Raw genomic sequence first — 144,179 nt, 5'->3', positions numbered from 1 at the left:
GAATCAAAACATTTACCTCTTAACATACAAGAAATGTTATAGAATTACTCCCTATTTAAAAGACATTACTCACTAACAGCATTCCTTCTTTCAGAGCAGCAAAATTATCAATTACGCGTCCCCGGCTATTTCCCTCTTAGACTGTATATAAATATGGACAACGTGCCCCACTTCTTTGCTTAGGCCAAAGTGACGCTATTTTCCCGGGATACAAGTGGCGCCATATTGCGACTTTGCAACCAGAGTCTGATCAGTCCAAGCAACGTTGCCAACTCCTCAGGAAGGGAAGTCTCTATTGGCTGTCCTAAAAGCCACTAGAAGTCGCTAAATGACGTCATGACGGCACGTGACATTATGCCTAATTTGCATAATTGCTTTAGTATATATATCTATGGAAGACCGAAGATGTTTTTTTTACAACTCTCACAGCCCCACACTTCATTGTCACATCCACTCACATGTCACATACTGTTTCTACAACTAAAACAAAACTTATCCAAACATACGAATACAAACTGACCCTTTAACGTGTGTCAACAACATATTAACTACCCAAAAAAAACATATGACATCTATTTTAGTGTTTTACTTTGGCCCGCCCACTAACATGGAGAGGGTGGAGCTTATCACCTATCTATACTGCAGCCTCCAGCCTCCAGGGGGAGCTCTACTTACTTTGGCTTCACTTTTGAGGAGCTGTTCCACCGTCCACTTAACAGCAAAAGCTGTTCAGTTATAGTTGGCAAGAATATGAAACTAAAAATGATTAGCACACAGCTGCTAACTGGATTTGGCTAGCTAGCCAGCTCTCCATGTGCTTCTGTGTTTTTGCTTCAAACGTCCGTCAACTTCGTCAAAGTAGCTGCAGCTGTTTTGTTTTGGCTTCGACATTATCGCATTCCTCAGCTGCTTGTCCACCAGCTGCAGAGCAACAGCCGAACCTGGCCAACACCAGTCAGCCACAACATTAAAACCACTGTCAGGAGGAGTAAATAACATCGAGGAAGAAACACGGTAAAAACAAAAACTACCAACCACCTGCAGCCAGACATATGTATGTCAGTGTGATGATCTCTACCCAGGAGAGATCACACTGACAACATTAGCATGTGGGAGCTTTTCTGCTAGCTCTCCTCATTAACCACGCCCACTTCAGATTTATGGCCAGTAACAGAATAGTTGTCAGGCTGCTGTGTTTTTGAATTTGTGTCGATGATGTTCAAATAATCCAGGATTTAAATGGAAAACTCAAACATCAAACATTAATATTTTATCAGAACATAAACTACTGTATGTGTCTGTAATGAGCTTCATCAACTCCAGCGGTAAAGTAACGAGGTCAGTCCTCAGAGGAGACCGTGTGGTCCAACATAGATCTGTGCCTTTCGTCAACTTTCCTGTGAGACAACACCTATTAACATAAGAAACTGCACCTTTTCCAGTACATTTAGTCTCCACCTGAAGAACTGGCTTCTGAAGAACCAAATATTAGCTGTGTCTGTCTTACAGCTGCACGTTCTTTCTGTTCTCATCCATTGTCCTGGTTGTTGTATTTGTTTTAGATTTGAGCCTAAGCCTAGTGGCTAATGTCTGGTTTTTAGTGATGAATGACTCTTTCAGCTTTGCAATTTTAACATTTTTATTTATTTTTTTGTTCTTAAAACATCTCACTAAAAGGACTACAGTTGAAAATTAGCCAGCTGGCTAACACTGGCACACTGTCCTTCTTAAATAAATAATATTAACTTCCCTTTTTTTCCATTCTCTGGAGCCGCTGAGGTTCAGTCTGCACCAAAACGATAGCGATCAGGATACTAGAGCCCCTAGAGAGAAGTGTCACCAGGCCGATTGTCTCCTCTACATGATTAACAAGGCCTCCTCCACATAACACCTGGTAGACCTGAATTATTAACAAAGCAACCGTCAGGGAGAGGTCAGGGGTCACGTCACATAGGAGCCCTCCGGTGTCAGCGGGCGTGAGCGGAGGTGTCGACGGGAGGCTCCACAGGAAGCAGCTGCTGATCGCCACATCGTCGGGTTATCACCCAACGTTTCCACAAAGGGGACAAAAACGAGAAGGAGAACCGACGAAAGCAGAGACACAGCTCGGTTCAATTGTTTTTTAACAAACACAACCTCTTCCCACGCTACATTCTCAAAGCTTCGGAGGCATGAAGTTGTGGGAGACGAGGCTCTGAGGATCGTCCTCAGCTGCTCAGTGGATAATTAAAAGGCATGTCGCTGTGGATCTGGAGAGCAGCTGTAGGGCGGATCCATGTGAGTTTGCAGCTGACTCGAGACAGACTTGGAAATGCTTTTTTTTTTTTTTTTGGTTGGATGACAATCAAACCACCAGGGGAAAACACAACAGGCTGCTTCATGAGTTGAAAACAGCCTCGAACTGAAGAGCTGTGTCAGCAAACGTTCCTGGACGGGACGCTAATGGGTTTACATGTTTCTTTACAGTTGTTACTAGGAAGCGAGACGTCCCCTGAATTATTATTATTATCATTATTATTATTATTATTCCCACGCTTTAATTTAGCTGCATTAAAATGTTGAGAAAAGCCACGGTGAGGGAAGCATGGAGGAATTTCACACCGGCTGAACCCAGACGGCCTTTCACAATTCTGAAATCTTTTCACTTTTAGTTGCTCAATCGTCCGTAAAAAACTTGCCCATGGCCACGTTAGTGTCTGGACATGTTGGAATGGCGTCTTTCTGGATGAATCGGTGAGATTTGTTGATGAAACCCGGCTGACTCAGCAGGGTGTGTGATGCTTCAGTATTCAACGGAGAGAGTCCGAGAGCGGCAGAGTTCCCATGAGACAGGTCACGACTTCATAGCTGCACGTTCTGGAGCTTCCCAGGAGAAACTGACTGATCTACTGAAAGTCACGTTGGTTTTGGGTGAAGCTGCACAGATCTGACAGAGTGGCCTCCAAATTCACTAGATCCCAAACTGATCAAGTATCTGAGGGATGATCCACAGAGGGACATTCCCTCCATGTCCATTCACTGATGAGTCACCTACACAATATCAGGAAGGTGGTCATAATGTTATGACTGATCGGTGTATGTCTTGACAATCTATTTATATAGAAAATAGAAGCCACTTTTATTTAACTGCTACTTCTACTTTCAGGAGTCACCAGAAATATGTTAAACAAATAAAACAGTGTCTAGGTTTAATAAAATTTCCTTATTTTCATTGTGTGGAAATAAAACGAATCACTGAAGACTTTGTCACATCCATTCCTTTTGGTATTTGACATTTAATCTGCTTTAAATGTTTTTCCAACTGCTATCTTTTAATCAGTTTAAGTTAAAGGCAGTGCCCGAGATAATAATAAAAATTAAATTCAACAAGAGACTCTGTTGTTTTAATTAACAGAATTCTGTCTTTTAAAGTCAAACCGACACATTAAGAGCTACTGTGATGAGTCGCCCTCCCCCCGCCACTGATCCACCCACAAACAAACCTTGAGGTATTTATTCCCTGTGATGAAACCCTGATGACAGCGGGGGTTTGATTTCCTGCACGTCCTCCGTCTCTGAGCGTCTGAGTCACCGTGTTAATTATTCAGCACCTCATTATGTTGTTTTGGTAACTCGCTCGCTGCTGATTCACGCCGTGAACAGGTGACACTGAGTATTCACCACGCACATGTTTGTGACTCAGCTGCGCGTTAAGACGTCCGTGTTAAATAAACTGCAGGATAATTGAGAACTTTGACCCCAGTAAACTCACAGCAGAGTCACCAACAGCTCTGAGAGCAGGAGTAAAGAGCGTGTGAGTAAATAAAAACAAAAATTACGGCCCAGACGAGATCAGACCGCTCTGTACATGTAATTACAGCCTGAAAACAATTAAACCAACAATGTGCTCTGCATGAATCTCACAAAGAGAAAAAAATGTGTCTTTAAGGTTTTAAGAGGAAATGTTGGAATGCAACGACTCCCACTAAATATTCTGAATATTCTGAATATTCTGAGTTTGGTTTTGAGGCCGATGCAGAAAACAGGTGTTTTGCATTGAAAGCTGCCTTGAAACAAAAGAACATTTCAAGAACCGATACGAGCTGTGAACACGTTCAGGCTCCATCACTTCTGCAGGATTTTGGAGTCACAGTCGTCCACTGCATGCCAGTGAAACCAGCGAACCCCACCAATATATCTGGGGCCTTTTCACTCAAAGAAGTTAAGTGGTCACGTAGCTACGCCAGTGAGAGTCGTTCATACTTGTACCTCATCAGTCTGGCTCGTTCTAAAACAACAGCACCCAAACACTAGGCGGCGCTGTGTCTTTTTTTGCCATTCGGGTTCATTTTTGTTTTATACTTCCTGCTTCGCAATGGCAATAAAAACTATTGCAAAATTTTCACCAAAGACGACTCGCACAAACTGCTCCATCTTTATTCATCCAAAAACAAACCAAAACAAATAATTCGAACACTGGGGGCGTTGAGAAGCTGACAGAAATACCAAAACGAAAACACGCTACTGCCAAGTGGCATCGCCTCAGTTACTTTGTGGGGAGGAGGTGTACGGGAAGGTGCGTTAGGGTCTGGACCGTCGCCATCAAATTCTACGCAGAAGCATAAAAGTCAGAGCTGTGTCAGCTCCCCGTCCCTTAGGGAACTTAGCACTGGTGTAGTTTAAGAGTTGCGTTGGTTACTGCATCTGTGTCATAACAGAGTGATAATAATCACTAGAGTGCACTATTTATAGGTTTATAAGTCCATTGGCAAGAGTGATGCAAATTAGATGAGTTTATTATATTCTTTAACCCTTACTTTACCCAAATAAAATTCTTCCAGTCTATTCAACAAGGCCTGAGTCACTGTTACTGCATCTGCATCTGCATCTCCTCTTCACTGGTTAACGGTTGAACTTTCTCCCTCTGAGAAACGCTCTGATAAAAGTCCATTCTGCTGACAGCGTCCACCAAACTGTGCACATTAGAAAGCCAAGCCGCAGGGAGTCCAGCCACCTGCACACGCCGACCTTTTGCACATTTCAGCTGAAGAGCTCCTGGTTTTCTTGGAGCTGGCAGCACCTGGTCGCTGGACCGGCTACAGACGACCGCGGAGATGCTTTATTTTTGGGGGTTTCCTGTTTCAAGGCGGCCACATGAAACAACAAAGGCGTAAAAAAAGGACGTTGGCTCTGAGACACTTTCAACCCTCCAACGAGAACATAAACACACTCATCCCGCGCAGGCTTGAAAAGATGGAACGTGGACATGAAAAAGCAAGATATTTAGAGAAGTCCTTTGAAAACAGACGGCTTTGAAGTGCAGAAATTCTAACTTGCTTTTCCTGCCTGGACTCATGGCTTTGTTGAGCACCTTCCTGCCTCTCGGTGGGAACATTTCCATCCAGGCTGCAGACATTTTGCTTGGTACGATCAGGCCCAGGGCACAGATGTACTCAAAGGTAGAGATGGCCATCAGGTTGTCGTTGTGTTTCCTACACCATGTGTTATCTAATAATAGAACAGGACTGATAACCATCCCACTTTGTCCTCAGCTACGTTAATAAAACAGTCGGCTTGCAGGTGGGAAGCAGTTGCAGCAGAAGCTGAAAAGAGCATGAACGCAGTCTGAAAGGAAAAAGCCTCTCATGACTAAGAGCAAAAGTAAATTCTCCCCTCTCTTGGCTGTGCTTTGAACGAGGGGGCGCTCTCAGGCTGTTTTCTGTTTGCAGAACAAAGCGATTGTGAATCCCACAGGCCCTGGCTGTAATCTCAGTTATGCTTGCCGAGCAGCTTCCTTGTTTTCTTCTCACAGAGTCAAACTCGCAGCATCCACAGAAAAAGGGCAGCGGGATTAGTCCGCCATCGTTTGTGAGACACATCTGTGGGGCCAACACTTTTTTTTGTTTTTGTCAAAGTGAGGGAAACACGGTAACACAATCTATTTCACCTTTAACAGGCGACTCTTCCAATTCTCCTGGACGGTGGGAAAGTGGGAAAAAAAACGGGTGTTTCAGAAATAATCAGCCTTCGGATCCAGTTAGTTTAGTTTCCTGTTTGGTTAATGAACTAGAAACAGAAACAACATGTGAAGTGTTGGCTGGAGTTTGCGTAGGCGACATGACTCCTCGTGCTTCCACCATGACAGGAAGGAAGCTGAGGAGGTTTGATCTGGTTTCTTCTGATCCTTCATTGCGTCTCCCAGGGGTGATTTCTGTCACTTTGGTTGCATTTGATATTAAACATAGAAACGCAGTTCTATGAATCAGTCTGCTGGAGAATGAGCTCCTGTGCCTAGTGTTTGATGTAGTGGATGTGATGGATTGTATTTGGAATTATTTCTCATAAATAACGGGATTTGAGTTAAGAACTAAGCTGACAGAAACATGAAGGCTGACTTGACGTCACCTCAGGCGTGTGATCCAAGAAGTTGCACTTGAACACAAAAACAACAGCCAACAGCTGGTTCATGCATTCTGCAGCAGACAGGGTGAGAGCTGCTATGGAGGTTAGGAGGCAACGGATGGAGCTGCAGCTAACGGGAGGTTTAGGCTTCTGTGTCCGTTTGAATCTTTGGTGTTTCTGGCTGCTTCTCCATCTCCGCAAATTCCAATGGAACGTCCGGAGGAAAGGCTAACGGAGGGGGTTCAGAGATACGACCATTTGTGTGTCGTCTTTGGCAAAATTTCGGTGAAAGTGCCAACCAGTGTTTGGGTGGAGTTGTTACAGAGTGAACCGAACTGACGAGCACACAAGTGGAAATGGCACGGGTGAAAGATACGTATGTCCTGCAGTAGAGCGGCGGCAGCAGCTCAGGAGGTATAGCCGTCATCCAAAAACCAAAACTGGTGTATGATTGTGAGTGAATGATGTTTAGTGGAGGTCAGAGATGTTTCCGTCAACCTGCCCCAGGGCAGCTGTGACTACCGAGGTAGTTTACCACCACCACCACCACCAGGGTGTGATTGTTTGAGTGAATGAATAATGCATTCATTTGTAAGTGCTTTGAGCTTTTAATGTAAAACCAAATATATAATATATATTATATATATAAATATAAAACCAATGCATCACCATTATTACTAATGCAGTTCAGTCCTTGTTTTGTTTCCTCTCATGCACAGCTTCTCTAAGGTCAACAGCCAATCAGAGAGATCTTTCTCAACAACTTTGTCGATAGGGGTCTCGACTAATGCCAACGTCCCGGGACACACAGGAAAAACTAGTTTGACAAAGCTCACGACTCTAGGGCCCGACTCCTGCCTTAAAGCCTCCACACAAGAATTAGTTTGCTCCCAAAGTTCCATTGAACTTGAACAATGAGAGAAATATTCAGACTAATTCTCAGGGGAACCAGAAATAAGTTTAAGTAAAGCTCTGATGCATGCTTTAGTTTTTTAACATGGCACTGGCAGCTGAACCTCGTAATCACTGCAAATCATTCAGGAACAATATCCGGGAATTTCAGAACTTTATTGGCTGGTTTATTGGGTCGGACAGAAGATGGAGCCAAAATAAAGAGGCTTTCACAGGAATGAAACCAACCACAGCATTACTGCAGACAATGGGCGACGCACGACAACACCACTAACATGTCACTGAACACATCACCTGTTAAACGCCTCGTGAAAGTTCAAATAAACACAGGGACTGGCTGGGCCAACATCGCTGTGTTTATCCAAACACAAAGGATGAACATCACCAGCATGTACGTCTCCGTCTGCTTAGAGCACTGCAGGTTATACCTTCCCGATTTCACGATGCCACTCCAGACCCCAGGAAACCCGCTTCTCGATTCAGTAAAGCCATTTTATGTTCCAGTTCTCACTCCGTTAGTCAGGGAGATGCCAGCGAGAGGCCGTCCACAAAAAGCGTCCTGCTGAATTTGTACTTTTTATGAATGGTATAAAAAGTTAAAAACAGATGCCAGGACGTATTTGAGCACATGAAACTTGAGCAGAGATTCAGTGGACTTGTTTCTGATTCGAGCAAACGTCCTGCTCGTGATTCATTAGTCATCTCGAACATGAGAAGCCGTTCGTCTCCGCTGCCGTCTGGGGAGAACAAACCAAATCAGACTCACGTGATCGGAGGAATTCTGAATTCCAAGGAAGCTGAAAGCTTGCAGAAGACTCTTTGCAAGATGCATGGATTCAGCCTCAGGATCAACAATGACCTGAAGCTGAACTAACAGGGTTTCCACTACTGAAGACCACTTAGGCCACAAAAAGGGGGAAATGGCCAAACTCCCTCGGCTAAAGCCCACCTGACCTACTTTCCCTCGCTCTGTGTATGTGTGCGCCAGAGTCATTTGCACATGTCGAAGCCATTGTTTGTACAAGTGTGTGAAAGTGAGACCGGTGTAAAAAGTGAACATGCAAACACTCACAATTACATGCATTGTGAAGTGTGTGTTCAGGGAGTGTGCGTGCAGGATGTGTAGGTTTGTGTTGTGTTGAAGACTGGCAGTCGAGGGCCGGGGGTTGCCATGTGTTGCCCAGCTGTGGTCGCCTGGCAGAGGGAATATAAATACTGTCTTCCCCTCTCTGCCTTTCTTCAGGGACAAACAACAGACGCCTTGTTGTAGGAAAAAGAAAATCCTGCAGTTGTACCGCTGAAACCCACGTGTAGCTGCTCGAATTAAAGCAGAAGTTCACCGTGACCTGGAAACATGTGCAGACTTTTAAAAGAGCAGACGTGGTGGCACATTAAAGCGCCGTTAGTTTTAATTATTAAACATTCCTGCTTCTCCTGAGTCTCTCATTCTTTGCAAACACAAGGCATTGACAGGAAACTGTCTCCTATATGAGAACTGTTTTAACAGCCCACGTGGAATGGTTTATTGTGAAGTGGTCACACCGCTAAACTTGCAGCTCATCAACTGAGCAGCATTTATAAAGTTTAGTTATGGAGCAGCTCAAGTTTCCTGGAGTTCCTACTACAGGTCCATGAGACTCCATAGCCTTGGTTCAATGGGATGTGCAATAAAGCAAGTGGCCTACAATCACGCTGTAGGTTCAAACCCTGAAGAAGGGTTTTGAAGCTCAGTGTGGCGTCTCCGGTCGTCTCCATCTTGGTGTCTCATTTTCGGTGACTAGAACCTTTTTGAATCCAGGTTTCAGGGTGAAAGAGACAAATTTACAGCCTGCCCAGTTCCTTTTTTTCCCCCCATTTGGGTGGACGCCTGATAGGACAAACCCCACCCCTCGCCCCTCTAGCCCCTGACGTCTCTGAATGAAACAGCGCCCCCCATAGGCTTGGGATAGGATACGAACTACAGCCTTTCTAGATGCAGTTTTGCAATGGATCCATCTTTATGGAGAAATACACGAAATGGCGCCAAGAATAACCAGAGAAAAAAAGTTTGTGGACGTGGCCTTAATCCCTGCTAGCTCAAAAAGGGTCAACAACGTGAAGCTAATAGCTTATAGCGCTGCGGCTCAAAGCAGCCACAGCGTTAATTCTGCATGACTTTAAACCTGGATATAATTAAACAGGTTCTATACAAGTCAAAAAGTATATTTTTATTTATTCATTTACTTTTTTTAACCATCTCACACATATTTTCTTTATACTAGCAGTTTACTAGTGTTTTTTATTTATTTTTTTAAAATATGCAATTGAGTTACTGTCCCCTGTGCAATTTCCCTTCAATAAAGTCTATGTCTAATTTACTGTGATTTCAATAAGATTGTGAGAAAGTTATGCGGAAAATAAAAATTGTATCTGGCCGTCCTAATGTGAATCAAATCAAACTTACGTTCTGGTCCCACCAGATATAATTGAGCTGTAAGTGGCTGCTATGTGACTTCAGAGAGCGTTTAACTGCTTAACAGAGATTGTGCCAAATGTTCTTTATCGGAGTCTCGTGTAAAGATCTGATTTCAGAAAACATGCCTTGATCTTCAGGTATAAAATCCCCTTCAGGCCGTTTGACCTAGTGAACGGCAGAGATAACCTTGTTTATTCCGCTTCCTCGTGTCTGCTCAGTTTCACAGTGAGAAAGGCCTGATGCTGGGACACGCATCAACCCTCTGAGCTTTTAACCTCCTCTAATGACTTTATGGGTTTTTTGGAAAACGCTCAAGTCTCTGAGTGCACTCGCAAAGACAATCTATGGCTCTGGCGGCTTGGCCGGTGAAGGTCTGGGTTAAGTGGCAAAGAAGGGGATAGAAAGAGGAATTACTTCTCAGTGCATGTGTAAACAAACTTTAAGGCTTTTTTTTATCATCTCACGCCAGAGTGTGTTTATGTCCCCGTACTTCACACAGTTTAATGAGGAAATGATTCTCTGGGCTGCGAAAAACTCAGAATCAAAACGGAGGAGAAACCTGGACTCTCTACAACCAAGCAGAACTTTTGGGGCTCGTTGAAAGACCCTCTGACTGTGGACACACCCTTAATGGAGACACGATTTAATGTTGGTAAAAATAATAATACATGAATGCCTTTTGTCTGTTCTGCTTGTTAAAAATCAAAGACTCATAGGAAGAAAAAAAAACATAAATGTGTGGGGAATCATTGGCTAAATAAGCCTTAATTTTCTTGGTTGGTTGAAGAGCTACAGCACATCAACAGAGTAGTAGCTTCCAGTTGGAGAATCGTTTGGACCGAGCTGAAGGCCTCCAGAGTTCAAACCACGCTTCCCTCAAACCGCAACAGGCCGAGCAAATGACAGCTAAATGACTGCTAATCCTCCAACCTGATGCTGATGCTCAAACTTTCCACGACTCAGGAAACTCATCCTCACTGGCTGAAAGGTTGAGGTTCAGATTCATTTTACGGCTACTCTCTACTAGCATATTCTTGCAGCTGAACGCAGTTGAACGTAAAGGCAACTCTAGTCTACTAAAGCTCCAAGCGTCTTGTGCAAATAACCAGATTAGTTTTCTCTAAAGGGTGCGACTGTTGCAATTACTGGGTAGTGGGTAGGTACAAATTACTCACAACTCGTAGGTGAACTCTGTGGATCAGACTGTTTGGTCTACTGACGTTTCAGTGGAGAAGAAGGAGCCTCTGATCTCAGTCTTTAGAGAGGAATTTGTAATTAAGCATTTTTAATACTAGAACACACAGTTGGTCTTTAAGTGTCTGGGATTGGACTTATCCTCAAAGTCATGTCTCGTCACTCAGTACGTTTACATGCACGTGACAAAAACGAATTATTGCCTTAATCTGATTTTAACTGGACAACTTAAGTAAACGCGTTATCTGACTGAAACACCCATAATAAGATTGGAAATCAATCATTTTTTTCTGGTGAAGGACCCCAGAACAAAAACATCCAAGAAAGATGGTCACAGAAGAAGAAGGAACCACCTGAGGGATAGCACCATCTTATCTGGGCCTTAAGTAGCACCAGATTAAAAACTATTATCCATCTTGTTGTTGTTTGAAATGTCGGTCTGCCACATGAACGGCTCCAGTTCTTTATTATATGATGTAATAGGTCAACTGCCACCTAGTGCGGAGGAGGACGACATGTTCCCGTCATTTATTCCATTGCTCCGTTGCATGTAAACTGGGCCACATTCAGAAAGACGAATGTTGAGCAAAGCTCCATTAAGCTGCATGTAAACGCTCTGACTCCAAGGCAACGTGTCTTAATGGGCTTCAGAAATCAGGACCACGTCTGCAGAAGGGACCCGATCTGATTGTCTTTTTGGCTCCGAGCTGCATAGGAAAATCAATCAGCTGCATCAAATCAGATCCCTAATGAACCGAACTTTTCAGCCGCACCCAAAAGCTCGAACATAAAAAACGCTGCGGTCGCGTAGGTCCCGCTCTCTCACACAGTAACCGGATCGCATGGGAAGCAGCTAATTAGTGGAAATGGATGTTTGTTTTTTGCTTTTAGGCTTGTGCACAGCCTTGTGTTGTGTGTGTTTGTGTGGATGGAGGGTTCCAGGAAGCTGCATTCAGCTCAGAGCAGGATCAGATAACCCCCCTCCTACTCCTCCTTCCTCAGATCAGATCAGAAGCTGCAGGACTCCATGTGTCGGAGGTAACATTTCCATAACAGCGTTCATATGTTCAAATTGTTATAAGGAAGGTTCTGTTATCTAAGGGGGCATTGTGTTGTCCAGCTGCATTAGAAGATCAGGTTCTTTTATTTAAGTAGTAGCTCATTCTGCAATTAACGTCCAACAATGGAAAATTCATGATTGCTTTCAGATATGTTATGCCACCTGCCAGCCAGCTGTTACACCGGTTCAGTGTTCCTGTTGGTGGAGGTGATGCTCCGAGCAGATAGTTACCCTCAGAGAGTCTCAACAAATATTTGGTCTGAAGACACGATACCATGGGGACAGTTAAAAGGTTTAAAGCAAACAGGGACACCAAAAACAGAGCGAAGCGGCTCACATCACGGCCCTGGGGTGCTGGGGACGTTGAGAAGTCCTCATCACATCAGTACAAGCAGAATCAAATCAGCCATGTTCAAACTGGACTTCTGAATGTCGTTCATGGGACTAGTACTGGGTCAAAGGGGGACTGGACAGAAAGAGGCAGCTCGGCCACTGCTGCTTTCTGTTTTCATGCAAGTAAAATCCTCTAAAGTCCCTTTAATGATGTGCGTTTCATTCTCAGCATTGTTACATGAACCACAGAGCAGCAATAAATGCCGGGAATGCTCCTCTTTTCATCCAGTTATTTACTGAAACACAATTATTTGCACAATTCCCATCAGTCACAAAACGGTTCGCGTGATGGTCACGGTAAGGACGAGCTGAACAGGAATAATTCCCCGAATCAGAGTGATTTAGTCTGGTCAGAAAACAATCAAAGCAATGGAATGTTCTTTATTTCGTATCTAAGAAACATCAGTGACGTTTAGCATTTAGCTTAGCTCTCTACGCTGACTCCAAACAGCCATAACAGCCACGATCAATGGAACAAATGAAAAAATGGCTTCCTTGCTACAGGTGTTCCTGTGAAGTTATTACAGCGGTTTGTCAGCAGGTGATGTTCTGAATGGGTGTGTGGGGAGTTCAATGCTATGTTCATAAAAGCATAAAGCGCCGGAGGGTGTGTGCGACTCATAAATTAAAGACCCAGCATCTGTCCAGACCAGACTACAAAACAAGCTCGTAACGTCAACCACACACCTGTACCTGTCTGGCTCACTGGGACCGCTTTCACTGATTATACCAACATTTGATCATTCGTTCAGCTGATCGACTTTGATTTACAGAGGTGGTGTCCACATACAAGGATCAGCCACAACATTATGACCACTGACAGGAGAAGTAAAGAACATTTAAACCATCTTGTGACAATTTAATGTTCTGCTGGAAAACTTTTGGACCTGGAATTCATTCATGTGGCTGTTACTTAAACATGTAGCACCCACCTAGACCAGACCAGACCAGACCAAACTCCCCCACCCCATAGCAATGACACTCCAGCAGGATGCAGCCAGACACACACAAAAAAACGCTTTAGGAACAACTCAGAAAAACATGAAGAACAGCACAAGGTGTTGAGCTGGCCTCCAAATTCAAAATTCCAAAAACTCCAAATGCATCCCAAACTGATCAAGTATCTGTGGGACGATGCACACAGGACCCTCCCCTCAAAGACCCCCCCACTAACAACATCCAACACCCTCAGAAGGCCCATGTCCATTCTCTGGTGAATCACCACAACATTAGGTCATAATGTTATGGCTGATTGGTGTATAGTACAGAGCTAGCAGAAGGGGGAGAAATATAAAGCATGTGTTACAGAAGGACTTTCTGTAATGTACAGTGAGTTGAACCCTGAATGTTCCACCCCTGGTTTTAATTGACTAGTTTTAATCAGCGGGGAACCTGGACTCAGCGGGACACTGAGGGATTAGTGTCAGAAGAGCATCCCGGATTCATTTCACCACATTATCCCTTTTTTTTTTTTTTAAACACTGCCCTCTGAAGCCACTCAACCAAGAAATGACCTCTGATGCTGCAGCGATGCACGGCCTCCTGCGTTACCACGGCGACACAGGACTGACGGATTTTAACATCATCTTAATGGAGTTTCTGCTTTATTACACAATCGAACATCAAGAGAAGCAAAATGTGAATCTACACAGCCTGGGAACACCTGACTGGTTTAGGGTGAAACGCGTCTCCAGAGCTGCTGTCTGCACGGACTCCAGCTTGGTTCATCTTTGTTTTTCTACCTCCATGTTCTTAGCTCGCATGGATTTATTCCAACCATCTGATACAGAGTTTACATCAGGAGCTACTTCTTTCCAAATGGACTGTGCGCGCTGTTATCAACACACACACACCAGGTTCAAACGGACACATGTGGAGGGAGTTGGACGCAGTGAGAGGTTAGGAAGTGTCAGGATCCAGAGGAATGTTTGAGATATCCGGCAGGAAGTCGGGACTTAATATATAAAGCCATAGGAGGAAGGGAAGAGGAGGACGGAGCAAAGGGCAGAGGAAGGTGAAGGAGAAGAAATAAAGAGTTATTAATGGAGCCAGAGGATGAAGGGATGAAGAGATTTACTGTGGTGAAGAACTGCTGGTTTACCAGGATTTGTGCAAGTCACTCATGCACTCACATTCATGCTTTTAATTGTGTTTTTTTTCTGATTAGAGCTTCAACCGTGTAAATGATCTGCATTTCATTGTCAACATTGCTCCAAAATTCACAGAACACCAATAAATCCCAGCAGTGCTCCACTTTTCATTCAGTTACTTTTGTTTTTGCCTGCAAAATTACAGCCAATAACGAAACAGTTGAACTGAGGACCGAATGCAACGCGGGAAGAATAAAAAATATAAAACAAAGGGCAGAGTCTGGCCATAAAATGGAGCAATCATTATTTTGGGTCAAAGTCACCTGAATCTGTGACTGAGCCTAAACAGGTTAAAGAAGATAAAACACATGATGCTAATCCTTGAGTCCTTATCCTCAAAACATGAGGGTGAGAGATTAACCTTAGCCTCAACCACCCCCCGCCAACCCCCACCCAACCCGTCTGAACCACACCACGGCTGACCTTGTCGACCACGACGGCCTCTTAGCAGCAATAAACACGGATCTACAGACGCACGGCTGCTATTGTGGCATCTAAATCGTGGATTAGCCTAGAAAAAAAAAACTTCAAGGACATTGTTTTTATGGAGATGAAGTCAAAAATTGGTTCTTATCTTAAAGGAACTAATCCCACAGAAGGTGGATGGAGCACGAGGAGGAGGACGTTAGGGTTATAGGCTGATGGCTGTCAACATACTACAGATCTCTTTATGGCTCTGGCATCCAGGACGTCTGCATATACTCCCAGAAATTCACTGCACGAGAAAACTGAAATAGCAGAAATGTTCTGCAAACAGCTGATCAGGTCTGATTCAAAATAAAAGATGATTTATACCTAATATAACCATCATCAGTCAGTTTCAGTTGGTGATTAGAGATTGTGCTTTTTCCTTTGTTTCAGCTCAGTAAGTAATCCTGCAAACACTAAGGCTGGTGCATCAAAAGCTGAAATTAATCAGTTATATTGAATGTCATTCAGTTCAGGAAGAAAAGAAGAAGAAGAGTATCCATGCAGCATCCAAACACGAGTATGAAGAGCTATAAAGAAGTGCATGCATGAGAATTCAACTAAGATGATCAAAATGCTTTTGCAGATTCAATTTCAGCTCATTTTAGGAAGGTTTCCATGAAATTAGATGGTGAGTCCAGAACTGTGGAACAATTCAAGAAACTCTGAACCCCTACTTGCATTTGAAGTGTTTTTTAATGGATTTATTTGTAAATGCAGTAGAAATGCAAACAGGAATACTCAAAGATCTTAGTTCCTGGTGGAGTTTAGCCACAGAGAAATATCTTACAAGTCTTCCAGTCTAAGTCAAACGCCATGCTTGACAAGCAGCTAATTAAAATGATCCAAGTTTGAATTTTGGAATTTTTTTTTCCCCCTTTTTAAAACGCTCTCACAGCCACAGCCAGTGGAGGGAATAAAAACAAACAGGTTCTCGTCTGGGCTGTGGGTCTGGAGCTGAAGGCCTGAGACTTTGTTTGATTTCCCACAGTCGCCGTCGCCCCTCTGCCCCTCTGACCGGCGGCTTGAAGCAGCCAAACCGGTTGAAGATGGAGAGCAGGCGGCTCTGGCTCGTGTCCAGAGTTTCCCTGGGAAGGTGTTATTTTAGCAGCGCTGGGGGAGCCAGCAGCCAAGCTGGGCTGTCTTATTTTATTTCAATGAAATGATGTAAGAAATCAGACACCGACACAATATTTCTGGAAGGAATATTTTTAGTTCCAAACTTAACCAGAGGTTTGAAGGCGAATAGGCGTCACTGCAACACTGGCAGAGTTTGGGATCAGGGCAGGTCTACTTCATGCTCTAAGTCCTCACTTGCTTCAGTTCTACTCCAGTGAGAAGCTCTGTGCAGTGAGGACGGTGATCTTGTTTAAGTTACTGCATGTGTCTACATACTTTTGTCTGTACAGACTGTTGGGGGATATCCCGGAGTCATGCCGGTTATTTGCGTCCCAAATTCCTCCGACTCTAACTGGTCGCTTGTCAAGGTGACCCAAGACACACAAAAGCTGCAGAGCGAGCAGGAATCCAGCTGCACGTTCGACACAGTTGTCCCGTGAGGGAGCGGGGAGGGTTGGGGTTAGGGCCGTCCAATCTGCAAGCCGTTTAAATTCCTCTCCGTTCCTTCTGGCTGCTCAGCAGGCGTCAGGTTTCAGCTTTAAACAAGCCAAGGAGGAGCAAGGGGAGGGAAGAGGAGCAGCGGCGTGGCTCTGCCGGTTGAAATCATCATTAAAGGGAAAACACCATAAAGTGGGCGGGGCCTTCTGGTTTGTTGTGGTGAGCCTATTAACGTCCATGATTGGGCTGTTACTTTTTGTGGCTTCGATGAGAAACGCAGGCTCGTGGGAGGAGAAGAAATGGCAGAGTGTTGGCAAAGTTTAACTACCGGGTTGAAAACGTGGAACGGATTCCAGGAGCTCGTTACTGACCAATCACGAGGCTTCATGTTCTGATAATTTGTCTTCCAGGGATCATTTTTCAACAGAATTGTGAATAATTGCAACACAGCTCTATAAACCAGGACGTCTACAAACCAGGACGTTCCCACCAGCACATCGACAAACGTGGCTGAAATGACCGAATCTGGGACGTTTCAAACCTGGTGTTCAACGTCACTACGAGGACTCCTGTGAAGTGAGTGTGTGGACACATGTGGAGAACATAGTACACTAACTCTTATGTGGAGTGAAGAGAAAGCACAGACTCATCATCAGGGATTACAACTCAAAGCGCTGGGAGTGTTTTCCAGGCGCTACTGCAAACACAAAGCGAGGAAGTGACAGAAATTAGAAAACAAGTAGCACATGTTGACACTGAACAACATTTGGACATTTGCATTTGTTTTTTTTAAAAAAAAATGCAGTTTCAGTCTCACGTGCAAAGGGAACCTCAGATAAAAACGTGAATGCCTGTGTTGCTGTTTTTGAGAATTTAGGGTTAGAGTTAGAAGATACATGGAGACAATGAGAAAGTTTCATCTCTATGAAACTGAGCTCTTACCAAACAACATGGGACATCAGATGCAATCTTACAACTGGCTAAAAGCTCATGATAGGCAGGTCGGTCTGCAGACTAGCCTTGACGCCAGACTACAAATGTTCGGTGGTGGAAAGTTTATCTGGAGTCGCTCCATTGGAAACACAGTATGCGTCGGCTAATGGCTATTGTTTTTAGTGTGACATGGGCTTGTAGTTCAAAAACTCAATGTATGTAGAAAAACAGTGTCTGTACGACTGATTTAATGCAACAACAACTAATCACAAGTGATAATAAACGAAATATTACTTCTAATTCCTTCCAATTACTGTTTGCACACGGGGCGGCTTGCAAATAAATACCAAATTAACTTGCAAATTGCAAATTATGTCCATGTCCTGGGTGTGTTCACACGAGCCAGCCACTTCTGATCGGATTATCCAGGACGGATGTTAGTGTGAAGTCTGAACGGAGCCAAAGACCAATCAAAGTATCTATGCAATAAGTGGATAAAACTCTGGAGTTTACAATGAAATGTCTCTGACTGGTTGTTGGTTTATCCAGATGATGCAGAGGTATTTTTATCTCTTTATCAGCTGAAACACGTCCCATAATGTAGAGTGAAACCAGATTCATGTCCTGAGTGTGTCCACACCAGGACATGTATTTTATGTCCTCATGCATAAAATGCAGACCCAGTTGTGTCATTACTACCCCCCTTCACAGAGTCCAGCTCATGTCTTTAGTTCTGCTGTCGCTAAATAAACTCACCCACTCCCACTGCGATCACTGCAAACTCACACCTGAAGGCAGAGCTGCTGTCTGATTGGCCGACAGGTGAAGACTGCCTCGCCTCCAGTTCAAATAAAAACAAACCCTGTAACCGTCTGAACCGTCTGACTCCACTGTGTCAACACGAGCACTCCGCCTTCAAACGCACTGCGGGTCAAACCGATCCACGGCCGGCCGCTGCTCGCTGGATATCATAAAGAAATAAAAAGGGCCGGACAATCGCAGACAAACACAGGCGGAGGATTGTTCTGCAGCCTCGAGGCCGTCGCTCAGTCTGTCAGTGAAACCTGAATGAAACCTGAATGAAACCTGCCCCATCCTGCCTGCAGCAGCTGCTCGTCTTTCACCCAACACGTTCACTGTCAAAAGACAGTTTTATGCGTATTTCCACTCTGCAAAAAAGCCCTAAAATGTGTAGGAATCCATATATATTTGGAGGTTTGAAGGCTTTAGATGTCAGTTTAGACTGTACTAGGCCCCATTACCTGCCAGGATTCAAGTTCATTTTCATAAACAGCAGTTTGGCCTGAAACCAATACGCACTAAAAGGCCTAATATAGACCCGTCGTACAGTCTGTCCCTAACACTGGGACTTCTTTGGGCTTTGATCCTAGAGTAAGGTCCATTTTTATATATTCAGCAGCTTCTTCCTCCTTCAGACTAAAACCTGGTCACAGTAGTGAAAGTCCGATTCGCGTTTCACGAAAATGACCAAGCGCTGAAAAAGTCCCGTCTGGATTTGTGCTTGGATTCTATTTATAGAGCCACTCTGGTCCAGACTGTTTTGGCTGCAGCTCAGTAATTAGAGACGAGAAAGCTCCGGCCCGAGGATGTGTCACTGTCAACACGTCCATGTCCCCGTAGCTTGGGGACAATGTGCTCCTCTGTGTCTGGATTCAGTTTAAGAAGCGAGGCCCCTCGTGAAAACTTCACAACAAAAGAAACGGACCAATAAGAAGCGAATGACAGAGCTGACGGCGGCTTCATCTTAAAAGTGAGTTTCCTCTTTAAACGGCTGCAGACATCAGGTGCTGGAAGTAACACATTCTTTAACCCTGCTGAGTTTAACGCGGAGAGTGTTTCCTTTGGTCGTTCTCTGGTTCAGCTGAACGGGTTCTTTGAAGCTCTGCAGCTGAAATATCCTTCATCCTTCAACCATGTGACCGAAGGTGATTCTGAGATAAGAGACTGGACGTCCTGTTTGCTCCACTGCTTAAATGAACCTAAAACCACCAAACTATGGACAAATACAAACAGGGAATGAGGATTAAATAAGATTAACCTCATTTGTATTTGTGAAATAAACCTAAATATTGGTTCCTAACTTCTTGACTCCTTTCAAATACTCTGGATTAAACTGGAGTTTAAACACAAAACCTTCACAAAAACTACAATTTAGGGATTTAAACCCCTGCAGGGAAACCACAAAACCATGAACACATTAAGGTTCATATTTAGATTATTACGTGAGTGAATTCTAAACAGCAGAAGTTTGGGATTATACTCAAATTTACAATGAATTAAGGATTATATTTACGTTTAAACGTTGAAATCTGGGATTAAAATCTTCTAACCCGAACATTATTGACATGAATACATATCAGACGTGTTGCAGATCCTCCAAAGCTGCATTTAACTTGAAATCCTGAGATTATTCCAAAGAATTTAGGTTTAAACTTAGAATTGAGAATCAAACTTTGAAACGAAGGACTGAACTCATACAGCTGCTCTGTTCAGTGCATAAAACGCCGAGTTAAGACAAACAGTTGAGAACATTTACTAAGTTCCCATGATGCTTTGTGGGTTTGCTCAGTTAAGGAGGAGCAGCTCGTTCGTCTGAACCCAGTAAATTTACTGAGGGAGTCGACCCGACGTCCTAACGGCTCCAAACAGGACGAGAGAAGGTCTGAGGCTCTTTATTAACAGCGTCTCTTTGTCTGTCTTCATCCATCATAAACCCAAACACATTCCTCTCCGCTCAAACTGTTGGATTTCATTTGCGGCGACCGAAGCTGGTTTTCGCTTCCTCGTCAAATGCCCTTTTCCTTAAAGACTGGGCTCTTTGTTCCAGCTGCGATTAGCTGGCAGATAGAAAAGCCGGCAGGCCCGATATTTGAGACTATTGTGAGCGGCTGCCTGCTCCTGGCGCTGAGAATTATTCTCTCAGACTTTTCAGGGAGACCTGAGCTGCCAGATGTGCTGCCGGGGTGGGGGGTGAGGGGAGGGGGGGATCTGCCACATATCTGCTGCAGGGACAGGAAAAAAAAAATAACAACTCCTAAACCTCAGAGAGGCTGTTTCACCGCCTGAGCGTCGTGACCTTTGCCCTCTCGTACCAACGGAGCCGTGGTGGAGTTTAAAAAATGCACCAGCGCCAATGAGGGAGCAGCCTTTCAACCAGGAAGCAGAGCCTGGTACATATACACACATATATATTTAAATAAAACGGTTGCACCACGGCTGAATAGAAACCGGTTTTAAACGCGTGTCAGTGTCTCTTATCTGTCAGACGTCAGCGGCAGCAGTGACGACTGAAAGAAGCAGGAATGACTCAGGTGTGATTACGGCATCGCACCGAGGTGTGGACGCCGTGTCGTAAGCTGACAGATGAAAACTCGTTGGCCGTGACTCACTGAAGGTTTACACAGAAACACTGCGCTGGTACGACGCACTGAGCCGACCTGAGCCCAGGTTCCTGCATGAATCGACTCCACACAAACCACATGAGACGGTTCGGATTTTAAAACTTTCAGTCTGTGGAAACAGCCTCACACACACAGACGTTTAGTTTAAAATCACAAAAGCGTTTTTTAGCGTTTTTGTCTTTAGAAATATGAGTAATCGTGATTAACCATCATTTATTTTTAATCCATATTAACCGTGTTCACATATCATACGTTTATATAGATTCATACAAATTAAATACTGAAGCTGTATGTTGGTCATTTTGGAGATATGGTCAAGATTCTTATATCTCAGCATAAAAGCCACAGCTCAGATATTTATATATATCTAAATTTGTGTATCTTACAAACTGAATGAGCAGCAATGACTAGAAAATGGTACAAAATGAGAAATGAAGCATTTTGTATTTTATATACTACAAAAGAAAGATTAACCATGTGGTTAAAATGTCAGTCAAAGGGTTAAAGAGAAGACAAATGCTAAAATCGTTGCTCTTCTATTTTATTTTATTTTTCTTTTGGATAATAATTCTGAGTTAAATGCAGGTTTAATGCAGACTGGGCATCCCGGAGGAGGAGGAGGAGGAGGGGGTAAAGTCTCAGATCTGTCCTCTGTCATCAAGCATTCATCAAGTGGCCGGCCAATCAAAAGCTCCCTGGGGACACAGGTCCAGACTTCTATTAATAGCTTTACAGGAGTTTTTTTCATGTTGGAGGAAACCAGAAAAAAAAGAGGTGCGGAAATACCAGAGATCCACTGGGACTCAGTCCAACTCCCCCACACACACGCACACACTTCTGACCACAGAGCCCATGTTTCAGTGATACCTATGATCCACTGACTGTGGCTGGTGCGTTCAAGGAACAGTTTGAGCAGTTTACATTTCCACCTTTTGCTCTGGTGACTTTCTGCACGACTTTGCTGCATTTTATTGTTGTGTTTGTGCTGCACACTTTTTTTTCTTTTAAAGAGCCTGGTAACAAACAAACAAACAAACAAACAGCTGGAAGGAAGGGTGCGTGGATGATGTGAGAGCTGAGGCGGCTGCTGCTGCTGCTTACCTCCGTGAAGAAGTTATCCATTGGCCTCGTTATTTTAATCCCACAGGATTTGCTGCGTGGAACCCGCGCGTCCAGTCAATCCAACTCATGTGTTGTTAGTGGGATTCCAGGCAGATACAGAGAAGAAGGGTTCGGCTTCAGAGCATCATCTTCCTCCTGGAGGTCTGCAGCAGCGTGGAGGACACTCACCCACTCAGCCAGCCAGTCAGTCAGCCAGTCAGTCAGCGTGGAGCTACTGTAATAGATTTACCCTTTGTTTCCTGGGTTACTCCTCCAGCAGAAACACCGGGAGTCCTTTAAAAACAAACTTTTGGGGGCTTCTCCTCCAGGAGCCCGGGCCCCTCTGTGCGCACTGTCCCGTCCGCTCCGTGCGCCGCCTCGCTGCTCGCTTTGTTTGGGCAACAGCTACAAACTCAGCGCGACGAGCCAATAACCGAGACGCCGGTAAAAAGTTTGGAGGCGCTCACTCACTCACTCACTCACTCTCTCTCTGTCTGTGGGCACGATAATCCGTAACTCCGCCTCCTCGACCCGCCCCCTCCTCCTTCCCCCTCCTCCCCCCTCCTCCCCCTCTCCCACCGGAGCCGCTGCCTCTCTGGCTCCCCCTGCTGTCGGGGTAAGGCCCTGGAGCTCAGGGACCTCAGCATCTTCACATCGTGACTGCAGGGAGTTAAAAGCACAAAGAAAAGGTCTGATTTTAAGGAGACTGTGGTGTTAAACTTTCATTTTATTTCCATATTTACTTATTTCTACTCTGGATCTTACACCGCGCTGCTTGTCCTTCTGTCCCTGGATGGACTCTGTCCAAAGACATATGGCAAATGAGCTAACGCTGAAAGCCAATAGAAAGTTAGTGGACACATAATAATAACACGTGGAGCTCCCCCTGGTGGCTGGCCTCCAGTATAGGTCATATAAACCCCGCCCCCTCCATGTTAGTGGGTGGGACTTGGGTCAACTAAACTGTGCAATATGGGGCATTTACATGCAACTTTGCGTGCGAAAATGCAAATATATTAATTTAGCACAAGCTAATGTGTTTATTTGCCTCTTCAGCAGAAAACTTCAGTGTCATATTGTGTTTGCACCAATAGTGTATCTACATATGGCCGTTTGCAACTGCTCTCGTCAACGCAATCAGTCTCAGTAAATAGTTCCAGCCCACACGCAAAATCCTGGATTCCAAATTAGTACATGTGATTTCAGTAGATTCAGCCCTAAATATGGTTTCTGTTATTTTAAGTAGTTAATATAATGTTAATATAACGCTGACGTTTGAAGTGATCATTTTTCTGAGGAGTTTTGTTTTAGTCTTGTGATGCTACAGAAGCAGGATGTGACATCGTGGTTATTGACAGTTGCCTTTAACAAACGTCCAGTGAAGTCGTCCTGTAGGAACACAAGAGTAAGCAAATAAAAATTTTAAAGAAGTGCAGTTGCGCTTTGGTGGAGAAGGTTAATGAGGCGCAGCTCATCAACAGGCACCTGCTCCAGGCCACTAGAGGGAGAAACTTTAAACTGCAGCAGTGGCAACTTTTTAAGTTTTCAAAGACAGTAGGAGAGTTCTTCTCCTCACACAAATAAGTAACATAATCCTGCTAGTCTAGCCTTAATATCTTCCACCGGCTTTTTTCATTCGTTCTTTCGCTTTAGTTATTTTAGCTTTGTTACCTCGAGACTCTAGAACCGTCTCTGGATAGTTGGGTCAAGATATTAACTCGTTCTTTAACTCGTTCATTGATGTTATTTTACACTAAAATCTAAAAAAAAAAAAGATGAACGCTGCCGCACAGAATCATTGTTTTCCAGCTATCGTGAAACTTTGAGAAGAAAACAGAATTTCTAATCATCTGTTACAGCAGCGCTGAACATGATGAAAAACATCTGTGCAAAATAAATTCCAAATATCTTAAATCCTGATTATGTTCAGGCACAGACATCCAGAAACACTTCCACGTGACGAATGATGATGAATAAAACCAAAAATCAAAACCAGTTTCATGCATCCAACATGTTTCTGTGACTTAGTGTGAATCAGTGAATCGTGTGTCCATCCACTGAAACACACTTTGGACATTTTCATAAATGAGTCTTTAAGGGACAAACGTCACTTTCCATCCACGAGGCTTCTGAGGTGCTACAGATTGTTTTTTATTTTGTTTTTTCATTTCTCCAGTTTTCTCCAGGACTGTTTTGAGTTTGTGCAGCACCAAAAAAAAAAAAAAAACCCACAATGTTGCATGTGGCGATGGATCCTGTGACTCTCAGCAGCTCATAAAAGACACAATCTGAGAGAACCACGGGAAAAATAAAGTCACGGGTTCCTTCAGTGAGAAGAAGGAGGAGATACTGTGACTGATTTGGAGGAAGATGGTGTCTGAATACAGCTGATTCAGAATAAATAAATAAAGAAATAAAGAAATAAAGGATCAAACGCGCCGTGGTGTTTTTTACTCTGGTGTGTTGTCGCAGCATGAAGCCAGATTTAACCGATCCAGCTACTAGAACCTGTCCAGCTTTGCAACAAAGGATCCCTTATTCACAGAAACCTGGTGCACATCCAGGGAAACCGGTCTGAGCCAATTCTGGAACTCTTGGATCCTCATGTTTAATTTGTTCCTTGGAAATCACACCAGCGTTGTCCCAACTACAGCGGTTTAGGCGTGGAGAAACTAAATCTGAGGTTCCCTCAGGCCTCGTGGAGTCACTGTCCTCTGAGTTGGGTCGGACTCAGCTGTGAGAGGGGTTTTGAAGGATTACTGAGGGATGGGGGTGTGGACAGGATTTATAAGTGAGAGCTTTTCTGTGACTGAACTGAATTGTCCTCCAACCAATCAGAGACATTTAGTTGCTCCACGGTGGCCCAACGGAGAGACTCAGGATCAGAAAAGAAAGTGGGCGAGCTATGGCGCTGGTTTGAGTTCCTACCTAAAACCAGAAGAAGGTAATTGTGAGTTAATCTGCGTATTCAAACCTTAGAGGATGTTTAACCAATGAGAGCCCAGCGGTTAAGACTGGAGTGGATGATTTCCAGCTTGAATTTTAAATCTACTTTTGACACTAATCTGTTCTGGCTCCAGTTATTTGTCTCAGAGGTGTTTTCTCGACGTGTCGCCTCAGTGACCTTTGACCCACGGCGGAGGTGAAGTGACGTCCACCTCTGAGCCCCGGAGGTTCCTCACTCAGGGTCGAACTGATTTCACGGAGGGCGATGAGCTCAGTCCACCTCAGCACGCCCACGTTAACGTGGACCAAGCTCAACTCGCGGCTTCGACCTTTAGTGTCAAGTATTTTTGGGGCGTCGACGCGTCGCTGCTGATTCTGAGTGAACGGCTGATCCTTCTCCTGAGTGAAACACTTAGACGCTGTTAGGTAACATCTACAGGTCTCAGCCTGCTGGCTGAAGACACAGGACGCCTCTTCTACGTGGCTTTCAGAAATCAATCAGATTCAGAATGTAACACAAAGACCAACATGAGGACTGACTGGGATGAACGACAAGCTTTTGTTGGAGTTTGTCGTGTCTGTACATCTAAAAATCTACTTTAGTTTAGTTTAGTTTAGTTCACAGGTTAACTTATAGTCTAGGTTTAATTAGGCCTAGTTTATTTTACTCTAGTCTAGTCTAGTCAAGACTCGAGTCAGGTCAAGTCAAGTCGAGGAAGGTCTAGTCTGATTTAGTTTAGTTTAGTTTAGAATAGTTTAGTTTAGTTTAAAAGTAATGGTAGTCTAGTTTTCAGATTCATTTATAGTCTAGGTTTAATTAGGCTAGTTTATTCTAGTCTAGTTGAGTCAAGTCAAGTCAAGTGTGGTCTGGTTTAGTTTAGTTTAGTTTAGTTAACAGGTTAATTTATAGTATAGTCTAAGTTTAATTAGGCCTAGTTTATTTTAGTGTAGTCGAGTCAATTCTAGTCTAGTCTAGTTTATTTTACTTAAGTTTAGTTTCCAAGTCAATTTATAGTTTAGTTTAGTTTAGTTTAGTTTAGTAATGTGTGTGTGTATGTGTGTGTGTGTGTGTGTGTGTGTTGAGGCGTCTGAGAACTGATCAGACACTGTGATGGAGCAGAAACATCAAACTGATCGTTTCATTTTTAAATATTACAGGAGCCAGTTTTCTCTTGTTGATTTGATTCAGGGCCAACGTCTCTAAAACATCCAAACGCCCAAACACAGGATGAGGAAGACAAACATTTCCTGTGGCTCTTTTAGACTTCTCTTAAAGATGTGAGATAACAGAACCGGGAAGTTTATTTCTGTCGGCCATGAAAAAAAAAAAATCCCAAATCAGACTTATTTCATCTGAGGTTAAAGACGGAGAGAGTGAAAAAACTGAAAACCTCCAACACCTGGAGGAGATGAGGAAGATTAATACATCAAACCGGGTTTTTCTTTCCAGCTCATCACCCTAGAATAAAGGTCTATTCTATTCTATTCTATTCTATTCTATTCTATTCTATTCTGGGACTAAATCTGTCAGGACCCTTGAAGCCTCATCAGGAAGCCTCCAGCCCTGAAGCCCTCTTCATGGACTCCTTGAACTTTTCTGAAGGACTCCAGAATGAGAGATAACAAAGAGAGGGTTCATTATAACTCCCTGTGATTATCAAACTAAATCTGAAGCATTTACCGACAAATGACGATGCCACAAACGCTTTTCTCTGCTGGGGGGGGGATCAGCTCTTTTATTACGAACAGATCCTCAAAGACACACAGAGAAAAAACACAGACAATTATATTATCACATGATCTACCGTTATTAAAAATTATCTACAGATATTAAAAATTATCTACAGTCTTGAACCTTTCCTGAGGAAACGTATGAAGTCCAGAAGGAATTAGGTCACATAGGTTAAGTTAAGTTAAGTTAAGTTAAGTTAAGTTAAGTTAAGTTAAGTTAAGTTAAGTTAAGTTAATCTTAGCTTAGCCTAGAAATAATAAGGAGTTTAATTATAGGTTCATTTTTAGAGTAGATTTGGTTATTTTTGATCTAGTCTAGTTTTGATTGGGTTAGCTTGGGTTTTGATTAGTTTATCTTTAACTAACTCAAGTCTAGTCTAGTTTAGTTTAATTAGGATTAATTTTGTTTAGGTTTGTCTAAATCTAGTCTAGCATAGCATAGCATAGTTTATCTTATCTTATCTTATCTTATCTTATCTTATCTTATCTTATCTTATCTTAGTTTAGCTTAGTCTAGTCTAGTCTAGGTTTACTTAAGTTTAGTCCAGTAATGAGGTTAAGTTATAAGTTAATTTTGACCTCGTCCAGTCTAGTCTGGTCTACTTGAGTTTAGTTTAGCTTAATTTAATTTAGTTTTGTCCAGTCTAATGGACTAGTTTAGTTTAGTTTAGTTTAGTTTAGTTTAGTTTAGTTTAGTTTAGTTTAGTTTAGTTTAGCTGATGAACTGCCTTACAACCACGTCTTTAGTATTTATTTGTTCAAATCCTGATAATTTAGACGAAACATCTACTGTCACTAAATGTAACATCATGTAACACAGTTCCACTGAAACTCTTCCCTCAGTCTCTCAGAAAGTTGTGAATGAGCTGCAGTCAAAAGTCAGATGGATTCCTCATACAGACAGAGTGAAGATTGGCCTCGGGTGTGTTGCCTATTGTGTTGTGTTTTGTTGTGCACTGGTTGTGTGTGGTTTTTCTTTCCGGTGCTGATTGGAAATCAGATGCATCTACTCCCAACACCAGTGGCCTCCGCCGGAGCAGCCCAGGTTCATTTTCACAGACAACGTGCACCACATACACAACCCATCACAGCCACACATTTACACAAACCACCGACCACAGTTTTAATTAAACAGCTTTAGGAAAACTTAAACCGGGGCCGCGTACATCTCCCTGTTTGTTGTGGCCGACGAGCCGGTCGTAACAAGCCCAACTTAATAACGTCAAATCCGTCATTATTTGATACGCGGAGGAAAAAAACCTCGGCAGCAACGGTTTCTATCCTGTTTTGGAGGAAACATTTAAGGTGGGATAATTAAGTGTTAACTGCAGCTTATCTGTCGTGACTCGTCTTCACTTCATCACCACAACCAAACGCTTCAAAGCTTCAAAGCTTCAAAGCTGCTTCTGAACTCTGAAATGGTTTCTTCTTTAACCCCGGGACGAGTTTGTGTCAGTGACAGATCAGTGTGTTCAGGATGTGAACGGAAACACAGGAACAGTTAGAAAAACACTCATGCTTATGAGCTTATTTACATCTAGTTTACAATGTGCACATTAAGGACAATAATAACAGGAATAAACAGAAAGGAAACATGTGCTTTTATTTTTCACATTAAGCAAAATGATGACGAACAAACACAAGAGCATCGGTTACAAAGTGTAAACCTCATGATGGAGCTGAAAGTGTGAAGACTGAGCGTGATGTCATGACCTCTACTCTGGCTGCAGCAGAGCGACCCCTAGGGGACAAAACAGGAATAGCAGTTACTTCACCAGAGGGAGGAGGTGCATTATTTTACCGTCATCTTGATTTATTTAAAACTGTGTTTAGTTTTTGTCTTTATTTATTCATAAATAGGTGAGAAAGTGGCAGAGATACGTATGTTTTACTTCCACTTACTCATTTTTAGACACTATCTTTGGTTGTTTTATGCTTTTGAATGTATTTGTGTTATGTTTGAAATAAAAAGCTTCACCCGTCAACACGACCCCCGTGTCCATATTTGTCCAAATCTTCTAGACGCTCTGGTGGTGTCTGCATGTTTGAGAAAGTGCAGCGTAGATGTGATGTTGGTGACATCATCACCTGTCCGACGTGACCTTTGACCCACGTCCCTCTACAGCCAGTAAACATGGCCGCCCTGACCTGCTGCGTGTCGGTGTGTCGGTGTGGTGTGGTATACTTGCTGCTCTGATGCAGATAGAAGAGGTCAACACCGCACAGAGGATCCTCAGTTCAACCAAGACCAGGACAAACAGGACTGAGAAGCAGAGACATCCCCCTGAACGGGAACAAGCGATTTATGTGACACTATTTGTTTTCTTACTTTATCTCTATGCGGTTGCAGTTTTACTTTACATTTTCCAAACACAGACTCAGGATCGTATATTAACTGTTGAAAGCTGAATAATGGCACCGAGTGTTTATGGTTTCATGTCTTGTCTTGTTATGTGTTCTGCACTTTCACTTTAAAGGCTTTAACCTGGTTGTGTTGCTGTGTAATAACGATGAATTCTGATTCTGAAGCTGATCTGGCTTCCGAACGTTTTTCCTTTTCAAATGTGACGACTTAAATAAGAGAGTTAGAGCATTGGCATCAAATATTTAGGCTATAGCACGACACTCAGTCAGTGATTTAAGATCCCTTCATGTATACACACTGATCAGGCATAACATTATGACCACCTTCCTAATATTGTTTAGGTCTTTACTGTGGTGACATCATTTGTGGATCATCCCACAGATACTTGATCTCTACAGGTCTAAGGAACCAAGAGTTTCCCAGCAGAACATACTGTACCTGACCTCCTCCGATGGAGCAGAGCTCTGGATGTTAATGTGTTTCCATGATGGTTCCCACCAATAAAACCACTGGAAAGAGCTCAGACAGAAGACAAATGCAGAAAATGCTCTTGTGCAGCGTCGTAACTTTTGTCGGTGATGCTGATCATGTGGACCTTCCATCACAACAGTACGTTTCTCTGCACGTGAAGCTTGACGCCACCGGTAGCAGAGAACGCTTTCCCATTCTTAGTTTGCGTGAAGTGACCCTTTAAAACAAACATTTTCCAGGTTTTTGCAGGCCTGCTGGGAGGAGGGTGGGAGGCGTTAAGTGCAGAGCTGTGGGATCCGGAGGGTCACTGCTGGTTCATAAACTGTTCGCCTCCGTGGGATCATCTCAAAACACACAGGATTTATCTGCAGAGGTCAGGTACGGCCGGGCGAGTCAGGTCACAGCTCCTTCCAGAACAAACTGACCTCTCGCTAATCCCCACATACTTCCTGCTGGAGGGGGGGGCGGCGGGGTGAGGCGGGATGGGGGTGAGAATCCCTTCACAGCAGCTGAGAGGACGAAGACGCACAGAATCACACCCTGACTTTAAAACTTCAACTTAAGCTGAACTTTGCTGGTCAGTGTCCTGCTCTTCTTCCAGTTTATCAGAGAACTCATTTGTCTGGAGATGTAGATGCAGATGTAGCTGATATGTTCAGCACAGGAACAGAGAACTGGAGGAAATGACTTAAGATATTTCCTATGTTATCACTCTAAATAAACTTTATCAACTTTTACATATATATATATATATATAAAAAAATCAATTAATCAACTCATCAACACTGTGGACAAACGCATCGTCTCAATTATTTGCAAACACTGACATCTAGCGGCCACTTGTGTGTAGTGCAGGTTCATTTTTATTTTCCACTTGATAAAAACTAAAAGAAACATATTAAGGACTCATTAAAAATATATATATGACACATATAGCTTCCTTCACTGCAAATAAATAAACAAATAAATAAAATAAACCTACAAGCACAAAATTGAGCTAAAATGTCTGTATATCTCATGTAAACTGGACTGTACATGTTTTATAATTCTTATTTTTGTTTCATTATTTTATTGTTATTTTTATTCTTATGTTCTGTGTCTGGTTCATATATGTTCTTTCTTATCGCGGGACTCTTGAACAAAATATTTTTTCTTCGGAGATCAATAAAGTAAACACGCCTGCAGTCACATAACCCAGATAGATAGATAGATAGATAGATAGATAGATAGATAGATAGATAGATAGATAGATAGATAGATAGATAGATAGATAGATAGATAGATAGATAGATAGATAGATAATCAGTCCACTATTTCAACAAGTGCGTCCGTCTTAACCAACAGGTCCCTCTGAACTCTCAGACACAGGGACGGGGTCTGTGGTGGCCGGCAGGGGGCGCGCTCAGGCAACAAACCCGGAGACACAACCACAGAATGGAAGAGTTGATTCCACTGAAACGAGCGGCTGACAGAATTTACATTCCCCTCCAGTGCGCAACAAGATCTGAGTAAATATTTGCTACCAAGAAAATCCTGAATGCAGGAAACCTTCCCGTCTCCGTGGCACCTTCTGCTGCCAGAAACTTCCTCTTTGGAGACATTTACGATAAAAAACAGCTTATATTATTAGAATCCTATAGGTTATGTCACAGATAAATTACCTTAAAGTGCCACTGGATGTGGAATAAACAAGACTGTACGCAAACGCAACACCTTTATCATAATGTCACATGTGTGTAAATGTAAAGCTTGTCGCCTAAACACTGTTTCCCCTCTAGAGCGAACACACTTTTGGTTATTCCTGCCTCGGCTCGGCGTGCACGACGCCCGCGCGTGCACGCCGAGCACGGGTGCGTGTGCGCGCAGGCGGAGGATCGCCGAGCCGAGCCGTTCCGTGCAGCAGGCACAAGCCGCTGGGCGCGCAGGAGGAGCCGCAAAAAAATCCAGCAGCCGCTACTTGAACCTGCGAGGAAAGAGCAGAGGGAGCGTCGGGACAAGAGCGTACACGGTAAGAGCCGCACACTCCCCTCAGCCCTCCTCCTTCTCTCTGCCGAAAAACAGCCATTTATGGAGGCTTTTGCGTGTTTTTATTTTATTTTTTATTTTTTATTCCTTTTGTCTTTTTCCATGTCTCCATTTGGGGAGGCGCGCAGGGCGCACGCTGCATGAGGAGGGGGCGGAATGTAGGAAATGAGACAAAAGGTTTGGGAGATTTAATGGGGAAAAAAAGATGAATTTGATGAAAATGAGAGTTTGGAAACTGAGTAAAGTCTCGAATTCAGTTTTTCTCCCGTCCTCCTTTTATCCAAACGCGAACGAGCCTTTAAAAAAAAGGGGTGTGTACAGTCTGGAGGAACGCGCGCTCACACGCCGAGTCTCGATTTTGCCACTTTTATTTAAAAAAATAAAATAAAATAAAAAGAAAAGAAAGACACGCACATGCACGTGTCGCACGGCCGCGTCTCACTCTTCGATTATTTATCGATTCAAATCATTTTCGATTAAATCATCTCCTCAGGGCCGCTAGACGGGAGAGGAGGGGAGAGGAGGGGGGAGAATGGGGGAGGAGGAGGGGGGAGGAAGGGGGTGAGCGTCTATTTTCCTCCTAATTTGCAGCCAGTAAACAGTTGAACGTCCAGAGACGAGCAGGCTCCTGTCCGGCTCCGCTCCACCTCTTTGTCCTGTGGAGGTGTGACACCGCCTCACGGTCTCCCAGCGCCTCCGACCACATTCAGTCAAAGGTCCGATCAATTATTGATCTCTGATTTGCTTTTTATGGCGTCGAGGAGAAGGAGGGGGAAAAAAATAATAAAACAAAAGGAGTAGGATGTAGGAGGAAAAGGAGGAGGGGGGAGGAGGAGGAGGAGGAGGAGGAGGTGGGTGATGGAGAACCGCGTGAAGGCGCACCTGTTATTCCCTCCTCTCCTCCCTAAACTTCATCCTCTCCCCCGGCTCCCGTGTCTCCGCAGCGTCCGTGCGGATGTGATTCCAAACTTTATTATTCGTCGCCTGTCGCTTAATTGCCCGGGTCCTTTGTTTGCCGCGGCGCGCATGCGCACTGGGTGTAGGGTGTGGATGGGAGAGATGCCACCTTGGTTATCAATAGGATGGAGAAGAGGCGGAGGAGGAGGAGGAAGATGGTTTTTCCTTTTTAATTCCTGCTTAATTTGTTCATTGCTGAATTTTAAATCGGATCGTAGAAGCAAAGTGTGTTTCTTTGTGTGTGTGTGTTTGTGTGTGTGTGTGTGTGTGTGTGAGCGGTGACGCTGTGTGTGTGTGTGTGTGTGGGAGTCAGAGATCAGAGCGATGCTGCCGCGCTGAGAATAATTCCCCGTTTAATCCATTTATTGAGTATTTGAATGAAAAGTCAATTAATTACAATAATCAGTTCATCACTGGAGGCTTTATTATCCAGAAGTGACAGAGATTCTCCGTCACATCACGTCTGCTCTCCGTGCCTGAGTTTGGCTGGAGTTTTTATCATTTCTGATTAGATTTTCTGTCTGTCGGATGATTAATCAGCTGTTAATTAGAATAAACGTCTCCTTCAGTCTCATGGTTGAGTTCAGATCAGATTCACGTTTGAAAGAAGAGCCGGCGACGTGAAGGCGACAGGAACTGGTCACGATATGCAGTGATGCACAAGAGCCTGGAGGATAGAAGGATGATTTCTATTTTATGATGTGTACACTGATCAGCCACAACATTATGACCACTGTAGTAGAGAAGTGAATAACATTTAAACCATCTTGTGACGATTCAGTTGTTTTGCTGGGAAAGTTTAGGACCTGGTATTTATTTGTGTGCATGTTAGTTAGACATGTAGCCTCCACCTGGACCAGAGCACCGTCAGAAGGCCCATGTCCATCCTCTGATGAGTCACCACGAGGGAGACCTGCACCATTATTAGGAAGGTGGTCATAATGTTATGCCTGATCGGTGTCTACGCACTGAGAAACCAACGGGACGATCAGCGGAGGGACAAACAAATCAGATCAGGGAAGAAACAGAATCAGGGAATGTTTAAAAGTCAAAACCACGAACAGGAGAAGCACAAAGGTTTTACTTCTGACACAGGCAGTATCCTGTAATATCATGCAATGTTATTTGTGTCCTACACAAAAACCCTTGTGTGTTTATTCCGGTCTATTCAAATCAGCATTGAGCTTCCTCGTGTCTAGTTCGTTGTAAACCTACAATGTTTCCATAGTTCCCTGTGTGACAGCTCTGGAGAATATTGACTCATCAATATGTAAATATTATATGACATCATGTTACATGACATCATCTGATTGGCCGATCCATCGCTGGGACGACTGACTGACACCTGTCACTGTGACTATCATCAAAATACTGAGAGATCCCTTAATTTTGCATTGGCGCCGTCGGCCTCCTCGTCCAGGCGCTTTGTAAAATCGCCATGGTAACTGGGGGAGCTGTAGTAGTAGCCTCTGATTGGCTGTCATGAATCCGTCCCAGACCCCTGTTCATTCATTCATTCATTTTCGCCGGACGGAGACGAGCGGTGACTCATCGCTGAGTGTGTGAGAGCGTCGTCAGGGAGGACGGCAGCTCGCGGGTTTTATGTCCCCGTGTGGGAACTGGTCCACGGATCTGGGTTTATGATGAAAGGAGGACAAGTGAAACGGATCCATGTCACACCGCGAGGACGGAGACCAGGAGACGAAGCTTGATTTAGTCTCAGTCTTCAGATGAAATAAATGTTTATTAGTCTTAGTCACATTTTAGTATTTTCTTTGTCTTAGATCAGGCATAACATTATGACCACCTTTCTGATATTTGTGTAGGTTTCTCTTGTGGTGACTCATCCGAGAATAAACGGTGGCCTTCTGAGGGGGTTTTTTGTGTTGCGTCTTTTATGTATCAAAAAAGTGCCCTATAAATAAAGTTTCCCAGTAGAACACCGAATTATCACATTATCTCTCCTCTCAGTGGTCATAATGTTGTGGCTGACTGCATAAATATCAGGGTTTTCTTGGTAGAGATTTGTGGCAATTCCCTCTCCTTCATGTTTCTACTCTCTCGTCATACTTAGATCAACTTTCAGATGTGACGCTGCTCTCAGAGTTGGACTTTCTGTCGTGTTTTTGAAGCGTGGACTAATTCTGTTGCAGTGAAATTTCTAACCAGAGGACCTAAGAAATACCATGAATTTAAAAAAAGGAAATCAATCCTAGGAGTTTTATGAATCGGTATTAGAGATTGACCGACAGACGCATCCACAGACATCCCTGTCCTGCTGGAGACGCTGCAGACCTGTGCAGCCCATACATTGCCCCTTCCCCATTAGCAGAATGTGGCAGCACCTGGCAGCTGGAAAATGCCCCACCTCTTTAAATGGTGTATTTTATATGCATAAGAGCATTAAATATTCTTTGAGTTCAACACATGTTTATGCATTTGGTTAAATTGAGACTTGTAACAGTGGTTATCATTGTAGGAGTAGGAAGAAAATACCGACATGGCAATATATCGTATCTGTTGTATATATATATACAATGTGTATTTTAAGCTGCATTTAAAATTTCTCAGTGAATTATGCAGAATATTGAAATATGTCACAATATCATAAAGTATCGTATCGTGACTCAAGTATCGTGATACATATTGTATCCCGAGGTCCTCGACAATACCCTATATCACTGTGTCATTTTTATCATGTAAATGGAGGTAGAAAAAGCAGAATCGGCTCCAGATATCGGCTCAGAAGAATCAGTAGCACGTATAGGCCGTCAACTGATCTAAAAAAAAATCTGTATCAGCGCTAAAAAAACATATCAGTCAATCTCTAATCAGTATCTTGAATTTTCAAATCAAAATGTCTTTGGAAAAAAGAAAACCAGTCCTCATTACAGTGATATTTAAATGGCTGCTAAATCAGCTTAATTTACCATGTGTTCATGTGCACACATAAGTACATGTAAGGGAACCGGTTCACACGTCATTTTCATGCCTAATTGGCTGAATTGCATTAAAAAAAATAAATAAATAAAAAAAACAATTGGACAAGGGAACAAAATCTGGATTAGGTTCATTTTTAGGTTCAACTTTTTAATGCTGCTGATAAGAAACAAAACCAAAGTGTACTTAAGCGGCTCAGTCATTAAATCTGCTGCCGACAGAATAGTCTGTTCTGCAAAGGTGGGGTCTCACCAACTGTGTGTCTGTGAAGAGGATGAAGTCCACTGTGTTGTCATTGGTCTGTCTTCACACGACAGTTAGTGTTTGGTGGAGTTGTCGAGTAGAGAAGCTCATCACAGGACCTTTGAGGATCTACAGTAGCATAAGCAGTCTGCGCTGTTAAAGTACTGAACTAAATCTCAGTGTGTGTGTTCTGGTGGTCTCTGAACAGCTGTATCTGGCAACTCTGGTGCTTTGCTCGCGGCAAAGTTGGGATGGAACCAGTGACGTCACACTCCCACAGCTGCTTCTCCAACCTCTGAAATAGTCGTCTACACGAGCGCCTTTATCCCAGCATTAAGCTTGAGTCAATACGTGGCGTTCACATGACACACAGAGAAATCTAGTTAATCATGTCCCTGTATGCAGGATAAATATCCAGGCTATTGATTACTGCGTGTTGTTTGCACAGGTGTCTGTTACATATGAGAGGATATAAACCTGCTGACGCTGGCTACGATACTTAGCTTTTTGGAGCCCAGCATCCTCTAGCGTGATTACTATTAATGTGAATACCAGACATGTCCCAGTTGAGTTCATTTGCCCCTCGATCTAATACTGATATTTTAATCTCAAGTCCTGATGTGATGTTAAATTCCTAAAGTTGGTCCCTTGTAGCTTCCTAAAGTCTTTCCTTGTCTTCTCCTGGAGTCGACTGGATTCAGTCCAATAAATTTTTTTTTTTTTCAGTCATAGTTAAAGTAGTGTGGAGCTGGCTCTCTTTACCTTGCGCTCTATGTCGATGAACCATATCAGTTGCTATCATTGATTGTTGCCTCAAAATTAGGTGAATTTGGCATAGAGATGTCCAGATCTTTGTTTGCCCTCTGATCTGATCTTTTGATATCAAAATCTGTAACGTCCAAGCTTTGACACCAGCCAACCACTGTTAAAAGAGAAGAAGAAGTGTCAGTGCTATCAGAATTAGGTAAATAGAAAATAGAAAAGCCTGGATGGGCCTTGATACCGACCTCCCGAAACCTGATACCTAGCTGAGACATTTGGTTGCACTGTCCCATCCAAAAAGTATATTTAACTATATTTGTGTGTCTCCATTGCTTTGGCCCTGAGCCATGTACATATAAAATTACCTGGCTGAAGGTTGTGCAGGTGGTTGGCAGCAGTCATGCAATAGTGAAGCGGGTTTTTCAGCTGACTGGGTCTTAAATCTGCAACTAGGGCTTTACCAGATTTGCCAAATCAGGACATGAAAATCGGAAAGGCTTAAATCTAGTCCTTGGAGTCGTTCCAAGTCTTTCCTCATGGTGTCCCTTTTTACATCTGTCTCTTATCCCCTTTTCGATCATGACCATGTACTTAAGTCAGCAAGGCTCTTCTCTGTTAGCTGCCACTCAGATCACCTGAAGCTGACAACACGCTGCTACTGCTCTCGCTCATTTGCCACATAACAGCATTTGTATTTTCTTTAACAGGAACCCTAATCACTGCTCCTTGCTGTGCGCTTGACTGCCACCGTTTCTACTACTGCTGCACAACTCCTAATTAGGACTTTTAACAGCTTCCAGCACTTAAAATCTGCTCATCTGTAAACATGTGCATCTCAAGAAATACTGGCTGTTATGTGTTTGCTCCTTCATGTGATGCTGTACTGTAGGGCTGCACGATTAATCAAATTTTAATTCGATTAATCAGAAGTGGCTAATTAGTGATCACGATTTTGGCTGCCACTATTAAATCAATGTGATCGTCGACAACATTTTTATTTAAAATGCGAGGTCTGCTGTGTATCTAATCGAGCAGTTTCTCAACCAGTATTCAGTCAACCACCAGGGGGCGAACACATGGCTCAGGCTTCATTAATCTGCCTAAATACGAAGCAAGCGCATGTTGGAGCCTCAAGTTACCCGGTGTACAGATGAGAGCAAGTCATCATGGAGTTGTTTTGGATTTAGGGCGAGTGATGTGAAACAAGAACAAGTTATATGCAAAAAGTGCTGCAGAGCTGTGTCTGCCCTGCAGGGTAACACAACTAATTGCTTCAGTCATCTAAAAGAAACATCACACTAGAAGTACGAGGAATGCATGAAGGCCAAAGCTAACGATCCACGTCCGTGTCCATCGGCAACAAAGACAACCGTTTGTGTAAATTTTGTTTGTCATTATTAAGCATTTTTTTCTAATTTAAACTTTCATTCTTACACTGAAAACTGTTTGAATATTGTTTGTTTAAAAGTAGTGCAATAAAAATACAGATGTAATAATTGTGATTAATAATCGCGATTAATAATCGCGATTACTATATTTATCAAAATAATCATGATTATTATCATTTTGGCCATATTTGTGCAGCCCTACTTTACTGTACTTGCAATTAAAATGACATCAAAAGTGGCTTCACGGTGACATACCGTAGCCACAGGTTTGCTGCTTTTCCATGTGTTTATCTGTCCATGATAAATAAATGGTTATTCCTTGCTGTTCTAATTATAACACAGGAACAGCTGTTTCAGGAGATCATGGTTTCACATAGTACATTTCTTGGAGAGTAGCTACTGTTAGCAGCCAGCTGTTTCATGTTGTCTGACAGAGCTGTTCAAAGACATGAAGGTATAAATGTAGATTGTTTGGTTGTCTTTACAGAGTCAATGAGCTGCAGCGAAACCAGAATTAGTTGCTGTTTCATGCTTTGAAAGGTGATAAGGCCTTCAGACTGTGTGTGGCTGGGTTTGATAACCTCTCTGCAGCACGCTGGCCCTGTCAAGAATGCGGAAGTTGGATGTTTCATCTTCCTGTAAAAGGAAACATGATGAGTGTGTTAAATGACTAAAAACATTCATGAAAAGTTTATTTTTGTTGCTGGTTTAGTCACAGAGCAGATAAAATGAAATGGTGGCGGTGTACACAGATTATGTAAATGTCAAATTACATGAAATATGTTAAAGAATCTCACTGTTTAGTCCCCAGTTCACGTGGGTTCGTCCAACCTCAAAAACAAGGAGATTGTTGATGGTATTAGGGGCCATTCTAGTGACTTTAGTCGGCGTTGTGTCCTAGTCCGTCTGATGCTAATGACAATGCTAATGGTGATATACCAAATAATTTATTTTACACTTCCAATGGAAACTGGGTGGAAAATATAACTTATACCATCTATTCTTGACTACTCTTGGTTATGTAGGTGTGTTTCATCAATGTTTACTATTGTGCACAGTATAGAAATGAATAAAAACATCAATTACCATATATTTATGTACCAGTTAATTTTTCTCCAAATGGGATAGTTTTATTAAAAATGTGTGATATTAAGTAATACCATATCCATATCAATTATAGAAAAATAAAATTAAAATTAGAACAAATGCCAGTGTGCACTAAAAACATATAATATATGTAATTCATCAAAGCGACACATTGCGCATGGGCATCTTTATTAAAATAAATAACCGATGGCTTCATCCACTAATTGGAAAAATAACCAGCTGTTGCAGCTGTTACAGAGTTTAGGAGTTGATAAAATACTACATTACTGTATAATTCAAAACCTGCATTAATCAAAGTGTTGACATTAATGATTATGTATGTAACATAAAGAAGTGGAAAATTATTGTTTTTTGGAGCTAATGAGTTTGAAGAAACTTTTGTTTCTGCAGCTTTCGTTCTCCACGGTTCAGTGTGACTTCCACTTCCAGCAGGAGGCAGCTGTTTTCAGGTCACTGGATGTCTCAGCATGTAACTGTGCGCTAACATCTTAGCTGTATAAAATCTGTGCTGTGCTGATGATTTACTCACGCTATCACAACATCACATTTATAAGTTAAGAGCTCAGTGTCAACACTCATGTAAACTCATGTCCTTGACCAGGGGTTCGTTTGACGCAGGCAGTGTTTCTGCTGCAAAAGTGCAAGAAAATTAAAGTTGAAGTGGCGGCCAGCGGCTTCCTCCTCCTCCGCCTCCTCGTGTCCCCGCCACTCCGGTCCCTCCGGAGGTTTGACGGCAGTGCAACGCGTCCTCGTCCTCGGCAGCTCTGTCACCGTGAGCGCCATCTGTCACATCGCGCCTCGTCTTCCAGGAAATTACAGCTCAAACTGAAAGCGACAACATTATCTGATATGTACCCCGACCGGGCGGGAATGAACTCCGCAATCTCGGCCCACTCTCCGCCGAATCCCAAATCCACTCACTCACTCTCTTGGCCGTCCTTGTGGGTGTGAAATCATTTGGCGAGGGCAGATAAAGGGACAAACCTGTCCTCTTATCAGCGGAGGAGACTGAGTTCCTTGTAAAAGGCGTAGCAGACAGTGATAACATTTTGATAGTTATGAGATTTTAATAGGCAAACAGTTTCATTTCAGACTTGGCTAGAAAGCGGGGAGCTGCTGTTGTGAAGTAATTGCTATGAAAGTGGAACAGATTACAGAATATCAGGAAGACATTTTCTGCTGTATCAACACCTGTGTTTGCCAGAGAGGCAGAAACATCGCTTGTTAAATAAAACCTCTGGCAATGAATGAATGTTATTTCTCAGTTGCTCCAGGTTTAGTTCCACTCTGAATATACACAGCAGCCACAGAACAGTAAATCCTTCTAAAAACTAAAAAATATATATATGTGTCATTTATCAACAGTCATAACGTCCACAGAGGCATGTCTGATAGTGTGTGTCAGTGTCAATTATTAACTGCAGGAATTCTCCTGATTCTAATGTGCAGCGCGAGTTAACCCTCGGTGTTAAGTTCACATTCATATCTGCTGGCTGCTGTAATGTGGGCGGTGCAACTGATACCCACCAGAAAGCCTGGTGGACACTGCAGCGACGTGTATCCATGATATCCATTCTGTGAAACATGATGTATCGATTGGAAGAAAGCAGAAAGTCTACAGCATCCCCTCATTTTGTGCTGTCTGTTTGTTCGTCATTAGCATAGACTGTATAAAAAATGGACAACACATCTACACTTCCTCCCACTGGTCAAACTGGGACATGGGAGTTTAGAGCCAGAGTCCAAACCTTGTTACATACTCAGATAATTTATACTGAGTGGGCCGTTAAGGCCGACAAGGCCTTCTCTGCTGGCCTAAAAAATATCTGAATAGCACTATTAAATAATTCCTTAAGGTTAAGGTTTGCTTCCTTTCATAGCTTTTCTTTTCCCTTGGTTGTGCTGCTTTCAAATATGTATTTTGATTAAAGAAAACTCTTATCCAATCACATTTCAGCCATGATGTGTTGCTACGGTCAAAGAAATCTGCCTGGAGGCCTTCAGAATCAGTTCTGCAGGTCCTGCAGCATAAACAAAGTGTTGATCAGACCGTTGCTTTAACCAATCAGATTTTGAGTTGAGGGCACCAGGACCTGCTAGCAGGCGTATGGTGACATCAGCATATTCACACTCTCTGATTGGACAGTCAGAGAGTGAGCTAGCCACAGCTAGTAAACTGTATCTGTTGTGAGCTGGATGAGCAAAGACATAGTTGTGTTGATTTAACTGTCACCCCATAATGGCTGAGGGAGGAGAAGAAAGGGATTTCTTTGAGGATTTACTGTCAAAGCCATTTTCAAGACAGACTTTTTAAGAAAAACTGGACATTGTTAAGAAAATTCGGGCAGCTACAGAAGCTACAGAAAAGGATTTATCAGCCATTTTCAGTCCATTAACTAGAAGCAGTACCCCTGGCTCACAGGCTCAGAGGAAAACCAAATAGTTTCTTAATGGTGAGTAAAATAAATTATATTTACATCTTTTTTTGCCATTTTATTGGGTCGACGTTGATGTTTCTGCTGGATTTGACATATGTGACTCTGGTGTATAAAGCTGGAGGGCACTGAAGGCCTAGGTGGAAAATGCACGGCCCGCCACAGTTTATATGTGATGAGAAACTCAAGCGCCAAACTCTGGGGAAGTCCTCATAGGAACCGTTCGTCACATTCGTCACACGTGCTCGGCATTGTGGGAGGTTTTAATTTTAATGCCTGTGTCGGTAGGATCACGCCGTTCAGTCAGCATGCACCCACACACGGCATGACCATACGGTAAATATCAGAACAAAAGTTAAAAGGTATAAAAAAAAGTTTTGCCTGGTTTGAAGTGCTTTGTTCTTGCAGCCCTAGGGGGCGATCTAGAGGGAGGGCTACAGGGTCACGTTTACCATGTTTAGAATCCATGATCCTCAGGCATCAGAACACAGAAAAATACCAATTTCATCCATTGGTCTGAATGACGAACGGCCTTCAGCCACCATCATCGTCTTCCACCTTCCTCGCCGCCTTTCTTTTTTCTCTGTGAATCTTTAAGGACTGCCAAGTCTCGGAAACGGAGAACCAACATGAATCTCAAACCGTCTGAAAATAATGAGACGGGGGTTTACACTCCTGTAGGTCCTCGGCCTCCTCTCGCGTTAGCGTCGCAGTCCCAGTTCAGTCAGCTCCCATCAACGCGACAGAAACTGACGACAAGAAAGATTCTCACTGGACTTTTCTTTTTTTATTTGTGTGCGAGATGTAATGAAGGGCTTGTCTGAAACACTCAGCAGTGTGTGGGACAGTGGTGAGGTCATCGGGGTTTTTTAACATGCAGGTTGCTGACGTAACCACCTGATGTCTCGGAAGCAGGGATAAAGCAATTTGTAATATTTATTAATGTTAAATGAATAAAACAAATACAATTTAAAGTAATATGGTTTTATATAATAACAATAATCAAATCAAGACAGGATGAGTTAAATAAAAATACATCGATTCCAATAAATCTAGATCATCCAGTCTTTTCTAAGTTGCTCCGCTGCAGTGCAGTTGATCCCAGAAAGACCGATTAGAGTCCGTCTAGACAGTGTGTGTCCCGTGTCGTCCCGCGTGGTGCTGGATGATGTGTGTCTCGGCCCTCCCTCCCCCCTCCCTCCCTCCCTCCCTCCCGTGGCTCTTTTTCAGGGTGAGCTGGAGTTTAGAGACGACTTTTTCTCCCGTCTCCTCGTCTGGCCTGCCACACAGCGTCGCTGACTCCAGGCCTGCTGTCCCGTCTGTCCCCAGGGCCCAGGGGACGCCCCTGCCAACGTCCCAGCCTCGCTGAGCCTGTTTCTGGCCCGCGGGCCGCAGACGAGCCGGTGACAGGGGTCATTTATCCGCTTTCGCTGAGAGGGCCAAACAAGGCCGGGCTGGACGTCTGAGTCTGAGGATGCGTTAGTAAGAAATAGATGCTTTGGTGTTGTTAGATCTCAGCCTGAAGCCACTTTTACTGCTGCGTCCGTGCACTTGAATAGTCTCGTTTCTGGTGGCATTTTAAGGTCACAACCACAGCTTCCTTTTTCTTCGTTTGAGCTCTGGTGAAAAGCAGTGTGCAGCTCATATATCAGACACTTCTCGAGCACCTCCCCTCGGCTAGCCCCAGAGACATTTTGGTAGCAAGAGGAAGTCTACAATTCACACTGTAAAAGATTACAGAAGATAAAATAAAACTTTATTGCTCTGCAAGGTGAGATGTAAGTGTTGCAGTGTCTCAGCAAAAGACGCAGATAATATAAGGCAAAGAAATAAACAAGCAAATATATTAAATGCAACAGAAAAATATTTCAGTTTCTGTTCTGATGATGCACAATAGAAATGCTCCAGTAAAACATGTGCAAACAGATTTCAGCATCTTTTTAAACTCATTCAGGGATATTAATAGGTTTTGACTGTAGGTTGCTCCGTGCAGCACGAGCACAAAACCTAAAAACTGATTCTAGTTTCACACAAGAATGAAGTTTGTTATTCAGCTTGCACCAGTCTGCACCTAAAGCCTAACCCTAACTTACCAATGCCTGGGTTATGACCAGGGTTTGACTTGTAGCAGTAATCAGAGGACGGACTGTCCTATCTAGTACATGTAGGAGCATAATATGCTCCAGCTTGTTGTACCCGGCTGCAGGAGCTCAGAGGTGTTGGAAGGGTTTGGGGGTCAGGGTTCAGTGCAGACTTTGCTTTGGAAGGTTATTCTATTTCCTCCTTATAAAGGTTTTGTCCTAACTCAGTTATCAGCCTCCTCCCACCCCATCGCTCTCTTCCTCTTCCATCTTTATTCACCAGGACCACAAGGACAAGGAGCTCTAGCATCGTTCATCTTTTTTCTTCGACCCCTCCCATCCCTCCATCCATTTTCCTCACTTCCTGTCCCACCAGTAAACTTCCTTGCATTCATTAAGGCATGGTCTTTGACAGCAAATATGACTTTGTGATTTTTTTCTTCACTGCACAGTTTAAACTATGAGTAAGAGTGCGACATGCATGGTGCAGGAACAAAGATCGTTTCTCTCTGTGTGGTAAGAGGAGCAGTTCAAACAGCTTTAACGTAGCAGGAACTAAAGGACGGAACCTCAGAAAGAGGGAACTGCAGAGTGACTATTACTTGTCTGGTCAGCTGGTCTGCAAGAGCCGTTTTTATGCTTACGCTACGCTCGTGCTCCCCCCTGCCGCCCCCTCCCATCGCCGCCCACTTTAAACGTCTGAGGAAATCTCCCATGTGGCAGATTTATGGTCGATATTAAAGATGATTCCAGGGAAGGTGCTTTATGTTTTCCTGTGCGCTGAGGTCGAGCTCCAGGGAAAGAAAAGTGGCCCAGAAGGAAGTCAGGACTAATCAGGGACCCCCTACCTACTATATGTGTTCTATATTAAACTCGGCCTGGTGCTATTTATAACGCTGGACACACTGAAATCTGAAGTCAAAGGAAAAGTCAGTGCAGGACCTCAGACAGCTCTGTTAGCTGTGTGTCAGGATATTTTTCGAATAATATGCGCTTGAAAAATTAGAAGTCTGATGACAACCCGTCATGTAAATATGCTTCCAGTTTGTAGTTAACGAGCCAGAACATGCAAAACAGCTGATTGTGTTTTATAAAAGCTATTTCCCATCGGAATAGCTCCGGCCCGTTCTCGAAAAACCCGCTCAGCTCACCAGAGCAGATATTGATTGATGTCGGACCGAGTCTGGCTCCGACTGGAAGCCGGGGAGCGGTGGCGGGGGGGGGGCCTCGGGGACCCGTGCAGGCAGATGGAGAGGAGGAGGAGGGTGAGGAGGGACAGCGGTGGGCTTAAAGCTGCAGTGCTATTGATTGACATGAGAGATAGAGCCTTTTAAAAAGCCGAGCTGAAAGCAAGAAGCAGAGAAAAGAAATATTCTGCTCTGAAACGTATCCCCCGTGGCTTCCGTAGACAAATGGAGCCTCGGCCCTGATGTGATGTGAGCAGATTATTTGCAGCAGACGTCGCTTCAGGAAACAGCAGATAAGCAGGAAGTAGACATATCCCTAGTCCAACATCTTACCTGTCTGGCATTTACTCTAGTACTCATTCCAAGGTTACAGTAACATTGGTAGTTCATTTGTGCTTGAGATTAGTTTATAATCCTGCAACAGGTCTGAGCTGAGCCTGCACTGCAGAGGGCTACCATAGACTGCAGAAAATATGGTCAAACCGGCGCTAGAATTATCAGAGGAACCTCTACACTCCCTGGTGATTGGTTAATACTCTACTTCTACCAGTTACAAAGAAAATGTTGGAATACACACTGAACTGTCAATCATCATGACATCACGTCCTGTTTTTATATTGTCAAATAACTAAAACAAGACTAAAACTCAAAGAATGGAAAGACAGAATTAACCACCTATTAAATGCATTATTTGATGTGTACTTTAGTGTTTTAGTTTAGGACCAAGTCCCATCAGCAAACATTGAGGAGGCGGAGCTTATGTGACCTATTTTGCAGCCAACCACCAGGGGGAGCTCCACATGCTTTGGTGTCCACTTTATATACAGTCTATGAGGGCTACGCTGGTGCTTTGGTGTATTGGTTTTGTTCTGTGAGTCAGTGGTCAGGGATGTGTTTGAGTTTCACGGTGAAGTTAATAAATGTGGATCTCAGAGAACACAAAGGAGACGTCTGAGTGGGTGGTTTGTAGGAGGAACAAGGAACAAGGAACAAGAACTTTCTTTACAACAGGAGATGAATCTCAGACCAGACGCAGCCGCTGTGATCTGCGACACAACGTCAAGTCTCTGGGCTTAATATTATTAACAAAAATAATAATAATAATTATAAAGGTTCCTGTATCAGCCGAATTATCAATTAGACCACTTTCAGAAGCAGATTCCTGTAATTCCTCGCGTGTTTGTTCCTCGTCTCTTTGCTAACACTGAACACCTGCTCATGGATTTTCAGGTATTCCTTTGTGTGCTGTTGTCTAATGTGTGCACGATACCCCACTGAAAAGGGAAGGTAATCACATGATGCCAAGGACAAAAGCTGCTGGAGATGATGGAAATCATGCAAACACAGCTGAGAACACCAAGTCCTTCTTCCTCCCCACGGCACAGTCCACTTAACTAAATAACACAAATAGGAGTTGTGCGTTTATTACTTAAATCCATTTCCACCAGTGTTACAGCGTTAGCATGGAGTGCATTGAGGATGAATGGTTTTATCTTGGAGTCATTCTCTGTGAAGCGGACACCCAGGCTGCATAATGTCCACCCCACACACACAGTTTCTTTTCCACAGGTTGCCTGGTCAAACATCAATCCTTGCATTTAGCTGGTGAGTCTCAGCTCTTTTGCCAGTCCCGAGTCAAAAACGCGTCCAGCCTGCCAGGCGGGTGGGCTTTCTCATTTAAATTCAGCGGCGCCTGTGATGAAAGAGGCAGAGACGAGATCACGATCCCTTTGAAAGTGCACACAAACCGAGTGCTTGACAGCACTTGAAGCCTCCTGTCTTAACAGCGAGGATCTGAGGCCCGGGCGGCGGCGGCCTCGGTGTGTGTTGGGAGGAAGGATTATTGGCAGGAGCCTGTGATGGAGAGGAAGATAGAGTCGCCTGTCACAACGGTTTGGGAGGAGACCCTTTGAAATGACAGAGAGGGCCGAGGCATCCACGCCGCGTCCATTTTGCCTTTGTGCTTTTTATCGCGTGCACTTTGTGGCCGCTTATCTTACACCACACGTTCTCCGCTCAAAATGGCTGCCGCTGCCGTGTGGCCTGGCACAGAGGACGCAGGAGACTGTCATGCAACAGATGGAAAGAAAAAAGAAACAGCGTGGACGACATAAACAAAGGAATCCAGTAATGAGATGTGTCATTCGCTTACATCGGCCAGCTCAGCTAAGAATGAAAAACAAACTGAACGAACAAACTGAACTAAATGTTTTATTAGCACTGCAGGAACTTTGCATCCTTGTTACACAGTGACTTAAGACCTGTTCTGTTTGATTTGCTTTGGTCTGAATGCAGCTGAGCCAACAGGATTAAAGACTGGTTCTAGTATTTAAGCCTAACAATTCCATGTTTTTTTTTTTTTTCATCTGCATGTTAGTGGATGGGACTTGGGCAGAGTACATGTCATATACGTTGTACTCACAGACTTTTAATGCAGATATACGTTCAGATAGTCTTTTTTTCAGACACTTCATTTTAGTTTTTTGACAATTTAAAAACATGATGTGACATACAATGATTGACAGTTTCCATGACACTCGCTCAGTGAAGCGCCTCCAAACTAGCAACACGTTGGCGCCCGTATCCTCAGTTTGACCAATGTGAAGATGTAGAGACATGTCGTCCATTTTTTAGACAGGCTGAGACTGAGACCATCCAATATGGCCGCCGGAGGCTGCATTATATTAGCTGAAAGCCCTCAAACATTTAACATTAACAAAGGCAACACAGAACAGATGATAGATGACACACACACACATTGCTGTTCCTGTAAGACACAGTACTGGTCATTGTGTGGACGCAGACTGTTTCTCGTAATCGACGGAGGGAGCAGACAATGCGCTCTGGTAGGAAGTAAGAACGGTCTGTACCGTCAGTGTGACTAAGACTACAGATGAGCAATATTCCAGGGTAAATTGTTACAGAAAAAGTAAACAAGGCTGTATCTCATTGCAGTTCAAGTCTCTGTCTCCTCAGGCTGTGACACATCATGATGTCCCGGTGAACTGACCTTTGACCCTTTTGGGTATAAAACATCAGTTATCGTCATCAAAACATATTTTATGAGGTCACAATAACCTCGACCTTTGACCTACAGCCACTAAATTCTAATGAGTTCAGCCTTGAGTCCAAGAGAATGGTTGTACCAAATTAGAAGACGTTGCCTCGACGGGTTCCCGGGTTTCAGTAAATCATCAAACCTTCTGCTACGGCTGTCGTTGGCAAAACAAATACAGCAAATGAAACAGCTGCAAAAAATATGTTACCGCTTCAGCTGTAAGAACATTGCTGCTGTTCAACTGCTGGTATCAGAAGCCACAGAGGGCTAGGGTTAGGGTTAGGGTTAGGTGCTGGACCTGGAAACAGAAACTTTAAAAGGCATATTGGTCAGTGTTATAAATTGTTGCCATATTAAAAACAACAGGTCCGTCCTTTGTTAAAGTAACTCCATCTTTATTATCAATTGTACATTAAATATCTCTATGTGTTTTCAGCTGAACACATTGTTGCATTCCCAGGCACTAACTGCATTCATTCATTATAACCACAATGGAAACGATGACTTCTTTAAGCAAACATGACAACATAACTGTGACACATCCGTCGCCCATAAACACACCATATAATGTGGATAAAATAATGGCTATCATCTCTGAAAGAATCTCAGCAGCTCTCAGTAGTGGCATCAGTAAATATCCTTCAGGATTTGCACTTCCTTTGTGTTTGGTCCCTTTTGAAACCAAGGGACAATATTAATAAATTGGTATTATAAATAAATTGCTCTGGCAGACTCTCTGGTATGAAAACACCAGAGCGTTTTGGCTACACTTTGCAGCTCCAATAATTGAGAAGATTCAGAGCGCCTTTGACAGATTGAGTGGACTGCAGTGCATTGCATGATTTAGTTGATGGAGGGGCGGGTTGCCAGACTGAAAACATTCAGAGGGGTTGGCAGCACACAGAGCTGCTCTCAAAGGAGAAGGCAGCGGGCAGCCCAGTGTTTTAATTATCACCGTCTGCATATTTGGTTCAATAGTCGCTAATATTTTACTAAGTTACACTGATGATGTGGACTCTGAATCACTGATTTATGAAGGCTCGTGTTTCTGCATATTTTAACAATTTCCTTTGAAAAGGCTTTAAAGCTACATGAGGTCTGATGGCAGCTTTCTTTATCTTAACTTTCCAGATTCTAGTTTTGCTGATATGCTTGACTTATTGGAAGGTTCAGACTATAGAGACGTTTTCTGTGGAGGAGACCAAAAACAGAGCTACTATAAAATAAAAAGTCAAACATCACATGGTTAGCAAGGTTTTCCTCATCAACTTTAGTAGATTATATTATAAAGTCAATACAGTCAGTGTGTCCTGGTGCCCCCTACTGGTCAAATAAATAAATTATGCTAAATGTGCTGTTTATTTGTGTATTTGCACTGAACAGCTGATTTCTGAAGGCTGATTTGATTCATGTCGAGGTCAGTTGTTAGTTCTTTGTACATTGCTAATCTTCTTGGATGACAGACATTCTGGCTGTGCATTAATGCAGCAAATTGCCTTAATTTGGTAATATCTGGTCAGATGATGAACAAAGACATCAACAAATCTGACTTTTGGTTTTCAAATAGTTGCTAAATCAGCTGTCCAAGGACATGAGTGGCTACCCAAGAGGAACTGAGACGTGATAACTAAACTAGTTCGTCCTGGATGAATCCTGGTCACAGATGTTATGTTCAGTTGCTAAATCAGGAACTTATGACTTTTGGAAAATTTATTCCACAATATCAGCAAAAAATAAACCTCAGCCGTGTTGCTTAATGTATTTATGTGCACAGACCAGTCATAACATTGTGACCACTGGATGGTGAAGCAAATGACACTGACGTTCACTGGTGTGGATGAGTCACCGCAAGGGAGAGCTGCACAGTATTAAGAAGGTTGGTCATAATGTTGTGTCTTACTGGTTTATAGTCTATGGTTTGCTAATAATATCAACAATGAATATTCTTTTTACGTTTTAACACATACTTCCAGTTGCATAATGTATTTCAGCCAAAAGCTAATGTGGTTTCTAGCCTCCACTTGTGTCCACTTGCCCTTTAGAGACAATTACTCAGTATTTGTGTACCAACATGAGGCTGTGACATTTTCCTGTGGGCGGGACACGACGTACTTCCTGCCAGTCATCCAGCTTTGACTGAGCAATGGATGATGTTAGAAAAAACATTTGCTCTGATGAATGTGATACATATATATATATATATATATATATATATGTATATATATATATATATATATATAGAAGAAAGTCGGCTAAAGCTTTCAGCTTTATCTCCACACACTAAGAGTCATCTAAGATCTTCTAATCCAGCATCAAGCAAAAGAAGGACTGAGCTCTGAGGAAACACACTGGGTTTGAAAACATAGTGTGGTTCAGGTAGACTGATCAGCTGATAGCATCCACTGGCAAATGTCAGTGAAAGGGGGTTAGACTGAATGCAGGAGTAGTTAAAGTGTTGCAAAATCACTGCAGAACGAGACTGAACAAAGAGGGAACACAGGGAAAACACAGGACTCAGGGACCAGGTTTTTATATGAAGCCTGATGATGGTTAGATGGAGAGCAGGTGAGTTCAATCAACCAGGGGCGAGGGGATCAGCTGCCGAGAGAACGGGAGGAACAGGAAACACAGCCTCATTCAGAGCCGAGTTATGATGCTGGCACACCTGAATATTGCTCCGATTCAAGGAGTAATTGATATCATATTGTTGCTGTGCTGCATTCAACTTTGGTTCGTGAGTCGACCTGAGTTGTGGCTCGTCCATTTTTGCAAACAGCTTCGTGATTGGTCGTAATTCTGGTGGAAATAAATTATGGATTTCCGAACATGCTTATTAACCCACCTCCACCCCAGCTCCTCCTTTTATGCTGCAGTGCTGCCAGATATAAAATAAAGAAATATTATACTTTGAAATTATCGTATTTTGACTAGAATTATAGTATAGCTCCAGTAGCAACTTTATCGAAATTTCTAAAAATATTGCTTTGATTTTGCAAAAAAAAACACAGTTTCTGATACTGACAGATCTGATCTGATCTGATCTGATCTGATCTGATCTGATCTGATCTGATCTGGATAAAATGACCAACTGGCGAACTGGTTCTCAAAGAACCCGAATTCAGTTTGTGAGATGGTTCGTTGTTGTGTCCTGAAAATCTGAGTAAAGAAACATGAGATTCACGGATTTTGGAGGAGTCTCTCTAGAAACGATTCACTGCTGGTGACAACATCTTCAGGAGGAAATGTTCTGTTTAGTGTGGACACGCTCCACTTTGTATTCTCAGAGACCCGTGATTTCCCAGAGGATGTGAGTCCTGTGGGGACTGCGCTGCTATTTTTAGAGGAATGATGTGGGAACATGCACATCATTTTGATTAGGAGGTAAATAAATGTTTTTTGTGTTGTTGTTTTGAGACCACTATTTATAACTTCCCGTTTTTTTTTGTTTTTTGTTTTTGCACTAAGACAAGGAAGATGCGAGAGGATTTATTGAGTCTTATCTAATGACTCATCCATTTTCATTCTCAGAGGATGTGAAGCTTTTTAGATTCATCAACAAACCGGATGGAGTTCTGTTGGCTCGTGTCCAAAATAAATGATGGAATTCATTTAAACCAAACCAAGCTCATATCTGTGAAGCTTTCAGTTTATTTAGTAGGAGGCTGACGGCCAACATCCACGAACGCAGCGCAGTGTTACGCTTCATTTGCCTTATTTCCAGTTTCTCGTGGACATTAAACACCATTCCTGTCGACCTTTTCTCTGCTGGTCGTGGTTTTTGTCATTAAGCCCTTGGTCAGACTGCAGCCTTTAGGCTAAAACTTCTCTCTGTCTTCAGTTATCTTTATGTTTTAGAGTGTCGTGTTTTTGAGAACAGAGTTAAGTTACTTAGTTAAGTAAATTAGAAGATGCAAAGATGTGGACCTGGACCAAGCCCTGAAAGTAGACAAAGAGAACCTGAGCAAACACATAAAATGGAAATATTATGTTTTTCCTTTTGTGTATTTTAAGAAAAATAATCATTTGTTCATATCTGTGAGTTGTAAAAGTCAGTGAAGTCTTTCTAGTCTCCAGTCTTTGCTGTGAGCTCCTTGTAGCTAAATGTTGGTGGTAACAGCTGATCAGTGTCTACAGCAGCTCGGAGGAATTTGATAAAATGTTGGTGGTTTCCTCTCATGAAGCGATGCTCCAGGTCCTTCCACGACGTTTCTATTGGATTAAGGTCAGAACTTTGACTTGGCTGTTCCTAAACATCCATCTTGTTCTTCTTTTTTTTTTGTTTTTTTTTTTGGAGAACCACTGGTGTTCTCGGGTTCGTTGTCTTGATGCACGACCCAGTTCCTCTTCAAATTCAGCTCATAGACACAAGGTGTGACATTTCACTGGTAGAATTCACATTGGTCCATCAATGATGAGCAGATGCAGCAGAACAGGCCCAAACCAGGACATTAGCGCCCCCATGTGTCATGGAGGGATGAGGTTCTGATGCTGGAATGCAGTGTTGGTAGAAAACCTTCCATTACTTTGCATGTTCTGCTGTTAAAAGGCCTTTCAACTGCATTGGTACCTCTTAAATATGTTCCTATGTGACATCAGAGTCACATGAAGGACAAAGACTGTATCTATGTAACTATTTACACTTTGTGAGCTTGTGACAACAGCTCATTGAAATGATATCAGCCTGAACCTTGAGTGAAATCAAAAGCGTACGGTGGCTTTGACCTCAATGCTCTGTGACTCCAGAAAACAATAGACAAAACACAAGTAGAGTGAGAACACGTCTTCATCAGTGTGACAACAAGTGCTGTGAATACTCACAACGTGGTCTGGAAACATTTCTGCGCTTGTTTGTGCAGCTCATTTTTTTTCTATCTGCATACGTTCAGTGTGTTTGCTTTGTTTTTATGAGCTGCAGTGCAAACTTTCTCAGCCAGAGTCAACAAAGCACGACGCTGCATGTAGGTCTGCCGCCAGTTCAGTGTGACCGGCCTCTTAAAAACTAATTTAAATGACATTTCAGGTCTTTATGAGCAAAGATCGCCCAGGGGAAGTGAGCACCAGTGTTTTATTGAGGCGGCGCTGCCACTTCGACCTCTACATCCTGTGAAGCCGTCCTCGCTCTGCGTCTGGGTTTCCAAAGGGCATCGACTAAAAGCCCAAACGTGTAAGGCAGCGCGGGTATGTTGATGTCATGTCAAGACATTTACCAGGTGGCACGGAGCAGGATCAGCTTTAAACCACTTTAGAGTCAAAGAGAGAAGGAGGAGGAGGAGGAGATCTGATAAAGAGATAAAGTTTCTTCCACAGTTACGGACAGAAGACGAATAATGTTTCCACGTCTTTAATGAGGTGAACGAACGAGAGGTGGAATGTAAATGGTTTGGTCAACGAGTGAGACATAAAGTCAGAGCTTTATAATCTCAGCTCAACAGAGAGATTCACACTTATGTTTGATGCTTACATCAATCAGCCACAACATTATGACCACCCTACCAATATTCTGTAGGATGGACATGGGACCTTCTGAGGGTGCTGAATGTTGTTAGTGGATCATCCCACAGACACTTGATCAGTTTGGGATCTAGTGAATTTGGAGGCCAGGTCAACACCATGTTTACATGTTACAGTTTATCATGATATTAATGGTCCTTAGGATCAAAATGATCTTGATACTCCTGACATAGAAGTATAAACATATATAGGATATAGTAAGTTTCATTCATGGTTTTTGGTATCCATTTGTTCCTTGAAAACCGCCCAAGTTATTTTGGGTCATGACAAACTTACCTGACACCATGTGTGCTGCACACGCCACAAACATCTGGTTAAGTTCAAAAGAAACTCCTGCCGTGCCGTGACCCTGGGTTTGTGCCGAAGGGGAGCGGGCGGGGGAAAGAGGAAAAGTAACTTCTGTCTCAGGCAGGAAGAGTCCTTGACTTATGGCCACGAGCTGGAAGGCTTCAGCCTCAGCTCAGTGTAATCACTGGATTAGAACAAGGCCACGGGTCGCACGTTGCTCCGTGAGGAACCAGAACGAGATGAATAAAACGATGCTCCAGCCTCCAGCCTGAGGCCTCTGAACCTGAGGACTTAGAACCCAGCGAGTCAAAAAAGTGAGCTTTAAATTAAACCTGTTTAATTCATATACATATCAGTTAACCAGTCTGGAAGCTTTGCTCAAGTGCACTTTGGATTACAGTAATTACATCATGGCATCAAGTGCTTTACAGTCAAAATGGTGTCATTAAGGTAATTTCACTTGCTCTCCTCTAAACTAAATATCTTTCATGAAAAATGGACAAATGCACCTACTCACAGGAGATGTTCTGACCTCTTTATAGTCAAAAGAAATTTGAGGATTAAGGGTTATGGTTTTACTACATATGGATAATAAATGGATAATATTCCAAATTTCAATAAATCTATTTATTAATTCTGTGCCAAAAATGCATGAAACGAAACAATAATGCACATTTCATGCTCGTGTCAGACGGATGATTGTAATATTATATTGTTAAATGTGTTTCTTTTGTGACATGTAATGCTTATCTTTAGACTTCAGCCCAGTTTGTTTTTTTCTTCGACCCACTGGAGAAAGTCTAAACTTGATTTACGGCTCTCTTCTGCAGACGAGCTGTCTCTTTAAATGTGAATGTTTGTTCCAGTTTACATTTTGAAAGGCAGGGCCCCTTCTTGTTTTCTTTATGGCAACCTTCGGGCTGATGGATGGGCGGCGTGTGTGTAGTGTGTGTGTGTGTGTGTGTGTGTGTGTGTGTGTGTGTGTGTGTGTGTGTGTGTGTGTGTGAAGCTGTGGGCCGGTCAGAGGTTACATACTTCTGAGACACACTGTCCACGTCGGCCATTAATAAGGAGTGTGTGTGTTTATCTGCGCACACATGAGCCAAAGAAGCTTGGAGTGTGTTTGTGTGAGCACATGCGTCAGCGCCGCCTCTGTGACCTTCTGCAGAAACAGACGCCGAGGACACGACTGCTCTTTGATGGTCATCGCATTCTTTCCTCCACAACACAAGGCAACCGCAACACAGATCAAGTGGTGTTTGTTTTAATCGTGGCAGAGAGAGATGAGGCCGAGAGTAGAGGTGGTTGGTCGTGAGCTGGTCTGGGCTGGAGATGCGGAAGTTTAGGTGAGAGGTTATGATGATAGTGGAAAGTCAGCAAGTCTTTTATTAGACCGTGAATTATTATTTAAAAACAAAAAAAAGGAACTTTATGCGGGTGCTGTTCATGAGAAACTACCCATGAGTCAACCCTCGAGATGTTCACACTGTTTAAACTGACAGCAGATTATATCATTGTGCAAGTTTTCAAATTTGACATAGATGCCTTCCTTTACTCCTTCAAGCCGTCCGTCCGCTCTGATTGAAAGAGGAGAGGAGGAAGTCTACGTCTGATCGGAGTGTCTAGCCAATGATGTTCCTGTTTCAATCCCAACTACCCACTGGTCTTTCAGAACCCGAAGACTCAAGAAAGTCTATGATGACTGATAACCTCCTTCTGGAGCTAGACTGTCTAATAATTCATGATAGTTGAGTCCTGGTCCTGAGTATCGTCGCCATTTTCAAGGTTGAACCAGGGATCATTTCTGTCGCCAGACGATTAGATTCACGGATATGAAACACGACTCACGTTGATAAGATAATCTGTCAGTGTGATGGAAAACCCTTCCTCTCACGGTCTGTGGACTCGCTGCTAAAATATTTAGGAAGGTGAGGTCACGTTATTCCCTCCTCCTCCTCCACACAACTGCCAGAACTCTGAACTGCAATCACAGCTCAGATCTCAGACCCCCTTGCGATGCCTTGCAGAGTTAATCTTCAGTCTCTTTCAGCTGATTATTTTGGTTTTCCAGTCAGTGTCTTGGGATGAATCAATCAGTGCGTTTAAATGCACATGAAAAAAAACAAGGTATTGCCTTAATTGGACTATAACTGGACAACTTTAGTGCATGTAAACACGTTACTCAGACTAAAATCGGAGTTCTCTTTATCCGATTAAGACACCCAGATAATGCGATTGCAATTCGATTTTCTCCGGCATGTATACGTTTGTTCAGACTACAACAGGATGACGTGTGTGTACGCATGCTACACAACGTGGTGTGATCCCGGTGTGTGATCCAAGACCAAAAACATCCAAGAAAGCCAGTCGCATAAGAAGAAGAAAGTGAACAGACCCAGGAGAAGAACCACCTGAGAGATAGCGCATATCTTATCTGCACCAAAAGTAGCGCACACATTACGTAGGAGATTAAAAGAGCTGTAGTATTATCCGTCTGGCTGTTGTTTGAAATGCCGACGTAAAGGTGAACAGGGAAGGGGGCCGTATTAACCTGCTGAAAAGACACATATCGCCCCCTAGTGTGGAGGACGAGGACATGTTCCCGTCAGTTATTTGATTTTCTCCGCTTCATGTAAACTGGGACATGGACTGAAGTCAGAAAGTCGAATTTCGAGCATAGTTCCATTAACCGCTGCATGTAAACGTGCTCAACCCCCCATGAACTACAGTTTATTCTACTGACCGTCCACTCTGTTGTGCGGTGTCCATTTCCCAGCAGTTCATGTTAAAACATAACAGAATGTCTACAACATAGAGTTGTGGCCAGGAAGTTGAGAACAGCTCTTCTGAAGACGATGCAAACACCAGCTGTATTATAATCTCGAATCACTCCCATTGCTGATGACTATATACTGTAAATGTATAACAGCATAACTGTAGCTGAAGTTCCTCTAAAAAACTGTTAAAACCTCAGCTTCAAATATAAAGCCTGGGCGGCAGTATCAGATTTTATCTCATCTCATCCGAGATGTTGGCACTTCTTGTTTGTGGTCTGTCCTCGCCACCATTGGTTCATCTCAGTGTGAGAATTGATCCAAACCAAGCGTTCTCACTGACTTTGTTTCAGCAGCACTTGAGCAGACACCAATCAGCCAACAGACACAGGTAGAGACGAGCTGTTGGATGAAGCAGCTCCTGAAGCTGGGCTCAGACCGCAGGGTTTGGGGCCGACTCCTTCAACTCTCCTTTTTTTATCAAGAATATCTGGAAAGATGAGGCATTTTCTTGAGCCTTGATAGCAACTTGCTAAATTGTCAAAGCTGCCCTGATAATTATTGAAGATGTTTAGGGTTTTGTTAGGGGAAGAGTAATGCATACTGCACATTGTCTTGTTGAGGTGCTGGCAATTTATTTAAGACAATGTTTCGACTCAGGACTGTACTTTCCCAACAACCAATGCGAGAAACGAGTCTAAAAGGACACAGAGCACCTGTCAAGCAATGGTAAACATTCTAATCCTGTTGGCTAATGTTTGCTAGCATGCTCTGTTATCAATAGCCACTCAGTGTTGACTTCAACGCTCATCAAACACTCGTTTGACCTTCCGCTTTGTTTCCAAAAAAAACAAAGACAAGGACAACAGAACTTATCAAGTTTCTTGTTTATGAAGAACTGGTGGGGATTAAACGGGAACATACACTAATCAGGCATTACATTAAACGCACTGTCAGGAGAAGTGAATAGGCATTCACTTATGTGGATGTTACTTAAACCCACCTAGACCGTAAACAATATTAGGAAGGCGGTCATAATGTTATGCCTGATAGGTGTATGTTGGTGTGGCCATTCAGAAATCCCACCGATATTCTTGAGTCAATAAATAAACCCTCCAAATTTTAGAACCTGAAAATCTCTGCTGTTTGTTGGGACAAGTCATTGAGGTGTGCAGAAGAAGGAACATGTTGGCTCACCTGTAATCTATCCACTTATTGACAAAAGCTGAGCTGAGCTGCCAATGGTGGACTCAACAGACCAAAAACAAGAAGTGCCTTCATCATTTACGACAGACATGTTAGCAGAAGTAAAATCTGATACTGATGCTGAGACTTTGTATTCATAGCATGATGCCGAGGTTTTCACAGCTTTTAGAGGAACTCCTGGGAGAGCAATGCTGTTTTACACGTCAGTATATGGTTTTCAGTATGTAAAGGACACTTCAAGCATAATTAGATTTGTTTGCACAGTAAGTGGAGAAAGACACCTCGACAAATAAACACTAACACCAGTTTGGGATCACGTTCCTGCTGTTTTTTTTTGCATTGTCTTTAACTCTTTAAGACTAAACAAACTTGCGGTATTTGAATTACTGTAACTCATCAATGTACAAAATTCAGTTGTGCTTCCTGGAGCCCCAGGAAAAGAGTCGTTTGGAGGAATTTGTTGGTGAAAACGAAGTTAGTTATACCCATGAGATGTCACAAAGGTCTTCCAGACAAAAGCACAACTACCCAGTGTTCAGCCACACTTTGAATTTTGTCAATAGTGCAAACAATTGTGAGTAATTCAATAACCACAAGATTTAATGGCCCCTCACGAACAACTGTAGTTGGTGAGGGGTTGTGATTGGCTCATTGATGCACCTGATGATTCATCAAAAAACAAAAGAGACGTCATCATTGTTCAGTTCAGTTCTAAAAGACTCGTTAAGATTGTTGTACATTGATGGTGTTAATGACCAGATGCCTTGATACTGGAGTTTCTGGCTGACTGAAGTGGTATTTGCATATACCTTCACCTTCAATGTCCATAAGAAGGAAAAGAAGTCATAGAAAGATCACGACTCCAGCAGCACTTGTAGTCAGTGGAGGAAGTTTATTAGACCGACAGGTTTCAGTTTGAGGCCTCCATAGAGATCAGGGCCTTGCACTAAATGCAGAAAACCAGTTCCTTGTATGTTTTGATATGATTTGAAGCTCGTTAGGCTTGGCGTTTGACCATAGAAAACCCAATCTCCTTCACTCTAAATTAAGAATTTCAAGGAAATTAAAAGATTTTTTCCAATTACAAGAAAAAAAAAAGACATTACACAAATTGATAATATAACATTTGTCGCAGCAATTCCATTCTAACGTTCACGGCTGCATTCAGAGCCCACAGAGACGCGTACAAATTGCACAGCCATGCATGTTAAAGTGTAAAACATTGAGGTGTTTCTCATCAGCCGCTGGCTTCATCTCATCATCCTGGCAGCTTCGCCTCTAAACGAAGACGTGTGACGGTAGTGTTCGCTCAGTTCAGTCAGAGCTGCTTCAGCCTCACTTGGCTCATGTCAGCGGACCTTCAGAAACCTGGGGCCCCACAGAAATCCGTCTCGTTCCTGCCTTTTAAAGGTGGCGCATACAAAATACTAAACATTCACTGTTTTGGGTCACTGACGTTAAATTTATGAGTAAGGACATATGCAAACGTTTTTCAGGTCTCTGTTGACGGTCCATAGATCACATGAGACCCCCCCCCCCCCTCCCCCCACACCCCATAGCTGGCAGCAGGTAGCCCCAGCGGGATGCAGCCTGACACAGACACACACAGTAAAAATAACAATAATTATAATGCATTGGTTTGATACGGCACTTTTCCATTTGTTATACATTATTCATTTGCTCACACAGTCACACCCTGGTGGTGGTAAAGTACCTCAGCAGTCACAGCTGCCCTGGGGCAGACTGACAGAAACGTGGCTGCCAATTTGCACCTACGGCCTCTCTGACCGCCAACCTTTCGATCACTGTATGACCGCTCTACCTCCTCAGCCACTGCCGTCCGGCAAAGTGTTGACCTGGCCTTCAAATTCACTAGACCCCAAACAGGATCACATGTAACTTAGACTCTTTCTATCACCTGGAACCCTGGAAATAAGTAAATAGATATAAGCAAATATTCTTGTTTCAAATTAAAGAGTCTGTTTTAATATAGTTGCTGTCACCAAACAGACAAAAAGTGAAACTAAAGAGAAACCATGACTCCTCACAGAAGCATTAATGTGGACCGAAGACGAGAGGGGATAGAACGACTGTCTTCACGGGAACCATTTTAAACTACTTCAATTCCACGTCTCAGACGACGGATCCATCACCACCTTAAGTCCCACCCACATGATCTGATTGGCCCGGAAGATCTTGCAGGAGCAGAAAGGCTTCACAATGGAAATAAGACTCCAGAACTTCACCAGCACAATAAATTTGTAGGTAGGGGAAGTTCTGGAACTGGAGTTCAGTGTTTTTTTCCAGCACTTTACAGACGATATTTTCAGTTTTAGAGAGCTGGATGATTCCAGGCCTTTAGGAACTCATCCAGATTCACTTTGGTCATTGGTGTTCTCAATTTTCACAAAATAATATCAGAAAGTGGCTTCAGGTGACGTATGTGACTAATGTTCTGTCCATCGCCACATGAAGCCCCGCCCCCATCTGATATGATTGGCCCGGCAGATGTTTGCAGGACCATGATATTTGTGGAATCGTTTTTCAAACACATACAGTATAAACCTGTCCACCAGTAGCTAATAAAAAGTATTTTTAGAATGTGTGGCATTCCTCTCCAACATATTTGTGCAAGATAAAGATGAAGCTACGTTCGCTGTGTTTGCCGCTGGAGGCGGAGTTTCCGCTTTAAATGGATAAGTTACATATTTATCTGTGAGGTTCATGTTTTGTCAGTGCTTCTGGGTCGCATTGTCTTATCTTTGCGTGGGTCAGTACAGGTGTCAGAGTTAGAGCTGCACACAATCCTGTGTTTGCCTTGACTTCAGAGAAAATTTAACGAGGTGGAGCCAGCTATCGACTGCCCATGGTAATGAATCTACAGTCAAATATGGATTAGATTTGTACGACTCAGTGTTGTTTTGTGTCTTCTCTGACTAAAATATTAGGAACAAATAAAAGGTTGTAGATAGCCTTGATGAGATGTGAAGAGTCTAGCTAACAAAAATGGTTTCAAACAGACTAGAACTGTTCTCAGGTGCAGAGTCCCAGGACTTTTATGCTTACGCTCGTGTGTTTTTTGGAATGTCCCCCTGTGGACTTGGAAGCTTAATGTACCTGCAGCACAGATCGTTTTTTTTTTTTTTTTTTTTGTGATGCTTGCTCTGTTGTTTTGTTCCCAATAAACCTCACCTCTTTCCCAACCCAGTTGTGCCATTTTACAACTCATGGAGGTTTTTGCTGCACATTGCTTTTGCCCACCTAGTTCAGAAAAGCTTCTTTCAGTCCGTCAGTCTGTCGACAATAAATGCAATAACCTAAATCAGTATAGGTTTCTGGTGCAAGGCGAGTGGCCTGGGAGCCGTGCAAGTTCACTGAGTTGGACACAAGCTCATGCTTTCATTTGCAATTAAACGTTCGTGTAAACTGCACACATATTGCCAGACATTGTGCAGACACAGATATGTGAATGCATTGCAGGGAAAATAAAAGATGTTTTCAGTCAGATCTTGCACTGCTGCTGGCTGTAGTCCCAAGTCAGTGTCATTCCACCTTCCTAAATGTGAGTAAATGCTAACGTCCACAGTGTTCCACGAGTAACCCGCTGATATTTTCCAGTTTTTGTTGAAGGAGCATTTGAAAATGTCACGTCTGTGGCTACTGAAGCTGCTTTAGGATTGCAGATTTTTTGAAGATGATGAATAATAAGTCCCACCTAAAAGGTCTGTGAAGGTTCTCAGCCCAGTCATGTCAAATAAAAACCTATGTCAGCCGGATATGTAGGGTTTCTAGAAGTCATTGTGATGAACTCCAGTTCCTTTTGTTTCAGCTCATTCTCTAAATGAAAGGGTGAATCCTGGACAAACTTCCCAAACCTTCAGTACCGTTATAGATTCATGCTACCTCCGCAGAACGAGCTGTGCTCCTTGCAATCATTACATCATTATCTGAACTAGATGTGAGGAGGTGGAACAAAAACCTCACAGCTGAACTTTTGACTCGAAGTCACAAAGCTTCCACGTCCATATTTCTTCCAGATTGATTAAGGATCTATACTCGCTGCAGTCTCTCATCAGGAAGGCGTCAAGAGTTAAAAGTTCAATAGCCGGTCGAAATGTGGCATTCATCCCATTCACAGGGAACTGAAAAATCAATGTGTGGATATTTCTGAGGGCGTGTTGTCGCCTCCCGCTGCTCTCTGAGTGGCTAAATCGTTGGGGTCTCATTCGACCTGTTATGAAGTTCAACAGAGACGTCTCCTGGACATGTTTCAGTTGTGGTATGTCTCAGCTTTTATATAGACATACATCGAAAGTGGTCACTTCAGTTAGATTTGGTTATAGCGAGATCATCTAATTGTATAGAGTCCCCGTCATTTTTATATCTGTCAGATATAAAAATTCGTTCTCCAGTTGATGCAGAAGATGCCGCTTTGCATTTAGAATAATTCATGTTTGGTTGAATCACAATCAGAATCATTTTATTCTACGAGAATATAAGAAAACAGGGTAGAAAAATAACACCCACAGTGCTACTACATAGAAAATAAAGACACACAGGAATATTGCACAGGGTAGGAGCTGTTTTTCAATCTGTTGGTTTGGGCTTTGATTGTCCTGTAGCGCCTACCTGAGGGCAACAGTTTGAATGGGTGGTGACTGGGGTTGGATGGTTCTGTGTGCTGTAGATATCTTCAAGAGATGGAAGATGAAGAAGATGGAAGGTTGTTTTGTGCCATGACGACCGTTAAACTAATCAGAGATTGGGAGCTGGTTAGCTCTGTGGGTTTCTTTTAAACTGTTTTCCTGCAGTTGGTGCACAACTAAAATCTTAATCATTCGAGGACAGAAGTTCTTTCTTTTTCTTTGCAGACTTTTCGTATTCCAAGATCCCAAAATCACTATTCAGGTTGACAGTTTGCTCTATAGAAAGGTCGAATGTCAGTGAAACACAAGCACGGCAAGAAATAGACAATATCAGCCCAGGAAACAGGAGTGCAGCTTTTTTTTTTTTATCCTCGTCTTTAGCTTTGTCAGATACAGCATCAGATTGCGACACCCATTAGATTCATTTAGAGCTCCATCCCAGAGGAGCCGCTGGGCGAGTCGGGTCATGCCCCTTCACACAGCTCCTCGCTGGGACATTATCCAGCGATAATGCCAGGGAATGAATGAATTCATTACTTCACGTGTTCAGCAACCGTTCAGGTCCTGAGTGTAAATCAGACGGAGCTCCTCTGAGGCCGACTGGTCAGACAAAACGGTCTATTCCCCTGCAGCGGGTTTGAGACCGTGTAAATATCAAACGGGCCTTGGGGTCCTGCAGCGAACCGTCGCCTTCGTCCTTGGCCTCCCTGAGTCTCTTATCTGTCTGGGAAAACAGAGCAAGCATCTGACAACTCCAATCAGTCACATCCACCCATAGGGGTCGGTTGGTGCTTTTGTTTTTGGGAGCAGCCTCAGGGGCTCCTAGTTGGTCTGCTGGTGTTTTAGTCAAACTTATATGTGAAATAAAATGTGTCAGAAATCTGTCGGAAAACAAATGACACACGAGGTTCTGAGACATCTGCTTCGCCCACATAATCAGTCAAAACCTGACAATTTCAAACTTGTCTCCTGCCCGTCGCGGATTTATCCATTTAGCTATTTCCACTTAGCTTAAATTATTCCTCTAGATCAGGGGTTCGTCAACGTTTTTCAGGTCAAGGACCCCAAACTGATGGAGAGATTAACCCTTTGACTGTCACTGAAACCCCACGGTTGATCTTTTTTGTAGTAGTAGTACTAGTAGTAGCAGATTATTGTCATTTTCTAAGCATTGCTGGTCATTCTATCATTCAGTTTGTAAGATACACAAATTTGTCCATGTGTGAACACATCACATTTACCAATATCTCAGCTGTGGCTTTTATACTTTTTGAGGTATAGCACTTTTGAACAGATGAACAGAATGATTAATCGTATTTCCTAGTGTGGAAGTCAAAGCATTAAGTAGAGTAGGGTCCCCCTACCAACTATATGTGTTCTATTATGCTGTCCCTTATTACTTTATTAATATAGTTAGTAAAGTGAGTAAAAACTAATATGGTGGATTCATGTTTATATGTCTTTAAAGAAATCGAAATTTGTGGGGGAAAATATATAAGAAATGTCTAATCAACCAAAGATTTTGCGACCCCCTGTTGAAAACCTCTAGATTTTCAGAGTTATTAATCGTTTGACTAACAAACTTCCCAAGCATGGTGATCAGTTTTGATCTGCTGGACCGGAACTGTCAGACAGTTTGTGTTGAGCTACTTTCCGTTCTAACAAACTTCTGGAGGCTTTGCAGACATGGAGGTCGTGTTAGCGTCTGAGGACGAGAGGATTTTGTGGTGTGAAAATGCCATCGGATCCTCAGAGAAGGACGTAATCTGTTTGGCTTCTCTGTTCTGTTTTGTCTGCTGCTGGCTTCCTCCTCTGCTCGGAGACAGATTTTTATTTTTATTTTGCAGTTTTAAGCGTCTCAAAGAGCCCGGCTGGCTTTCATCTCCGCTGAGCTCGTCCTCTGACTCATAAGCAGCAGCCGAACACACAGCGGCTCTCTGTGGCCACGCCGCTCCGATCAATAACCATTTCCAGCCCAGGAGTTTTCTCAAGCTCCATCAATTTGAGGATTGATCGTCTAAACACCGCTTAGTGTATGTGTGTGTGTGTTTATTCATGGCTGGGTGAGTGTGTGTTGATCATTTGTTTCAGTTCACATGTTTGTGTGTGTTCAGTCTGGAGGCTGAATGAGCAGTGGGCGGCCTGAGTGATTACACTCAGCTCTTCAGGACAAAGAGGCGACTTTTAGATGACATCTAAAAGCATGAAGCTCAGAAATGAAACCTGTCGCCGCGTGTCACAGGTGTTGATGTTAAAAACAGAAAAATACAACTTGGATTCAAGGACAATCCACCATTTAGATCCAGAGACATCTCAACCACGACTCAATAAAATTTGAAGTTGGTGTTTTTGTAGCAAGCTCTCCTAAACCCTAACCCTAACCCTAAGGTCTGCTGTTATGCACTTGCAGCCCGAATTAGGTTTAATGCAACATACACCGATCAGCCACAACATTATGACCACCGACAGGAGAAGTAAATAACATTTAAACCATCTTGTGACAATTCAGTTGTTCTGCTGGGAAACTTTTGTACCTGGTATTTATTTGTGTGCAATGAGCAATGACACTCCTTGATGGCAGCACTGTTTTGGAGATCTGCACAATAACATTAGGAAGATGGTCATAATGTTGTGCCTGATCGGTGTATTGCATCAATTCACGAATCTCCTCAAAATCCAACTTCAAGGTCTTGGCTGTGATTTGCTGATTTATTTAATGATTTGTGGAAATCCATTAGGCGTCAAAGAGCAATGAAAGCTCTGGACGTCGTGCAGATTGTGCAGCAGCAACGCTGGCCTACCTTACAGGAATTTCAGGTTTCATGTGGTCTACACTTCTTAATGCAATGCCTGGTCCCTGATCCTGAGTTAGACGGATGAAACTCGTTTCACACAGCTGGAAGGTGCCGTAGACTGAGAAGTGTTTACCGTTGTACTAAAATAGCCGTGGCCGCTGGTCCTGCTGAGAGCCCTGACACAGGGGACCGCCACTGATTTCTACTGATGGTACACTTTGTGCTTGCTAGTGTCGCCTTAGTTTCACTCTGCAGCTCCAACGTGTAAAAAAAATATGAGGTGGGAACAGAAGGAGAAAATACTTTTGCATCTGATGTCGTAACGGTTGCACCATGTTCATAAAACCCTCATCACACGGCACGTCTGTCGCTTCAGACTCTTTAATATCTCAAATCAGTCTCTTCTGACCAGGTGCTCCCAGCAGCTTCCATCTCAGTGCAGAGAGACAGCACATTGTGTGTGTGTGTTTTTTGTGTTATTTGTGTGTGTGTGATTGGGCCAAATTTTCTGCTCCAGTTTTCCTTCCTGTCCGCTCAGCCTGCTGCAGTTTGGTGGAACAGTCTTGTCTTCAGTCAGCCAGCTGGATGGCAGGGCAGGGCAGCGAGGGCCGGCGCCCATGTCATGAATTACAGACTCACTATGCATGTTACATTTATTCATGAGCGCAGACAGGTCACCTGTACCGCTGAACTACCTGGCTACAATCCAGCGGTTCATCATCAAGGAACAGATCCAGCCAGATTCAACCTCAAGCTTAAACATCTGCCTGTGGATAAAAAAAAATTTGATTCATCGTAACAAACCAGTGGACAAAGTTCAAAGTGTGGCTGAACACTGAGAAGTTGTGCTTTCGGGAAAAAAAGCTGCCATTACGGTAATGATGACGCACCGCTGCAGGTTGGGAGGCAACGCAAGATCGGGGAGACCCAGGAAGAGAGAGGTGAATTTACTGGTAAAGATGAAGTTAGTTACATCCTTGAGATGTCACGGAAATCTTCCGGACAAAAGCACAACTTCCCAGTGTTCAGCCCATAATTCAAAAACCATGAGCTTTGGGCAGAACCAGTCTAGCTGCTATGCTAAGCTAAGCTAACTGTCATTCAGTTCAGTGAGGAGGTGTGTCCAAACTTTTGACTGGTAGTGTACGTCCGTGCATATAGAAAAATATTTCTGCGATTTAACGTGATTGTGCATTTAAAAAAAAAAAAAAAAAAAAAAAGCGTTATTGTCAGTCTGACGGCTGCAGGATGGTTCACGCTGATGAGCTGAACTGATGAGAGTCTGAATCCAGGGCAGGCCGGCGGGAGCAGAGCTCTGCAGCCGCTTGTTTGGTTACTGATGAGGCACAACTGTTTTAAAATGGAGGTCAGTGTGGCACAGGATGAGGGGGGGGGGCTGCGTTGGATATCAGCCTCAGGCTGGATTCATAGTGAGACACTGTCGCTGCCAGATTTCTGGGAAAATCAAGAATCTCTTTAATGTTGGTGTGGAGTTTCCATGTTCTCCCTGTGTCTGTGTGGGTTCTCTCTGGGAACTCCGGCTTCTTCCCACCGTCCAAAGACACGAAGGTTCACTTCTAAATTAACTGTAGTTACAGAAAACGAATGAATAAATAACCAGTAAGCACAACATTTAAACTGATACTAAAACTCTCACTGGTTCCCAATGATACGTTTTCTTAGTTTTACTAGTTAAATGTGAGTGCAGTGATAATTAAGACATAAGTGTGAATAAAATAATGTGGTAGAATATTGCATTAAGGCCACGGAGCCTCTAAACCTGCTTGTTCATTCAGGTTTTCTGTATCTTCTGTAAGAGAAACTTAAGACATGCTAAAAAACAATGTTAGTCTGCAGAGGGAGGAGTTTGGGGTGGATGGAGGGATCCACAGAAAACGGAGTACAATGAAACCTGTATTTTTACTTCAGTAAGAACTTATTTTGTGGCTTGGAAACCATCAGCCACAAAGTATTTGTTTCGTTAAGTTCAGAGTCAGATCCTTATTGTCATTCCGTGTTCGGATGAAGTAACGATGACTTAGAACAGAAGACAAATATTTACATATGAATGACAGCCCCGCCCTGACTCTGATCTGCTCTCACACGCTGAAATTTGACCTGGAGATTTATTTACTTGGGATTTATATGTGAAGTAGAACCAACAACACGGTCAGAAACCTACAAAAAAATTGCAGCTCTTCTACAGAACCAGCCAGAGTAGACTAACGTAAAGAGAAAGAAAACCTTCTGAGGAAGAGAGTGAAATGAATGTTTCCTGAACCTATTAAACACATTTTTAGTTCTGCAGAGAGCTCCTTCGCGGGCTTTATTTTTTTAAATAGGTCTCTCATAGAAAGAAGCATCATACAGATCTTGGTCCTGGTTGGTCCAGCAGCTCCTCCAGAGAGTGTCCGAGCACAGGCTTTAACCTTTAACGTGTCGTCTTGGACGGTAGGAACACAGAAACCTGCCAGGATGACTGCTGCTCCGGGGGCCGGGGATTTACTGAGACCCTGAAGGCCTCCTGGAGAACCTCCATCTGCTCGGCCAGAGGGTGGAGGGAGCGGAGGTCCAACATGTCTCCGAGCAAACGACTTTACCGTGTAGATTACACGCTTACATGCAACCCCGGTGGCGTTGAAGGGCAGCAGGAGCGCTGCAGGTGCACCGGACACCGGAGAGGAGGGGAGGCCTGAGTGATGATGGAGAGGGGAGAAGGAAAGCGGGAGGCGAGTGGCGGAGCCGTGGAGCTGTGGTGTCGCTGAGTGGGTGTGACAGATGACTCGCCGGAGACGGTGAGAGTCGGAGAAAACTCAGCCATCTGTTCCCTCGGGGGATTCTGCTCGTCTTAAAACCTCCCGGCCACCTTTCCCCCCGTTCTCCTCCTCCTCCTCCAGACAGCCAGGCGATAGCAGATTAATAGCGTTGTATAAATACTTTCCCAGCGAGCACCTCACCTCTGTAGCTGTGATCAATCCTGTGTTTTTTTTTTTCGTTAGCTCAGCAGCTCGTGGTTGAGGGATCGGAAGGGGGCGGCCGGTTAGGGGACGCAACTGCTGAACACGGTGGAAAAGAAGCAGGAAAAAAAAAAGAAAAAGCGAAGTGCAGGTGGTGTAATCTTGTGCTGGTGAAAATAAATGAACCTTCAGGAGAACACGGCGAAGTTTCACTGCATTTAAAAACATGCAGCTCCTTTAAAGTCGACCGGAGACTGAACCTAACGCGTAAAAACTGAACAGAGGACGTTTGTCTGCGTCTTTCAGAACAAACGTTTAGGAAACTCAAATTACTCGGTAAAGTTTGGAAAGAGGTCAGTTTAGATTTAGGTTAAAGTCTGAAAACACACCAAGTTTCCTAGTTGTATTTTTCTGGTCTCTTAAATATGAATCTAAATTTACATCTGGACTTTAATTTATTCATAGTATTCTCGTATGAATGAATCCAATTAGAAATGTTTAACATTTTTATTTATCTATTTTTCTTTCTACTAAGACACAAGATGTGTTTTACTTTAATCTATTTTTAGTGTTTCTATATCTCACTGTTATTATCTTTCATTATTTTAACTTAAACCTTTTACAGTGTGCAGGAGTCTTCATGTGTGTTCATGAACTGCAGTCTTTTGCACTTCCACGTAGGCTTCATTGACCAGACCTGGAGGTTGCTGGAGAAAACAAAAGACAATGCCTACTGTCAGAATATCAGAAAACACTGATTAGACAACATCACTTCTGCAGCTCTAGTGAACATCGGCCTCAATTTAACTTGAGTGTTAAAAGACGCTGTAAACTACGTACGTAACCTACACCGGTGTAGTCACTTATACTTCTGCTCTCGTCAGTCTGGCTCGCTCTGTAACAACTCCACTAGTCGGCGCTGTCGTTTTTTTCCACTTCTTGCTTCACTTTCAACAATGGCGACTAAAACTTTATATCTGGAGATGGAGAAGCAGCTGGAAGCACATTGCTACCAAGAAGACCAGTCACAGACGTCCTCATAGGGTCTGGACTGATGCTGCAGCTACGTCAAATAGACACAGAAGAATATAAGAGTTTAAATCTACCTCTGGGTTTAATTCATTAAGAAATATTCTAGTAAGCGTGTGAATTGTAGCGTCTTGTTTCTAGTCCTTTGTATCTTTTCCTTCTTAAGCCACAGGACGCGTTCGTGAGAAGTGTTAGCAGAGCTCAGAGAAGAAGGAGAAGAAGAAGAGGAAGTGATTTCACGGTGATTGAGATCAGGGATTTGCACGGGTGGGAAGATTAGCTTTTTACCTCCATAACAATGAAACCATGTCTAAATGGATTAACATGACTGATACCGAATTCACGCAATGGGCTGAAAGGTCAAGAAATCTTAATTAAAGATGAAGTGATGAGACTCAAAGGTCGTCTCTGGGTGGAGCCGTGAGCTGGAGAGTTTGTTACTCATGGACTCACTTTTACTACAGTTATATATTTGTCTTCGGTGCTGCAGGTTTTAGCATTTCCACCTCTTCTAGACTCATTTATAAGCCTCATTTTGAGCCACTTAGGTCAACACCTGAATCTGCAGATGCCATTGTCCACGCGAAGCTGCGCTGGAAGTTCATCACACTTCCTTTTTTGTGCTTGAGCTCCAGGTTAAATTAAGTCTTTTGTGGGAGGCAGAGCATTTTCTCCAGGTTGTCTCGGCCCTGCCCCGGCCTCTTCAAACACTAAAACCACAAGCTGCGCAGTCGGAAAGCGTGCCTCCGGCTGAATGGCCATTGTCCGCCCAGATGATTGTGAGTCATTGTACTGGCAGCGCAGGCCGGGAGTCAAATGATGTGATGCAGCAGAGAGACGTCCATTGTGAGCGGTATAAAGCAGCGGCAGGAGCGGCGGCCCGGCCACATCCCAACTGTTGGACGCTCAGCGGAATAATTCAGTCGGTGGAGACGAGGCGATTAGCATTTTGAGTGGATTCACCTCCGGCTCCGTCCCGTTCGCTGGGGGGAAACCGTGAGTAGCCCGGGCAGAAAAGTCTCAGCGCCACCCCTCCTCCCTCGGTTAGTTCAGGAGGAAAAAAGAGTTCACGTCTGCTTTCAGTTTTGACAGACTTCACACGTAGATGAGCAGATAGGTGTTAGTCTCGTCAATGAGGAATATGTTGAGGGTCACATGTGACAGAAAACTATTTTAACTGGCTGTATGTGCTCATTGATATTTTAAGTTGAGTTTTTTGATTTCATTTGTATAAACCAGAAACCAAAAAGAGAAGTAAAGGAGAAACCAGTGGCTATTTGATTCAAGTGAAGGACATGAAGAAAAAGAAGAAGAAGTTGTTTCCATCAGTCAGTCACTTCAAATCTTTTCTCTTGATCTAAATGGAGCAGGGGCTCATGAACAATATTCAGATCTAAATTTAGACATTCTGACAGAAGGTATCTGATCGTCTGAATTTCTCTCTGAGCATTTGTTAGATCTGGAGAAGAACCGGGTTTATTTAGACCTGAACACAATGATCCATGAGCTGGACCAGAGAGCCGGGGGGAGGAGGACTACTTCCTGGTTCAAAAAAAAAAAGAAAAAAGATTGAGTCTAATATTAACTTTATCTTCTTTGTTTTAGACTACAGATTAAAACAAAAATTGTTTGTAGAAATAAAAATCAAATACTAGGTGTTTAGAAGCAAACTTGAAGAAATGCGCAGACCCATTATTTTTTTAAAAAAAAAAGAAGAATATAATGAGAACTAATCAGATGTACATTTAACATTAATATTTCCTAATTATTATTCTTTCTAACTGTTTACCAATTGTTACCGTTGTTTCTTTCTATTATTTGTAGAATATTTATGAAAGGTGAAAAAGTTAATTTAAATTTTTATTGTGTATTATTCATTATTACATTATTATTATTATTATTATTATTATTATTATGAACGACATAGAGTAAATAAGAGTTTCTCAAGTATATAAAATCACAAAATAATGTTCCAAATGTGTGATTTAATTTGGAAATGCTGCTACAAATGAGACAAAGCCGAATAATTAATCTACACGGGACATTTATTGACACGTGTCTTGACGAAGCTTTGTATCAACAGTCAAAAGACATCATCTAATGCAGGAAAAAGCAAATAAGGGTGCGGCGGACGCTTTGACAGAGACATGTGCTGTGTATTTTTCTTCTTCTTTTAGCCACATTAAATAAATAATATTTCCTCGTCAAAATAACGTCAAGGTTAGAAAGATTCAGAGGCAGATATTAAAACACACATCTGTGCTTTCCTTGCTGAGTGGAATAGACTGCCAAGTTTCTTCAGTTTTAATCAACATGCAGACAAAACATTTGAACAAAAAAAAAACACTGTTCTGTCCTTGAGTGTTTGCTCTTAATGAGGCTGATTTGTTGTGGTACTGAGTCCTCTCTCCCCCATGAAGCAAACAGATGGTGATATACATAAAAAAAAAAAAAGAAAAGCCTTCAACTGAGAGACCGAGCCAGGAATCTGTAGGTGTTTGAATGTGTGTGTGTGTGTGTGTGTGTGTTGAGATCACTCACACTCAGTGCTTTCTGGCTTCTTAATACCTCGAGTCCTTTGTATCATAGAATCTGAGCCACTAAATCCACATCTCTTCACACTCGGATCTCACAGGATCAGATTCTTTGCTGATGATCTGCTACAACTCACAAGCAAATTTTTGTGGCATCGATTAACGTCTGTTTGTTTGGTTTTAGATTTGACACCAAAGTTTTCTGCTCCAAAACCGGGAGCATTTATCTCATGGTTTGTTCTGGTATGAACACAACAATAATCTCACTCTGAGCCCACTGACCGGTTTAACTACTAGTTTTCAGCTTGTAGCCGATATGCTGGTGCAAATAATTCAATTCAAGTTCTATTTCTCTGAAGCCGCTGATAGTATCCTGCAGCGAGGGAGCGTTCACCTCAGCTCGAGAGAAGCATTAAAAAATATCACAACAGTTTCTCCATAAATGCAAACATGTGTACGCTGAGAATCACAAAGACAAAACTTTTTTGAAGTTCTTCAAAACATATTTTATTTGCTGTGAAATTTCGTTGATTGCTATCTGGATCTTGGGTCGGTTCTGTTCTTCTTCATTCATAAAAATCCAAATATCATGAGCCTCATCTGATACTCGCAGGATCAGATTCTTTGCTGATGATCTGCTACAACTCACCAGCAAATTTTTGTGGTTTTAGATTTGACACCTTCGTTTTCTGCTCCAAAAGAGGGAGCGCTTATCTCTTGGTTTGTCCTGGTATGAACACAACAATAATGTCACTCTGAATTCACTAACTGGTACGACTAGTTTTCAGCTTGTAGCCGATATGCTTGATCAAACAATTCAACACTTCTGATAAAACCTGCAGTAAGGGAGCGTTTGTCTCAGGTTGAGAGAAGCATTAAAAAATACTACAGTTACTACAACAGTTTCTTCACAAATGCAGCGCTGCAGTGTACTGTCCAACAGTGTAGGTTGGGTGCATGTGGAGTGAAAGTTTGAGTTCAATCAGAAGTTGGATTTTAACTTGCAGAAATATTTGTACACTGAGAATCTTTCTACAAAGAGACACCTCTTTTGAAGTGAATTTCATTGATTCTATTTGGACTTGATCTTTGGTCCATTCTGTTCTGTTCTTCTTTCTTCATTCATAAAAACCCACATATCATGAACTTTTCAGTATTCACAGGATAAGATTCTTTGCAGATGATACCCTCTAGTTTCTTTACATTTGTTGTTGCTGTCGAATCTCTTTAATGCTTATAACCCTTTCTTAGTAATACTAATCTAAATCTTCCTTTCCTTTTCAGAGGCCAGAGATCCAAAATGGGAGGCAAGATGAGCAAAAAGAAGAAGGGATACAACGTAAACGATGACAAGTCCAAAGACAAGGATGCCAAAGCAGAGGGGGCCTCTGCCGAGGAGAGCGAAGCGCCGAAGGACAACAAGGACGAGGCCCCGGCCGCCGGCGACGCCAAGGAGGTAGCGAATGACACGGCAGCCAAGGAGGCGCCGGCGGCAGACGCTGCAGCTCCCAAGGAGGAGGAAAAGAACGCAGCCCCCGACGCGAAGGAGTCCGAGAAGCCCGCCGCCAACGCCGAGCCGAAAACAGAGGCGCCGAAGAGTGCGGAGCCCGCCAAGGCCGAGGAGAAACCAGCTGCACCCGCCCCGGCCAAAGAATCCGCCCCCGCCGCCAAGGAGCCCGAGGCGAAGGCCGCGGCTCCTGCCCCAGCAGCCGAGGTCAAAGACGAGGCCGACGCCAAAAAGACTGAGGCCCCCGCGGCACCAGCAGCCAAAGCCGAGGCGGCCCCCGCTGCCTCCCCCGACCCCAAGCCCACAGAGGCGGCAGCTCCCGCGGCGCCGAAGGAGGCCGCCGCCCCCGCGCCTAGTTCAACACCAGCTGCTGAACCTCCCCCCAAGGAGGCCAACGCCACAGAGGCACCAAGCAAGGATCAAACCGTAGCAGTTCAAGATTAATGGACAGCTTCTTTTCGGAAATGAAGAAATAAATTACCTAACTCAACAACAATGAAGATAAAAAAAAAAATGAAAATGAAATTTACTAGCCCACCCATATTATGATAATAACAATAATAATAATAATTGTAATGAGGATTTATTGAATGAGGAGGACTGGAGCAACCACCTGGAGAAGTTCCCCACCGCTGCCGATGATTATTGCTATTATTATTGTTATGTTTTATTCTATTTTTTTCTGCTGTAGTATTTGAACTTTGATACGAGTCTGTGTCGGCCGTACGCCTCCACCATCCCGCCGCCATCCCACCGCCATCCCGCCGCCATCCCGCCGCCATCCCGCCGCCATCCTCCCTCTCACTCACGCGGCCCTGAGGTTTAACCCCATTCCCATTTTCAGCCCATAGACACCTGCGTTCATACGTTCACCTGCACCCTCCGCTCTGTGGACATTAGGTTTTCTTTGGGGAGGGGGGTCAGTGGTTCTGATGGAAGGAGGGGGAAAGGTTGAGAAAGTAAAACTTCACCAGCTGGACTTCTATCGAATCTGTCCACTCTTCAGCTCTCCTCCTCCTCCTCCTCCTCCAGAGTGTTGTGTTCTTGGCTCTGACCTGGTATCTCCAGGTATCTCCAGTTCTTTTTTTTTTTTTCAGTGGTGTGGAGTTGTGGTTGTTTTGGGTTGTTTTTTGTTTGTTTTTTTTGGTGTGTGTGTTTTCATTTCTTTTTCATTATTTTAATTCATCTTGTTGGGTTGTGTTGTCGCCGCCCATCGTCCCCTCCGAACGCCGCTCTAATCTCAGAGACGAAGGGATGAGAACATTCAGGCTTTCTTAGACGTTGGGGGGGTTGAACAAGGCCGGCTTTGCAGAGAAAAACACATTCTTTGAAGTATTAATACAGCTGTAGGAACTTTTCAGATAAACTTCTACATTTTGTACTGAAACCCTTTAGATATATTCTGAGTAAGTGGGGTTTTTTAACATTTGTAATTCTTATAAAATCTGCAAAGCCTCGCCGAGGCACCTTCACAATGTTCTAAGAACGTCAATGAAAAATCTCTTGATCCTCCATCTACATCCGGGGACTAACAGCAGGATGAGACTTTTAAAAAGGACCTATCTGTTGCTGCTGCTGACCTGCGTCTCTAAAGAGATCGTCTGAACTCGCTGATGATACCAACAAGGTGACATTTGTAAAGCAACTCAAACACCCAACGTTTCTTTACGTACAAGAAGAACTTACGCTTGCTGCTAAGTAACAGACCTCCTTTGTAGTGAAGCGTCAGCAGCTAAACGTCATTAATATGTTGTAAAAGATGGATGAATTGTGCAACACTCAATTCTTATCAGGATATGAGTCTAAAACCACTTTAACTAATGGAGAGTAAAAACCGTTTTCCCAACGATTTGATCGGTGCTGCAGATCTTTGCATAAATCCAGACCAGCTTTCCGCTGCCAAACATTATGGAAGTTTGTCTGGCTTCCAGTCTAGAACTGAGCCGCAGCATCGCACTATTTCAAACTCAATGTATTTACACCATTAAAGCCCTAAAGATGAGCGAATGCCACCGGTTTGGTATCTGATGCTGACGTCGCCCTCGTCTCAGATCCGTGCAGCTCTTCGTCATCAGCAGTCTGATGGATGGGGACGGATGGGGACGGATGGGGGCGGATGGGGATGGGGTCGGGAGCTAGAACGTACTGGAGGTCCACGTTTCTATGGCAATCACAGGCCACGCCGTCGTTATGGGATGGAGAAGCCTCGCACGTGGAAGGGAGCTTCTGGTTCAGTCATCGCGCTTTTTCCTTTACTCGCTCAGAAACGCATATATACATATATAAATATTACGTATGTGTAGAGGTATGCAGTGGTGGAAGAAAGAAAATGTTAACATCTGATTCAAATAAAAGACAAAAGAGAGAAAGACAGAAAGAATCCTGGGTTTACTTGTTAATAGCAGAGATGAAACGTTGTGTGTTCTCGTTTGAAAGACCGGACAGTTTAACCTTAAATCTGAAATTATAAAACGTACTGGACTGAACGCTTCCAGCTACCAGCATCCCCAGGACTGTGCTCAACCCCCAGGGCTCATTTAACTGAACATTTGTCTTTCCACCTTTGCATATATTTACTTATATGTGTCTGCATATATATATGTGTATATTTAGTCACCACTGCCGTCCACCTGCCATCGTTTCAGCTGCATCCGCCCGACACACAGCGTTTTCCTCCAGCACTCGTCAAAACCGTAGCAGAAACAAACAGTCGAGGAGCGTCGTGTGTCACTCGGTTCCGTTTCTCTTCCTCTATTGACTCCGTAAATTGCATGTCCGTGGTTGGGTGAACCTGTAGTCCTGTCTTTTTTTGGTCAAGTGGAAAAAAAAATAATTAAAAATATATAAGATGAAATAAATAATGATGATTTTCTCAGTCTGCATCCATGGCAACTACAGTTGATATTTTCACCCCATTTCTCACCACTGCTATCTCCACGCCGTTCATCCAAACGAACAAAACTACAAAAAAAAGATGAAATATGGAAATTGATGCATTCAAAATTATATGTACTTGTATAAATGGTGCAACCGTAATAAAATGTAAGAAATTGACTTGAGGATCTCGTGTGAGTCACATTCTTTTTACCAAATGAACTGGTTTACGTAGAAACACTCCTACTCTGCATGCAGGTTTATTCTCACAAACACTTTTCTTTTCCTAAACAGTTTGTTCATATCAGGAAACAGAAGATTCTGATTCCCAGTGTTTTAAAACTTGAAGCACCTGGAACAGTTTTAACACTTGGTCTAGAGTTAAACCCTTTTCTCCTGAAACCCCGGCTCTTTTTCAGCATGAAAACAGGTCAAATAAACCATGTGTTGATCAGCACAGAGTGACATCTACAGTAACATCCATAAAATGCATCAGCATGGATTCAGCAGCAAGATGTGGAGGCGCCTCCAGGGATTTTCAGCCCCATGAAAAAAGAAAAAAACAAATACATTTGGACCCCGTCATAGACGCACAATTATCATTAAAGAAAGTTAAATAAATTCAAAATAAATACAGATAATCCTCTAAAAATAATGAAAACAGTAGAGTTTTTGTAAAAAAAAAAAAAAGCTGCACATATTGAAATAAGAAAATAAAGTGACTTAATAAAGTTTTTTATTATAATATTATTTTAGCTCACTGAAAGCTCTCTGCCCACCAGCGACAGTCACAGAATATGAGCACAGCAACGCAGACTTTGCAGATAAAAGTATTTTGCTGCATCTTATTTATTGGGTCCAGGAGACCAAGAGGAGACAAGTTAGGAGGACAAGTCGTCTCTCCTCTCTCCTTTATGTCTGTAAAACACAATTTTACTTCACAACTGGACAACGTTGTGACTGATTTAGCAACTATGACTCCTGCTCCACCAGCAGCTCAGGCTGGACCGAACCATCTCATGAAGAATCACAGGGGTCAATATTATTTACCTTTCACGTGAAAACAAATAAATCACTTATTTTACTACTATATTTTATTGTTTTTATGATGATGATTTAATCATTTTCATCTAATTGATGATGATTTAATAATAAAACAGTGCCACTGTGTAGAAAGGCCTGTGACTGGTGGAAAATACGTCACAGGGTGATTTTTATAAAGCCAGTAAATACAGCAAGGAGGAGGCACAGAAGTCAGCCGTTCTCTCATAACACTCGAATTACCATATGCAAACAGGCTGTTATTGAATACAACAATAAAACAAAAGACAAAGGAGGAGGAGGAGGACAAAAGAGAACCTGATCAAGGCATCACTAGTTTGAAGAAGACAAATAACGGAAAACATGGTCAAATAAGGGGATAGATACCGGGTCAGACATCCAGTGTAGGTTCACCTGATAAAACAGGGACAGATCTATTTATATATATTTATATCTATATACACTGATCAGGGACCAAGACATAGATGAGACCAGTCAGGGAGAAGCAAACGATCACATCTCTGGATCTCAGCAGGTTGTTGGAGTAAAATTCACTGTGGAAATGAAGTGGGATCAGAAAAGCTTCTGTAAAAATGTTACTATTAAAACCCCAGATCTCCACCTGATAGAGACCTGATGGAACTGAACCAGGATGATCAGGAGACTCTATGTCTGGTTGTGTTAAAGTCTAAAAGTCTAAAAGCTGAATAACCCCAGATATATATTTAGGCCTGTGTGTGTCAGACCTGTCGGGGTCGACTGAGTTCAGATTAACACAGGATCCGTCTGAAGCTGTTGTGTTAAACACAAGCGATAACTTCACCTCCTTGTCCCATAAAACAGAGAAACACTGATGCGGACACCAGAAAGAGGACAAATACGCTGGACTGAAGCTTCGCCAACAGCCGGTGACTGATGTCTTTATCTCATGCTCTTGCTCCTGGCCCACCCTGCACCATAGCCAGCGACCGCCAATAAATCAAGGACTTAATCTCAGAGCTGTGATTTACACCTGTTCAAAAGCCGTTTCTCACCTATTAATAAATACCTGCCTGCCCCCGTTTATTCAGGACACAACAAGGGACAGGTACGTCCCCGTTCAGACCTTCACTTCAACATCTGGTCTCTACAGTCCAGATGTGAACACTGATCTGGAGTCAGTCCACATGTGGAGGTGGTCTAGGACCCATGTGACTCCAAGATGAGTCCTGGTCCCATTAAAGACCAGATACTGACCTCATCCATTCATCCTCTGGTAGAAATGAACCTGAATCAGAGACGTCTGTTCATTAGTGACGAGACATTAAAAGATTCTGAGAACAAACTGAACTAGAACCTGATCTGAATCAGAATCTACTCGTTGAAGAAGATGTGGAAGGATGCGATGGATGATCTTAAATCATCTTCTTCCAGTTGGTTCCTTCCAGCTTTGTCTGCACAAAAAACACATTTTCAGTTCCTACTTTACTGACACTTTGTTTATTCCTGGTTATGATCCAGGTTATGATCCATGGCAGACAAAAGCTCATCTCCACTGATTAATTTTGAGATTTTTTGCTATTCTGGTTCATTCACATATCTTCTGTCTAACTAACTTTAAAAAAAAAAACAATCAAAATGCAGATTTAAGTGTTTATTTGTCTACATTTGTCTGTGTTGTGCCTCTAATTTACGTCTGAACCTCTTTGAACTGTAGCCTCGTCTCTACCAGGTATATGAGGAACTGTCCAAATATGGTCACATTCTTTGTACTGCAGCCAATCATGAAAGCAGAAAGACCGATCTGAAGCTAAACTCAAACTCATTGGTTGGTGTCAATTTCTGACAAAGTGATTGGTTCAAAAGCGTCATGTGACCAGATATTATGCAAACTAGTGCATATTTAAGTAGATTAAGTAGATAAATTCACAGAAAATGATTGCATTTATGTAGGTAATCAGCCTGAGAGGATTCATGGTGATGTCTGTTAAAGATGTTTCCCTGTTCGTCTGAAGCGTCTCATCTTAATGATGTTCAGAGCTGGTTTGAGCTACTGAGGTGAGTCCGCACAGAACAAAGGATGCTTCCTGACATTTCTATTTTTGTTTCCATTTGAAGCCCCTTGAAAAGATGCATCTGTCAGGAATATTAAAATGCTCAGCTGCAGGAGCTCTGACCTTTAATGCGTGCAGCGAACCTGAATCACACACACTACAGGCTGCAAAGCTTCACCGGGAAATAAAATAATAATAATAATATAATAATAATAAAACCGTCTTGAGAACAATGAGGAAACTTTTGTCTGTGCTGCTGTTCACAGGCTCACAGTGGAGATAAAGGCTCAGACAGTAATTACACATGCACAAAGCCGTCAGCGTGAGCACTGATCGTGTTTTTATGGCAGGATGACTGTAAAGTGATGTGAATTCAGCAGGCGTCTCCTCTGAATAATCAAACATTTTAACATTTTAAATCTGCAGCCTGATGGTCTTCGCTTACGAGGCCTCAAGCAACGAAACAGTGGCCGTGAGAATGATGCCACCTTTGTTTTCCAGAGTGTGGAGACTCGCTGGTATTTTTACGCTCTCACACCAAGAAGCTCTTTATTTGTTGCTCTATCGCTCGCTCTGATCTCTGAAGCCCATGTGAGGAACTAAGCGAGCGCTCCTTTCAAAGCCGGCTGCCAGCGAGCTCTTACCCAGCCTCCATCTCTCAGCCTTTTCAAAGCTGTGGGGGAGGATCACAGGGAGGGCGGGAGAAGAAGGAGCTGGGTGGAGGTGGTGGAGGTGGTGGAGAGGGGAGATCAATGGGATCCTCCAGACGGGTGGACGCTCTGGATCGGTGGATCCCCGGGGCCCAAATGTGCTGGCATCTCTGCTCGGTGGCTGTCGGGGCCGATCTGTTCGGATGTTTGTCAGCGCGCATTAATGTGACGATAATTCAGAATCAACATGGATCCGGTGTGAACGCTTTAGGGATGAGATGTGGATACGTGTCGGTGGTGTGTCTGTTAGCGTGGACCAGGGAGATAAAGTCAAGACAGCCTCTGGTTCACTGGAATGTGCTGGCTGGTGTTTACATATATATATTTAAGTAGAGACCCTTTGCTTTTACACTAACACTGTCCGTCATGGCGTCCGTATATCACTCGTGTGGAATGTGACGTCACGTGCAAAGGGTCAATAGACGTCATGTCTCCACTTCCTTGCATCGACCAAGCTGACGCTAATAACCCGGCGATACGGGCGGCACCATCTTTTGGAGTTTGGTCCATCCCCATAGACCTCCACGTTAAAACGTTACAGCAGAAATAAACAGCTCTACCGCCTGGTACAGCAACAGTTTTGGTGTCTTTAACTACGTGTCCTGAAGTTTGTCACATACTCCACTAGAAGCAAGACAGTTGTTCTTGTTCTGGAGGTGAACAGCAACAAAGCTTGTTCTGGTCACGTCATTTATACTTCACCAGAAACTCAACTACCGCGCAGCAGCACACATTATATTATACGGTTGGTTTATGCGTCAAGAACAAGCTGCGAGAACTCCCAAACGAGGTCATGACGTCATTTTGTTCTTGTGGCCCAAGGTGCAGGTAACTTTATACCTGTCTGGTATCACCTCAGCTCCACCTCCTTGTCTAGTTTTGAATTAGTGGCCCGGTAGGTGGAGTCAGGCCTGGATGGAGGCAGTTGGAGACACCACACTGCTGAGCTTCAAAACTGCCCAATGAGAAACCAGTGGGTACAGTCCTCACTGTAGGAGCACATCTAATGAACTTCCTCCTGACGTTCTCCAATGACAATGATCCAGTAAACGCATAGAAATGATAATAGACTGAACTTTACCTAAAAGCTGAATCTGAATCTTCTCTTTAAATAATTCAGTACTCTAGGACCAACACCTAACTAATGATGAAGAAGAAGTGTGGGTATTTAACAGAAATTACATCTACTGTATATTTCACAGCCCCTGAAAGATGAAGGAGCAGCTCTGAAAACTAACCGTGGCCCTTATGGAAATGAACACTTTAATTTCATAGAGGCCGTTTAGCCGTAATGAAAGAGCGCGTGTTAATGCACGAGGCGAGAAGTCGCCGTGTAAAATGAGGAAGTGACACCAACTTATTACCCAGTGATTGACAGCACCGAGGAAAAGCTAATTATAGCACTTTGTAAAAGGTGGAGCTTTAATCTGTGCTCTGTGAATCAGGAGTGTCTGACAAAGTGAATGCTCTTATTTTTAGAGAAAGGGAACAGAGTAGTGTGTTTAGTTATTGTAGCTGCACACAGATACTTATTCTTGTATTTACAAAGCCCTGAAAGTAGACAAAGAACCTTCACAAATATATTATACTTAGGTATTTGTCTATTGAGATATTACACATCAGTGTGGTGGACCTCTACGATTACAAGTTAATTTCAAGGCCAAATTAGAGCTCAGGTCCTGGTTTAGTTTCTATAAATCAGGGATTTGTCTCGTGTTTGTGTTGAAGTGTGTGATGACAACAGATGAAAGGAGCTTTGTGAGGAGCTCAGAAAAAGAGTTGTTGTTGCTCATCAGGCTGGAAAAGGTTCCACAACCATCTGTAAAGAGTCTGGAAGCCACAAATAATCCACAGAGAGTCAGACAGATTGAAGACGACTGTTCCCCTCCACAGGAGTGGTCCACCAACAAACATCACTCCATCATAGTGGGAGAGGAACCAGAGGAACCCAGGGGAACACAGATGTGAAGAGAAACTGAGTCATGAAGGATGATGAGGAGCCCAAGAACACCAGTGGTTCTCCAGAAGAACCAGATGAAGGTTTAGGAACAAGTCAAAGTCCTGATCTTCATCCAAGAGGAAACCACCAACATCTCAGAGCTGAACTGGTTCTGTTCTGATTAATGGAATCAAACTCCTCCACTGATCAGCTGTTACCACATTTAGCTCATAGTAGATACAGGAGACACATGTACAAATGATGACGAATAAAGCAGAGCAACGTTATAACATTTCATTTCTCATTATTTGATTTTTTAAGCAAAAATATAGAAAATCTTGAAAGGCACAAACTTTAAACAGCACTGTATGTATATTAAAGTGAGTTTGTGAAGCTAAATTATTCTCTGCACAGTCCAGTATCACAGTACTCAACGTTATATTATTCCACTGTGTCAGGCTCAAAGTAGGACTCAGATGCAGAGGAGCGGCAGTAAAGGTGACTTTATTTCACAGAATCAACAGGGTGAGGAAACTCGAACAGAGTGTAAATAAAAGTGCTATGAAACACACTCCTGACGTGGCTATGAAACCTTATCAAAGTAAAATCACTCCGGAGGAGGAAAAAACAGAGATACTCACGGCTATGAAAGCTAACAAACAAAAGGCGCTTCAAAAGGGAGGAAGCAAAACCTGGTAAGGAAAACTAGGAAAACAAAGAATCACTCCAATAAACGTCAGGAAAAGCAAAAAACGTGAGGATAAGCAAAGAAAGACTAAACACAAAATCACTCCAGAAGGAGGAAACAAAAACAGCCATCACTAAGCTAGGAAGTTACAAAGATAAATCACTCTTTCAAGGTAAACTCAAAGCACCAAGGCAAGAGAGACTGTGGCAAAAACGACGAACACACTGGCACAAGAGAAGGGAGACGCAGACTATTTAAACACAGGGAGGGACGGCAGCACCAGGTGGACACAATCAGGAATCAGTGAAGACAATCAGACTGGAGACACATGAGGAAACGAGAGGAGAGTTACTTTTCAAAATAAAAGACATGACCACACTGATCTTTAAACCAGTTTTATACGATAAACACGTTCTTTAAAATACAGACACATTTATTTTCTTGCTTTCGTTAAACATAATTCATTGTGTTCATTCTCAGCTCACAATATAAATTAACCATAAACCCACAGAGTCACGTTACCGGCAGAGTATCTGAGGATGGAAGGTAATGTTTCAGCCACGTCTCAGGGAAAGTGAAGAGTGGGGCATCCTTCAAATATTCAGTGTTTCAGATGATCTTCTTCATGTTTGTTCCCCCCACCTCCCTCCACCTCCCCCCACCTCCCCCCTCGTTCTTGCGTAATCTTGCATAATGTGTTGAATATTTAAAGAGCTTCTCGCTGAAGGAACGAGGACGATCGTTGGATGCGCTGGAAATGAAAGGAAGTGTTTTCCTGCCTTTGAGGAGGAGCCGACGCGTCAGAACACGGATACGACCAGACTGACCCGGTGGTGAGACCACGACGAAATGTTTATCTCACTCAAACTAGACTCTGACAGCTGTAACCGTGGAGACGGCACCGTGGGACACTCCCACCCTCTGAGGCCTGATGTTCAGGTGATTCTGTTCTTGTTGTGTACGTCCATGACCCCTAGTTGGTCTAATTTTTTAAATTGTGACCCACAAATATAATTTTAAATACAAAATAACACAAATCCACCATGTTTTAGTGACGGGGTAAATGGAGGCAGTAGGCGTTACCTGTCAGTCAACACTTTCACACTACACCTGTCAATCTAAGCTTCATGTACACATTAGGCCCCGCCCCTATCGCTGCTGAGCCAATCGCGAGGCTGCATATTACACGATGACTCTGTCAGGTTCCCCACTATTGGCTGAGATTTCTTTATACGTCAGTTTTACACCAAGTAGGTATGTTTATCCAGCCTACTGTCACACATGTTTGAAGTAAAAGAAAAATCAATATTTTAACCTGTGTGTTATTTGAACAGCTTCATATTTAATGCAAACTGATCATAATGATGTATATTTATAAACAGCTCCAGGCTGAGTTTAATATAGAACATATATAGTAGGTAGGAGATCTCTATTGAATCTCTGCATCAGTTTGTTTACTGAACCACAGACAACCAACAGACATTACTCTAGTTTTCAATTAGAACCGTTTCCTTCTACTATGTGAATAATCTGATAATCTGTATTTTTCTTTAATTAAAAGGCTATTAGAAAATGAGTTGAGTCCATTTCTGTTGACATTTTACTCTTCAGACAAAAAGTAGGTTAAACCAGGGGTGAGTTACTCCACATCAGGTAAAAACATCAGATGAGGAGTTTCCAGGAGGGACAGAGATTGAGAGCTTCAATTCCTTCAAATATGTTCAAAAGAAAAGAGAAATAAACAAATTAAAACCGAGAAGAAAGAAACGTAATATATCTGAAAAGGAGTGGGAAACTTATCTTAGCTCTTCTCCATCGGTTGTTTAATTTGAATGTTTCCATATTTTACAAGAGGAAAAGAGAAGAATAACAACAACCAACAAGGTGAGTTATAGTAACAAGCAGTTATTCTTAATGTATGAGATACGTCCTGTTTCATCCATATATCTCTTCAGTATTATATGTATTTATACATTTTTTTCTGAGCTTTACTTCAGATCTGTCTGGAACTCGTTATTTAACTGAACATCAAACTGTGACACACAAACACTTTTAATTCTTGTTCGTCACATGTGAATTTTAAAATTCTTCTGACATTATAGAAAAAACAAAGATGAACCACAACTCATTTTATTCAGCCTCTGTATAAACACTTGGTTTTTCATGTGTGATTGAAGGATGAATTTTTACAGTTTTATCTCATCTTTAATCCTCTCATCCTCCACTTCTAAAATGCCTTCTTTCTTAGTAAAATAAATATATATATGTATATATATATATATATATGATTAATACACTGAATGCTATTAAAACCAATCTATTATTTCTTTACTTGGAAATATAACAAGACGCTTTAAATATTTAGTTGAAAACCTTGGAGAGTAAAGTGAGCAGTCTTATTAAATGATGCAGAACATGCATGTAATTCTTAGAAAAGCTAAAATATTATAGAATAATCCCAACAGTTTAGGCGTAAAAGTGTTTTATTTTTATTGCAGCCCTACCCGAGGTCAGGCTTGAGTTTTTTAATAAACAGCATCGATGCAGAAAGAACAAAGCGGCGGCGGCCATGTCTAATTTAAGGAATGAATGATGACTTTAATGAGCGTTAACGGCTCAGACCCCGACGCTGCTGCTAAAATAACTCCAGATACCTGCTTTGATGTCCAACACATCACAACCCCATTGAGAAAAGAAAAAAAACTCCATGAGGAACCTGAGCGTCGGCCCACCGCCTCCACCGCCTCCACCACCACCACCACCGCCGCCTCGCTGAGCCGCCTCGCTGAGCCGCCTCATTGGTTTCCACAGCTTCCTGCGTCCTCGCGATTGGCTACAGAGGCAGCCACGACGCCGGCTCTCGCCTAGCAACAGGCACAAGTGCATCGACTGCAGAGGAGCCTCCTCAACCCTCCCCCCCTCCTCCTCCTCCTCACCCTCGCCCCTTCCCCTCCCTCCCCCTGCCTTCATGTGGGAGAGCAGCTGATAGATGGAGCGTGTGGAGGAGGAACATAGGATGCCGTCTACAGTCTGAGCTCACAGTAATCACAGGGCTGGAGAAGATGCATCCACACGTACAGTCACACATCTTCCACAAACACACACTAACATGTGCAGCTTCAGCCTGGAGGAGCAGCTGCAGAGAATTAAACACACAACAGTGACTATAACGGTCAACTATTCAGCTAAGGCTCTGTGCACAGAACATACCATAGATATATATACATATATACGTTAAAATTGTGACGCTAAAGAGAAACTATGGTTATGAAAAGGTGGCTAGGTTTAGAACAGACAGAAATCTTGGTCAAATGGCAAAAATATCAACTTAAAGGAGGTGAAAAGAGCTCAGTTATTTTAGAGACAGACGTTCCTGTTTGAACCCGAACTCTCCACCAGTACTTCAGAACTCAAGAACCGGATGGAACGTCTTCCAGAAGCTCAGTGAGTCCAGTTGTTGTTTTAGAAACTGAAATAAAATTCTGGAGAACCTGAAACTAAAACTGAACTCAACGGTAACGAACCTCAACATTCAATAAAAAACAACCAACAAACCTGAACTTAACAAAAATGTCCACAGTCGGATTTGTCCTGATCTACCCTCACGTGGAAGTACAACAATCAGGCGTAACATTATGACCAACACTGTCCCTGGTGATGACTCCTCAGAGTGGACGTGGATCCTCTGAGGGGGTGAACGTCGTTAGTGGGGGTCTTTGAGGGGAGGGGCCTTCATTTAGTGAATATGGAGGCCACGTCAACACCTTGTGATGTTCTTCATGTTTTTTTTTAGTTGTTCCTGGGGATGGCTGCTGCTGCCATTGGTGGGTGGGGGTGGGAGCTCCTGGTCGGGTCTAGGTCTAGGTGGGTGCTACATGTCTAAGCAACATCCACACCAATGAATGAATCCCAGGTCCAAACGTTTCCCAGCAGAGCAATGAACTGTCACAAGATGGTTTAATCTCCCATCGGTGGTCATAATTTTGTGGCTGGTCTGTTTAAACTCAACCAGTAAAGCTATGAAACAGAGGTTTTACTGAAAACAAAATGCCACTCGGTAGCGAATGTGTGTGAGGAACAGCTCTGATCTGAAGCTGTGGAGAGAAGAGACTGTGATTCAGCCGAGGACGAACGTGGTGCGACTGTTCTTCAGTCCCTTTAAGACGCGTCTCTTCAGAGCCAATGAACCCGTTGTCCTCGCACCATTTTCCAAATTTAGATATCACAAGTTTATCAGACGGTTACAAAGACTGACAGGCCCTGAGAGAGCATCAGCCGTCGTGCAGGTTCGGAGAAGAGGGGGGTCGGTTATTGAGATTTCAACAGTTCGAGGTAAAAACGTCGTCTCGACTTTTATTAAAATGATCACATGGACGTGACGGCTCTCACTGACGCTGAAGCAGATGAAAATGTGCTTTATTCTGAAGGGCTGCAGATTTAATGAAAAGGCAGAGAGAGGCTGTCAGTGCTTTTAGAACCTTTGTGATGTATGGCTACACAGAAACATGTTAAATAAAATTACAGTAACTTACAACATTCAGCACATTTAACATCTTCTCACTGCCTTAATATTCTTAGTGGTTATTTATGAACATCTAAGTCAATAAATACACAAAGTACGACCTACACAATATTAGGAAGGTGGTCATAATGTTGTGGCTGACTGGTGTAAATGAGACATGTGCATTGTTTGTTTTTTTTTGGTTCACTTTTCACTTATTAGTTTTCATTGTTTCTAAGTTACCATGTCTGAGGTTTCCATCTTTCTGGCTAAAAGAGGTGAAGGGTGGAGCTGGATTAAATAACATCCAGGAAATAGACCAGACCATGAGCTGAGTTTGTATTGGTCTGACTGGTCTGAATATATCTGGTCTCAGTTTGTTAGCGCCTCAGTTCTTGCATGGTCTCCTGAAACGTACCAAGTACAACACAAGGAAGGAGCTCACATCCATTAGCACATCAAGAGTTCACGCGGTTATTAAAGGTTAAAGTCAACCTTCTACTTCTGACTGAATATTCCTTCTTGAGACGTCTCTTTGTGGGTTGAGAACTCTTCCAGCCAACACCGCCTGGATGTTTGCAATTATTAGTTTAGATCCCGTGACCACTGTGGCCCAGGACAAGTTTAGAAGGAACCCTTTTGATATTTGAAAGATTTTTTGAAATGTCGACAGGAAACGGTCTTCGTTCAGCTTCAGACTGAATTATTTAAACCACTTCAGTCGACGCGTACAACAAATGTGCAGAAAAGTCAATGAAACAGAACAAATAAAAGACTAGGACGCTCACTTACACATGCAGAACAACATATTCTCTGCTGATAAATATGCGCATTCCAGATGACGGGGCCTGCTCTCCTTGAGCCCGTCGCATACGGTGGCGATGATATTATTTCTGCAGCCGCTATTAAATCTCATTTATCACTGCCATTTGCACTCGAACACTCTCCTCCTCGGGGGAGACGAGAGACAGTCTGCAGCTCTTTCGGTTTCATTCATTATGTGTTAAATGCCTCCTGCTCACCAGCAGTTTGCAGCACAGCAAGAAAAATAAAATACCTCATCAGGTTTAACAGTTTAAGAGTGTTGCATGTTGCATTGCAACAGCATTGGCCTGTTTTCACTGCAATTACGTAATAGACACAAAAGTGGAAGTCGTGTGCTATAGAGTTGATGCAGGGAGGACGTCGGGGTGGATGGATGGGTTAACCACCAATGGAAACAACATCTGATTGACAGAGTGTTTCTGCCTGACCTCTCTAGTCAAGTGAAGATAAAAATGGATGACCTGTCTCCACTGAGAGGCAACACTGAATTATGGGATACGAGCTGCGCCATCTTGTTAGCTAGAGTGAGCGCTAATATCGGAGAGTGGAGTCACATGCAATCAATGACTCATTTACGCTTCCTCTAGACTCACTGACATCTGCTCTACCTCCACTGCTTACAGAGAAACGTCAGATTATACACTGTACTTACTTATTTTAAATCAAGCGCCATTATCCAAACAGATTAACGTTATTTTTTCCCTCCGCAGAGCTAACGTTGGAGTGTTGTTTTAGCTAGCTGGTTAATTATCTTAATTTACTAACAATCTTACAAAACCATCTCTTAACTTAGCTCAAAAACTATTCATTTAGTAACTTTCAGACACCTTTTCCTATGGGACTGCGCCATGAAGCAGTTGCAACCGTCAATCAACGTGATGTCACATCCTGTCTCTCTATTGCGTAGAATAACTAATCCAAAAATACAAAATGGACACTATATATATGTATATATATATATATATATATATATACCAAGTTCGACTCCACTAACAAGGAGGGGGCGGGGCTTAAGAAATGTTGGGTTACTTCACACTCTGCTTCACGGAGCGGTTGTCAGTCATCATGATGTCACATCCTGTTTTTATAGCGTCAAATAATTAATTTAAAAGAAACTTGACCGTACATCTGCATCACATTAACTAGCCCAGCATGCAGGGGGCGGGGCTTATGTGACCTATACTGCAGCCAGATCCCAGGGGGAGCTCCACGTGCTCTGGCTTCACTTTTCGGGGAGCTGTCATGGCCTCCACTTTTCCTGCAGTCTATGCATCTAACAGACATAAACACATACGTTTGCCTGGACTTTAGCTCCTCCCACTAAATGCTCGGAGCGTCTCATACGGCCAATACAGCAGGTTTGCTCCAGGAGATTCTAAGATGAGCAGCTATGATTCAATTTAAGATGCTTCGCAAAACCCAGGACAAGAAACCTCCTCTGAGTGACTCTGTGTTCCAGTAAATGTCGTGCTGAATTGTTTTTATGTTGTTTTTTTTATGGATTACAGGAACATGCATCCAGCACAGCGGGAAAATGTCGACTGTACCCGTTCTGAAGGGGGAAAGAGTTCAACAAGTGCACTCTATCAAACTGCAGGAGGAAACAACAACGCAACGCAGCAGCAGGAAGGCTTGGACGCACCTCCTCCAGCTCCTCGGCTTCTTTTTTTATCCTCCTCTCCATCCTGCCAGCGGGGCGTCTGTGCATCCGTCAGGCTCAGTGTGGGGGAAACAGTGAGATTGGAGCTTTGTGATTGTTATAATTTTCATCTCAGCCCCCCCCCCCTCCTCTTCCCCCCCTTCTCTGAGACCACCTGCCTTTATTTCTTTCTTTCTTTTTTAGCTGCTGATGCCTCACAGGGGAGTCAGCCGCTCTTTATTGGCCTGATCGTCATGGCAACCTCATACTTGGAAATGTACTGCTCTCCAAGAAGAGGACGCAGCCTCGTCTCTGAGTCATGTTTGTTCGCTGTGTCCGTGGCAGACGTGACATTTCGGTGATGGTGGCGGCGGAGACGACTCACACCAGGATTTACTGTAACGTGGTCTAATAAGATAAAGTCAATCTGTTTATCTTTCTCTGAGTGCTGCTTTTTATGTCTTTATTTTTTTATTCTCTTTATTTTGGGGAATTGCAATACCAAAAATATATAAATAATAATATAAAATAAATATAATATAGATAATACTTAATATATAATATTTAATCTCCTTTTATGTTATCTAACAAGTTGGGCATAAGAACTACAAAACTGTCTCAAAATGAAATTAGTCAGATTTAATATGTAATATATATGTATATATATAATATTTAATAAAAATGAATACATGATGAACTAAAATAATAAATGAGAAAAGCACAAAGAAATAAATTAAATTAAAAATAAAATAAACTACCCACCAAAGAACACATAATATAAATAAATTATTTTATAAATGATTTACTTTTTCTATCTTAGTTCACAACATCCTTGAATCACAAAGAGATAAATGAGGCTTTTGAAGATTCTCTAAAAACAGGACATGACGTAGTGAAGGACAGAACATCAGGTTATAAGTTACAGAAAAATCATTCGAGTTAAAATATTTCTACATTTTATCATAATCTGATTTGTTTATTAAAGAAAAGTGACGATAAAGGAAAAACAAATCTTAATATTGTGGATTTATCAGACAATAGGGGCCCAGGGGCCTCAGGGCGTAAAGTTACTGTGAAGCCCCCATAAACCCCCACCTTGGTTAACCATTTACCAGAAACTAATAATATAATATGATAAAATATAATATAATATAAACTAATAAAGAGCTAAAATGGAGCTGAACTAATTATTTGCCACATGTTCAACAAAAGTTAGAATGTAATACGTGAGGGGTTGGTTGAAGTTCCTGCCACATCCACTTTTAGCTGAATACATTAAACCCATCACAGAGACAATGTTACAGAAAAATCTTTCCAGAATTTCTGTATCTTGAGACGAGTGCATTTAAATGTTTGGATAGACTGAACATATATGGTGTCAGAGTGGTTTTAGTTCAGGGGCCACTTACAGTCAGGTTTCATCTCAGCGATTATTTTTATCCTAAAAATAATCACAACTCCAATGTTTCCCGTCATTTTAGCGCAAAGAAGAAACATTATGAAAGTGTTTACATTTAATGGACTGAACTATTGCAGATGTGATGACAAAGACGTGGAGTTTGTGTTTATTTCCAGGTGTCAGCGTCAGTGTCGTGTTGTGTCCACAGAACTCACTAAAACGCTGTGAAACCTTCTAACAGCAGAAACTTTTAGTGGAAAAGCTGCATTTAATGTCTTCAGTGTATGTTTTAGGCCTCTGGTCTGTGGGATAGATACTAACCAGATGTGTTTTTGAAAAACAAACTCTGTGTAATTTATCGTGCAGTCTTATCCACGGCATCTTAGATTCTACTTCCTGCATGAACGTTTTGCTTCTTGAGAGAACAAAGAGTTAGAAATTCAGAGAAATGTGTAGAAATAAATTCAGTCAGAGTGAAGACTGATGGGAAACGAAGGAGCTGAGATGTTTTTTTTTTATTTTTGTAGATCATAGAAGCAGCAGTGCACAGAGTAGGTGGAGCTATAAATGGCATCGCCAACTCTGTCTGCAACTTCATTCACTAGCACCGTAAATATAACAGCCACCTCCTCTGAAGCGTATTTTAATCTCTCAGACGTCGCCTGGACTCTTCAGCGTGGTGCAACAATAAAAACGCTGCTGTACGGTCAATGTGCAGCTCTGAGGTGTTTGGGCATAAACACACCAGAGGAGACCGACACATTTAAAACCATGTGATTAACAGTGACCCATGAACTGTGCACTCAGTATCCAATTTAACAATTCATTCATTTATTGGATTTTTTTAAAAACAAAGTATGTTCATGGTGCAAAGCTGCAGCATGAGGTCGGCTGTCTGATCAAGATCATGGTTTGGATGAAAACTTTGCAACTTTGCAATGATTGTGTTGCATCTAAAGGGAAGTTTCAACTTTCTTTTGCACTTAGCAAAGCCACCAGTCTGCTCTGGTGTATAGCCGTTATTTTTAGACGTTATTTTTAGACAAGTTCACATATAACACATGAAAATCTTAAATGACACTGTGACAGCATTTCAACGTATGGATGTGGAAAATTACTGCACGACCGATTTAATGCAACAAAAACTAATCAGAAGAGCTTATTTCACAGGAGCTTTAATTACTGTTTACACACGGGCGGCCATTTTGGAAACTCAACTCGGGTGAAGTGAGGATTCTACGACTTTCTGAGGAGAAAATTCAACTTTCGGGGGAAGTTCTAGATGAAAATTAGGACAAATGGAACGCACCGTCACCAAACTGTTTCCTCCTTCAAGCTCAAGTCCTTTTCCAGAGGCCCGGGAGCTGCATATGTCACTACTGCGCTCTTCTGCTTTTTGTCAGCTCGGTTAGCCATCACCAGTTTGTTCCTGCAGGATGTTGGCTCGGTCATTCTCTCATTCGCTTGGTGTTAATGCAGTGGTGCCCGGGGGGGTCAAAGGTCACAGGCATTTAATGTTTGTTTCTGCAGAGATTGTTCCAGATCCTCTGACTCTATCCATGGTTTTATGGACTGGAGATGATGAAATCCCTTATTTCCTCACAGCTGTACTTTCAGAAACGTTCTTAAACTGTTGGACTGTTTGCTCACACGTTGCTCTCAGGTCCAGATCCAGGTGGTATTTGAACATTACTCAGGTTCTTTGTGAAGCGTTGCAGGCATCAAATTTAAAATGAGTGAATATTTGATAAAAAAAAACAAATGTAAGTTAATATAAGTTTAAAAATCGTTGTATTCTGTTTTTATTGGAACTGGGGTTTGTATATTTCCAGCTCTCTGTTAGTGTTTGTTGTTTTGTTCTGTGGTCGTTAGCTGTGGTTTTCTGTGTTTATTCTTTCCTCTGAATATCTAATAATATCTGAATATTTAATTTCCCTCTGTACCTTTCACAAACGTCACCCTTGGTTTCTCTGTGTGTGTCCTCAGTTTGCATCTCTCTCAGTTATTTTTATCATCCCTTCACGCTTATCTGGCAGGTTAGCGTTAAAATAGCAGCCTCAGTGTCGTCGTCAGTTCTAAAAATGACATTTGAGAAGAAACAGAACAATCCTCCGTTGGTACGTGCACAAGGAAACAGAAAGGTTAATTACATCTGCCTGGTTTGGTGAAAATATCCTCAGACATTTTAAATTGTGTTACGTGTTTGCGTGTTAAATGGTTGTGTTTCTCGTACGTGTCCGGAGCTCCAGACGTTCAGAGCCAAGCTGAAGCTGTTTTTCTGCTCTGGTAGGATTTAGTTTCCCCGCTGAGACGCCCGTCGCTGCATTTTTAGAACGAGCCAGCGAGAACATTCATTTTTGGCTCGTTCGCCTCAACAAGCTTCAATTTGTCTTCCACTTAGAGACCAATCGACTCGCTCAGCCCCCCGCCCCTGAGACCTGTGAGCGGGTTTGGATTAGGAAGAATAGGCTCTGCTAAACGGAGCTGCGTGAGGTCCTCGTCTGGATGTCCAGCACCACTACACAATATCACAGACGCTCTGCTAGAGGCACCACAACAAACACAAGAAGAAGAAATCTGACCTTTCACATCTGAATCTGCACCTCTGACAAATCCCAAAGCGTCCCGACCACACTGACCTTTACAGAGGAAGAGAAGGAGCGTATTAGCTGTGTCACCACATCCTATTTAATGTCAAGGCCCCGAGAGATTTTAAGACCGAACCATCTCAACCAGACGCAGAGATGATGATGATGATGGTGGAAATGTTTAATAACCATGGAAACTCTACATCTGCTGGTTGGAATAAATCCTTTCTCTCTGAACATGTTTGTTCCACGTGGGGTAAAAACATCGGGATGGTGGTAACCATGGTAACCTTTTTGATCATCTCCTGATAAATGAATGAGTGAATGAATGAACATCAGGTTGAGGATTTTCCAGGAGGAGGACGTAGAAACAGAGACTCCTGGACGTCTTCTAAGACATTCAGGACTGGAGGTTCTTCTCCCCCTCCTTTTCTCTCTTCTCTCTCTTTTCCATCCTCCTCCTCTTCCTCCACCTTCTTCTCCCTCCTGTCCCATTAACCAGTAGACGTGATGCTCCTCCTCTTCATCAATAACCTAAATTAAACCCTTAATGGATGTTTTGACGTGAACATGCGTGATGACTGATCACACCATTTCATCCGGTCTCCATGGAAACGGTTCATCTCTGATCCCAGTCACTGATCAAGATGGAGAACGTGAGTAGTAGTAGTCTTTGTGTTTCTGTTAAAAGGTGTTTTGCAAATGAGCCCAAACTCTCGTGAAGTCTCGTCTCGCCAGAGAAACGTCACTGTGAGGAAGGTGGACGTCACATGAACCGGTCACATGACCTCCTGCCTTATCTCCAGGGAAGCGCCCAAGATGTGTTTCCATTGCACTTTTGAGATAAACTTTTATATCGATACGTCTGAAAAACCCCTCATGAGAGGATGAAAGTGTTTAAGCTTTAGATATCTGAGAGGGTTTTAGAAATGTGTCAAACTTTTAGTATTACGTGTGCAAACTCTAACTTAAATAAATAACTTCAAATAAAATGAACGGGGGAAATGCATCATATTGGTTGTCATGCAGGGCGGGTTAGGCTACTGGGTCACTCCCCTAAACACCAGTGGTGTCCTTACAAATACAGCTTAACTCCGCCCCTTTCTGTCCTTTTCATGTTATTGTGTTATTTAGTGTGTGACAGTGTAAACTGTGCGTAAACAGCCTCATAAATGACATGATGCGGAAATTAACAACAACAAAACAACAACAATGTCGGCACTGCCCCCCCCCCCACCAGTGACTCATTACCCCCCCAGTAGATCTGCTCTGGACCAGACTCTGACTCTGAGGCCGTGGAGGAGACGCTGTAGCGTAAATGAGTCCAATCAGGCCGTTCATTTATTTATTTCTTTTTAAATCAGGTTCTGCCAGGTGGAGACTGGAGGAACAGGAGCTGGGGAGGGGTTCAGGGGTTCAGGGATTCAACTATGTGTCGCCGTCCCCAGGGAGTCGCCACTAAAGACACAACACAAACACAAACACTGAGAAAGTCACTGTTTTGGGAGAAGGGCGATGTTCAGAGGCAGACATGTCACATCCTGTTAGAGGTGTGTGTGTGTGTGTGTGTGTGTCTGTGTGTGAGTGTGTGTGTGTGTGTGAGAGTCTTCCTTGGATGCAGGCTGAGCGCTGACAGGCCCAACACCACCCTCCCCTCCTCACCCCCTCCTCACCCCCTCCTCACCCCCTCCTCACCCTGAGCCAGTCTCGCAGCTTGTCCTTCCCCAGGGCCTCAGTGTCTACCACGTCAATCCAAGTCTGGGTCCTCACTGGATCCTAGTCTCGTCTGTTTCAGTTCCTTTAGCATCAGGTCTGAGTCTCCTGTCGCTAACACGACCACAGCTAATCAATCAATCAATCCATCCATCCATCCATCCATCTATCCATCCATCCATCCATCCATCCTCAGGCTGAACACGTGAGGCTTTAAAGGGTAAAATGAAGTCCACAATCAAGTAAATCACATTTTATAGACGGACTCTAGTAACAGTATCGACACATATCGACGTATAGAAGGTTTCTAAACATGGCCGCCATCTTGCCGTATTGCGTCATGGGGTTGGTGATTCACCGACCACTGTGCCACAGGAAATGATCCAATTTCGCTAAATTGGTCAGAAAATAATTTATTTACTGCATATAATTCATCTTGGTTGATCTATGCCAGAGACGTATAGTGACAGGTAGGACAATTAAATCCTCTTCCACTAAATGGCAGAATAATTAACCTGTCTGTGATAGCAGTGATAGCGATGGATAAATATTAGAAGAGACAAATGACTCAGTCTAAACCGGGTCCTGGAGAAAGTTCTGACCCAGATGAAGGTTCTAGTCTGAGTAATGGTCAGAATTCATGAATGAAAGTTCTCGTTTCTTTGGATTTTCTTCTACCAGGGACCCAACGAGCTGATTCTGTTATACTGGGTTTGTGGAGCCTTAGGAAACACTCCAGCACATTTACCCCTAAAGTCCAGATTCTATGACTAGTGTGAGTGTAACTGCAGCGTGTTTCAGTCCAGTACTCTGCCCCGGCCCGATAAGGCTGGACAAGCTGTGCTTAGGTACAATACGTTTGGCCACACATGCACACGCAACACACAAAACATGACCATGATGTAGTAAATTGTGAGTAAATGGACAGTAGATGATCATCGTGTGGTTCCAGCTAGCTTAGCATGGCTGCTACTAACAGGGCGTCGCCGTGTTTCTGCTCAGACATATTTCAGTGAAATCATCGTCCCTTCCAACGCGTTCACCTCCCGGCAAACAACGCCCTTCTCCCCAAACCACCACTTTCACCACTTCTGCCACTATTAGTGTCAGGATGAGGGAGGTGATGAGGAGAAGACCCAGGGAAACAACAAAACCAAACAGAAAGCGCTGCAGACAAGCAGGAAAACACAAAAAAATCTAAAGAGACATGGAGCAAAAAAAGATAAGGAACGTGGACGAGTTAACATCAATAGGCAACAAAAACGACACCAGAAGGAAAGGCAGGGCTATAAATACACATGAGGGGTGACAAGACACAGTTGAGACGCATGAGGACAATCAACAGGGATGAAACCAATGAACAATCAAGGGACACGCGAGGAAACACAGACAGGACAAGCAGAGCTTAACAAAATAAAACAGGAAACACAAAACACGACTCAAACAGACATGACAAACCACAAGGAGACACGAAACATGACAAAATAAAACCTGATCACAAAATAGAGACAGACATGAACCATGACACTGTTCGGTTTCCAAGTCGCATCGTTCTATAGCACATTATCCAAGAGGATTAATATCAGCCTCAGGATCTGTTTCCATTTCATCACCTCAAAATGGCGACTGCATGGCAGGAGAGCCAGAGATAAACTTCTTCAACCTTCGACTTTAGCAGCGTTTTAATGTCTGACTTTAGTAACGACGTTATTTTCAGATGTAGTTTGCAGGACAAGGAGCGATACGTCTCCGATGTTACTGCAGGGCGACAATGAATGTGTCTCCTACTGTGTGGACACGTGTGATGAAGTCAGTATTGTACAAGTAAGTAGTTATTTTCAGTCTGCAGGCAGGAAGCACACACACACACACACACACACACACACTTCGCAGCATCTTCTCACTTTTGTCCATTACGTTTTTCATGGGTGTAATGGTTGCTAAGCAACAACAGCAGTATTTTGGAGTGTAAGAGGAAACAGAGAGAAACCACAGACAGTTTAAAAAAAAAAGAATAAATCTTGTGTTTTATTAACGGGTGAGAAGTTTCTGCTGCTGCAAAGTTCGAACAAAAAAAGAAAAGAATAAATTACAGGACGGATGAAAGAACGTACAGAACCAGGTTAACGTTGGGATTAGAATGAGTCTAATAACTTGATATGAGTCAATACATCATTTCCTCCTGGTTGTTCTTGGTCTTGGTGTGAGAGGAGTGAGACGTCCACAGATATGAAACGTTCTGTTAGAAGAGGAGAGTGAAAGGAGAGAGGTGAAGGTGGAGAGTGAGGTTCACATGTGAGGTGTAACAGATGAATCCAGTGCTAAAGGGGATGTGTGAATGTGAATGTGCAATGTGTGATAAATAAGACGGGTGGATGGAGGAGGAGGAGGAGGAGGAGGAGGAGGAGGAGGCCAGACTCAGAGGTTTTAAACAGACTGTATCCAGTCAGCTGATCTCTGGCTGCAGCGACACTGAAGGAAACATCTCAGTGACGTCTCTGTCACAGCTGCAAGTTTTAAAACCTTTTCACAAACCACACAAAGGGTCTGAGGGAGGTAAAAGTCTGATCTAAGAGCTTTTCACTTCTCAACAACACATCAGACAAAAGACTGAATCTGGTCCAACTGCCCAGGAGGTTTACAGGTAGAGAGGACGACCAGAGGAACAAACCTCAGGTAAAGGAAAGGACGTCTGTTCTCCAGTGGATGGTTCCACATGGAGCTGTCGCTTCCTACGCTTTTTCTCCAGCATCAACCCCACGATGGAGTCGCACACTTTAAAGACCTGGAACCAGACCTGCTGAATCTTCCAGGTGTGGAGGCAGATCTGTCCATGAACCTGTCTCGGAGGGACAGGTTCCAGGACAAACGTCTTGATGCTGTGACTGTTTGGTTTCCATGAGGACACAGGAGACGAGGACAGATTTGACCAGTGGACAGCTACAGACACGAGTCTTTGAAAGACTAGAAATTTTAAAAATCTTCTCCTTCATTTTCTCACTGTCTTTCTCCTTTTTCTCCTCCTCCTCATTCTCTCGTTTCTTTGCTTTCTTTAGGATTTATCAAAAAGCAAAGACCTAAACCTCCAGAACCCAGACTAGAAGCTTCTGGTTCCACAGGAGGAGGTTCTACTGGTGTTTGTTGTTGTATGAGTCATTGGGTTTAAGAATGCGTTGATTCGTTGGTAAAAGTAAAACTAAATGAAAGGAATGTGCGTTAGCGGAGATCGACGTTGGCTTCCTGACAGCCTGGTTTCTTCTCCTTTCACGTTTGACTGAATTCTCACTCACAGCGTTTGCCCTGCGTCTGGGGATCGATGCGCTTCATTTTACTGTAGCTCATCTTCAGAGTGAATCGATGCAGGGCTAAGTGATGTCTGATTGGTGCTGGACAGAATCAGAGGCAGAACCGGTTCCTTTTAACGCTGAACTGTTAGAAAGTTTCAATGGAAGCTGAGCAAAAGTACTTTTCAGACTTGTTGTCAGTTTAAGAGTCTGCACCGAGAGAGGATCTAATCCTTCCATGCTCACGGCTGCAGCTCGTCGTTGTGAAGCCTCGGCCTGACGCTACTGAACAAGGGAACGAACATCAGCAGCTCATGATCTTTTTAAGATGACGTGCACAGTGACACGGTTCTGTAGCAATAGGAACCAAATGTGCAACACACGAACCACTTTAGAGCTTCATTCGTCATGGAAACCCTGTCTCTGGGTTGGTTCTGGTTTCTCGGCTCTCTGCAGGTAGACACTGACATAACTCTACTAAACCACGATTACTGGGAAATACATAAAAACAGCTGATGTGAGTCCTGTAACATTGGTGCCATTGGTGAGAGTTGGTGAAGACTCGTGGAGCCTGGTAGCTGACTCAGGAGAAACGACCACAGACGCTATGGTTGGAACCTCTGGTGCATCATGAAATCAACATTTTAGTAAAAAAGTTTGTATGGGTTCGAATCCTGACATTAATTCAGCAACCGCTAGTCGCCATCTTTTAAACCATTGTCTTCTTTTTATTTCATTTAAGAAATAAATATCTCATCATCTACTACCTCTTATCCTCACTAGGGTCGTGGGGGTTGATGGAGTCTGTCCCAGCTGTCATTGGGCGAGAGGCGGGGTCCACCCTGGACATGTCTCCAGTCTGTCTCAGGACTAACACAGAGACAAAACAACCATTCACACTCACAGAGTCAATTTAGAGTCACCAATCAGCCCAACGAGCGTACGAGCACCCAGAGAAAACCCACGCAGACACAAGGAGAACATGCAAACTCCACCCGGAAACGCTGGAGCTGGACTCAAACCTGGACCTTCTCGCTGGTGAGTGCAGAAATAAATATATTCATAGAAAAAATAACATTTTATTGTATCAGCTTCACACCAGACAACTGTGAAGTGTAGTCGGAACGTGCAAATCCCATACAAACATGAACCAATACATGACATCACAGCTCATTGTCCACTAGATGTCCCCATTGAGCGTTGTGTCATGGAAGTGTCGAAGCTTCAAGAAAATTAAGCCTTGAACGGCCACGGCTACACGCAGGGACGAGGCAGGAAAATCCAAACACCGATAAAAATGAAACCTTTGGAACATGAGAAACACAGCAGGCCAGGGGACAACCAGACAAAGGTTTGGTTCGTCTCACTCGTCCTCACTAACGTTCGCTGGATTAAGTCCTTTCTGTCTTTCCAGGAAGTGTCCCTGTCCTTTGGATCATCCGGCCCTCCCTCTCCTAAATTACAGAGCTCAGTGATTACAACAGATTGCACCACAATTGCCCGCGTCAGTCAACCAGGGCGCCATCGACTGTCCTAGATTCACAAATTCTCCCTCGAGTGTCTCTCCTGGGACGGAGGGTGCTACTCGCCTCCCGCGTCAGAGCTTTAGAGGCTGACGGGTGACAGAACTATTTCCAGCGCTTTTCAAGTCGGCTGCTACGAACACGGGATGATGTGAGGCGGGACTGTTGTCACCGAGTCTTAAGTAGGAGTTATTTCTGGTATGAAATTAACGAGGCTGTTGTTTTTTGGTTTTTTTTTTTTGTGAGGTTGGGAGAAAAGTAGGAGACAGGAAGTCGGTTCAGGTAAAGCTCTTACAGCTCAAAGTTTCTCTTCATGCGCCGTCATGTCTGCAGGATGCACAGCATGCAGCTCTAACTCCAGACTCTCTGAGGCGTCTGATCGTAACCAAGAGCGAAATTTAATCTAGAATAATCTGAAATGAACGGATCGTGTGTCAGACACTCAACGTTCCTCTGTAGAAGCAGCAAGTACAAGCAGATCAATCACATTAAATCAAATACGCCAAAGGAATGAAAACTATTTAGAAATCCAGTGATATTAAATTTATAAGTGCTTCCTATGTGTTGTATCAAACCAATGTGATGTGACCTCTCCAGTAGCTACTAATCCTAATCACAGCCTGGGTCTGGGCCGTACTGGGACTGTATACATGTCATAGGGGGTGTATGATGAGCGTGAGGCGAGCGTGGACAGTGAACGGTAAAATGTGGAATCAAACATTGATGAGGGATTCGTAAATAATTAAGAGGCAGAGCAGAGATCTATTGGCATGGAGGGGTTAAAAGAGGGGGCGTGTTAGCACTGATGAAATGTGTGTTGTTATATTTTTGTGAGTGATGCCGTTTCACCACTGTACAGTACGTGCATGAACGTTGCTTTAAATGCCAACCAACCAATCGGCTCCTGTCAAGCTGAAACCTTCATTTTCCTTGGTTCCTTTTGTGCCCGTCAGTATTTTCTACATTTTTGTATAAAATGTCTCCTGAAATACATGAATTTGAACACGGACCGACACTTCCATCATATCTGAGTTGTATAAGTCAGAGAACCCTTGTTTCCAGTCTCTGCTGTCACCTCCTTTAGAAGCAATAACAGCAACTAAACATTTTTGGTGACTGTCGACTAGTCATACGTTAAAGTCGCTGTCATTCTGTCACTTTTCCCCTTCTTCAGCTCCTCTCCATGGTCATCCACAAAGTCTTCACCAGAGGTCTCTGTCATCCACCCGACAAGTACTTCTTCTTCTTCACCACCAGCGTCGTCTTCTTAGATTCAGCTCTACGCCACCTTTACTCTTTGGGCTCAAACCGTAGGTGCTTCTCAATAAACTGACCTTTAAGGGGTTACAATAACTTAAGATTTACACACACTGCAATATTCTCTTGTGTGTAATATCACTATGTCCTCATGTGTCACAGTCATTCTTTAATTTAATCCATGTGTCACATTATTTATTATTGTACTGAATCCGCTATTTTACATTTTTTTCTATTTATTTCATATTTACTGCCATACATGTCGACTCCTTATAGACCTGTCAGTAACCTCTCATACTGTTCTGATAAATTAGAATATCATTGAAAAGTTACTTTATTTCAGTGATTCAGTCTTAAAACTCATTTATTACATAGATTAATTACACAACAGAGCTCATTTAGGTTTGATGATCATGGCTTGAAGCCAATGAAAAACTGAAATATATCAGCTTTTCCATGATACTGTAATTTATGAGATGCTCCTGCACTTCCTCTGTAAATTATAACGGAAACGAGTGTTCAGTTTCCTCGTCAGAAGGATTCTCCGATGTCCACGTTTGAATAGTCTTGTGTAAAACAAGAAACCGGTGCAGGAAATCTGAAATCTAAAGTTTGAAAATCTATATTCAATGTGTCTGAAATGTGCTTTTAATAAACCAAGGTGGAATTCTGGTTGAACCAGAACTACGAACGGCCTCTGTACCGTAACGATAGGGACCTGACCATATGGCTGGGTGTTAAAAGAATACATTTTGGGATTTTATTTATTTTTTATTTCAAACCATTTTCATTAGAAATCCTACAAGACTGATCCCAAACACGACAGACGCTTCAAATCAGAGACTCAGGACTGAAAACTGACAAAAGAGCTGCACAAAAGCAGCGGAATACCAATAAATATCTGGAACCAACGACAGCAACGGTTTAAGGAAAAACATTTGAAAGTAAAATATCTGTAAATTCATTGATATTAAACTGAAATCCAAAACTCTTCCAGAGAAAAAACATCTCTGCAGCTTATTCACAATCTCCTCGACGGATCCCTAGTTTGGAAGTAGCTTTGGTTCCATTATGAGATAAAAGGATCATCTCTTCATGTCTGATCTTAACTTGGACGTGTAACCAGCACGATATCACCCACAGAAACAAGGTGATGGCGACGATGCTCAAGTCCCAACATCACAAGATCACAACGTTCAATTACCATCGAATCCAGAATCAGGATCAGATTGAGAATGAGCGGAGCAGATGAGGGAATATTCTACCATGTAGAAAGACGCCTGCCGTCTCATTGTGCAGGCTCAACTCTTCTGGCAGCAGCTCATCTCCAGACTCCACCCTCTAGTCTCATTCTGCTCATTATTCTGATGCAGATCTGCACAGACCCAGGGACACATTCAGTGGTTTTTTATTATATGTATTTTTTTTTTTTCCAGCGCATCTCCTTCCTTTTGTCCTCATTGACCCATTTGAGTACTTTCAGGTAGAGCCGTGGCCCAGCGACGAGACTAGATGATGGGGCTCGGGGGCTTGTTGCCTAGCAACAGGCAGCAAGCCGGTTTGTGTGGCGGTGGTGGTTTTATGTAACAGTAGGTTTGATGGTTGAATGTAGGGCGCTCGGTCTCTGGGGTGTGTGTGTGTGTGTGTGTGTGTGTGTGTGTGTGTGTGTGTGTGTGTGTGTGTGTGTGGAGTAGTAGCATGTAGTGGACGGACATTGAACAGAAATGACACCCACCATGAATAAGTGACATAAATGTGGAAGGACCATGTGATTTTAAAAATCCTGCTTTGTAAGTCGATGAAATTATAAAATTTTTTTAAAAAAAATCAGCATTAGGACGAATCCAAATTGACATTTTCTTTTTATTATTATTTCCAGAATATCTTGTCTGAAAAGTTCACAAAATGCTTCACATGCTTCATGTACACGAGTCACAGGATAACTAGCACAAGCTGCATGTTTCTAAAAATAGACCCCTCTGACTAGTCACACTCGAAGATATTCTCTGTATCTAAGCGACAAAACTGCTACAGGAAACGCAATTTAAAGTATGAACACACTGAGTGAACATATCTGTTAATTATGTTGACTAAAATATCTGATCTTGCCGTACAGTCTCTCCTGGTTTACGATAAGTAAAGACGACAAAATCTGGATATTTCCTTAACCCTAAACCACAAAATACATAAATATGACCAGGATCCCTAACCCCTCAACTCCTGGATCAGTTAAAGCACAGAACTTGATTCTGTGAGATACACAATGTATTTATTAATGTATTGATTTTGAATCTGCTGGTTAAGGACAATGACAGGCCAGTACTTCCACTGTAAAACCCCACTGAGCTGTAAAAGTAGTAAAACCCTTTAGCATTTAAAACGGTGTTCTGTCATTTTCTGCTACCCACTGAGAGATACTACTCTGTGGTTAGGGTTAGCATTACACGCCTGTCAGAAAGAGCAGCGGTAGCAGCAAACTTCATCAGAACACCGGCAGAGGGCGCTGTTTGCTTTGACGTCAAGGTAGCAGCCATGATGTTTGACTGACAGCTGATCTCTGAGCAGAAACACCACAACAATGAACTCTCAGCAACAAACATGGAGAGAAAACAAGTTGATGAAGAGAAACACAGGATTTAACTCTCTGGTCCTGAAGTTACCTCTGTCTACTTCATTTTAACCAACTCAGCACTTATGAAGCAAACCTGGACTCTGTCCAGCATAGAGCGGCTGAGTGAATGTGGTCTGGACTCTGTGGAGGAGAGTCTCTGTAGAAGGACAGAATACCTGCTCTGTGATCCAGGTACACTCCTACTCTGGAGGAAGGAGGAGATGAGACACGAGTTTGGAAGTTGTTGTACACAAATGCAGAACTGGAACAATCTAATGTCCAACATTATCTCAGTGTCAGTGACTGGCAGCTCGTGTCCTTTGAAGACTTTATAGTTGAACATTGTGTTTCTGAGGAAGAAGCGAGAGGCCTCATCAGACTCTTATTATCAGAACAGGACTAACCTGAATAAATCTGACGATTAATACACAAATCAATGAAGTTTTATTAACGCTACAGACATAAAAACAGCACAAACTACAAAGAAGTTAAAAGCTGAAGTTCTCAACATTTTCCTTCTTACAGTTCGGACCAGTTTTAAGAAGTCAGTTTGTCCAGTTTGACCAGTTACATATTAACTGTCAGTCCTCTCAGTCTGTGGTGAACAGATTTTATTTTATATTTATACTACTTCTCACAGTAATAAAAGGCAACACATGATTCAGTCAAAACGTCACATACAAGTTGTGTCTGAGTAAAAGCTGCATGTCATTTTCTTCTGATTTCATTAATAAAAGTCATTATAGGGTTAAACCAACACATTTTTTCAAAACAAAAAAATTCAGGCAAACCCAACAACTTCTTATTTTTAAATAAGAAAATTACCACTTCTGAATTTTGTGATAGAGACTTCAGAGTCTTGAATTTCAAAAGAGACCAAGACCATGAATGAGCTCCAACATGTTCACAAACAGCATTCAGTTACTTTGGCTATGTCCTAAATAGACATTTTGCAAAACCACTGAGCGGTTAACAACACATGCAAAAGCAGAATCAGATAAAGTAAATGACGACTTTTACTCTTCTATCACTACATAAAGTCCCGGCCAAATGATTTGATCAGCCCTGATTGTTGTGACAAATTAATATAAATGACACTATAAATTAATTATGAAAGTTATTTGCACAAGTAAACATGTACAACTTGTTTCAACAGCTTGTACCAGACAGGTATGATAAACATGAGTAGTGTACAATAAAAATGTGCAAGTCAGTCGGGAGGTGAAAGGAAAAAGATCAAACAACAGCCGCAACTTTAGTTGAATCAACTTGCAACATCTGAATCCCGGCCACTAACTTCACACAATCAATCGTTTTTACAAAGGTCAGTGTCTTCTGATTGTGATATTCTGGCAGGCTCGCATTTGTCTTTTTCACCCCGGGACCTGGGTTCAAAAAGGTGGTTCCAGTCATGATAGTCGGCCAAAACGTGCAAGACTTATGCACTTTCGCACTAAAATCCTATTCGTGTAAATGTGGCCAACTTTTTCTAAAACTAAAAATCACAGAAACTGATAAGGGAATTGATAAAGAATCGGATCGATAACGGCATCCATGTAAGTAAAATCTTATCAATGCCCCTTAGTGAATCATAAAAGTGTGTCAACAGAGTTATTGTAAATGAGCCAAAAATTTACCGCAGCTACTGCAAATGAATAAATGTGAATATACTGTACGTTAACAGAGTGAGCAACAACATATCAGAGATAAAGGAACATGAAGGAAGGTCTGCTGATTTCTCTGCTATGAAGTAGAAGAGAAACAACAATAACACAAATACACTACCAGTCAAAAGTTTGGACAAACCTTCTCATTGAATTGAATGAAAAGACATGTCCAAAATTTTGGACATGTAAACTTCTCGGAGACATTTAGAGCCCTGAGATTAGATAGTTAAGATTGTCATGGAAATAAAAGTCATCATGAGCAGTGATATCCTCCATGGCTAAACAGACACAGGAAAGAGCTCCACCTAAAGGAAGTGATGAAACATCCAGAGAACAACTATGAAACATGTCAAGGTAGAAGCCACAATGTTTGACTGACACCTGATCTCTGAGCAGAAACACCACAACAATGAACTCTCAGCAACAAACATGGAGAGAAAACAAGTTGATGAAGACAAACACAGGATTTAACTCTCTGGTCCTGAAGTTACCTCTGTCTACTTCACTTTAGTGAACTCAGCTTTTGATTCCCAAATATAAAGTCCAGCATGGAGCGGCTGAGTGAATGTGGTCTGGACTCTGTGGAGGAGAGTCATGGTTTTAGAGACGTTGTAGAAGGACAGAATACCTCCTCCGTGATCCAGGTACACTCCTACTCTGGAGGAACGAGGACTAGAGAAGAGAGTTTGGACGTTGTTGTACACAAATGTAGAATTATCTGCGGTACAATATAATGCCCAAGATTTGTCATTACGTCCAAATTCACTTTCTTTCCCTGTTCTGCTGACATTCTCATATGCAACTGCTACACCAACAATCCCTTTCCTCTCCACCTCCCAGTAACAACGTTGAGTCAGACTCTCTGTACTCAGGACCTGACGACAATCAGTGAATCTTTCTGGATGATCAGGATAAGGCTGTATTTTTTTTACTGATGATACTTTTCTGTTCTTCTCAGACAGTACCAGACGTCTGTGTACTGTGTTTGGATCCAGTGTGATTATACATGAATACTTCAAGAATTCATCTCTGGTCTTTGGTCCCGGTTGTGGCAGTAAAACATCCACTTCTTTCACTGTCAGCGTCATGTATGTCGTTGTCTCTCTCAGAATGTCCTCTAGTTTCTTTCTGAGCTCTGTCACAGCTGCGTTCATGTCCTCAAAGATCCGCGGAGGACGAATATTGATGCTGTTTGAGTATGTAGATTGACTCAGTGGTGACAGTGAGGGGTGGTTGTGTAGAAACTGGTTGTGATCCTCTGTGTCTGAGAGCTGCTTCAGCTCAGCGTCTTCCCTCTTCAGCTCAGTGATCTCCTGCTCCAGCTTCTCCTGAACCTCTTTGACTCGACTCTCTTCAGTTTCCTGCTGGGATCTGACCTCCAGCTCTGCAATAGAACTTCTTTCCTGGAGGAGACGGATCATCTCAGTGAAGATCTCCTGACTGTCCTTCACTGTTTTATCAGCAGAGTGAGCGATGGCCTTCAGCTCCTGTTGAAGCAGCTTCACATCTTTCTCTTTGTCCTGGATCATCTGCTGGATGTTTTGTCGTCTCACCTCCACCTCTCTCTGCCTCTCAGTCCTTTCTGCTGCAGCTGAGACTGTGTCGTGGCCTTTATGTTCCTCCACAGAGCAGAGATAACAGATACTCTGCTGATCAGTACGACAGAAAATCTTCATCACCTCATCATGACGAGAGCAGATGTTCTCCTGGAGCTTCTTGGAGGGATCCACCAGCTTGTGTTTCTTTAAAGGAGCTGCATCATAATGAGGCTGAAGATGTTTCTCACAGTAAGATGCCAGACAGACTAAACAGGACTTGAAGGCTTTCAGTTTTCTTCCAGTACAGACATCACAGGCCACATCTTCAGGTCCAGCATAGCAGTGATTAGCAGCAGCAGCTTGGAGTCCAGTCTTCTTCAGCTGCCCCACTAAAGCTGCTAACATGGTGCTTTGTACCAGGACAGGCCTCGCTTTGAAGAGTTGTGCACAGTCAGGACAGCTGTAGATTTTCTTCTTGTCCTCTACATCAAAGTGTCTTTTAATACAGCTCATGCAGAAGCTGTGTCCACAGGGAATAGTCACTGGATCCTTTTGTAGATCCAGACAGATGAAACAAGAAAAGCTTCCTTCATCCAGTTCAACCCTTTTCTGCGCCATCTCTGCTCTCAGCGCCAGTGACTGGCAGTTTGTGTGGATACTTCAGTTTAAGAATGTATTCTTGAGGAATGCGAGAGGCGTCAACAGACTCTCATACACGGAAGTGACCTGAATGAATCTGACTATTAAAACATAAAACAATCGAGTTGTATTCATCCTACAGACAACAGTACAAATCAATAGAGTTAGCTGTAAACATTTTCCTTCTTTCCATTTACACCAGTTACAAGAAGAGAGCTTGACTCAGAATCAGGCATATTTTACAAATCAGGGACAGGATGACAATAGATATTTCTAAATTAGAAGTGGATTGTTAAGTGTTTGCTGACATTATGACATATAAGTTAAATATTAACCACTGCTAAGACAAAGTCCACGCAGTCCCTGGTAAACAAATGTTTCCACTGTCGTCTCACGGTATCACATGATTCAGTCAAGAAGTCACATTACAGATTGCTGTGTGTCTTAATAATAATAATAATAATAGTAACACATTTTATTTAGGAAGTGCCTTTCACGTCACCCAAGGACACTTTACAGAAAAGAACAGATGAATACATCAATATATAAAAACATCAATGGACACAAGCATTCAAACATGCAAATGACATACAATAAGCGACATTCAAGCATCAACAAACAGAAATTGTACAGCATTTAATAAAACAGCATCAATAAAACATTGGAAATGAATAAGGGAGACGTAGGGCTGTGTTGAGTTAAGGTTGGTGGAGTGAGCAAGTGATTATAAAGAGATGTCTGGTCAATATTACGGATGTCAGGTGTTAAAGAGTTCCAGATCTTGGGAGCAGAGTGGCTGAAAGCTCTGGTACTGTGGGGAACAGGGGGCACAGTGAGGTGGACGGAGGAGAGGGATCTGAGGGAGCGTGCTGGAGTGGCGATGTGGTGGAGGTCAGACAGGTATGGAGGGGTGAGGTTGCACATAGCTTTGAAGGTGTATAGAAGAATTTTTAATTGAACTCTTTGCATGACCGAAAGAAAGGGAAGTTGCTGTAAGATAGAGGTGACATGGTGGGAAGAGGGGGTTTGGTGATGATTCGTGCTGCAGAGCTTTGGACCAGTTGGAGTTTATTGAGGGAGGCCAAAGAGGAGAGATTTGGAGTGATCAAGGCAAGAATGGAGGCAGTGTTAATGGAGAAGAAGGGATGAGTTGATATTTCGGAGCTGGAAGAAGGCAATTTGAGTGGTGTTATTGATGTGGGATTTGAATGGAAGTATACAGTCAAGGATGACACCTAGACTCCTAACCTCAGGGGAGGGGGAGACTGAGGAGCTATCAATGAGAACAGAGAAACGGTCAACTTTGGAAAGTGCAGATGAGGCACCAATTACAAGACTTTACGTTTTATCGCTGTTTAATTTCAGGAAGTTGTACGTGAACCAGGATTTGATTTCTGAGGAGCAGGCAGTAAGGGAAGTGGTTGGAAGTGACGAGTTAGGTTTACTAGAGAGGTAGAGCTGGGTGTCATCGGTGTAGGAGTGGCAGTGATTGTTAAATTTACGAAAAATAATTGAAAGGGGAAGGATATAAATGACAAAGAGAAGGGGCCCCGGAACAGAGCCCTGGGGGACACAAGGTAATGGCTGGGGAGGGGTTGGATTTGAAGGATTCGAGCTGGATGAACTAGGTGCGGTTTGAGAGATAGGAGTGGAACCAATGAAGGGCGTCATGAGTGTTGTCGACAGAGGCAAGTCTATTGAGGAGGATGGGTTGGGAGATGGTGTCAAAGGCTGCACCAAAGTAAAGGAGGATGAGGATGGAGAGTGAACCGGAGGTAGCTGTAATAGGGAGATTGTTGGTAATTTTTATGAGGGCAATTTCGGTGCTGTGGCAGAGGCAGAAACCAGAATGGAAAGGGTTGTAGACAGGTGTGTATGTAATCAAGTGGTGGCTACTTTTTCAAGGATTTTGGATGTGAAAGGTAAGTTGGGAGATGTGGTGGAGCCTATTGTAATTGTTAGGATCAGAACCAGGGATTTTTTATGACTGGGGCGCTGGCAGAAGTTTTTAGGGATGACGAAACAATTCCAGTGTTGAGTGATGCGTAAATGATGGCAGATATGAAGGGAATCACAGAGGAGAGACAATACTTGACCAGGGTGGTCGAGAGGGGATCAAGTTGAGTGGTGGATAGATAGATAAATAGTCCCAATAATCCCAAACTGGGAAAGTTCACAGTTTGCGATGTACAGGCACTCAACATCATACATGCTACTATATATATAAATAAAACAGGAAAAACACAACCTACTATATGCAAATTATTTACAGAATTATAACAATAAGTGGATTGAAAAAAGTGAATACAAGAAGGAAAAAGAAAGAAATGATGTGTGATGAGTGTGGATATGATGGTGTTAAAATCAGTCAGCAAAACTGTGTTTATTGCTGTATAACTTGTTATGCTGAATAAACTCTATTCTACTCTTGAGAACCAGACTGTTGTGAGAGGTGATCTCTCATGATGTCCATCCATCGGCCCGTCTTCTTGAACTTATTCAGGCTTGGGTCAGGGGCAGCAGCTTCAGCAGGGAAGTCCAGACCGCCCTCTCACCAACCGCTTCCACCAGCTCCTCCAGATAAATCCCCAGGCGATCCGAGACCAGATGGGAGATATGATCCCTCCATCGTGTTCTGGGTTGGCCCCGATGCCCGAACCACCTCAAGTGACTCCTCTCGATGTGGTCCAACCCGGATATCCGGAGTCCGGAGTCCAACCCTCACGGGGAACGAGTCCGGCTACACGGAGCAAACTTGCACTCCTTCTGTACAGGGACTGAATGGATCTTAGTAAGGGACCATCACCCCATACCCCCAGTGCACCACCCGCAGAATGCCTCTGGGGACACTGTCATAAGCCTTCTCCAAATTTATAAAACACATGTGGACTGGTTGGACAAACTTCCTCCAGCACCCTAGCGAAGGTAAAGAGTTGGTCCATGGTTTCACGTCCGGGACAAAAAATGTATTGTTCCTCCTCAATCTGAGGTTCAACTATCTATTGGACCCTCTTTTCCAACACTTTCCAACGACTTTGCAGTGGAGGCACACCCTCTGGTCCCTTTTCTTAAATATGGGGTCTGCCCGTTGCAGAGGCATATCAGCCAGGACTGCCCTACAACATCCAGAACCTGAAGATACCCAGGGTGGATCTCATCCTCTCCTGAAGCTCTGCCGCAAATTGTTTCACTATGTTTCAGTAGATTGGACAGTCCAATCCCAGGCCCTCTGGCTCTGTTTCCCCTGTAATATGTGGAGGTGGGATTGAGGAGCTCCCTAAACAATAGCCCCAGTTGACATCCTGAACAAAAACAGTGTGAGCTAGTTACTGCCTGCCACCCCTGAGGTGCCAGAGAGTTTGCCAGATCCTGAGTATTTTCCTCAGCAAATGCCCTGGCCGAGGGCCACCTAGCCATCCGGTACTGGTCAGCTGCTTCCGGAGACCCACAGACCAGCAATGCCCTGTTGGCCTCCTTCCTCAGTCTGATGACTCTCCTCAGCCACAGCCAGCACGAGTGACCTTGCGACCGCAACTCGCAACAGTGGCGTAATGGAACATTAAGTCCAAATGGGCCATGGTGAGCTGAAGACCATCCTGAGCTGACTCATGAAGTACCTGTATTAAAACTAATTGAGAATCAGCCAAAAAGTCAAAAAAATCAACATGGTGGTGGTGTTCAGCTACACCTCAGGAATGTTCAGCTGCATCTGTTTGTAACTGCTCTATTGTGTTTTCCAATATCCACACAATTAGCCTCATTTTAGCCTGAAATAGTTTAGGAGCTTAAATGGTTAGAAGAGTCGTCCTTGTTTTTTTTTTAAGGGCCATGTTGACTTTTTTGTGCATATTTAACTTGTGCATTGGGTTGGGGGTAACAGCTACAGTTGATGAGGGTTACAGTAAGGGACTAGAAAATGCATTATGTCAATGGAATGTCATAGAATATGAACATGAGCTGGTGTGCTCATATGTGTGTGTCTTGCTGTACACTGTGTGTGTGTGGTCTTATTTTCCATGAAACAGAAACATTGTAGGGGCCATTTTTGCAGAAACACCACAACAATGAAACCTGTTAAAACCTGTTTTAACAGGGTTTAGGTTGAAGGGTAGAGGGCTAAACAATGCATTATGTCCTCACAAAGATAGAAACACGAGTTGGTGTGTGTGTATATGTGTGTGCGTTTAGCTCTTCCACCCGCGGCCTGCTGGTCCAGATGGCGGCCGACTCTTTGTGGTCAACAGAGGAGCATCACTGGCAGGAAGGAGGCGGTTGCCATGGTGAATGTGACGTCTAATTCACATTCAGTCAGTTTGACTCAAGAGTCTGATCTAAACTCGACTGTCGCGTCCTTCCTCGGCTTTCATGTCCATTTCATGATCATTTTCTGGCGATGGTGCCTGAACAGAGGGTTTTATTTAACTGAGAATAAATGGCTTGATCCAGAGCACGGACTCTCAAGCTGTGGGCTAATAATCGGACTGTCTGAGGAGAAAATGCAGCGCATTCACGTCGGTGAAACAATATTTTACTTTACACATGTCAACCACTTGAGTTGGAGAATTTCAAAAAATTTGACAAAGTTTGTCCTGAGAGTGGCACCATCATAAATTCATGATGTTCAGATCTTGTCAAAACATTTCAACTTCAGTGTCCTTCACAGGAAAATCTGAAGTGAGGATTTAGAATCACTGAGGTCTAATAAAATAAATCATCTTTCTGGATTAGACTTGAGGCCATTTTTTTTTTTACTTTCTTCATTTCTCTGTGACTTTCCCCTTTGTCTCTCCTTCCACTGTCTATTGTAAACACATACATTGGCCATCTAATCACATATTTGTTTGCATTCTGTTTTTTCCACAATCAGAAGATTTTATTGATCCTTCAGGTGAATTGTTTCTTTGCAATTGTTCCCATACAGTGACAGTTTCAAGATATAGTAAAGATAGAGAGAAATCCTCCTTCTTCTCCCACCTTTCTTTCTCTCTGTCTTCTTCATCTTCCTCGTCTCCTTCGTCTTCCTCCTCCTCTTCCTCAATCTTCACCTCCTTCTCCCCTTTCTTCTTCTGTTTTACTCCCAGTAGATGTGATGCTCCTCTTCATCAATAATCTTCTCTGATTAACAATGATGTCTTCATCATCATTCAGTCTCCATGGAAACGGTAATGTAGTCAGTGCTGATGTGAACAAAGTAAAAAAAAAAAAGTCTGGATCTTAAATGTAAAAGTTGCAGAAAAGGTGGATCATTTCACAGACAAGGGAGATGGTGATGACCAAAGCGGAGTTAAGGAAGAGGGAATATTACTTTCAGATTATTCTGTTTCAAAAACATGAAATAAATAATTAGGTTTGTTCTTGTTTGTGAATAAGGGACAATTTGACCATTCGACCATTGTCACTGTTCTGTCCACATCACCATGATCAGTCCTCCAGCTTTCCACAAAATGTTTGTGAACTTGTTCTGGCTTCCAAGTCAGAAAGATCCTGGTTTGTCATAAAATCATTCCAAAATGTTCATATCATGTTAGAACAATACAAATGCAATACAAGAGAGTCCCTCTCTTTCACTGTACTGATTTGTTTTGTTGACCCATCCATCCACCCCACAGTCCTCCCCTCTATCTGTAGTTACTTGTGTGCTCTGTAAATAACAAAAATTGAAAATTCTACAAACACAAAAATGGAATAAAGAAGAATATACTATACCAACAGAGAGACTCCGGACCTCCTGCCACAGTCAACACACAGTCAAAGAGCTAATTTTGTACAGTTTTTAGAGTACCCTTAAAAATAGTGACATTCTTTCAAAGCTCCATCCAGAGAGGTCTCTGTCCCCCGTTGTTGTCCATAAAACTTGAGTGACTTTCAGCAGAAAAAGCAAACAGGGAAAGGAATGAAAAGCATTTCTGACCTTACATCCAGCTAGCTAGCCTAGCTAGCCTAGCCAGCTGTGTTCGGGTAACAGCAGCGGGAGAAGCGGGTGAACTCCGTTCACGGTCACTTGCCTGATGTTTAAGTTTTGTTGGTTCGGTCCAAACTCCTTAATCCGCCTTTTTTTTTTTTTTTTTTACATCCAGAGAATCACTCGTCAAATGTCCGCAACTGACGGAAGCGGTCAGTTGCGGTTGCGCATGCGCATCAAGGCGAAGCACGGTATGACTTTGATTGACAGGTATCACTAATCAATCAGATTGGACGAAGAAAGAGATGCTGATTGGCCAGGGCCGACTCTTTAAGTGACCAATTAGAGACTAGCGTGAAGTCACATGCAAGCTACAAGCCCCGCCCCTCGCCCTTGAATGTATTTACACATGAGTCTATTTCCAGTCTTCTCTTTCCTTTTGCACCGTTTATTTTGTTGATTTTGTTGATTATGTTGATGTGTTATGCTGATGTCTTCCCCTAGGGGATGAATAAAGTGTTTTTCTATTCTATTCTATTCTATTCTATTCTATTCTATTCTATTCTATTCTATTCTATAAAACCCAAGTAAATGCTGAAAGACCATTAGCCAGACATACTGTATGCGTGAACAGATGTAATTATTTTCTCGTCTTCATCCGCACACCTCTTGCATCACACCTCCACTGTGATAACAACTGTGTTCTGGTGCCTTTAAGATACAACGCCGGCTCTCTCATCTGAGCATGAAACTACTGTCGTATAAAACTAATGTGTATTTATTGAGATCAAAACTGATGCAAACACAAATTAAATTAATATTATGCACAGAAAGACCAGAACAAAGGATCTGACTGACCAGGAGGATGATTGCAGGAGAACAGTTAGTGACTCCAGACCAACTTTCCACCACAATCCATCCTCTCAGATTTCAATTAGTGTATTTTTCTGACTAAACTGGTTCCCACCTCCACCGTCTCCTGATGTTTCATCTTCACCCTGAGCTGAGCTCTGATTGGCCAGGATGGATCACCTGTTTGAGCGTGCGGGGCCTTTAAGAAGATCAGTGTTTTATTCTGCTGTTTTATTGTCGTTCAGCTCCTCTTCGTCACAGAGATACCACAGACCTGTCTTCATCTGCCAGCAAACACGCTCACGCTTTCACTTACAGTATCATCACACCGAGTCCTCGATGTGCCGTCATCACCATGGCAACTCCATTCCCCACATCTCTGCCTCTTCCCTGTTGCTTCCTCCTCCTCCTCCTCCTCCTCCTCCTTCATGTCTAACTGAAAATCCATACGGGGGAGGGAAGCGAGATCAACAATCAATTTCTCCTGAACGTGTTTGTGTTTGACCAGATGCTCCCGACTCGTTCACTCTCGATTCTGTGATTTATTTTCCATTTGTGACGTCTCTGTCCCTCTGGGAGCATTTGAAGCTACGTTATAGCGACGGTGAAATAAATCGGTCCGTGTGCTGTGGCTTGTTTAATCCACCTGTTTGCCCGCGGCCTTCTGTGGGTGTGCAGATAATAGGAGTAGCTTTAGCGACGTAGCATTCACATCCATGAGTCACACACTGTTGTTCAAATACTCTAAATAATAGATTCACATTCATGCTGCTCTGCTGAATCTGAAGGCAGCTGATTGTAAATATTTGCAAAGGGTAAATTAAAGCTGCAACGCTGAAGATTCATTTAAATAAATGCAAATAAAAAGCTAATCAGCAGCAGTTTGTTTTTATCATTTCCTGAGTACCTGATATTTCTGTGTCAATGTTTCTGCAACTAGTTTAAAAAGGGTGGTTGTGAATGTAACCTTGGTTCTCTGAGGACACCATCTCTGGCCCCGATGCTCCAGAGGAATGAAATAAGGTTTGATACGAACAGAAACCAGTGGGGAAACGTGCAGCATTTGCAGCAGCACGGTTTACAGACGCTAACATGAAATGCATGAACCATAAATGCACACAAACACATATTTCCATTCTAGCTCAATAATGGATTTTATGGTGGTGTGGTAATTTTCCGTCTTAATAATCTTTTCAGTGGTTCTCAGCTCAGTCCTGAAGTTCAGACACGAGGTGGACCGTCACAGAGGAAGGAATAATTCAGGATCCTGACCAGCTGTCTGCTGCCACCAAGTGGATGCACCTGCAAACTACAACATGCAAAAAAACACCTGATAAGATTCCACCTCAGCGTTGTCCAGATAAACGATAATTATTGTATTTGCATGATAATATCACCCTCTGTACGATCAGAAATTCCAAAAACACCATAATATACAATAATTTGACCCCTGAATACACAGCAATTAGCAAACAAACGCTGTTGGTTGAACCTACATTATAAGCTATTCTATATGGTCTGTGGTAACTAGGAATTGTGCAGTCTTTTTCCTCAAAATGCGATTAATTTGCCATTTTCCATCCGGCATCTCTGTTCTACCTCCCCCTGCATGCATGAAGAGAAACAGAATTTTTTTGGTTTTTTTTTTACTAAGCTTCTCTATCGGCTCACTAAGACTCCAGGTGCCACCGCTTTTATTTTTGAGTAACTCTGAAATATGTTACAAGCAGCATTTGGGACCAGATTTAGGAGGCAAACCACCCGAGCTCCTCTCTAACAAACAGAGATGTCATATTTGTGTTAAACTGGTGGCGAGTCCAGACGGTCTGGATTCATTTTGAGCGACGTGATTCATCAAAACTCTTTTCAGGATAATGAAGAAGAAGAAGAAGAAGAAGAAGAAGAAGAGGACAGAGTTCTTCCTCTGGAGCAGAAACAAACCTGTCTGCATTATCATAAAATACATGAGACTGCACCGTGACTTACTGACGTCATATTTATTCATTTATGTTAATAAATCAAACATTAGTGGGAATAAATAGGTAGGGACTATTTTCTGTGGCGGATTAATATTCATCAACATTTGGGACTTAAAACTGAAGCCATCCTAAATCTGCATGTCCTCTAATGTCCACTAGAGGCTGAAGTCCATAGACCCCATTCAGGGTCACCCCCACCATCTGATTAGGTTTAGGGCTCAGGGTCAGTGGTTGGGTTTAGGGGATAGAGTCTATTTCTGAGTTAGCTAAAGTGGAGTCAGGCAAAGATGGAGATGACCATAGACGAGACCAGTGGCCTTCAAAACTGCTCCTTAATTAACATCCTGCTCTGGAAAGTGTTCAGGTTTGTAAGAGAGGAACATGCTGCCTGTCGTTCTTTACTGCGGAGGAAGATAACAGTCGATGTGATCTGTGTCCGAGATCTTTAGAACCTCAAACGTTTCCTCCTGAATTTAACGCTGATGGTTTGACGAATGTAATGAACGAACAAACGGAAGCAGAGACGCGGCTTTGTATAAAAAATTAGACCCCTTTTTATTGTGTTCTCATATATAAAAGAAATACAAAAAAGAAACATCGACACCGGGCGAGGGTCAGAGCGGGACGGGGTTCCAGGGTTTTGGGCGAGGACGGGTCAGACAGTCTGAGGGGATCGGACAGCGACGGGATGAGGGAGGATGAAAACAGAACGCAGTGGCCCCGTCCAGATCCCTCCCTCCCTCCCTCCCTCCCCCCTCCCCTAACTCCCTCCCTCCCTCCCTCACCATCACCTCCTAGTTCAACAAACATTCATCCAAAGCAAAGAGACGTTCAGGAGGCAGAAATGATCCCACTGGTTGAGTTAAACCACAGCGGGAGGAGCCAGAGGGGGTTTTACCCTGGAAAAGAAGTGGTGACTTCATTCATTCATACACGACATTCATGGTGTTGAAAGATCAGCTCCTCCTCAGACATTTCTCTGTCCTGGTTTCCAGCTCAAAGATGTTCTCTGGAGTTCTCTGGTAAACTTCTGTTTACATTCGCTGTAAATGCACTGTGTGTTTCCTGGAGGTCGAACGAGCCGAGTGAGCGCTTCTTCCTGCCTCCTAAAACATTTACAAAATTGACATTGGAAAGCATATATATATATATATATATATCTTCAGTCTTCTTCCTCGGCTTTTGGGGGGGACACACTCATCTGAGAGCAAACAGAACAGGAACCACACCATTAAACATTGCTTCATAGTTTTCTTGATTTTTTCTTGTTTTCTTTTTGAGGCTTGAACATGATTCTCTGTGTTGCACATTATGAAACGTACAGAAGGCAGACGAGCCGAAGCCTTACGACCTCCTGCAGACGCCCCTGTGTTGGATGAGGGCGGAACCAGCGGTGGAACAGACCTGAGAAACTCTGAACTTACAGCGACGTGGTCCTGGTCTGAGTTTTGGGCAGGTGGTCATAATGTTTTGGCTCATCAGTGCATGGGCGGCTGTGCAGATTGTAGGTGGGATAAGATAAACTCAGACTACAGGAGTTCTGGGCCCTGAAACGTAGTCCAGACTCAGCTCTGGGCCGAGGTTTGATGGACCGAGCTAAACCAGATGCTAAACCAGATGACTAGCTAACATGCTACCGTCGACAGCTCCGGCCCCGAACAAAGAAAGAGCACTCATGTAATCTTGTGCTTTCATTTTTTGTCTCTACAAAGTTCTTTTCCTATAAATTCTCCTTCTTCCTCTTTCTGTTTGTTTGACACGCTGCCACCTACTGGACCGGAGTATAGATCAGTAGATTTGGTTTACATCCGACTCATCCGTGGTGTAATTGACATGAATAGAAATAGGATTATTTTACTCAAATGTGACTAAGACCTTTATCTACGTGAACCACAGAGTGAAACGGGACTTTTTTTTCTCTAATTACAGTTATTAAGACATCTCACTCCCTGTTGCACTGTTCAAAGTTCCTGCATGATGCTGTTAATAACTTATCACAATCTGCATCCGTTTCAAATTATAAGGCTCGTACCATTCACATCTTAATAATGCTCTTATTGCAAAACATCTGCAGGAACGTGTTAACGTGCATGTTCAGGTTAGCACTTGAAATTAAGCTAATGCTACAAACAAACGAAGAAGATGATAAGTTAGACACAGAACCCCCACACCCTCCAGAGCAGGGTCATGGGGATCCTCAGGGTAGATCAAAACTGTGCACAGGGTCCAGGACCCTAAAAAGGGTTGAGAACCACTGCTTTAAATCTATCCAGCAGTGAGAGTTTAGAGAGAAGAAGAAGATCTGAAATTTAACCTGACTTTGAAAAACTCCTGTAGTCTGAGTGTTTTCTGAAACAGAAACAACTGGACTCGTCGAGTTTATTGAAGACGTTTCATTGATGTCTTCATGTTTAAAAGACTGGTGGGAAAGAAGCTACGAGGATGAAACATGGTGAAGAAACCCTCCGAGTCCAGCTGCTCTCGTTTCGGCTCATTGGGTCGACCACGACCTGGACGGCTGAGAACCTTCACAGACACCGATCAGCTGTTATTAAAAAGCTGGTAACCGCAACTAAATCATCTCCCGTCCGTTCAGTTACACAAGTTGCAAAACAAAGGATGCAAGAACACGTCAGAGTGCTGCAGAGAAACGTCTCTCAGCTCCATCACCTTCACGTCCATAAAAAACATTGTCCACATTACCCACGTATCCCAGCTCAAGTGGAGGAAGACGAACCCTCTCGCTGCTAAACCTGCCTACAAACTTCTCTCTGACCGCTCGTTTTCTCACGAGACATGAAACCTGCCGACAGAAACACAGATATGAGACATTTGAGTGACCGAACCAAGCCCGCGCTTCCGGGAAGAATTTGCTAAACTCCTGCAGAAGTTTAGCTGGAGAACGTCTGGCTTCACCGGCGGAGGTTTAACTCAACCACTGGGACTGTTTGAGCCTCTTCAGGACAGCTCAGTCTTATCAGCTGCTTCAGCGTGATGGCCCCCTCCCACCTCGGAGCCGCCGGGCGCTAACAACGTCCTCCTGTTGTAGTGGTGGTGGCCCTTCATGATGCCCGAGTTGTTGTTCTCGTTGAGGATCTGCTTTTGCTTCTGCCGGTTGAGCGACTGCACCAGGCCGAGCACCACGGCGGCCAGCGAGTACTGGCCCGTGATCTTGCGCGGCTGCATGATGAGCGGGTTGGGCTGCACCCGGCCCAGCAGGAAGTGCGTTCGGATCTTGCCCTCCTGCTCGCTGATGCCCTTCACGTAGATCTCGCCGCGGTACTCGAAGGCGAAGCCGCGCTCCTTCAGGATCAGGTAGGTGTCCTCGGGCACCTGGATCTTGCCGCTCACGCCGGTGCTGTCCATGCGGCTCGCCAGGTTCACCGTCTTCCCCCAGATGTCGTACTGCGGCTTCTTGGCTCCGATCACGCCTGCCACCACTGAGCCGTGAGCCATACCTGCCACAGACACACAAGGGGATCAGCTGTTGTGATGTTTGTGCTTCCTCGCTTGTAGAGATCCAAACCCCAGAAGGTTTGGATTCTTGTTATTCTTGTTATTCTCATACTTGCATTTCTGGGGAGGTGCATAAATCGAGCTTTAGCTGCTGTTAGCCTAGCGACAGTAGCTAGTTGGTGTGCTGTGCAGCGCTGCCAGTTACCTTGAGAATGTAATCCATCTGCTTTTAACTTTGTTACTTTACTGATTACTTGATTTAAAAAAATAACTAAGTTTAAAAAAAAAGCATTTCCTCTACAACATAAACCTGCCCAACCAACTTTTTCAACTCTCTGCAACTGGTTTTACACCAAAGTCAAAGTCTTTTTTTTTCCACCCAGAAGCAAATTGTGGAGGCAAATCTGTGACCCTTCAGCCTCCAAGCTGATCCTCCAACCTTAATATTGTTGTCTTTAGCTGACACAAATAAATAATAGCGACGGTATTTCCAGCTGTTTACGTGTGTGTCACTGCGTGGAATTACAGTGAGTTGTCCTCATGCTGAAAACGTGACTTGTTTTCAGCATGAAAGCAAAAATATAAAACGGGAATAACAGTAAAGCACAGTGACTAAATAACTTTAATCTGATTCCTGGTTTGGAAATATCAACGTATGAGATTAAACGTCACTGGAAAAAAGTGGTCGGATTGGAGTTACTCAGTAGCTAAGTTTACGTTACAAAGTAATGTTTTTATTAAACTTTCTGCGCAGTACGAAGTGAAACTAGAGCCACTGTCTGGAAACACTGGATTACTATGGAAATACGTGACCCGTCGTTCATGTCTGTTTTTTTACAGTTCAGAACTGTAAAACATCATGTGGTCTTTTCGCACGTCTTATCTCTTACAGGTGAATCCATTGTTCGGGTTACGGTTGTCATGGTGACAGACTTCTCATCAGTCCAGAACATACTTTCACTTCAGGTTTGAGAGCGTAGCGCTTACCGATCCTCAGCTCGAAGTTGTTGAAGGAGTGCTTGTTGATCTCCTGGATGCTGTCTTTGAGGGCGATGGCGAAGTCTGCCAACGCACACAGGTGACCCCATTTATCCTCACATTGCTGTGGGAGTCAGAGCAGATGAGTTTGAGTCAGCTGACGTCAGGACCAGCAAGAGATGCTTCTCTCACTGACTCCTTTTCTAATGTCTTTCTAGACCTGTTGAGTATGTTTTATTTATGATATGATACAATCGATATCAGCCTCTTTAGATCAGAGTCACCATCACCACGTCACCAAGTTCATTTAGCCTGATTAACCTGCTACATGGCACAACAGATGACAGGATGTTAGCAGGGAGTGAGTAGACAGTGGTGACAGTGAAAGAAAAACAAAAAAAGCTGAAACATGGAGAGTTGGACTTGGACTGGTGGGAAGTTTTAGGTTAAATAAGAACGTCTTTAGTTGTTGTCCACCTGAAACTCACATTACTAGGGTCTGTAATGACCAGCACATGACCGCTAGCTGTGATGCTAAGAAGCTAAAAACAACTACTACTATTAGCTGGGACGTTAAGATACTAGAAGCTAGGAATGACTATAATAAATGGCTATAGCTGGAATGCTCGGAAGCTGAGAAGAAGGAAGCTAGGAAGCTAGGAAGACCTACTATTAGCTAAGAGGCTTGGAGGAGCTGCGATTAGCTAGGAAGAGCGAATATTATCTAGGAAGCTAGGAAGAGTGGATATTTGCTGGGAGGCTGTGAAGAGCAACTACTAGCTAAGAGGCTAGAAGGTTGGGAAGAGCTACTATTAGCTGAGAGGCTAGGAAGCGCTATTATTAGCCAGGAGGCTAGGAAGAGCTACTATTAGCTGGGAGGCTAGGATGAGCTACTATTAGCTGGGAGATTAGGATGAGTTCTATTAGCTGAGAGGCTAGGAAGAGCTACTACTAGCTGGGAGACTAGGAAGAGCTACTGTTAGCTAGGAACCTCGGAAGAACTACTACTATCTAGGAAGCTAGGAAAAGCGGATATTTGCTGGGAGACTAGGAAAAGCATTAGCTAAGAGGCTAGGAGGTTGGGAAGAGCTACTATTAGCTGAGAGGCAAGGAAGCGCTATTATTATCCAGGAGGTTAAGAAGAGCTACAGTTAGCCGGGAGGCTAACAGTTTCAACTTTTCTCATAAAATACTAGCTCAACATTTGTTTTTTTTAAGTCTTAACGGGACCAACAGCTAAACCCACGTCTACTGATGATTGGTTGTTTCTTTCATTAGACATTAGGCCTCAGACTGAGGTGACTCTGTGAGATCCTCCTCAGCCGTTTACTGTCACTCTCAAACGTTAACATCAGATAAATCCACGATGAGTCCGTGCTACACCTGCTACTAACCTGTTTCTCAGGGGACAGACCGGAGACGGCCATGTAGGTGCTGCCGATCGTCTTGATCTTCTCGATGTCCTGAAATCGGTCCTCACCCAGCAACTGTGAAAACACAGACACGTGAACATGTTTCACTGCTTCTCGTCTCTGTGGAGAACAGTCACTTCCTGAAAACATCCAACTCAATAATAATTTCTCTCCTCAGAAAGTCTGATTTAGAGTCAAGTTCTTTTTTTTTCCCTACAGTCATTGTGATGCATGACACATTTTTACAGTCGTGGAAAGTGTTTTTCAGATTCACAAACTTCTCATCTGCTGCTGAAGCGAAGAGCCGCCTCCTCTCTGGAGAAGAGCTCCCCGGTCTGCTTCCAGTTTCCAATGGAAAGTGTTGGAAAGTTTGTGGAGTGGCCCGAGGCTCCAGAGAGCACAGCTCTTTAAAGAGACTCTGACATTTTCTGTCAAAAAGACTTTGGGTTCAGTTTCGGAGGCTTGATCGAGGACTTGAGTCCGTCCACGGGGAAATAAAAAGACAGAATCTGAAGAACTCAGAACTCCGAGTGTTTCTGGTTGAGTCTATTAAACGTTACAGCTCAGATATCTCTTCACTGTTTCTGCAGAATGAGGTTTTTCTGTCTCTTTAGTTTCGTTTCTTATTTTTGTCAACAACAACCACCTGGGTCAATATATAACTAAGGGACTTTTTGAGTTTAACATAGGCTAAAACTGAAATAAGAAGTTATTTATAAATATATTGTAGTAACAGACGAACCCACACTACTTTATATTAAATGACTAATAAAGAGGAGGCAGGTCATGTGATCTGGATATAACTCACTTCCTGGAGAGGTGGAACGTGTTTGTGATCGGTAACTTAGCTGAAAGTGATTTCGCTTTGTTATTTTTCATATAACCTTTGATATATAGTCAAAAAAGAAATATCTCAAAAACACTATAAAACTATTTTCAATGAGCTCATTTTATTAGAAGGTGGTTGTTATTTATTTAGTTACATTTTAGTGATATCGAGTCATTCTTTATTAATAATTGATTATTTCTATAATAAATATTTATGGGTTTTTGTAAAGACATGATCACAATGAACACATTTTAACCTTTTAATAAAGATGTGTGTATGTGTGATAAACCCCATGGACTTCAGAAGTCCCTCAGTCACTAAGTGCAGTCCCCACAGCTTCCACCTGAGGGCGTGATGCTGCCCGGACGTCCCGTCTTTGCACTGATGGGCGTAACGTGTTTGACAGCCTCACCTCGTCGAAGTCAGCGATGATTTCGTTGAGGAGCCTCAGACACTCGACGCCCTGGTTGTTCATCTCAGTCTGGGAGTAGAAGTCGGCGAAACCCGGGATGGAGGCGAACATCACGCCCACGGCGTCGTACGACTGAGAGTACAGCTCCTGTCAGGACACGCAGTTCAGTCATCTGACTCCTCTGAAAGGTTAGGTATACACAGCATCAGCCAACATTAGACCACTGACGAGACGTGACAGACATTTAAACATCTGTGACAATCAATGTTCACTGGTAAACGATCTAAACCTGAACATTCATGCCCATGGGAGTTACGTAGGAACCCTCTCTGTCCTTCCTTTTCTACTACTTCTACCTGCCATTCATTCTTGCTTACTTCACTCTTTCCTCCCTCTCCCCCTCACCCTCTTTCCTTCCTTCCTTCCTTCCTTCCTTCCTTCCTTCCTCCAATACTAGGAAGGTGGTTATAATGTTATGTCTGATCTGTGTTTTTTTTTCTCCCCCAGACAAAGTTCACATCCCACACATTTTGATTTAACAAACTTTTTCCAGAGATGGTGAAGTTCGGCCTCTTTCAAACCAGCACTTTTATATTTGCTGCAGCAAAAAAGTAAAAAAAAAAAAACAAGAAAAACACAATGAATTCTTGCATTTGAACTGTACTACTCCGTCTCCACCACTGGGAGGCAATGTTGAGCCGTGAGCAGCAGGTCCCCTCATGTTAATGTCACGTGAACTCATCCAATCGAGTCGTTACATCATTATCTCCGACACCAAGTTCAACAGGTAATAACTGTTATTTTTTTTTTTTATGTCTGTTCAACTTTTAAATTACTCAATCAAATAAAAAAAAATACAGACTTTACTGTGACATTCTACGCATTAAAGCTGGAATCCATCGGAGACACATGCAGACAACTGATTCTTGTCTTAAATATATTCTATAGTTTGTGTCTGGTCCCAACAGGACTCGGGTCGCTTTGCTTCACTGAGTCTGGTTTTCCTACATTTGCAGGAGCATCACTTCAGCTCCACTGACCTGACAGAAGAACAGAAGAACAGGTGAACAGTACCGACATGATGCCGTAGAGCCTTTGAGCAAGGCACCAGAACCTTTACAGAGACATGACCTTCCTGTCAGCGATTCCACAAACGGTCCGAACCTCGTCAATCAACAGGCTGATTAATGACGGCTGAGCGGGACATAAACTGTCCTAATGGATGCGTTTTTTTAATCGTGTCCTTCTCAATTAGACGCCGGCGTGAGAGCACAGTAATATCTGCTCTCCCCTCCTGACACATTCATAATTCATCGACCTTTGTTTGTGACAGCAGGACGGACGATTCGATAACGGAGGACAGGGACAGACTGAGACCAGGCGGAGATTTGACTCCGGCTGTCGTCTCTGCTGACCAGCACCATCCGTCACGAATAAATAGAAATAATAAAACACAGGATGGATGTTTAAACGCAATCATCTCTCATCTTAATTGCCCGGAGCCCATTACAGATGTGAACCAAGTTACCAGACGTCCTTTAAACTCATTATAACTTTTTCACTCTCCCTGCAACTTTTATCTACTGTCTTCTTCTCTCCGCTAAAGTAAATTGGTCACGGTTACGTGCTCTTCGCCTCAGTCATTTATTGTGTTTGCATTTCCCCTAGAAACACACAAAAGCTAAATATCAAACCAGATATCACAAAAACAATGGTAATGTTAGCTGGGAGGCTAAGAAAGGCTACTATTAGCTGAGAGGCTAGGAGGAGCTACTGTTAGCTTTTAGGCTAGGAAGAGCTACTGTTAGCAGGGAGGCCAGGAAGAGCTACTGTTAGCTGGGAGGTTAGGAAGAGCTACTATTAGCTGAGAGGCTAGGATGAGCTACTGTTAGCTGGGAGGCTAGGTAGAGATACTGTTAGCTGGGAGGCTAGGTAGAGATACTGTTAGCTGGGAAGCTAGGAAGAGCAAATATTAGCTGGGAGGCTAGGAAGAGCTACTATTAGCTGGGAGGCTAGGAGGAGCTACTGTTAGCTGGGAGGCTAGGAAAAGCTGCTGTTAGCTGGGAGGCTAGGAAAAGCTGCTGTTAGCTGGGAGGCTAGGAAGAGCTACTGTTAGCTGGGAGGCCAGGAAGAGCTACTGTTAGCTGGGAGGTTAGGAAGAGCTACTATTAGCTGAGAGGCTAGGATGAGCTACTGTTAGCTGGGAGGCTAGGTAGAGATACTGTTAGCTGGGAGGCTAGGTAGAGATACTGTTAGCGGGGAAGCTAGGAAGAGCAAATATTAGCTGGAGGCTAGGAAGAGCTACTATTAGCTGGAGGCTAGGAGGAGCTACTGTTAGCTGGGAGGCTAGGTAGAGATACTGTTAGCTGGGAGGCTAGGTAGAGCTACTGTTAGCTGGAGGCTAGGAAGAGCTGATGTTAGCTGGGAGGCTAGGAAGAGCTACTATTAGCTGGGAGGCTAGGAGGAGCTACTGTTAGCTGGGAGGCTAGGAAGAGCTGCTGTTAGCTGGGAGGCTAGGAGGAGCTACTGTTAGCTGGGAGGCTAGGAGGAGCTACTGTTAGCTGGAGGCTAGCTGTTAGCTGGAGGCTAGGAGGAGCTACTGTTAGCTGGAGGCTAGGAGGAGCTACTGTTAGCTGGGAGGCTAGGAAGAGCTGCTGTTAGCTGGGAGGCTAGGAGGAGCTACTGTTAGCTGGGAGGCTAGGAAGAGCTGCTGTTAGCTGGGAGGCCAGGAAGAGCTACTGTTAGCTGGGAGGTTAGGAAGAGCTACTATTAGCTGAGAGGCTAGGATGAGCTACTGTTAGCTGGGAGGCTAGGTAGAGATACTGTTAGCTGGGAGGCTAGGTAGAGATACTGTTAGCTGGGAAGCTAGGAAGAGCAAATATTAGCTGGGAGGCTAGGAAGAGCTACTATTAGCTGGGAGGCTAGGAGGAGCTACTGTTAGCTGGGAGGCTAGGTAGAGATACTGTTAGCTGGGAGGCTAGGTAGAGCTACTGTTAGCTGGGAGGCTAGGAAGAGCTGATGTTAGCTGGGAGGCTAGGAAGAGCTACTATTAGCTGGGAGGCTAGGAGGAGCTACTGTTAGCTGGGAGGCTAGGAAGAGCTGCTGTTAGCTGGGAGGCTAGGAGGAGCTACTGTTAGCTGGGAGGCTAGGAGGAGCTACTGTTAGCTGGGAGGCTAGGAAGAGCTGCTGTTAGCTGGGAGGCTAGGAGGAGCTACTGTTAGCTGGGAGGCTAGGAAGAGCTGCTGTTAGCTGGGAGGCTGCGCTGAGCTTCAACGCCTCCTATCAAGATGAAAAATGAGGCTTCATCGATCTCTATGCTCAGTCAAATGTTGAACGACGCTTCCTGTTATTAATGTGAATGGAGTCACGGTGGTAAAAACGTATTTGAGGCTGCGTGAAGCTCAAGCTGCGCTGTTTGCAGAGTTGCGTGTCCACATTTTAAAGGTTTAAACGAATCCGGAGCAGCTGCATCGAAGGGGAAATAAAAGCGCAGAAGGAAACGAGACGAACAAAAAGAGAAACTCTGTGAAGTTGGACTCTCTCTGTGCACAGAGCGTCTGAGTCACCGCTGCAACCGAGAGACAAATCAATGTGTTCTCTGCTGTCGACTGACAACGTGTTATTAAAATCAAATCAAACGCACACAACCAAAAAAACCAAGAAGAAGAAGGAGGAAAAAAAGACAAAGATTTCCAGCTGAATGAACCAACCAACCAAGTCTCCCTGGAGAGTCTTTGAAAAGCAATTATGCAGAATTACTTTTCTTTGTAGGCTGGAAGAAAAGAGCGTCACAGAGTGAGAGGGTAACGAACGTGGGGGGGTAAAGATAGTGGGGGGGCAACGCTGGAGCAGGTCTGAGGGGGACGACCAGGTGGACACGTCTCAGATGGGACAGTGGTGGGAGGACTGATACAATACTCTCCCTCCTTCCCTCTTTCCTTTCCTAGTGTCTATATTATAGTGACTGAGTATCTATTTATTATAGTTACTATGGTAACGATCTGAGACCTGAAACCATCATTTTGTTCCATCTCACGTTTCTATACGACAAATAAAAAACCTTGAATCCTTCTCTCCTTCCTTACTTCCTTCCTTCTTTTCCTTCCTTCCTTCCTCTCTCTCTTTCCTTCCTTCCTTCCTCTTTCCGTCCTTCATCTTTCCTTCTTTTCATTCCCTCCTTCCATCCTTCCTCCTTCCATCCTTCTTTCCTTCCTTCCTTCCTTCTTTACCTTCCTTCATCTTTCCTTCTTTTCTCCTCCTCCTTCCTTCCTTCCTTCTCTTCTTCTTCCTTCCTTCCTCTCCTCCCTATCCTTCCTTCCTTCCTCTTCCTTCCTTCCTTCCTTCCTTCCTTCCTTCTTTCCTCCTTCCTTCCTTCCTTCCTTCCTTCCTTCCTTCCTTCCTTCCTTCCTTCCTTCCTTACGTCCTCCTTCCATCTTTCCTTCCTTCCTTCTTTCATTCCTCCTTTCCTCTCTCTTCCTCCCTTCCTCTCTTCCTTCCTTCCTCCCTCTTTCCTTCCTTCCTTCCTTCCTTCCATCATCTTTCCTTCTTTTCCTTCGCTCCCTCCCTCCTTCCCTCCTTCCTTCATCTTTCCTTCTTTTCATTCCCTCCTTCCATCCTTCCTTCCTTCCTTCTTTTCCTTCCCTCCCTCCCTCCTTCCTTCCTTCCGTCCTTCCTTCCTTCCTTCCTTCCTTCTTTTCCTTCCTTCCTTCCTTCCTTCCATCATCTTTCCTTCTTTTCCTTCGCTCCCTCCCTCCTTCCCTCCTTCCTTCATCTTTCCTTCTTTTCATTCCCTCCTTCCTTCCTTTCCTCCTTCCATCCTTCCCTCCTTCCATCCTTCCTTCTTTTCCTTCCCTCCCTCCATCTTTCCTTCCTTCCTTCTTTACCTTCCTTCCTTCCTTCCTTCCTTCCTTCCTTCCTTCCTTCCTTCCTTCCATCCTTCATCTTTCCTTCTTTTCCTTCCTTCCTTCCTTCCTTCCTTCCTTCCTTCCTTCCCTCCCTCCCTCAATCCTTCCTTCCTTCCTTCCTTCCTTCATCTTTCCTTCTTTTCCTTCCTTCCTTCCTTCCTTCCTTCATCTTTCCTTCTTTTCCTTCCTTCCTTCCTTCCTTCCTTCCTTCCTTCCTTCCTTCCTTCCTTCCTTCCGTCCTTCCCTCCCTCAATCCTTCCTTCCTTCCTTCCTTCCTTCCTTCCTTCATCTTTCCTTCTTTTCCTTCCTTCCTTCCTTCATCTTTCCTTCTTTTCCTTCCCTCCTTCCATCCTTCCTTCCTTCCTTCTTTTCCTTCCCTCCCTCCCTCCTTCCTTCCTTCCGTCCTTCCTTCCTTCCTTCTTTTCCTTCCTTCCCTCCTTCCTTCCTTCCTTCCTTCCCTCCTTCCTTCCTTCCTTCCTTCCTTCCTTCCATCATCTTTTCCTCCTTCCCTCCCTGGTTCTGGTCCAGTTGTAGGTAAAGATCCATCAGAGGCAGCTGATACATTATTCTACTGACCACATGGTGGCGCTGCTGCTGATTGACACAGACTGAGACCAGGTCTCAGTCCTGCCTGAAGATAAAAGTCTGTGAGTGGACGTTACAGCGTAGATGTGTTTGGTGCCGACCTCGTTGTCCCGGTCCTTCTCCAGGAAGTGTCGGGCCACGTGACTGGGCAGGATGTTCCTCAGCATGTTCTCGTTGTGTTCTCGCAGCTCTTTCATCTCGTTGATCTCCTCCTTGGCCTGGACTCGCCACAGAAAGTCCAGCCGGGCCGTGTACTCCAGCTGGAAACACAAAAAAACAAAGTTTGTTAGGTCTGATTCACCTTCTCTGGACGTCAGATGTTTCCAAACAGGGAACTTCCACTGTCAGGGTTAAGTCCTGTTCCTTTCTTACTCGTCTCTAACTTTGACTGCTGTAAAAACATGTCATCATCAGGCCTGTGCAATGGGTAAATGGTGCAATTTGGTAATCAACAGTAAATTTCCCAAATTTGTGAACTGTTCTGAACAAGGAAAATCAGGGTTGTAAAATGCGTTGTTATTTATTTGCATATCTGTGCATTCAGAAAATGTAGTTATAATGGGAGTCAATGGGGCAAAAACAGCCACTAACAGCAGGAGAGGGAGGTTTAATGGAAATCTGTGAATAGTATGATGTCACTAATCTTTGACACGTTTCTGATCATATTTTATATTGAAAACAAGTCATTTTGTGTTTATTTAAAAAAAAAGGCATTTAAAGAGATGAAAATGTAATATTTTATAATATTTAGTGGCTTTGATCAGGACTGAGGCTGATAAACAGGTTTAAGCAAAAATAATTTAATATTTCTACAGCAGTCAAAGTTAGTGGCTGTAAAAATGCTGCTGTACAGTGGAAGTTCTGGTCGTATTAAGAGGGAAGAGTGACCCCTGGTGGCACCAACGGGTTAAAGGAGGAGCTTGGGGTGGATGGTTGGACAGACTGTCCTACTGGTCAGAGTTGGTTTCTTCACACTTTCCCTAAACACACGTCTATGGATAAACATGGAGGAGGAGGAGGAGCTGGAGGAGGAGCAGGAGGAGGAGGAGGAGAAAGAGGAGGAGGAGGAGGAGAAAGAGGAGCTGGAGACCTTTGAGGAGCCACATGAGAGCAGCTGAGAAACATTGTGGTTATTCAACATGAGAGTTTTCTGTATTTGTTTTTATGACGCTCTCGTTTCCAGCCCTGAAGGAGCAGATTAGTTGGAGAGAAGCTCTAAATAAATTATAAACACCAGTGTTTTCTCCTCAGAAACATGCGAGTCTCTCAACAAACACACAAACACACTCATCCTACAGTGGTCACTCCTCAAACTTTGTGGACAGATTAACAAGGTCTCTGTTAGTAACTGAATTCAGGACATAATCTGTTGTTCGTATCATTGAGATGATGAAAAAGCAGAGTCACAGATCTGGAACGAGTGGCTGGATTAAAAAAATAAATAAATCTGTTAAAGCCCAGATCAATGATGTAACACAGAGAGAGGCCGATCAATCTGAGGAGCAGAAAAAATAGAAAGGATTCTAATACGCAGCACAAATTGCTTTTTTGAATGAACAATTAATTGAACAGTGATTTGAATACGTTAGAGCCCAACAAACAGCAGCAGCATTTAGTCTGAACATGCAGAAGAAACGAGGAGGAAAAAAACAAAAACAAAACCAACAAAACATCCCTGATATTGGAAATTAATTTGGAGGCCGACAGATTAGCCTCCGAGGATTCGAGCGACTCTGCAGGAAACAGCTTCATGATGAATCGCGGCATCAATTAGTCACTTAATCACATGAGCGAGTGGAAAAACTTCAATCTCATTTTCTGTCTTTTTCATTAAGGACGGCTGCAGGACGGTGGAAGAATGGGGGAGTCAGTCATTTAACCTTCACACACATACAGGAAAAGCGGTCGTAATGTTATGGCTGATGACCCATTCTCGACGCCATTCGGCTCCAATTAAAAACCTTCTCTGAATGATGCCGACTCGTTAAACTGGTTTCTCCTGGAGTCGCTGCAGCCGTTCGATGACATCAGCGACGGACGCATTCAACAGAAAAAAGCTGCGTCAAAACTGAACAAACCGAAACAAACTGAAGCCTAATCACTTCAAAATAAGAGCCCTGTCTGCAGCTCCGTAATGAAAAGCTCCATAATGTCGTTACTGCGCTGACAGGAAGCAGCAACTCAACGAGGAACGAGCTCATCTGGCTGCAGAGATTCCTTCAACATGACGCTATTATGTGAACGGCCCCGGGCTCGGCTTCCTCTGCTGGAAATATGCTTCATTCAGCAGAAAACATGTGAAGCTCTGTACAGTAGAGCTGCATCCTACATAGAGCTTCCTCTAGCCAGGTTTCCATCACAGTTCTTTGCTAAATAAAAGCCATATTTCTGAAATTTTGATGAACTACAGTTGCTCTTTGTTTTCATTTTTTTGTGAATGAGCTGTAACTCTCATAAATTCTCATCACTTTGAGGAGGACGGGCTTCAAATGAACTGGTCACATGACCCCCTGTGTCATCTCCAGTAACTGGGAAATAACAAAATAAAGTGGTTCCGTTGCACTTTTGTGATAAACTTTTATATCGACGCGTCTGAAAAAACACCTTTTTTAGAAAAGTTTTTAGAAAACCTCTCAACCTCCTCCTCCTGATCTCTGGACTAATGGCAGCCCTTCCCAACCTCCTAGCCAATAGCAGTTCTCCTAGCCTCTTAGCTAATAGCAGGTCTTCATAGCTTCCTAGCCTCTTAGCTAACAGTAGCTTTGCGTAGTCTCTCAGCTAACATCACCATTTTCTTCTGCGGTATTTGGGTTTTGCGCATTTCCAAAGGTACTGAAAACTTGACAAATGATTGATGTGGATGTTACTTAGACATGTAGCCCCCACCTAGACCAGACCAGACCCCCCCCCCCCCCCCCCCCCCCGCGGCAATGACACTCCTTTCAACATTCCCCCCACTAACAACTAACAACATTCAACAGAAGACCACAATGGAGACCAGCACAACATAGGGAGGTGGTCATAATGTTATGCCTGATCGGTGTCTACCTACTGTGTGTATTTCATTTTTCATTTTATTTATTTATTTATTTATTTATCTCCTTTAAACTGTCTGCTGCTGCAACCCTTCAAATCCCCACAGTGGGATAAATAAAGGATCATCTTATCTCATTAATTACAGTTCAAAGTATAAAAATAACAGAGTCAAAGAGAAGCACCTCCCGTCTCTAACGTTAGTTTTTAAACGTGCGTGTTTTCATTGCAGAGACGTCACAAGAACTGTTGTGATGAAAAGAGGCCGTGAAGAAGAAGAAGAAGAAGAAGAAGAAGAGTGAAGTAGTCGCCTCCGTCTTTCTGCTCTAATAGGCTCTTGTCTGAACTAATTAATGTATCAACAGCCTCCGCGTTCACACGTTCTCAACAACCAGAACCCAAACTACGCTTCGCTGTTAAGTATCGTCCAATACTGACTCCACTTCGTTCCTGTGGGAACTCTCTGCAGGTCACTCTGAGGTTTTAAAAAGTGACTTCACTCTATTTCGGTCAATAATAATTCAGAATAAAGGCAACTTATAAATTCCAACAGTTCAGTTTCAGTTCTGCTAATATATCGACCACTAGGGGCAGCGACACAAGCACAAACAAGTCGGTTCTTTTCACATTGAATAAATTGCTCCACTAATTGTTCGTCCAGTGTTAGGAAAGAGTTTGTGGAAAGAGGTTTGGGAGGTTTTTTTCTTAAGCACAGATAATTTTCCCAGTGAACCACAGACAGTAAAAAGAAGTGGACGCCATGACAGCTCCAGAGCTCCCCCTGGTGGCTGGCTGCAGTACAGGTCCCGTTAGCATTACATGTTAGCGTTACATGCTAGCATTACATGTTAGCGAATGAGACTTGGACCAAATTAAAATAATTTCATTTTCATTTTCATTTCATGTGTTTTTTGACACAATGACAACAGGAAGTGACATCATGATGATTGACAGTTTCCAGTCACTAAATGAAGTGTTTCCTTTGTAACTGGTGGAAGGAGAAGAGTGAAAAGAGACAAAGTGGAGACGCGTCGTCCATCTTTTTTTTCCTGCAGTCTTTTGGTTTCATCATCTGGACGTATCCACAGTCATAAAAACAATCTTTAAAACCTTTGTAGAATAAAATAAATGCACCAGCTCAGTTTAACGCTACATCTGAGACTAAACTTACACCTGGTCAGGTGTAAAATGGAAAGTCGTGCAGTTTTAATTGTGAATATATTTTTTTTAATCTATTTCTCGGCGTAAATTAAGTTTAGGACAGTAACCCTAGCAACCATAGCAATGTGGCAACTAAGGCCTTTGTTTTTCTTTCTTTTTCTCAGAATTTATCAGAAACAACCGGATAAGATCAAGTCAAGGTTTGTCACTATTTGACCCTTGGTGGCTTTTTTTTTTTACCTGAGAGCTTCTCTCCTCCAGCTGGTGCAGTGTTTCCTCTGAAGTGCATTAGATTAAATAACCCGTAATATAAAGAGAGTGTTGTGGAGAGAAGGGTCTGTAATGCAGCGCCTGCTGTGAGGCTGAGAAATAAAACGCTTTGGCTGCACTTTAAAATAAATCCCGACCACCCCCTCCCCGCTGACAGTCGCTCTGATGCATCTCACACCGGCAGCCTCTCCGAGCGGCGGCTGTTACGCGTCTCGTGCTGTGAAGCCGTCATTGTCTCTGCTTTTGCCAAACAAGCGCTCGAATTGACCCGGAGCAAAATCAATATGCCACTGGATGACTTCAAATACGGCTGCTGTCTACTTTCATGAGGCCACAAAAGGCCTTCAATTACGGGCCGTCTCCAACCGGCGGCGGGCTGCTGCGATCAAAGGTTGCCATAGAGAGAGCATGAAAGCAGCACAGAGTGGGTGGGAGTGGGGGGTGGGAGTGGGGGGGCACCAGTTTCCTTCAGGCCGCTGACGGTGACCGTATCTTTATAAAACTGGCTTGTATAATGTATCAGGCGTGTAAACAAAGCAGCTTATTTGTGTTTTTTTCCTTTGTGTCTGCAGAACGAAATGCTTCAAGATGCTTCAGCTAATCTTGAAAACGCGTCTGTTGAGATTTTTCCACCAAGTGCCGATACAATGAGTGTGCACGACGTTTGCTTTGAGGGTAGCTATTATTACACAGGATAAGATGTTACGATCCCCTGTGCCAAGATCTGAGGCAAAACACATTTAGGAGCTACCAGCTAGCAACCAACAAGAAGACGCCAGCTAACTCGCCAAGCTAGCAGCAGTACGCAGCGCATCACTGGCGCGTTCAAGTGGGCACCTCCCTTCACCGATGTTTCGTTAAGTTAGGCCCACAACGTCTATAGAAACCTTCACAGCTTGTAAACAATGTGATGTTTTTTGAGGGGCGGGGCTTAACTGGAGGCAAAACATCTCAAACACTGTTTAGCGTATTTCAACAGACTGTTTTGCCAAGAATGTACAAAGAAAACATATAATTAGAGAATATACTAATACACTCACTCCATGACCATGAGTCTTAAAAAGTTGACTCTGACTGATGGGACTATATTCACTGACCCCCACACTCTCACTCAGTGGACGGATGATTTGACGAAAAGAGGACACAGAGGGGACAAAGTCTGGTCTGTCTTTATCAAGTGAAGCCTCTAAAACAAAGATATTACAAGAAGTGGAACCACTGTGGAGGGTAACGTAGTAAATGCAGCTTCTGCTTGAACATCCCTGAAACATACAAATAATGTTGCGTTGGCTAGCAGTTAGCATTAGCATGTATCAAGAATCCTCCAAATAATGATCAACTTAATGTATTGAGGATACAGGACTGAACCAAGACCCACACACACACACACAAAACACAAAATCAAACTACCAGACAGTCTTACTATTTGCCCCGCACATGCAAACCAAACCACAGCCAAAAATAAAAAAAGCCAACCTTGCTTTGCGTCTGCAGAATGATTGGTTCACACGTCGCATCAGTAAAACCAGACGCTTCAACATCCTTCAGCTGATCTTGAAAACACGTCTGTTTCACGCAATAATCTGCGTCTGAGACGAGTGCGCACGGCATTTACTTTGAGAGCTATCACTCACCACACTGAGATACAAATCACATCGACGTCACAAAACCTTTTGCCTTCAAATGTCACCGTGTTCAAGTTTAAGGCCCAGAGTATCTCGTCTCTTTGTATCAGACACCGCGTCGCTCGTCGTCGTTTCAGGCTCTTGTTGCCTTGGTAACCCTCCCCGTATCCCACCCCAAAATGTTTCTGTGGTGCTGTGCCGCTTGGAGTTAATGTGAAGAGAAACTGGGTCATGCATCAAGACAACGAACCCAAGAACACATGTGGTTCTCCAAAAGAACGGTGAAAAAGGAACAGGATGGATGTTTAGGACGTCAGAGTCCTGACGTTAATCCAGTGGAAATATCGTAAAAGGACATGAAGCATCAGTCGATGAGAGGAAACCACCAACGTTTAGTTACATGGAGCTCACAGACTCACACACTGGAGACAAGGAACTTGTTTTGATGCATTTTCATGCAGAAATGTAGAAATGCATTAACTTTTAAGAGACACTGAGAGAGAGTAATGCTCATAGAGATGTTTATTGAACATTAAGGCCGAGATACAACTCGATACCGTCAGCAGCTCCTGGTCCAGCCCACAGATCTGTGATTAGTTCCCTCTCAGGGGTCTGGAACCGGCTAACGTCGTTAAAATACACCAGGAATTAAATTCAGGTTCCTGACGGTTCGCTACAGCAGCATTACCTTCTCCTGTTCAGAAAGAACACCAGCTCTGATATTAGATTTAGAAAAGGAGAGGAGGCTCTGTGGTGCCATCCAACTCCTACACTCTGGCTCCACTTGGACCCTGTGGACTGTGGCCTCGACAGCAAAAACGCAAAAGATCCACAGTCTCTCAGTCCTTGAATGATAAAAAAAAACAAAAACATGTCTACTGCTTTCTGGTCTAGACTCTAACGCTTCCTTCTGCACACTTCTACAAAGGTCCTCTCCAAAAAAAACTAAGCTGAGACAACTGGGGTTGTGAGGGTGGTTCATTTACTTTCTGGTAATTCAAGTTTGGTTCTGGATAAATAAGAGTTTGTTAGATTTCCAGTTTAAAAAAAATGCAAAAATGAAAAGTAAATTCAGATAAAAGCACCTACAGGTTTTTGTAGAGAGACTCTACCTGTTCTGAACCTGCAGTGTCCACCATGGAGACCTGCGGGGTACCATGAACCTGACAGTTTCACCATGGACCTGGACCAGTGTCACATGGAGACCGGGAATGTTCACCATGGAGCTGACCATGTCACCATGGAGACCTGACATGTTCACCATGGAACTGGACCATGTTCACCATGAGACCTGACAGTGTTCACCATGGAGACCTGGACCAGTGTCCACCATGGAGACCTGGACCAGTGTTCACCATGGAGACCTGGACCAGTGTTCACCATGGAGACCTGGACCAGTGTCCACCATGGAGACCTGGACCAGTGTTCACCATGGAGACCTGGACCAGTGTTCACCATGGAGACCTGGACCAGTGTTCACCATGGAGACCTGGACCAGAGCGACCGCAGACTGTAAATAAATATGGACGCCACGTCTTCACTTCCTCTCATTGGCCAAACTGATGCTAACTTCCTGGGGATACAGGCGGCACCATCTTGCAGCTTTGGAGCCAGTGTGGTCGGTACGGTCTGAGGGCGGAGCCACGTTATCGACGCCCCGCCCACACTTCATTTAATTAACACAACGCTCTGCTCTACCTCCACCAGCTACAAGGACATGATTATGCACTGAACTTGTTTACATAACTCTCACAATTCAACGGGATTGTTTCACGGAGCGGTTGGCATGGCAACTGTTGGTCACCATTATGTCACATCCCATTTCTATAGCTTCAAATAAGAAACTAAAAAAAATGACACTTGCATCAATTATATCAACTACCTAAAATAACAGAAATCATCCTTGAACAAAAAAAAAATTGACGTGTACTTTAGTGTTTTAGTTTGGCCCAAGTCCCGCCCACTAACACGCAGGAGGCGGAGCTTATGACCTATACTGCAGCCAGACACCAGGGGGAGCTCTACTTCACTTCACTTTCAACTGTCTATGCAAAATGCTACGCTGGTTATTTCCTGGTTCAGTTTTATTTAGTTTTTGACCTGTTTCATTTTCTTTTTTTTAAATAACCTTGACGTTAAAGTTGTCGAACTAAAAGTCAAATAACAACTATTTTCAAGTTTTCATTTCTGGTTTTAAAAGCAAATTTACAAATATACCAACAAAAAATAAATAAATAACTGACCCTAATGGAGAAGACGTCTGATCCAAGTCTATATTTTATGTTTGTTTGTATCTATAAGTATGTAACATATGAGCCAGACATAAAATGACGATGCACAATAAATAAATGAATAACGATGAGCCAGTATGTGTGTGTTATGTAGCAGACGGCTGCAGGTCGGAGCCTCAGATCAAGCCAGTAAAAACCAGACTGAACCGGAGTTTTCTACTGAAGCACGACGGGTTAAAACGCTACAGATCTGCAGCCAGACACATGCGACACGGTGCCACCTGGGTCTGAGGAGTGACCGAAGCCTGAAACCTCAGCGGGCGGAGCAGCTGCAGCTGTGCTCACAGCTGGTGGCTACATGCTGTCAGAGATCAGACGGCGCTCCTCTTCTTTCCACGGGATCTACCCTCAACCGGAGTCAGAACCCAAACACACAGCGAGCGCGATCAGAGGGAAACAAACAGCGCCACGGAAACATTAGAAAGTAAAATAATAAAACAGTGTTTGAACGCCTTCTGACCTGCAGCCGTCTGATCTTCTTCTTCTTCTTCTTCTTGGGTTATTTTTACTTCAGGTTAGCGGCTAATGCTAATTTAGACGGTTGCATAGCAACAAGAACGATGCTAGGTTCCTCCAGATCCCTCCATTATTACTGTTATTATTATCCTTCAGCACGTTGTTGACGTAGCTGGTTCCTTTAAACAGCTGATATCAGAGAGAAGTAATAATTAAATAATAATGATTAGTTCTAATGATGAGAGAGGAAAAGGAGGGACTGGATCCCACACCTGACTCCTTCTTACTCAGAGGGGGAGGTGGTCTGGTTCTCACCTGCTGCCCGTGGTAGAACACAGCCAGGAGGAACATGGCCATCAGGAGCAAAGACGTCTCTTTGGTTCCCAGGAAGTTCCTGATGGAGCGAGAAGAGAAGAAGAAGAGATAATAAGTAACTGACTCCATGAAAGAAGAGTCTTTGTTCTTCTTCTGTAGGAGGAAACACGGGGGGAAATGTTTCTGGACACACGACTCAAACATCATCACTCACGTCCTCTTTGCAGATTCTTGCACTTTTGTTCAACATTTATGTTCAAAATTAAAGATTTTGTGCAGCTTATAAACTCGTCTGATCTGGTTTCTTGTATCTGAGCCAGTGACAGTGAGACGAATTCTCAACTTAAAGAAATGAATCATCTGGTGTTTAAAATGAGTCAAAGCTCATGTTGAGGTACGGACAAATCTAAATCTTCCATCTAACAGACAAGAAACAAACTAACAATAAGGAATAAAGCAGAAGAAGTGAATCTGTTTCCGTGGACGTGTCCGTAGTTCCTCTCGTTGACCTTTTCTCCCGTTTCCCAGAAGGCCTCACGGACATTAATCTGCTTCCCATCAGCTCCCTGCTGAGTTCCTCCAGATGGAAACCTCTGCTCCGAGGCTTGTTCTTTATGTTACGCTTATTTTCGTACACTGCCACTGTAAAGGTCAGCGTACTGTCAAACACGAGATGACGTTTCTCGCATTTGCTACCTCTGTGTCTGGAGGAGAAAGGTCAGCGTGGCTCCTCCAGAGATGCTAACGTACCCGTCTTCACCTACGGCACTGGGCCACATTAAACGGGTCGGTTCATTAATATAGCAGATATATATCAGTATATGTGTTAGCTCATTAATATATATGGAACCCTATGGACTCCATGGAACCCTTTCTCTGAGGGGCGGGGCTTAGCTGGAGGCAAAACATCTCAAACTCTCTAGCCTGTAAACACCGGTTAGCATATCTGAACGGACTGTTTTGGCAAGAAAATATATGAAAACACATATTTTAGAGAAGACACTGATACACTCACTCCCAGAGACCGTGAGTGTTGTTTTAAAAAAGTTGCCTCCAGCTTCCCTCTGTTTTGCCTCCAGTTAACAGTGTGAGGTCACAGTGACACAGGCCATATTTCAACACTGGTAAATACTATACTGATACTAAAGTATGAGCTTTAGGTACTTTACACAACACAGCTCCAACAGTTTTCTGCTATAGGACCTGAACTAACCATAGTTTCATTTAGTTTTAGGTCATTTCAGTTATGATAAGCGTAGCTAAATAAAAGATGCTAACGCTAGGAGCTTTACTGAGAAGTAACGTTAGCCATACAATACTATGATCACAAATAATGGTTTATTGTTTCATTGTTTTATTTATTGTTGGAGCTGAAATAGTTACTGTTGACTGTAACTACGCCAAGACAACAACATCCACAAACGTATCTGACAGCTTAAGGTTTGACTTCATCAGAAAATACAGCATAAACTAATATTACCTGACACTAAATTAACCACAACACTGGTTCCAGCTGTTTCTTCTAATGCAGCGATACATTTACTTCTCTTGTAAATAAAATAAATAATCTGAAGAGTGTGACAGTGGCGCCGTACTCACTCTGTGTTGTGGTGGACGGTGTCGTAGCGGATGAACAGGGAGGTGTAGAAGGCCTCGGTGAGCAGCGAGTATACGGCGATCATCACCAGCAGCACCGCCAGCTTCAGCACAGAGTTCAGCCGCAGGAACACGGCGCACGTCACCATCGCCAGGACCCCGGTGAACACGAAGTACTGGACACACACAGACACAACGGCATCACATCTGAGCCTCGTTTCAGCAGGACTCAGGGGAACCTGGTTCAGATCCATCAGGACTCAGTGGAACCTGGTTCAGATTCATCAGGACTCAGTGGAACCTGGTTCAGATTCAACAGGACTCAGTGGAACCTGGTTCAGTTTCATCAGGACTCACTGGAACCTGGTTCAGACCCAACAGGACTCAGTGGAACCTGGTTCAGTTTCATCAGGACTCACTGGAACCTGGTTCAGACCCATCAGGACTCAGTGGAACCTGGTTCGGTTTCATCAGGACTCAGTGGAACCTGGTTCAGATCCATCAAGACTCAGTGAAAACCTGGTTCAGACCCGTCAGGACTCAGTGGAACCTGGTTCAGATCCATCAGGACTCAGTGGAAACTGGTTCAGATTCATCAGGACTAAGTGGAACCTGGTTCAGATTCAACAGGACTCAGTGGAACCTGGTTCAGATTCAACAGGACTCAGTGGAACCTGGTTCGGTTTCATCAGGACTCAGTGGAACCTGGTTCAGATCCATCAGGACTCAGTGGAACCTGGTCCAGACCCTCACAGCCTTTTACAGGATTCTGGTCTTGAAAGATTTTGTTCACTTCCTTTGTTCCATTTCCTTCCTCGCTTCCTAGTTTCTTTCTTTCCCTCCTTGATGTCTTTAATTCCTTCCTTCCTTCCTTCCTTCCTTCCTTCCTCACTTCCTTCCTTCCTTCTGTCTCTCCTTCCTTCCTCACGTCCTTCCTTCCTTCCTTCCTTATTTCCTTCCTTCCCCTCTCCTTCCTTCCTTCCTCCTGTCCTTCCTTCCTTCCTTCCTTCCTTCCTTCCTTCCTTCCTTCCTTCCTCCCTCATGTCCTTCCTTCCATCCTTCCTTCCTCACTTCCTCCCTTCCTTCCTTCCTTCCTTCCTTCCTTCCTTCCTCCCTTCCTTCCTTCCCTCCTTCCCTCCCTCCCTGGTTCTGGTCCAGTGGTAGTTAAAGATCCATCAGAGGCATCAGCTGATATAATATTGTACTGACCACATGGTGGCGCTGTTGCTGATTGACACAGACTGAGACCAGATCTCAGTTAATGGAGACACATTTAAATGAATGAAGGACTCAGAGATGCGTTGTGATTGGTTGGATGTTACCATGAGGTCTGAACTGTATTTTAGAGCCGTATTTGAGTGTTTCACTGTTTCATTTCCATAATGTTTGGTAACTAAAAAGAAACTTCGCCGTAATGACGCCCAGGAGCATCTCATTCCTCCTCGCTTGGTTAATTTGTTGACTTTCGTGGCATCTTTACTAAATCAGCTTGTTCCTGCAGACGTTACACAACCACAACCAGCATCAGCAGCAGCTTCACACAAACAAACCCAGACTAGAAACTGACCTTTATGTGTAAAACACTAAATTAAACACCTGACAACACACGGCACCTGAATGTTTTGTCCCGACGTTAAAAAAGAAAAACCAATCCCTCTCCTCCGTGCGTCTAAAAACAGCTCTTTACTTGTGAAACATAAGCTTTTTCCTAACCCTCGGGAAACAAACAGATTGGCGGCGTACGTCCGTGCAGCGTTTACGTGACTCAAGCCGTGGCTCTTATTGAGTCCATCCATCAGCTGCAACATTGAGCGAGCAAAAAAAAAAAGAAAAAACATAACGGATATTTTCTGGGCGACGTTCTGACGGCTCCATCCGTCGCTGGTGTCTGAGGCGAGACCTCCCTCTGGGTGTGAGCAGATGTTGGGGATGTTTAATTCATCATTTTGTCGCACGAGTGCAAAAAAAAAAAAAGAAAAACCCCAAACAAAGCAGATGTAGACCGGTTTCCCTCGGACCCCCTTAGGAAGCCGGTACCTCTGGGTAGAAGCAGATGTCTGGGATGGTGGTCGACTCGTTGTACGTCTGGTTCCTGAAGGAGCTGGACTTGTCGAAGTCGCACCAGAGCTGCAGGAGACAAACAGGGAGGAATTATAGTCGATGTAGAAGCAGGATCAGCTCACGTTTACGTCAACACTTTGATCTTTGGAGATGAAGCCGTTCATGAAGAATTAATCGCAGTTTGTTTCAAAGTGTTGCATCAGCATGAAAACTGAAATTTTAAAAAGATCTCCACCAAGGATTTTCTGTCAACCGTTTGTATGTTAGCTTCTTATTTTTGTTGCAGTTTATTTCATTATTTGGGCGTCTCATAAATAATAAATGTAAAAAATATAAATAAATCTACCTCCAAGAACTCACAGTTTTTAAACTTTAAATTTTGCTCATCTGTAAAACCACTCGAGTTAATGGAGTCTGTCCATCGGGAACTCATCGTGTTCAAGAAAAGACTTTTGCTAGAGATTCCCCCTAGTGGGCATTAGAGGAACTGCAGCTGAGATAATGTTCCAGCCTCATTTTTCAGCTTCTACACCAATCAAGCATAACATTACGACCACCCTCCTAATATTGTGCGGGTCTCCCTAGTGGTGGCTCATAAGAGGATGGACATCTGAGGTTAGTGGGGGGGTCTTTGAGGGGAGAGGTCTCTGTGGACCCTCCCACAGATACTTGATCAATTTGGGATCTAATGAATTTGGAGGCCAGGTCATAACCTTGAGATGTTCTTCATGTTTTTTTGTTCCTAAACCATTTTTGTGTGAATCCATGTTGCATCAAGGAGTGTCATTGCTGTCATTGGGGTTGGGGGGGTCTGGTCTGGTCTAGGTGGGGGCTACATGTATAGGTAACATCCACACTAATGAACACCAGGTCCAGACGTTTCCCAGCAGAACAACTGAATTGTCACAAGATGGTTTTAATGTTACTTACTTCTCCAAGACTGGTCATAATGTTGTGGCTGATTGGTGTAGATTTAGTTACTAAAACCTCAGCCAAATCTCATGTGATGATGTAATCAGTGAAGTATGAGGAAGAACAGATTCAGCTTTGGGGGCGGGGCCTAACGTGGTGACGGACATAGTTCCATAATCCAACTAAATGTTGGTTTTATTTGTCTGTATCTACATAACGAAGCTCTATTTTCAGGAGGCAACTCATCCCCCACTGGCTGATGAGATGATTCACACCTCGTTAATGTCAGGGAAACATTTTAATTCAGGGTGAAGGTTGCTCTGTTTTACCTTGATTAACTTGTCCTAAAGCCTCCGGCTCCTTTAATGAGTTGCACTGTAAGTAATCAGAGACCCTGGAGGCTAATGAGCGGCTTGTTTCGCGTTCTTTAGTTTTGATTTGTGTCTTTAAAGAGCGGCGCGCCGAGGTCGGCGAAGGCCTCCGTAACAACTTTTTAAATGAAGCTCTGATAAGAGTCGTCATCAAACGCCCGTGAAAGTTGACTCACGATGTTGATCATCGCCGCCAGGAAGTTGATGAGGATGGAGACGAAGATGATGACGTTCCGGGCCGCGTAGGTCTCGTTGATCCAGCAGCAGGCCTTCCTCAGCACCAGGGGCAGACACTTGTAGTCCTCCGCCGTCGTCACCAGGACCAGGCAGGAGTGGAGGACGATGAGGACCGAGAACTGGATCACCATGGTTACCATTCTGAGAGAAGAGCATTGAGATGAGTTTTACCCAAACGGCTCGGTACTTTTTAAACTTTACTTTAGTGACTGGAGGCAGAAAACCAGCAGATAACCCTTAAGATTTCAACGTTCACAAAGGAGCTTTAGTCTTTTAATTGTTTCTTTATGAGAGACTGAAGTTACTTTATGGAGGAAACATGGAGAGAAGACAAAGCCACACTTCATTTACTTCCTGATCAGTTTTGATAAGAATTTTTCTACAAATTCCAAAAAACGAACTGCACGTTTCTGCCTTGAAAATATACTGTATCACTATGTTTTTGTGCCCAGTGCATTTATTTTCACGTCATCAAGGTTTTCACGTTTTTAAAACCAGGAACAAAAACTGTTTCTGCTTTTAAATGAGAAATTAAAAAACAACACAACCTTTTCTTTTATTCTGTAGTCTAAAACGAGAGAGAGAAATGGATTTAACTTTCTGTCTTCTCAAAGGATTTAAAAAGTTAAAAAGCAACAAACCAAAAAATACAAAAAAAAACAACAACAAAACAAAACAACAAAAAGAACAGCTGTATTCTCCTTGACTGAACCAGGAAGTAGTCTCCATGGTGACCACCGGTCCAGGAAGTAGTCTCCATGGTGACCACCGGTCCAGGAAGTAGTCTCCATGGTGACCACTGAACCAGGAAGTAGTCTCCCTGGTGACCACCGGTCCAGGAAGTAGTCTCCATGGTGGCCGCTGGACCAGGAAGTAGTCTCCATGGTGACTACCAGTCCAGGAAGTAGTCTCCATGGTGACTGCTGAACCAGGAAGTAGTCTCCATGGTGACCACCAGTCCAGGAAGTAGTCTCCATGGTGACCACCGGTCCAGGAAGTAGTCTCCATGGTGACTGCTGAACCAGGAAGTAGTCTCCATGGTGACCACCAGTCCAGGAAGTACTCTCCATGGTGACCACTGAACCAGGAAGTAGTCTCCATGGT

General features: G+C 43.3%; 4 protein-coding genes and 1 long non-coding RNA gene across 8 annotated transcripts in view; 1 reads left to right on the top strand and 4 right to left on the bottom strand.

Annotated features, from left to right (window-relative positions):
• The window catches only part of myo10 (myosin X), a 106,319-nt gene extending 83,823 nt beyond the window's left edge, over positions 1-22,496 (bottom strand). Inside the window, exon 1 of the mRNA XM_047589775.1 lies at positions 22,027-22,496. Coding sequence (XP_047445731.1) covers positions 22,027-22,047 — 21 coding nt within the window. The 5' untranslated portion in view covers positions 22,048-22,496. The remainder of the gene's footprint in view (positions 1-22,026) is intronic.
• An 8,890-nt stretch (positions 22,497-31,386) lies between these two features.
• On the top strand, positions 31,387-76,028 carry basp1 (brain abundant, membrane attached signal protein 1). 3 transcript variants are annotated; one of them, XM_047590038.1, is made up of 2 exons: positions 31,387-31,547; positions 72,747-76,028. In XM_047590038.1, exon 2 carries the CDS (start codon positions 72,763-72,765, stop codon positions 73,411-73,413), a length of 651 nt encoding a protein of 216 aa, XP_047445994.1. In that variant the 5' UTR covers positions 31,387-31,547; positions 72,747-72,762; the 3' UTR covers positions 73,414-76,028. The 3 variants fall into 3 exon arrangements, with proteins under 3 accessions (XP_047445994.1, XP_047445995.1, XP_047445996.1); XM_047590039.1 differs by lacking the exon at positions 31,387-31,547 and adding an exon at positions 69,775-69,924; XM_047590040.1 differs by lacking the exon at positions 31,387-31,547 and adding an exon at positions 69,949-69,971.
• A 27,991-nt stretch (positions 76,029-104,019) lies between these two features.
• On the bottom strand, positions 104,020-107,629 carry LOC125010945 (tripartite motif-containing protein 16-like). The gene has a single exon (XM_047589908.1). The coding sequence runs from the start codon at positions 107,415-107,417 to the stop codon at positions 105,759-105,761; it is 1,659 nt and encodes a 552-aa protein (XP_047445864.1). The 5' UTR covers positions 107,418-107,629; the 3' UTR covers positions 104,020-105,758.
• A 4,320-nt stretch (positions 107,630-111,949) lies between these two features.
• Positions 111,950-113,926, bottom strand: LOC125011068. The gene is made up of 2 exons (XR_007113120.1): positions 113,350-113,926; positions 111,950-112,615 (listed from the first exon to the last, which is right to left on the bottom strand). It is a non-coding gene; the product is annotated as an uncharacterized LOC125011068 (long non-coding RNA).
• A 2,775-nt stretch (positions 113,927-116,701) lies between these two features.
• Positions 116,702-144,179, bottom strand: part of adcy8 (adenylate cyclase 8 (brain)) — a 90,095-nt gene continuing 62,617 nt past the window's right edge. For both annotated transcript variants that reach the window (XM_047589788.1, XM_047589789.1), the window contains 9 exons: positions 143,015-143,216; positions 141,532-141,621; positions 139,498-139,670; positions 137,899-137,977; positions 128,849-129,007; positions 123,259-123,405; positions 122,000-122,092; positions 120,615-120,729; positions 116,702-119,629 (listed from right to left, as the gene is read on the bottom strand). In XM_047589788.1, coding sequence (XP_047445744.1) covers positions 119,130-119,629; positions 120,615-120,729; positions 122,000-122,092; positions 123,259-123,405; positions 128,849-129,007; positions 137,899-137,977; positions 139,498-139,670; positions 141,532-141,621; positions 143,015-143,216 — 1,558 coding nt within the window. In that variant the 3' untranslated portion in view covers positions 116,702-119,129. The remainder of the gene's footprint in view (positions 119,630-120,614; positions 120,730-121,999; positions 122,093-123,258; positions 123,406-128,848; positions 129,008-137,898; positions 137,978-139,497; positions 139,671-141,531; positions 141,622-143,014; positions 143,217-144,179) is intronic.

This window comes from Mugil cephalus, chromosome 7, assembly GCF_022458985.1.
Source record: "Mugil cephalus isolate CIBA_MC_2020 chromosome 7, CIBA_Mcephalus_1.1, whole genome shotgun sequence".
Lineage (NCBI taxonomy): Eukaryota > Metazoa > Chordata > Actinopteri > Mugiliformes > Mugilidae > Mugil > Mugil cephalus.
Note: the sequence above shows the minus strand (reverse complement) of the source record. Positions and strands in the feature narration are given on the sequence as shown.

What these genes read in the sequence shown, in the direction of transcription:
- basp1 (XM_047590038.1), top strand. Translation starts at nt 72,763, where the DNA reads ATGGGAGGCAAGATGAGCAAAAAGAAGAAGGGATACAACGTAAACGAT.
- LOC125010945 (XM_047589908.1), bottom strand. Translation starts at nt 107,417, where the DNA reads ATGGCGCAGAAAAGGGTTGAACTGGATGAAGGAAGCTTTTCTTGTTTC.